Source organism: Macaca mulatta, chromosome 1, assembly GCF_049350105.2.
Source record: "Macaca mulatta isolate MMU2019108-1 chromosome 1, T2T-MMU8v2.0, whole genome shotgun sequence".
Taxonomy (NCBI): Eukaryota; Metazoa; Chordata; class Mammalia; order Primates; family Cercopithecidae; genus Macaca; species Macaca mulatta.
Genome location: NC_133406.1, coordinates 10,763,618 through 10,907,796, shown reverse-complemented (window position 1 = coordinate 10,907,796; position 144,179 = coordinate 10,763,618).

Sequence of the window (144,179 nt, the reverse complement as noted above, 5' to 3'; positions counted from 1 at the left end):
CTCCAAATTCAAACCAAACAGTAATTTTTCTATTGCCTACTAGTTAGTACAAAATCTATTGTGATACAAATGTATGCTGGCATACAAAATCTATCATGATATATTCCCAACTCTATCTCAGTCCTCATGTGTCACCCTTCGTATCTTTGAACCCACTGCCCTAGGCATATCCAGTCTTCAGAATGAGTCTTGCAGTCTCATTTCTTCCTGTCTTTGCACATCATCCTCCAACTCTTTGATAAGGCTTTTCTGTCTTTCTTATGTTCAGCATGCCCTGGGACCCATGTAGATGTTTCCCTGTTTAGGAAGCTGTGTCCCTGACCTCTCATCCCCAGGCTGGACTAAGTGTATTAAGTTCTCTTGTGTTCCAGCTGCGCTCTGTGCTTGCTGGATCACAGCATTTATGAGGTATCTTCATTTCACAAGAATACATGTGATGCTTTTCTGTTTCTCTCATTAGTTGAACATTCAATGGGGCATAGATTGTCACTCTGTATTCCCATAGCAGTTATTTGGAAAATGGGAGCCTTAAAATATGTCAAACGAATGAATGGGCTGAAGTTTAGAATAACTTTTAAACAGCTTGGTTAAGAATTAACCCACATACAGGTTGAGTATTCCTAATCCAAAAAACCAAAATGCAAAATATTCAAAAACTTTGTGAGTGCTGCCATGACACTCAAAGGAAATGCTCATTGGAGCACTTCAAATTTTGGATTTCTCTTATTTTCAGATTAGGGATGTTCAACTATAAGTATATTGCAAATATTCTGAAATCCAAAATAATCTCAAATCGGAAATGCTCTGGCCCCAAGCGTTTTGGATAAAGGGTGCTCAGTGTGTACAATATATGTAAGTCTATTGGGGCTACTATAAAACAATACTTTAGACTGAGAAGCTTATAAACTGCAAAAAAAAAAAAAGTATTTCTCATAGTTCTGGAGGCTTAGAAGTTCAAGATGAATGAGCCAGCCAATTTATTGTCTTTGTTTCTTTCATAACAATGGATGTCTTCTCATTGTAACCTCACATGGCTGAAGGGGCCAAGGAGCTCCCTTGGGCCTAGTTTATAAGGCACTAATCCTATTCGTGATGACTCTGCCCTCATGATGTACTCACTTTCCAAAAGGCCCCATCTGCTAATACCAACACCTTAGGGGTTAGGATTTTCACATGTGAATTTTGGGGAGTGACTCAAACATTCAGATCATAGAATAATACATTTCACCCATTTAAATTTTACAATTCAGTGCTTTTCAGTATATTCACAAGATTATGAACCTATAACCATCATCAAGTTTAGGATATTTTCATCACAACAAAAAGAAGTCCTGTACCCTTTTAGCAGTCATAGGCCATTTTTTTGCATACTCACAAGTCTGAGGCAAATACTAATCTACTTTCTGACTCTCTAGATTTGCCTGTTCTGAACATTTCATATAAATGGAATCATGCAGTCTATGATATTTTGTGACTGGCTTCTTTCACTTAGCAAAATGTCTTTAAGATTCATTCATGTTGCATGTATCAACACCTCGTTCCTATTTATTGCCAAATAATATTTCATTGTATTGATATACCACTTTTGTGGTGTATTTTGTGTATCCATTCATCAGCTGATGGACATTTAGGTTGTATCCACTTTTAAAACTCTCTTGATGTGTGCATTTATTGCTATAAACATCCCTCTTAATACTACTTTGCTGTATTTCTTAGGTTTTGGTATGTTATGTTTTTATTTTCATTTGTTTCAAGATATTTTTAATTTTCTTCTTAATTTCCCCATTGACCCAGTGGTCATTCAGGAGCATGTTCCTTAATTTTCATGTATCTGCACGGTTTTGAAAGTTCCTCTAGTTATTGATATCTAGTTTTATTATATTGTGGTCAGAAAAGATACTTGATATGATTTCAACTCTTGTAAATTTGTTGAGACTTGTTTTGTGGCATAATATGTAGCGCATCCTGGAGAGTGTTCAGTGTTTTGATGAGAACAATGTGTATTCTTTAACTATTGGATAAAATGTTGCATTAATATCTGCTAGGACCATTTGGTCTAAAGTAAAGTTTAAATCCAATGTCTCTCTTTTTTAAAAAATTAATTCTGTACCTATACTTGCCTAGATATCCAATGTTTCTTTGTTGATATTCTGCCTAGATGATCTCTCTATTGCTGAGAGCAGAGTGTTGAAGTCCTCAACTGTTATTGTAGTGGAGTCTATCTCTCCCTTTAGATATAATATTTGCTTTATATATCAGATTACTCTGATGTTGGGTGCATATATACTTATAATTGCTATATCTTCTTACTGAAATAGTATTTTTTTTATCATTGCATGGTGACCTTTTTTGTCTCTTTTTAATGTAGTCTTAATGAATAGTTCTAATGCTTATGAATGCAATGAGAACAAGTTTGGCTTGAAGATAGGACAACCATTTACACATTTTGGCTCTAGATTAAATAACTTTTTTTGGTGCTCATTCAGTAGTTGGATATAAAAATTAAACAAAAATGATTGATTTTTTGTTTGGCAGTTTTCCAAATTTGAGGATGTATGAATGACATGGAAGTCATCCAGAAGTCCTAATGCAATCTGCCAAAACAAATTACAGGAGAGGTCTTCCCTAGAACTCCAACTTGTGTAAACTTCTGCTTGTTAGAAAATATTACATTTACATCCCGTTTCCTTGGACTTTGTATCAGTCTTTCTAAGGCCTCAGTTCCAGTCTCTTCCTATTTTAAGCACAAAAGACAATGCCTTGTCTTCCTGGGACTGTTGCATTTTTTAAAAATTTAAACATAACTTCTTACTTCAGTTTGTTATATAATCATTCTGAATTTTCATAATCATCCAGTCTTATAGCTTGACAACTCAGTGTCAAAAATAATTAACCATGATTTGGGGAAGTGTTTCGATTTACTTTTGGGTCTTTCTTAGGGACAGATTGGCTTCCTAGCTGGATATAAAAAAGTCAACTATGGATGTCTTAAATTCCCTGTTAATTTTGGCACAATTTAAGTTTCCTTAATTCTTCCACCTGAGTGAAAAGAAGGCAACATCTAATTTTATTTCAATGCACAAAGCTATTTCCAAGTGCACAATCAAGCCTGCCAAAGATCATTTTAAAATAAGTGGTTGTTGTGGAATTTAACAATAAAAACTAACCTCTGTTCCTTTTTTTGACAATCTAATTGAGAAAAATTGGTCATTTTACATTGTGTATGCCTCTTTGAATTGCAATTTTGATGTAAACGTAGCTTCTTTGCATTTGGTACATAGAATGAATAAAACAAATTAAATATCTGGACTATTACCAATGTGAGGAAATAGACTGATGTGAGTATGCTCTCCTGTGTGTATATGTGTGTTTTAACCAGTGATAAGTTCTTGTGCTATAGAAATGCAGAGCTCGGAGGGATAAAATGCAAGAAGCAATAACTTGTTTATGAGCAAGATTTACTTCCAATTAGATACTGGCTTGATATCCTATGATATTTCAAATGAGAAATCTATAAACTGCCATAGAGAAAAGAAACATACATCATTTTTAAAAATCCATGAATTCTTCTTTGATTTTGCACTTCTAATTCAAGGTCACCATAAACAGCACATTTTCATTTATATAAATATAACTGTATCAATGTGGTTTTAGGTGAATTCATCATTGACAAATCCAAAATTGTATTTTGAAGAAAGTTGAGAGTTTCTGGGTCACATTCTGAACTTGTTGAGAAAAACATTATAGAATGTGGGAAAAATAATTTGTTTCCAAACATTCCTCGCTCTCCTTGCATAGGTCTAGATTGATTTATTGTTTAACTCAATTTATTTCTTACATTCTCATAAACTATCAGAATATTCTTTTTCTATTTTTAATAAATTTATGAAGTTTTTTAAACCATCATCACAATTCAATTTTAGAACATTTTTATTATCCTTCCAAATTCTCTTGCTCCCAGTTGTAGTTAGTTTCCTTCCTCCTCTATCTCCAGGGCTAAACAACCATAAATCTCTTTCATTGTCTGTAAGTTTGCCACTCCTTGATATTTTATTTAACAAAGTATACAATATTAGAGTTTTGCAGCTGATTTCTTTTACTGTGTTTTGCCCATTTTAAAATTTGGCTGTTTTCTTATTATTTTGTTGTATGAGTTATTTATGTATTCTAGTGATATGGTTTGATTCTATGTCCCCATCAAATCTCATGTTGAATTGTAATCCCCAGTGTTGGATCATGGGGGTGAATTCTTCGTGAGTGGTTTAGCACCATCCCTTTGGTGCTATTCTCATGATAACTTCTCATGAAATCTGGTTGTTTCAAAGTGTGTGTGTAAAACCTCCCTCCCACCTCCTGCTCCAGCCATGTGAGATGTGTCTCCTTTCCCTTCACCTTCTACCATGATTATAAGTTTCCTGAGGCCCCCCTAGAAGTAGAAGCTGGTGGAAAGAACATGAAGTTTTTTTTTTTTTATGGCTGCATAGTATTCCATGGTATATATGTACCACATTTCCTTTATCCAATCTGCCACTGATGAACACCTAGATAGATTCAATGTCTTTGCTATTGTATTCATACCTTCTGAGTCCTTTTAATCTTCATGTGCATTGGGTTTTAAAAAATTAATTTTCTGTATTGTCAGCCTAAAATAATCAAAAGGCACAGGAACCAGTTAAAAAGCATTTATTTAAGTGCAAAGTGTGAGGTTGACCATCTGGGGAGCAGACCTGTGCCAAAGAATGGTAAACAGTGCTCCTAGTGTACAGGAAGATGAAGATAATTTGTACAGGCAAAAAGGGAGGTGCTGAACAGAATTACATTTTCCATACAAAGGGCAATATACAGATATAAGATTTGATTGGCTACTATTGATTATACTCTAAAGGGATTTCTTAACATTCTATTGTAAATAGGTAACAATCACAAGGGTCTCTATTTTCCAATGTCATATACTCTGACTAAAGAGTAAAGGGTCAAGTTAATATATAAAATCTCAATACAAAGATCAGGAAGCAACAATTATTCACCAGAGAAGAAAAACAGCCATGTTACCTGGTGTCAGTTTCCAGGGCTTCACATTTCTCCATGACATAAAAAATTTGGAAGGTCCTGAAATTTTATTTTCTTTTTACCATATCTAGTGAGATCACCATTGCTTTCATCCTTTTGGTATTATGTATTTTGTCCTTTGTGTATTGCATTAGTTGATTTTCAGATGTTAAACCATTTTGTGTTTATGACATAAATCCCACTGGGTCATGGTGTATAACCCTTTTTATATGTTACTGGATTTGATGTGCCGATCTTTCATTAAGAGTATTTGTAACACATATTTATGGGGGATATTTTTCTGTGGTTTGTTATGTTTTTGTTTGACTTTGCTATCAAGGAAATCCTGGCCTCAGAGATTGAGTATGGAAGTGTTCCTTTCTTCTCTGGTTTCTGAAAGAATTCGTGAAGTATTTGTATTGTCTCGTATTTTATTTGATGGAATTCACTAGTGAGGTCACCTGAGCCTGAGCTTTTCATTGTGGGAATATTTTTAGTTATTAACTCAGTGTCTTTACTTGTTATAAATTGATTCACATTTTCTTTTTTTGTTTGTTTGTTTGAGACGGAGTCTTGCTCTGTCACCCAGGCGGGAGTGTGGTGGCGTGATCTCGGCTTGCTGCAAGCTCCACCTCCCGGGTTCACGCCATTCTCCTGCCTTAGCCTCCCAAGTAGCTGGGACTACAGGTGCCTGCCACTGGGCCTGGCTAATTTTTTTTTGTATTTTTAGTAGAGTCGGGATTTCACCATGTTAGCCAGGATGGTCTCAATCTCCTGACCTCATGATCCTCTTGTCTTGGCCTCCCAAAGTGCTGGGATTATAGGCGTGAGCCACTGTGCCTGGCTGATTCACATTTTCTATTTCTTCTTGAGTGCGTTTTAGTACTTTGTGTATTTCTAAAAAATTTTGCATTTTGTCTAAAATGTCTACTTGTTGGCATGAAGTTTTTCCTAATATGCACTAAGTCCTTTTAATTTCTAAAAGATGTGTAGCAATGTTTCTCTTTTATACCTGAATTTAGAAATTTGTTTTGAAGGAAACCAAAATATTTTTCCCCAAAATATAGTTTTTTGACATATTTTATGATGACTATTCAAAAGGGCTGGAAATACAAAAATAGCTGAAAAGCTATCTTTTACGGGGGAGATTTACATCTGTAGGGTGTTAAAGCAAACTAAATATGACCTGAGAAGGCCTCTGTACTTCTGTATTTGAGTCCTTGTAGATGAACTGTAACCTAGCTTAATAGTCAGACAAAATTGAAAACCTAATAGTATGCACCTGTAGCAGCAGCTGAGTGCTGGCCAATCCCAGCAGCCATGCTTTAACCACTCATAGACTGCTGAATGTTCAAACTGCCTTCAAATAAAGCAAATGCCGAGCCTTAACCAGTCTCACTGTTTCTGTACCTCACTTCCAATTCCTGTTCGTCACTTTACCTGTTTTGTCTATAAATTTGCTCTGACCACGAGGCACCCCTGGAGTATCTGTGAATCAGCTGTGATTCTGGGGGCTGCCCGTTTCGCAAGTCGTTCGTTGCTCAGTGAAACTCCTTTAGATTTAATTCAGGTGAAGTTTTTCTTTTATCAAGAGACAATCTGCGTTGACACCGCCAAGATTTTTCTGAGGTCCCTCTCTTGTTTGAGTCTAAGAAAGATTAACTGTGAGTTGGACACTTGACCATTTTTTAAAAATGAAAGATACTTTCAGCATTTTTTCTCTCTGAGGGCTGCTATCTGTGAAGTTTCATCTGCCTAACAAGACCATCTTTGCCTGCCAGACATCCTTTTCTCTGCCGCCCATAATCTGTTTTGCCATGATCCAATCCCCTATTCTTTGTGTGACCTAAAGATGGTATAAAAGCACCAACTGTCTTGCCTTTCTGTGAAATCTTGTATTTTGGAAGACTCTTGTGCATAGTAATAAATTTGTATTCTTTTTCTCCTATTAATCTGCCTTTTATCAATTGATTTTCAGTGAACATTCAAAGGGCAAGTTTTCCCTTGGCCCCTATAGCTTTCTCTTATTTCTTATGGCTCCTCTATTTTTTCTTCATCATAAAACCATTTATTTCTTTCTTTTTTCTTTTTTAGACGGAGTCTCACTCTGTTGCCCAGGATGGAGTGCAGTGGCACGATCTCGGCTCACTGCAACCTCTGCCTCCCAGGTTCAAGTGATTCTCCTGCCCCAGCCTTCCACGTAGCTGTGATTACGGGTATGCACCACCATGCCCGGCTAGTTTTTGTATTTTTAGTAGAGATGGGGTTTTACCATGTTGGCCAGGCTGGTTTCGAACTCCTGATCTCAGGTGAGCCACCTGCCTTGGCCTCCCAAAGTGCTGGGATTACAGGCATGAGCCGCTGCACCCGGCCCCATCATAAAACCATTTCTAAGAAAATTTTATAAAATAAATTAAGGGAAAAAATCCAATGAGGCTCACAGCAGCAGTCATTAAGCCAGTTTGGCCCATTTCTTTGTAGCTAGTTGCTGCTTACTACACCAGGATAGCGTGATCCTTCTCACAAGACTGTGCTTTTTCTGTTCTGTGGATAAAATCTAAGGCATTATGAGATGATACACCTTCTGTTTGGGCTACTTCTTTCGATTCTGCATACCAGCAAAACTATGTATGCCAGATGGTCTGGAGGGCCCAGTAAGAAGCTAACTCAAGGAGGAATGCATTTTCTGCATCTTAATGATTTATTTCATCCCCTTACCCCAACCAATCAATTGAGGAGAGCAAAGGTCACCTGGTAACTAGAATTTCTATATGTCTCTGAAATGCATGTATGCCAAAACTCATTGTGCAACCCTTTCTAACATTAAGGCATCAAGATGTCAGCAAACGTAATCATTTATCATGCAGATGACCCTTTAGCTCCCACTTTAAGGTCCATAAATGCCACTAAAGAAAAATCCACCTGGGCACACTCAGTTCCTTCTTGCTGTGGCGCCCACTGCACTCTTATGCAGCATTCTTCCTTTCTAATAAAACTTTCTATTTTCAAACCTATATAGTTATTGGTGTTTTTTTTTTTTTTTTTTTTTTGAAGTGAAGTCTCACTGTGTCACCCAGGCTGGACTGCAGTGGCGTGATCTCCGCTCACTGCAACCTCTGCCTCCCGGGTTCAAGTGATTCTCCTTGAGTCCGCCACCATGCCCAGCTAATTTTTGTATTTTTAGTAGAGCTCGGGTCTCACCATGTTTGCCAGGTTGATCTGGAACTCCCGACCTCAAGTGATCTACCTGCCTCGGCCTCCCAAAGTGCTGTGATTACAGGAGTGAGCCACTGCTGCTGTTGATACATTTTTGTAAACCCGAGAGTCGACCATTTTCTGATGCTGGGGCTCTCACACCTCGCCTGGCGTCTTGGGGGCCCATGTGGGGACTTTCCTGGCATTTCTGCCTTCTTTTTTCCTTCCGGCTCCCCTCGGTGGTGTCATTCTTTACTCTTGGTAACTGAGGGTTCCTGGCCGAGGCCACCACTCTTCAGTGGAATCTTGAGGCCCCAAGAAAGGGATTCCTGTCTGTTGTTGCCCTTAGGGGTAAGACACTGGCCAGACTTCATTTCTGTGTTTGGACTGCCTGTGAAGCAACTGGAGTCCTCTTTGGCAATTGAGGGTTTCTGACCTAGGGCACTTCCTGGTGTTACCTGAAGGTGAAGACGAAAGAACAAATTCGCTATTGCCTGTCAGGATGGCAAGTCCACATTCACTCATCGTCCTGTAAACCATGCCTTGGAAACAAGGAGCAGCCATATGAACTCTGCACAGACACACTCTACTGATCACTGATTGCAGATCCATTTCTCTTTTAATTCAACAAATATTTATTAAGCATCTTTATATACTTCCACTTTTCTAGGTGCTTGGGATTCAGCAGTTAATTTTTTTAAAACAAACTTTTTATTTCCGTAGGTTATTAGGGAACAGGTGGTGTTTGGTTACATACATAAGTTCTTTAGTGATGATTTGTGAGATTTTGGTGCACCCATCACCCGAGCAGTATACACTGCACCCTAGGTGGACCCAATTTCAGACTCAGCTTCATCACAGGTAATCACAGCATCCCACATAAAGGGTGAGTTCTCCTTCATGGCTGTCCCCATCACAGAGACCAGTTGGCAAAACCAGGCTGCCGACGCAGGCCCAAACAAAGGCAGGGGCAGACAAGATGATATGATAACTTATTTGTTGGAAGGAACGAAAAAAACTGTAATAAAACCTGTTAACTTTTCTAAATTATGAAAAATTACTCAGAAACCATCTAAGAACCCCACCCTTTCCAAGCTAGATTGGTGGAGGTCATGAATAAATATACAAATTTAGACCCTGAAATCCCTGAGGGCCAATCCATTCTTGCATTACATTTTATAAGTTAGGCTTCCCCAGACATCAGACAAAACTCCAAAAATTAGAGCAAAGCCCACAAACTGCCTTTCCTACTTTATTTAATACAACTTTTTTTTTTTAGACAGAGTCTCGCTGTGTCGCCCAGGCTGGAGTGCAGTGGTGCTGTCTCGGCTCACTGCAAGCTCTGCCTCCTGGGATCACACCATTCTCCTGCCTCAGCCTCCCGAGTAGCTGGGACTACAGGTGTCCACCACTGCACCCAGCTAGTTTTTTGTATTATTTTGTATTATTTTTAGTAGAGATGGGGTTTCACCACGTTAGTCAGGATGGTCTCGATCTCCTGACCTCGTGATCCACCTGCCTCGGCCTCCCAAAGTGCTGGGATTACAGGCGTGAGCCACTGCGCCTGGTAATACAGCTTTTAATATTTTCAATGACCGAGAGGAAACATCAAAAATAAAAATGTTCAATTGGAGGAGGAAAAATGCCATTACCATGCTAATCACCTGGTGACTGCACTGGCACATTCTTTTTCGTTAGCCAATAACCCCAGGGCTCATCCCTATAATACTAACAGAATGGGAGCTTGCCCTCATTTCTGGATGCAGAAATCCAGGACACTGGAATAGCAGATGTCCCAAACCTCCAGGTTACAAGCTGCTCCTAGGACCCTGTCCTTATGACAAACAAAAGACTCATTGGAAGAGTAAGTGTGTCCCTCTCTCCCTCGTTGAAGGGTGGAAGGACACCTATTCCTTCTAGGCTGTCTCAGCCACAGCCTCACCAACCTATCCAACAAGGGGGTCCTGCAGAATGAGCACAAGGGCAAGGGCAAGGGCAAAGGCGAAGACAAGGAAAAGCACCTCTAACTGTATTCCTGGATTATGATTAAGCGTCTGAAGGTTATCCTCTAAATGACTGACGGGGTCTTGAGGCTGTCCAGGCCCCTATCTTTTCCATCTCTTTGAATGAGCCTTGGGTTAATCTAACTGTGCCTGAGAGTTGTGGAAACTATTGCAACTCTCACTCCTTGGGGAGGTTTTATTTACCATGAAATCCCACTGTGAGAACTTACTGACTCCCTTGAAATAGCCTTGGCAAAAACTAGCACAAGTCTATCAGCACTAGAAGTCTTTAGCCTTAGTAGCAGGAAGGGCTTTTGATAATAGGTAAGCTCTAAATTACCACCTAGCTGAACAAAGAGGAGTCTGTGCTGTCATCAGCAAAACTTGTTGCACCTACATTAATGTGTCTGGAGCAATGAAAACTAATGTCCAAGAAATTTTCAAACAAGCCAATTGGCAACACACACTTTCCCAAAGTAACCAAGACTAGGCCAAAACTTTTACTGATTTGGTTCCAAAATTACTTGGCTTCTCCCATTCCTTGAACCTTTATTCCTTGTCATTCTTCTTTTAGTATTTGGTCCCTGCCTTTTTAATGCTCTCATTAAATTTATGTCTTCCAGATTACAACAATTCTACCTACAGATGACTGTGCAATCCCAATACTGGTATGCAACAGCAACTTCCATTTACATGGGGCCTCTTGGTGGAATCCGGTCTTACCCCCACCCCGCGAATGAATTTTTTACCTCCCTTCATTCCTTTCATGGCAGAGAGCAAGAAAGGGAAAAACACAACCTATACCCTCACCGCCTCCTTCCAGCCAGAAGTAGCCAGACAGACCCCATGTCCCTCTTCACTATTGCGTTTTCCCTATCTTGAGACCCTAATAGACAGCAGGTAGACATGAGCATGGGGGAATACAAAGAGTCAAATATTTAACCAAAATATTTGTCAGGGGGATAATAAGGAAAACAGAGATCACCTGGTGATCAGGCAGGCCCTGGAGACAAAAACCTGCTTATCTGAGGAATTTAGACTTCCTTATTATCTAAAGGCACCTGGTTCTCAGCCCCTTTTTAACTTAAAATTTATAAGTAACTAGAATTTCTCTACATCTCCAGAATGCATGCATGCCGAAACTCATGGTGCAACCCTTGCCAACATTAAGGCACCAAGATGTCTGCAAATGTAATTATTTGTCATGCAAATTGCCCTTCAGCTTTCACTTTAAGGTCCATAAATACCATTAAGGAAAAGTGCCCCTTGGTGCACTCAGTTCTCCCTTACCGAGGTACCCGCTGCACTCTAGCAGCTTTCTTTCTTTCTAATACAACTTTCCTTTTTCAAACGTATATTGGCAGTAAATTCTCACCAACCCATGAGTCAACCACTTTTTGATGCCTGGGCTCTGACACCTCACCTGGCATCAATGACACTAAATTTTCCAGCCCTTTGTCCTCCACAAATCCCTTTAAAAACCCTTTTCCAGAACCCCTGGACCAAACAGATTTGAGGCATGAGAATTCCTCCTGTTTCTTCATTTTCAACTTGCAATTATTAAACTCTTTCTCCATTGCAACCCTGCTGTTCAATGTATTGGTCTGTTGCTGTGCAGTGGGCATATGAACCTGGCAGTCCTGTAACAATCAGTTTAATAAAACGTTTATCAGTTTTGTTGATCTTTTCATAGAACTGATTTTTTGGTTTTATTCATTTTCCCTATTTCTTTTCTTGTTTTCGTTTAATTGATTTCAGCTCTTATCTTTATTATTTCCTTTCTTCTGCTTTGGGTTTGGTTTTCCTCTGTCACTAGTTTATTAAGGTGGGAATAAGAAAGGAGACCACCCCTCATATTGTCTTATACCCAATTTCTGCCTCCAAAGAAAGAAGTAAAAACTAAAAGGCAGAAATGAAATCCACAGGCAGACAGCCTGGCACCACACCCTGGGCCTGGTAGTTAAAGATCAACCCCTGACCTAATCAGTTATGTTATCTATAGATTACAGACATTGTATAGGAAAGCACTGTGAAAATCCCTGTCTTGTTTTGTTCCGATCTAATTACCAGTGCATGCAGCCCCCAGCCACGTACCCCGTGCTTGCTCAATTGATCACGACCCTCTCACGTGCACCCCCTTAGAGTTGTGAGCCCTCAAAAGGGACAGGAACTGCTCACTTGGGGAGCTCGGCTCTTGAGACAGGAGTCTTGCCGATGCTCCCAGCCGGATAAACCACTTCCTTCTTTAACTCGGTGTCTGAGAGGTTTTGTCTGTGGCTAGTCCTGCTACATTTCTTGGTTCGCTGACTGGGAAGCAAGGTGATTAATGGACAGTCAAGGCAGCCCCTTAGGAGGTTTAGGCCTGCCCTGTGGAGCATCCCTGCGGGGCACTCCGGCCAGCTTGAGTGATGCGGATCCTGAGAGCACTCCCAGGTAGGCAGTTGCCCCGGTGGAATGCCTCACCAGAGCAGCACGTGGCAGGCCCTCGTGGAGGATCAATGCAGTGGCTGAACACCGGGAAGGAAGTGGCTCTTGGAGTCTGGACATCTGAAACTTGCTAAGACTAGTCTTTGGAACTTGCCCACTCCATTTGAGTGGAACCATGGCCTGATCACCCACAGTGTACCTGTACCAGTGCTTTGGTTTTTGTTTTTGACTTGACTTGGATTGCTTGATACTTTGGTTTTAGTTTTGACCTGGCTTGGATTTCTTGATACTCTGATTTTGGTTTTGATTTTGGTTCAGTGTAAACTGCAAAAGTGTGGGTGTGTGCCCTTTTTACCAGTTCTTTGTTTTGTGGTGTGCGTGTGGTGTGAGCATAGTGTTTTGTCTCAAAGAAGCATGGGTCAGGCACAAATAAGCCCACCCTACTAGGAACTATGTTGAAAAATTTCGAGAAAGGATTTAAGGGAGACTATAGAGTACTGTGACACCAGGAAAACTTAAAACTTCGTGTGAGATAGACTGGCCAGCATTAGAGGTGGGTTGGCCATCAGAAGGAAGCCTGGACAGGTCCCTTGTCTCGAAGGTATGGCATAGGGTAACCTGTAAGCCAGGGCACCCAGATCAGTTCCCATATATAGATCCTTGGTTACAGCTAGTTTTGGACCCCCCACAGTGGTTAAGAGGACAGGTAGCAGCAGTACTAGTAGCAAAGGGACAGTTAGTTAAGGAAGGTCCTTGCTCCACCCGCCGAGGGAAGTCAGCACCAAAAGTCCTATCCGACCCAACACCAGAAGAATCATGGCAGGAATTGGTACCAGCAGTACCCCCTCCTTATTGAGAGGAAGGGTTCCCCACCCCTGAGCCCACAGTACCTCCACCTCCACCAGATAACCACACTCCTAGACCACCCACAGTAGACATAAGAGGAAGTGAAGCCATGGGAGAAACTCCTCCCTTGGCAACTCACTTATGGCCCAAGACTGGAATCCAAATGCCCCTGAGAGAGCAGCGACATACTGGGGTAGATGAGGATGGACACATGGTGGAAAGGCATGCCTTTGTGTATCAACCTTTCACCTCCGCTGACCTCCTCAATTGGAAAAATAATACTCCATCTTACACTGAAAAGCCTCAAGCTTTGATTGACTTGCTCCAAATTATTATGCAGACTCATAATCCTACTTGGGCTGATTGCCACCAGCTGCTCATGTACCTCTTTAGTACAGATGAAAGGCGAAGGGTGCTCCCGGTGGCAGCTAAGAGGCTAGAGGAGCATGTCCCAGCTAATTACCAAAACCCCAAAACAGAATTCAGCTGCCAGGAACAGACCCCCAATGGGACCCAAATGAGGGACCAGACATGGACAGGCTAAGACAGTACCATGAGGCATTAATAGAAGGTTTAAAGAAAGGGGCTCAAAAGGCTACAAATGTAAATAAGGTCTCTGAGGTCATCCAGGGTAAAGAGGAGAGTCCAGTGCAATTCTATGAAAGACTGTGTGAGGCTTACCATATGTACACTCCTTTTGATCCAGATGGCCCTAAAATTCAGCACATGATTAACATGGCCTTAGTCATAAGGAAGGCGAATGCCAGTCTAGGTGAAACGCTGACTTACTGGCCACAGCCATTAGGGGAATTACCCCTAAAGGAGAGGGAAAGGGGGGTTCCTAGAAGAATACCCAGTCTAATTGCCCACGCTTGCAACGTAACCAATGCGCCTATTGTAAGGAAATAGGACATTGTCCCCAACTGAAGGAAAAGCAAAGTGATTCGGAACAGAAGACCTCAGATAAAGATGAGGGAGCTTTGTTCAGTCTGGCTGAAGAGCTATTGGACTGAAGGGAACTGGACTCAAGCACCCCCAATGAGCCACAGTCAGGATTACAACTGGGGACAAGGACATTAAGTTTTTGGTCGATACTAGTGCTGAACATTCAGTAGTGACCACTCTGGTCACCCCCTTATCCAAGAAAACCATTCATACAATCAGAGCAAAAGGAGTTTCCACTAAGCAGGCTTTCTGTCTACCACCGACCTGCTTGGTGGAGGGGACATGAGATAGTTCACCAGTTCTTGTACATGCCTGGCTGTCCCTTGCCCTTGCTGGGAAGAGACTTGCTTAGCAAGCTGAGAGCTACCATCTCCTTTACAAAACAGGGCTCTTTACAGCTGAAGTTACCGGGAAAAGGAGTTATCATGGCCCTTATGGTCTCCCGGGAAGAAGAATGGAGACTTTTTCTAACTGAGCCAGGCCAAGAGATAAAACCAGCTCTAGCTAAGCAATGGCCCCGAGTATGGGCAGAGGATAATCCTCCAGGACTGGCGGTCAACCAAGCCCCCATACTCATAGAAGTTAAGCCTAGGGCCCAACCAATTAGACAAAAGCAGTATCTGGTTCCCAGAGAAGCTCTCGAAGGAATCCAGGTTCATCTCAGGTGCTTGAAAGCCTATGGAATTATAGTTCCTTGCCAGTCTCCTTGGGACACCCCCCAACCCCTGCCTGTCCCTAAGCCAGAGACCAAGGACTGTTGGCCAGTACAGGACTTGTGCTTCGTCAACCAAGCTACAGTGACTCTGCACCCAACAGTTCCTAACCCTTCCACATTGTTAGGGCTGCTGCTGGCTGAGGACAGCTGGTTTAGGGACTTAAAAGATGCCTTCTTTAGCATCAGAATAGCTCCTGAGAGCCAGAAGCTGTTTGCCTTTCAGTGGGAAGATCTGAAGTCAGGTGTTACTACTCAGTACACTTGGACCAGCTTCCCCAATGGTTCAAGAACTCCCCTGCTATCTTCGGGGAGGCCCTGGCTCGAGACCTGCAGAAGTTTCCTTCTAAAGACCTAGGCTGTGTCTTGCTCCTAGTTCACCAAAATACTTCAGCATAAGTATACTATATGAATCACTATCAATCTGTCTTGCAAGAAGACATGGGTAGTGAGAATGAAAGTGAGAACTCCCACTATTGAGTGAGATTCTCAAAGGTGGCCGGGGGGGGAATAAGGGAGGAGACCACCCCTCATATTGTCTTATGCCCAATTTCTGCCTCCAAAGAAAGAAGAAGTCAAAACTAAAAGGCAGAAATGAAATCCACAGGCAGACAGCCTGGCGCCGCACCCTGGGCCTGGTAGTTAAAGATTGGCCCCTGACCTAATGGGTTCTGTTGTCTATAGATTACAGACATTGTATGGAAAAGCACTGTGAAAATCCCTGTCCTGTTTTGTTCAGATCTAATTACCAGTGCATGCAGCCCCCAGCCACGTACCCACTGCTTGCTCAATCAGTCACGACCCTCTCATGCGCACCCTCTTAGAGTTGTGAGCCCTTAAAAGGGACAGGAATTGCCCACTCGGGGAGCTTGGCTCTTGAGACAGGAGTGTTGCCGATGCCCCCGGCCGAATAAACCCCGTCCTTCTTTAACTCGGTGTCTGAGGGGTTTTGTCTGCGGCTTGTTCTGCTACAGAATCTTATGTATTTGACTTGAAATCTTCTTTTTTGATATTGGGTTTTACATTTATAAATTTCTCTTTAATCACTGCTTTAGCTGCATTTCATAAATTTTATATTGTGTTTGCACGGCAATTCAGTTTAAATATTTTCTAATTTCTCTTGTGTTTTTGTTTTTTTGTTTTTTTGTTTTTTTTGACCCATGGATCATTTAGAAGTGTGTTGTTTATATTACAAACTGTGGTGAGTTCCTAATTTTTATTCTGTTGTTGACTTCTGATTTAGTTCTCTTGTTGTTGGAAAATATACTGTATATGATTTCAATTTTTTAAAATTTACTGAAGCTTGCTTTATGGCCTAGCATATGGTCTATTCTGGAGAACGTTCCATGTGCACTTGAAAAGAATTTTTATTCTATAATCATTGGGTAGAGTGTGCTGTATGTGTCAGTTAGCCGGCTTCAGTCATCTGTCTCTTTGCTGTTTTTCTGCCACGCTGTTCTATTCGTTATTGAGAGTCAGATATTAAAATCCCAGATTGATTACTTTTGAATTTTGTTTCTTTTTTTATTCTGTCAATGTTTTTTTCATGTGTGTTTGCACTCTGTTTTCAGATGTATATATATTTATAATTGTTCCATTTTGCTGATATGTTGATGTTTTTATCATTATGAAATGTTCCTCTTTGTCTCTCATAATATTTTTTGTCTTAAAATCTCTTTCTTGTTATTACTATAGCCACTCCAACTGAAGTGGCTTTGTTGTCTGGGGTGACACCAAAGGTTCATCGTCTCACGGCCACAGAGATCAAGGACGTGAACACACAGAAAGTGAGGTTAAGAGTGAAAATTTAATAGGCAAAATAAAGAGAACAGCTCTCTGCTACAGAGAGGGGTCCCAGAAAAATGGGTTGCTGATGTGCTGTGAAATGCAGGGGGGTTATAGATGAGCTGGTGGGGAGGTGGCGTCTGATCTACACTGGGTAAGAAATAATGGTTAGGACCAGATGTGGCATCTGCATAGGGCATGAATCCCTGGCAGCCCCCGCCCCAATCTTTCATTATGCAGGTGGGTTCTCTGCCTGAGCTTCTCCGTGTTGTCCATTTCTTTCTTACTGTACACATGCTAACAAAATAGGAAAGATGGAGTTTCCATGGTGGACATGCCTGGTCCCCAGGTAGCCCTTTTCTATTGGCGCAGCTGCCGCCATTCCCCCGTGCAAGCTTCCAGCTTCCTTATCTATGTTTGCAGCTCGATCTTTCAGGCTGCTCTTTGTTAGAAAATAAATGATTTCTTGGGCTGGTTTTTGTTAGAAGCGAAGTTCTGCCAAGGACTCTTTTGCCCTCACTATCTGCCTACATAATTTCTTTCTATCTTCTGTATTACAACCACCTTTTGGTTACTGTTTGTATGGCATATCATTTTCCATCCTTTGATTTTTCAACCAGTTTGAATCTTTGAAATGTAAATGTGACTTCGAACCTTAGATATCCAACAGCATATGGTTAGATCTTACTTGTGAGTCAGCTGCCTTTTAATTGGTGTGTTTTGACTATTTACATTTAAAGGAATTATAGATATAGTTGGATTTTTATTTGCCATTTTCCTTGTTTCCTATATGTCTCTTGTCTCTTTGTTTCTAAGTCCTTCCTTTACTGTGTTCATTTACATTAAATAAATGTTATTTGGCATACCATTTTAATTCCTCTGTTGATAACTTTTTACTATAGTTGTGACTTTTTTCTTTTTAGTGGCTCTTGATATTGCAATATGCATCTTAATTTAGCACAGTCTACTTCAGATTAATACTGAATTTCAGTAAAATATGGTATTTTTTCAATAAAGCTTCATTCCCCATGTTCTTGTTCATGTATGTTGTCCTACAGGTCTGTAAAGCTCTGTTCAATTTTCTTCTGTCTTTGTGTCTCTCTGCTATTCATATTGTGTAATATCTGTTAATTTTTCTTTTATTTCGTTGTTGTTTTCTTTTGCCATCTCAAATATACTTTTGAGATTTTCTCAGTTACTGTACTTTTCAACTCAATAATTTCCATTAAAAAACAATGTATAATATCTTTACTGAGATTCTCTATTTAATGATTCACTGTTATCATACTTTCCTTTCATTCTTTAAATGTGTTTTTAAAACTTCTTTGGAAATATTTGTAACAGGTGCTCTACTTCTCCTAAGTCAGACATCTGAGAACACTCAGTGACCGTTTTATTTGACAGCGTTTTTTTTTGCCCTGAGTATGGATCATACATTCCTGTCTCTTTGTATGTCTTATAATTTTTATCGAAAACTGGACATTTTCGATTATGCGTTGTGGCAGCTCTGGATTCTGACTTTTTTAAAAATTTCACTGACATTTATTACTGTTGCTCTTTGTTTGTCTGTTAATTTTGGCTAAATTGGTCTGTTTTCCCCTATGTTATATGACTGTCGAGTTTTTAAACATTCATATTTTATTTTTAAGCCTGACTCATAGGTGTTGGCCCTATGTCTACATTATGTCTACTATCACCTAATGATTCGATAATTGTTGTCTTCAAATACCCCAAGCCAGTACGGCGTCTGTCCTCTGTTAATAGATCTAAACATGGGCAGAGAGCACATTAAAAGCTCAAGGTGTTTTCAAGTATGCCCAGCTTTTACTTTTCCTTGGGCTCTTTTGTGTCTCCTTTGTTCATGTGTGTAGCTTAGTGTAAGCCAGGAGTATGCGGACAGTTTGTTCCCTCTTTGATCTCCTCTGTGTTGGTGGCTTCATCTAAGATAGGTTTGCCCCATCCATGAGTAAACCCTCAGGATAGTAGAGTCCTTGGTCCTTCCTGCCTACCCACCGCTGAGGTCATCAGTTTCACTTACCCTAACACTAGGCATGGGTATTTTATGCCACTCTAAATTGAGTGTGTCCTTTTTGACCACTGTCAGCAAAGCTGCTGGTCCTCATGGTATGACATGGTCTGGAAGAACCTCCTTGTTGACTGAGCTTGGGGGTGAATAAGAGAAACTCCAGGAAAGAATAACACAGATGTTTGCTATTCTTAACTAGAGTTCAGCAGTTAATCAAGCATAAGCTCTTTTCAGATTTCTTTATATTATTGGTCAATTTCCATAGCATCAGAATGGCTAATTTTGTTAATTTTTCTCAGCTTTATAGCTTTTTTTTTGGTGATAGTGGGGAGAAATTTGTGACCTCTTTACTCAGCCATAGTCAGAAGTCAGAATAATGTTCTGAAATTTGAAGGATAAAATATGAATAAGAAGAGGGAAGCGTTTTCTTCTACTCTAAATTGTTAGGGCTTTGGCAAGGTATAGTGTGCCTATTGCAGGAACAATGTTTAGCAAAAATGAAGAGGAGTAATAAAGGAAAAATAAGCAAAATAATGAATTCAAGATTGCACAGCTCTTTGAAGTGTAAGTGCATTCAGAATATAGAGATTCTACTGATGTATAATTCATAAGCATTTATGAAAATGGCTATGCAAAAGGCTTGGAAAAGAGAGGAAGGAGACTTACAAATAATAGTCTTCCTAAGCTGTCCCTTTCATGACTAGTTCTTGTCAATATGGAAAAAGAAGACATCCCAAATGCCCAGCCCTTAAAGGTTTTATATTCCAGGCACACAAGCTTGTGACCTGGGACTCCCTGTTACACTTTCCAGTCTGATTCTTTCTACATCTTTCAAATGGGGGTGTGATAATACTAACAGAGGTGATGTAGGACTTAGTAAAGTTAATGTTGGCAAAGTATTCTTAAGACCCTGGAAACACAGGTCTCAGGGTATCTATTTCATAGGACATTTTAGTCATACTAGCAGTTTTTGTTGCTTTATAGCTTTTAATAGTACAAGTTTCCTCTGATATCTGAAGTAAACATCTACTGGACAGGCACTTCAACCAACCAAGCCATGGCACTGGCTAATATCTGAAGTAAATATCTAAAACCATTAGTTTATATTTATATGTATGTATGTGTGTATATATATGAATATATACACACAATTATGTATATATACACAATTATACAAATATAATACAGATACATATATAATGCATATACATACATATTATACATATATAATACCTATACATACAATATATAAATGTGTATATATAGTAGATATATATGCTGTATATATACACAATTATATACATACACAATCTATACACACACATATATATGTGTATGTGTATATGTGTGTGTGTGTATTTATACATATAGATATATATACAACAGAGGTGGAGAGGAGAGAGAGATTGTTTAAGGACTTGGCTCATGTGATTGTGGAGGCTGAAAAGGAGGAAATCTGAAATGAGCAAGCTAGAGACCCAGGAAAGTTGAAGCTATAGTTCCAGTTCAAGTCTAAAGGCCTGAGAATCAGGAAAGCTGATAGTATAAGTTCCAGCTGAGTCTGAATCCAAAGGCCAGAGAAGACAAATGTCCCAGTGCAGACATTCTGTGGTTCAGGAGTGCAGACATTCTGTGGTTCAGGAGTCCAGGCATTCTGTGGTTCAGGAGTCCAGGCATTCTGTGGTTCAGGAGTCCAGGCATTCTGTGGTTCAGGAGTCCAGGCATTCTGTGGTTCAGGAGTCCAGGCATTCTGTGGTTCAGGAGTCCAGGCATTCTGTGGTTCAGGAGTCCAGGCATTCTGTGGTTCAGGAGTCCAGGCATGACTTAGCTGGGTGCCCTGTTTCTGGGTCACAGGCTGAAATCCAGATGTCAGCTACAGCTGCTGTATCATCTAAAGAGTTAACAGGGGAAAGAACTGCCTCCAAGCTTACCTGGTTGTTCACTGGAATCAGGGAATCAGTTGCTTTCAAATAGTTTCCTTGAGGCCCTCGGTTCCTTGCTGTTGTCACCAACAATTTCCTACCATGTAGCTTTCAACATGAATGCTTGCTTTATTAAAATATGCAAGTCAAGAAGGCAACAGAGTGTGACTGTAAGGCAGAAATAACAATCTCATGTAATCTTATCATGGAAGTGACGTCTATCACTTTTGCAATATTCTGTTGCTCACAGGCAAGTCACAGGTCCTGCCCACACTCAAGGACAGGAGATGTAAGGGTATGGATACCAGGAGGTGGGGCCACAGTAGGGCATCCTAGAGTCTGACCCCTGCAGGCGAGCAGGAGGACTACGGATGACCATCAGCTGGGCTTCCATCTGTGCCTCTGCAAGTCATAGGAGGTCTCTTCGGGTTTCTGGCAGCTTCTCATCTCTGCCATGGACTGCAAAGTCTCACGTTCCTGCCCCTCTTGACCTCTTTGTCTTACTCTGCTGCTTCCCTTATTTTTCTGTCATTTAGCTCATTCCCAGGCATTCAAACCAAATCCCTATTTGAATTGTTAATGATTTTTCTCTGTCTTGCACAGAGGAGCAAATTAGCTTCAAGTTTTATTCTCACAGTTGGAGTGCTGAGGTTGTCTGTGTCTATACTGACCACAGGCCTCTCCCTCCTTAGGTGGGGCAGAAAGCTCAACATCAGTCTGTCTGCCTGCCTGCCTTCCCTCCCTCCCTCCCTCCCACCCTCCTTCCCTCCTCTCTCTCTCTCTCTCTTTCTTTCTCTCTCTCTCTCTTTCTTTCTTTCTTTCTTTCTTTCTTTCTTTCTTTCTTTCTTTCTTTCTTTCTTTCTTTCTTTCTTTCTTTCTCTTTCTTTCTTTTCTTTCTTTCTTTCTTTCTTTCTTTCTTTCTTTCTTTCTTTCTTTCTTTCTTTCTTTCTCTCTTTCTTTCTGTCTCTCTCTCTTTCTCTCTCTCTCTCTTTCTCTTTCTTTTCTTCTTTCTTCTTTCTTCTTTCTTTCTTTCTTTCTTTCTCTCTCTTTTTTCTTTCTTTCTTTCTTTCTTTCTTTCTTTCTTTCTTTCTTTCTTTCTTTCTTTCTTTCTTTCTTTCTTTCTTTCGTTCTTTCTTTTTTTCTGTCTCTCTCTCTCTCTCTTTATTTCCTTTCTTTTCTTTCCTTTCTTTTTGAGACAGGGTCTCGCTGTGTCACCCAGACTGGAGTGCAGTGGTGTGATCAGGGATCCCTGCCACCTCTGTCTCCTGTGCTCAAGCTATCCTCCCACTTCAGCCTCCCAAGTAGCTGGGATTACAGGCATGCGCCACCACGCCTGGCTAATTCTTGTATTTTTTTTTTTTTGTAGTGACAGAGTTTTGCCATGTTGCCCAGGCTGGTCTTGGACTCCTGGGCTCAAGTGATTTGCCCACCTCGGCCTCCAAAAGTGCTGGGATTACAGGCGTGAGCCACCATGCATGGCCTCAGTGTTTCCTTTTTCACTTTATTAGGCTACTCCTGGAGAAAAGGAGTGCAGCTTTTTTTCACATGTGCAAATCAGTAAGTCTGATCTGAATTCTTGCTTGTGACAGTCAGAGAGCTTGACCATCCTAACCATACTTCTTGAATCTCCTTTTGGGGGCATCTTTCTTGTTTCAGAGTAGCTGGCTGTCATCCATATCACCCAGCTTCGGTGGTGCTCATGGGTGCTCTGTTTGAAAAGAGGCATGGCTCTGCCTCTTACAGCAATCCCTAATCCCTGTTCTGGGCTCCTCAGATAATGTTGTCAAGAGCTTCCTGTCAGTAGTTCCTGACTGCTCCAATCTCCAGTATCTTTACAAGGCAAGCACATGTTTATTAGATAGAATAATCAATATAATATAACTATATATATAAAATATTATAATCAGTAATCTAAGGACTTTTAAAATATTGAAGAAATTAATGTTTGTTCTCTGGGCATCTGTCAAAGGTATAGCACTAACAATGAAATCATCCCTGTGACTCTAAGACACTTTAATGTTCACTGATTTGTTTGCAGCCAAAATGCATCTGCTTTAATCTATTTAATCTTTGCCTTGGCAGAGGAAACATTGAAGTAATTCTTAGAGACAACATTCCGCACCATTCTTTTTCACAATCAAATATTGATTACTCATTAAATACAAATAGTCATACCAACTGATGTGGGCAATGTAAAGAGATCATAGCTACGCTTGTGTTCTTAAGAAGGATACAGTTTATGTATAATGAAAAAATACACTCATAAAAAGGACCAAGTTCGGAAAGTTCACCTTATAAGCTTCACTCCCTCGGTTCTCCATGCCCGTTGTTTCACTCCCTCGGTTCTCCATGCCCGTTGTTTCACTCCCTCGGTTCTCCATGCCCGTTGTTTCACTCCCTCGGTTCTCCATGCCCATTGTTTCACTCCCTCGGTTCTCCATGCCCATTGTTTCACTCCCTCGGTTCTCCATACCCATTGTGCCAACCTGTCTCCCATTAGACTCTAAGCTCCTTGAGGACGTAGACTGTATTTATTCTTTTTCCCCAGAGTTTTAACCAACAGATTCTTTTTAGAAAATAGAAAAATATTTGGGCATAACTAGTAGATTGAGAATATTAGTGGAGGAAAATGAAACTACAGACCAAGATCATGAAGAGGAGGCAATGGGACCTTTCCTTCTTCAACAAACACTGAGGAAACAACAAACACTGAGGAAATCTGTTCTGGAAATAGCTCTTTTGGTATCACAGTGGATACCACTGGACATTGGGTGGACATTGCAACGTGCCTTCTTTTCCATGGAGAGCTCAATTACAGTTTCCATTCACAAAAATTGTGTAATGAATGAATGCTACTGACAATTCAAAATAGAAATCAAATGAATGACAGTGTCACTTCTAGTGCTCATCAATCCATTGGGTCTTTCCATGTCCTCAAAAACAGGCAATGCTCTTTTAATGAGAAGCCCTCTGGCACGTCCGTCAGCAGCCTCTGGTGTCCAGTCTCATCTCATTGTGCCATTCACTCTGAAGGTGCCTAATGGCTGGCCAAAGTTAATCTGTTTTGGAGAAACTAAAGCACTTCGCCATCAGTTCTGTAGACGTTTATCCTTGTTTCTGAAATGTGTGCTCAGCTCTTTGCTGATAACTGCTAAGTCAGAACCAATAGCATCCTGATGGAGACATCCTTAAGCCCAGACAGCGCTGGGGTTGGGGGTATGGGGAGCTGCTCCAGATGCTGTTCCTACTAACTTTTGCTTCCCTGAGCCACAAAGGAGAATAGAGCTAATTATTGCTTATGAAAATCTGTGAAGTAACATGGAGCCAAGTGTTTTCTGGTATACCCATTATAAGAGGAAGAAACACGTGGAAGGGCCAAGTGATTAAAGAAGAAAAACAGGAGGATTTAATGAAGAGAAACTGTTTCAGGCATGATTTCATGTGGATGGTATTCTCTTTAGAGATTAGACTCCCCAGGTCAAAGCTTTACACACATTTTAGAGGATAAGGAATCAGGCAGCTGAAAAGGAAAATCAAACATCTTCTCATCTCTAAGGTGAAATTCCTTTATTAGGAAACAGTACCTTTAAATGCGCCTTTCTCTGAATTAATTTCATTTTCCGAAAACATGTGCAGGTGTCTGCATCAGACTGTGGGAAGCAGGTGTGGGGAAAAATAATTAATTACCTGGAGCCTATATACAGTTAATCTCATCTCTGAGGATACCTGCGAAGCCATCGGATGAAATTGTCTCTAAGACCCAAGATGAAAAGGTTATGGGAGGTCAACATTCTTGATTTAAATTTTTGTGGTCTTATCTCTCTTTTCTGTGCAACAATAGAGCTTCTGTTATCAAAGGGCTTTCAGTTTTGAAAAGACAACTGCTTTGTTAAAGCAAAACATTGGCTGTTGCAAATGAGCATTAAAATGCTAAGCATCTGCTGCCACTTGCCAGAGGGAATAAATATTGCAATTGCTTCCTTCAGAATGCTCACTTGTTAGAATGCTGGCCAGATAACACCTGAAGTGGGTGACATTTGAGATAATCAATTTAAGGCATATGCTGAAGTCTGTATTGTTCAACAAGAATAAAAAACCAAAGGGAAAAATCCTCTCAAATTATATTTAAGACACATTACCACAGGGTAAACTAAAAGCAGAAGTAGACAATCTAGATTCCAGCCATATTAACAAAAAGATGTGTGGTTAGCAAAACCTTATTACTATGGAGTTTAATTTTATGACTCTACATAATCTTACCAGGCATATTTCTCTCACCATGTTTACTGCTATTTTTCAGTGGCTTGATACATCCTTGTGTTGATTGAGTGCTGTGGTCTGCATGTGCCCCCCAAAATTCATATGTTAAAACTTAACTGACAATGTGATAGTACCAGGAGGTGGGGTCTTTAGGAAGTGACTAAGTCATGAGGATGGGTAAGACTAGGGTCTTTATGAAATGGTTTGAGGGATAAAGTTCATTCCCTTCTGTCCCTTCTACATACGAGGACACAGAGTTGCTCCTTCCCGAGGATGCAGCAACAAGGTGCCGTCTTGGAAGCCGAGATCATGCCCTCTCCAGATACCTAACCTGCTGGCGGCTTGATTGTGAACCTCCAGGCTCCAGAACTGTGAAAAATAAGTTTTTCTTGTTAATATATTACCCAGTCTCAGGTATTTTGTTACAGCAGCAGAAATAAATTAAGACATTGAACATAGGTCAAAAGATCCTTAATCATAAAATCAATGTTCATTTCTGATTTTGTTTAAGAAAATTAGCAACTGATAATAGTGAGCTAGGCATGGTGGTGTGCATCAATAGTTCCAGCTACTAGGGAGGCTGAGGTGGGAGGATCATTTAAGCCCAGGAGTCTGAGGCCAGCTTGGGCAACATACCAAGACCTTTCTCTTAAAAAAAAATGATACTGGTCTCTCTCTTTGCGACGTATTACTTACTGAAAGCAGATCATTCAATTATGATTGAATTGCAGAAATAGTGTAAGAATTTGCAGATCATTTAACAGATTTATTGCAGAAGAGCCAGTCTAATTTGATAAAAAGTATATTTTTAAAATTATATACAGAACAATGTCCTAATTCCTTAGTATCTATCTTCATCCTCAGTGCCATAATTCACACTTAACACCAAACTATGGTAGTTTCCCATACACTGTACTGCCTTTTCCTCATTGGACATTTGCTTTTATGGTTTCTCTGTGCTCAGAATGCCCCAACTAGAAGTCACATTCACAAAGTGTATAATTTAGTGCTCGGAATTTGTACCAGCTTTTTCAAAAGGCAGCCCCTGTCTTTTTACAGTTGGGTTCTGTGACTCTGCTTCTCAGTCCTGTAGCATCTTGTACTTATCACAGTCAGAGAACTCCAGTGCAATTATCTATGTAACTCTGTTTCGACAACTATAAAGTTGTTCTTTTGAAGAATAGCAAACATGTCTTACTCATCTTTTTATCCTATGGCCTGGCACCTAACACATAATAGATACTCAAAAAAGATTTGTTAAAAGAAAGACTGACTGGCTGAATGAATGAGAGTTTGCACTCCTCAAAATTGTCATAAAGGATAAGCAGTTACACTTCTTTGGTTGAAACAGTAAAATCCACCACTGACTAACCTGAGAAGGAAGAAAGGTTTCCTGGAGAGCTACTGAGATAGCTCAGAAATAGAAGGAAAGGGTGGGCAATCTTGCTTTACGAAGACAGTGCCCAGCACAGTTCTGAATATCCGGATAAAGAAAGTTCATGGAACTTCTAAGGTGCAACCATCAGTTGGGAAGTTTTAACTACCTCTTGCTCCTGTATGTCATCAGTCATGTTCAATTCCAGGAGAGTAAAGTCAGTTGGCCCAGAGAATCTCAGTTACTCACTGCTATGATCAGAGTGCTAGGATCTGTTACAGGAAGTGAAATGTGTTGGGAAAGTGTCTGAGCAGATAATAGCAGTAGCTGCCTGGAGACCTCTTCCTCAAAGCCTATCATATAGAAGGGTTGAAGGTAGAGATTTGATGTGGATGTTTTTTTCTATTACGTTTTGATATCTGTACATTTTGTAAAAAGATAGTATAAGCGTTGAACTTCAGAAGTTTAAATACTTGAATGACTTTTTGAACAACTGCTTCCTCTAGTCTTCTTTCTGCTTCCCTACAATGCTTTGTTCATTTGGTGGGAGCAAAATTATCATCAGAGTGTGGAATGAAAGTGTTGAGACTTCTACTCAGGTATATTTTAGTTCATATTTCTTAATTTCCAATTTATACATAATTTTTAAGATATATAACATATTTTATACCTGTAGCATGCAAATACTTACATATAAAAAGGCATTTTATTCTTTTTTTACATTACAGCTATAAGATCAAAAAATTTGGAGACTATAGTTCTAAAGGATCTAATTCTATTAAGTTATAAAGCTATGCAAAAGTAAATATGAAAAACAATAAGAAACTTTGTAACATGGCAAGCTGTAGTTACACTGGAAACCAATATAAAATAAAATATTTTGTATTATATATTGTATATGTTAATAAATTTGCTAATATTTTTTGTTGTAAAATAAAACAGGATTTATTTTTCTGGCTAAAGGACTTGACTAGGTTTGATTGTGGTAGTAGTCTGTTAAAACATCCTCAAACATTACTTTGTGATTAGTGATAGTGATAACAATACCTAATTAGAGACTGGCGTTTTTTGAGCAAATCCATCAAAAATAGATTCCTCCAAATGATTCCATCAAGTTAAAATTGTTACATGTAACATGGCAGGAGAAGTCACTCGTTTACTTGGCGTATATTCTAAACTTAATGTTCTGATTCAAGAACCACAGACTTTAAGAATTTCGAAGAAGAAACCATGCCATTTCTAGATGTCTAATATTCCATTTTATGACTTGAATTGATTAAATTAATTAAAACACAAACCGAAATCTTTCAAGTGAAGTTGTTTGAGTTTGTTGGAAAAGCCAAATGCATAGTATCTTCATGAGAAAAAAAGAAAAACACAAACATACTGTGTTTACCTGACAAAAAGTCAGCAAAGCAATTCATGAGAGTGTGATTTAGTCAGCAATGTTGTTTTTTACTGCACTAAATACTGATTTTGCATTTACTCATTTATTTCATTTTATGTTGGATTGAGTTGGCTGAATTGCTGATGTTGTGTAGATAAATGAATCTACATTTAGAGGTTATCCTTTCTCCTGGCATTGGGTATCTTGTGGATGGTTAATCCTTCCTCTTTCTTTTCCTCATTTCCTCCTCATTTGAGGAAGAAATCAGCAGGATCAGCTCTACCCTTTTCTCCATCTTTTGTTGGATCTGCCTGCCTGTAAAGAGGGTGCAATCTGACTGTGGTGGATCGATTGCAAATTGACCCAAGCCCCCACTTGCCCTGTTCTGAAGTCCTTGCAATGTTATTTTTTGGTTCCTCCCTTCAAGATGTGCAGTCTGTTTTCACACCCCTTGGATATAGACTGGTTTTGTGACTTGCTTAGGTTAGCAGGATGCAGGAGAAATGACAGTATGTTTGTGCTCTCCTGGCTCTTTGAACTCTACTGTGCCATAAGAACAAGCCCAGACTCACCTGCTGGAGAGAGAGAAACTACTTGCAGCAGAAAGAGTTGCCCTACTGACGGCATCCTAAGCCGGCCAGACTGCACCCGGCTGACCTGTCAGCTAACCCTGCATGCACAAATGAGTCCAATCAAGATCAGTGGAACCTAGGCCAACTCACAATTGAGAGCACAGATAAATATTTATTGTGCAAGGCACTGTGATTTTGTAGTTATTTGTTATACAGCATTAATGAGACAGTGGAAAAATGGATACATCGGTTTTTCCCATGAAGTAAGCTTAGGAGGGAAGGGGAGGAGAAATTCCTTTGCTCAGGAATTATATGACAGGAAGGATAATCTGTATTTTGGGATGAGGTGTTAGAAAGTCCTTTTTACTATAGATCTAAAGCCACACTAATCAGCTGATGAGAAACAGGTTGACATTTTGGTCTCCATTTATTTTGTCTCCTGTGTCTTTTCTCATTTGGCTCCAAACTCAGGGATGGCAGAAAAGTGTGACAAATTGATGCTCTAAAATGCATGCTTAGCTAAATATTGTGGAAAAAATTTAATAAGAGTAAAATATACACAATATGTATTCATGTGATACCAGTAAAAAAAAAAGATTAGAATTATTGTCATAAGTTATTTCAACTGGCCACTATTAGTAAAATGTAGCTCTTTGTTCCAATTATATGCTAAAATGAAAACAAGTAATGTGTTAGTAGACAGTGAAATCCCCAGTGAATGATTGGCTAATTTATATATCACTGATTACGGATTTGCATGGGCTGTTGAACTCATCATGAAGAAAGCAGTTCCTCCTATTTGTGTATCTATCCCTGGTATTCTACAAGAATTAGATACATTTCAGGGAGGAAATATCGTGGTGAGTTACATATTTGTTCATGTTTACTTTTCAGGCCAATGGTTAGTACAGGTAGAAATTTGTCAGAGACATAAAGCACTACAAATCATTGATGTATTTAATCATACAACACATATTTATTAAGCATCTGCTATTGGTCAGGCAACTACTATATTTGTCAGTGCAAGGAATACAACAGTACATTGAATAGACAAAATCAGAAACTTCAAGAACTTATAGGGTAGTGGGTTATACAGACAGTAAATAATTTAACCTATAAATTATATTATATTTTGATTATAAATATTATATATATTTTTCACTTGGAATAAGTGATATGAAGGAAAGAAACAGGGTAAAGGAATAAAACATGATGGAGATGGGTAGCTACTTTAGATAGGGTGGTCATGGGAGGCCTCGGTGAGGAACTCAGATTGAAGAAGAGTCCAGAAAGAAGTCAGAAGACGGTTATTTAAATATTTCAAGAAAACGCACCCCAGATACAGGGAATAGCAAGTGTAAGAAAGTAATGAGTAGGAAAACAAAGGCCATATGCCAAGGTGGCTTTTCTTCCTACAAACTTAAATGGCTTTACGCATGATATGTCTGATTCTTTAGAAGGACTGAGACAGGGGTTAGAGGCAATATGATGAGATAAGAAATAGGAGGAAAAGCTGGGAAGGGACAACTGGGTACCATTCAGAAAAGGGTATATCAAATAATCACAGAAGAAAATGGCTAGCTATACATGTGCCTGTCTGTGCTCACTGGGAAGGAATATTTATTACTTGGAGCTATTCATGTAGCAGAATTGTAATTGAGTGATTGTATTTGAGGGACTAAAACCTGCCTATTGATACTAGATCAAACCTTCACACACATTTCTTTGATAAAGTTGAGCTGTCATTGAAGACTGTCATTGACTGTTCTGTAGACCAAAATGATCTATCTAGTTTCGTCAACTCAGTATTATCTGTGTTAATGAATACATTCATACTAATAAAGAAAACAATTGATTTGCTGACGTTAGAATTTTGATACCAATCCAAAAGTGCTAAACTTCCCTGTGAATTTTTTGAATAGCGTCACAAAAATGCATGTCCACTCAGAACTTGGGAATGTGACCTTCTTGAATACAAGCTTTTGCAGATGTAATCAGATTATTATGTGGTGCTACTGGACTAAGGGAGGCCCTAAGTCCAATATCTGGTGTCCTTACAAGGAGAGGGGATTTGGAGACAGAAAGGAAGACACAGAGAGAGGAACACCATGTGAAGATGGCGGCAGAGATTGGAGTGATGCATCCAAGGAACAGGAAAGACTGAAGCAATCGCTAGAAGCTGAGAGAGGGGTATGGAACAGTTTGTTCTTCAGTGTCTCAGATGGAGCATGGCCCTGCTAACACCTTAATGTGGCCACTGAGCTTGCAGATCTGTGAGAGAATAAATTTCTGTTGTTTAAAGCCACCAAGTGTGCAGTAATTAATACACCTGGAACAAGAGCTCAGGGATACTCATCCTTCTGGCTAAGTGAGTGACCATACTTGGTTGAGGTTTATAGGTCAGTTGAATAGGATTAAATGCACTCAAAACTAAAATTATTTTGAATATAGTATGTGTTTGAAAAATTAGAACACATTGCAGAATTTATAGTATTTTAGGATTATCATGAAGAATAAACAATTTTATACATTTTCTGAATGTATGTTGTTTCACTGCAAATATGTTGAAAAGGTAAAATAAAAATATCCCTCTATAGAACAATAAAGACTAGTAGTCTGGGAGGTTCATCTGTTCAACAAAAACTTATTAAGTGCCAGGCACAGTGCTAAGTACTAAGGTAGGCAGTTAAATAAGCCTTTCTGAGTTCAGTCTTTGCTGATAACATTTGACATTTGACATATTTTGAAAATTATTTATTATTTTAAAAATAATTTCTAGTTGTTAGAATGAGTGAAAGGAATCCGTTGTTTGTAGATTTTAGAATACACTGTCTTGCTAATCTTCTTTTCCCCATTATTCATGGATAATTAAGGAATGAAGTAAAATTCTCACCAATAGGCTTCCTCACGAACATCAAGACTAATTTTATCTCAGTGTTGTGACCTACATGTCAAATGAATCTGAGGAGCAGGGAAGAAAATAAAATTTTAGGCAAAGCCAGAGGGTAATTCATGCTGTGGTGTATGTCAGACAATGCCTGGTGAGATTATTAAAGTGCTTCAGTTAAGTCAAAGGTTTGACTAATGTTCAGAGTTTTCCTGTTGACTTTATAGCCTGAGCTGACAGTATAGACCATTTGTCATTGTCAATGCCTAAGGCTGCATCGACAATGTCAATAGCAGTGGCAACAACAATTCTTTGAATAAAATGTTATGTTTTCCCATAATGAATCCAGTGTCTTTACATCCTGATTTCTCCTGATTTCTCAGCCCCTTGGCCCTGAATACTTTCCAGAAGACTTGAACTGCCAAGAGCATGTGTGGAATGTACCAGGTTTAAAAGCAGGCTGCAATTTTCCTAGGACTCAGGAGGTTTTTCTCTGTCTTGCCATAAAGTGTGGGATGCTAGAAGGAATGACTGGGAACTCTCAGGTATTCAACTCAATATACAGTCACTCAGTCACTGTTGAAGGAATGAATGAGAACCTGCAGACATAATAATTAGGTGAGACTGGTAAAGGAGCTAGGAGCTTTCAACTTCAGGGAAGAAGACTGAGAAGTAACTTAGTACCCAAGCAAATGGCAGAGACTCTTGTGTGAAGTGTGACATACTAGAAAGATTTACACTGGAAAAAACTTTTCAGTTAACCGCATGGCCTTGCAAAAGTTCAACTTGATGTTCCTCAGTGACTTCGTCTTTAATTTAGGGATGATGATACAGGTGACGACTGGAACCTAGCTCACATAGGTGCTGGATCAATGGCAGCTGCTATTTCTTCCACACATTCTAGGTATGGTGACATCCTTGAGATTAAGAGTCATGTATTGCCAATCTTTGTATTCCACAGAACAACTAGGTCAATGCTTGACTCAGAATGGGAATTCAATATATTTATTGAATTAAAATGCAAGATATATGATTTAGTTTAAACATAAAAGAAACTTTTTTTTTTAAATTATGTAAGTTCTGCACATTCCTGGACTCACTTATCTTGCAGGAGGGCTAGAATTGTCCTTTTACGTTTTCGGAAATAGGAGGTACTGATGTGTTTGGATATTTAGGTGTCAGCATAGAGATGTTTAATATTGTTACCTTATTTATATTAGTGCATTTTGGATAAAAGCCTCTCAAGTCTTTAAAACTGTGGAAGAGACTGTGATAGGGAACTTTTTTTTTTTTTTCTGGAGAATTAAGTTTCCCTAATGAATCAATGTACTATGTGGGTAGTAACATTCTATATATGACTTTCTTCTTTCTATTAATAAATGGAATCTAGTTGACCTCTTCAACTTTGGCTGGGCTACAGCTATTATTTCAAAATTTAAAGGGATCTATGCTTGCCCTTGGGCCTAAAATTCCAAGTAAAATGATGCCCCTGGATAATAACTCTACATCCACAGAGATAATAATTGCGCCAAGGAATATGTATTGAATGGCTTATTCTCGTATCTTTTTAATGGCTTTCCCGAAGTACTGTCTTAATCCTCCCCAAACCTAAAAGAGTATCCACAAAACAGAATAGGGCAGAGGTTTTTATTCACAGCAGTCATTTCCTTGCTCTGCCTGCATCTTACCTTTGCTCAAGCCAGCAGCTTGAGCTCCCACTGTTTTGTTGTCTAATTCTGAATGTTTGCAAGCTCTTTATTTTCTTTTTTCCTGTTTACCTCTTGGATTGCTCAAGATAAAATGGATTCACTTGAATGCCAACATGATGTGATTTGATTTCCATTACTATAATGCCTCCCCTCCCTTTTTTACTTCTGCTGATAATCATTTCTCTTAACTAAACATGATAATTAGCATTTTGTGTTCCTTAACAGCTGTTTTCTCTCTCTAGTCATCTTAAAAAAAACCATAACACAAAACTGGGTGTCTTTCTTCAGTCATTTTTGTCTTTGGATTTCTAGTTTTAATTGGTTTTCTTATTTGCTGCTATTCAGAAATAATTCTATTTCCATGTAATGCAATTAAAAAATATTTTTGACAAGGATTGATTTTGAGTATTAGTTTTGCTTCAAATTGTTTTGCTTTCATTTCAGCACATGAAAAAAAAATTCTAGAAGATATTAACTTAACAGATCATCCCCATGATTTTTCTGAGGTTTGTATTCTCTGTATTAAGGCATAAGATATTCAAAGTCCAAACTTAAAAAAAAAAATGAAAACAGGTTTATCTAACTTAAAGAAAATATTCAATTATAGATTAAATTAATCACTTTTTTTTTTTTTTTTTTTTTTGAGATGGAGTCTCACTCTGTTGCCCAGGCTGGAATGCGGTGGCAAGATCTTGGCTCACTGTAACATCTGCCTCCTGAGTAGCTGGGATTATAGGCCTGCGCCATCATGCCCAGCTAAGTTTTGTATTTTTAGTAGAGACGTGGTTTTGCCATGTTAGCCAAGCTTGTCTCAAACTCCTTACCTCAGATGATCCACCCACCTCGGCCTCCCAAGGTGCTGGATTACAGGCGTGAGCTACCACGCCCAGCCACATTTATAATAATTCTTTATAAAGACCATTCCTTAGATATCTTTAAATAATGTTTGTGTGGTATAAATGTGTCATAGAATTTTAAAGTAGAAAGATGTTATAAATATAATTTATAAAAATTAAAACTGTATTTCTATTAAGAAAATTTACTTATTCTTTAAATACTTATTTAAAGAGTTAGGTAAACCATAATCAATTAAGGTTTTCTGCAAGAAGTATTGCTGCAGCAAACATTAAGATCCAATGAATCTCTGTGGCAAGGTATCCCAATGCAGTGAGAGATCTATTTTGAGCAGACATCTGGTTTCCTGCTTAAAGAAATTCATTTTATTCTATGGTTTACCTTGGGAAATATTACAGATCAATGAGTAGCACTATTCCTTAGCTTTCCAACTTTGTGTTGGAGTTCATAAATATTAATCACTTTACTTCCTTCCTCTTTGCCCTGTAATGAAAGTTATCAGAGTTCTGGCGGCACAGAGGTGCGTCACTGCCCAGTGAAATGTGGAGAGTGAATCGCCATCTAACATCTATGAAGACTACACATTCACCTAGAAAATAATGCTTTCTGAACCATGCATAGATTGAATATTCTAGATTTGCCCTTGGAAATTTGTGTTATTTCTAGACATATTTTTTTCCTTTCTTCACGTGCTATCATTCACTTGAATTAGTTCTACTTTCTAGGAAGCTTGTCTATCTTCTGTGTGACAAAAATATTGTTTATAAATTTAGCAAAAGAATTCAAGGACAGTAAAATTAATTCATGGAAAAGCATGAACGAATATCTCTTTAGGTGGCAAATGTGGAAAGCAACACTTATGTACATAAGACAGTACTTTTACCTATCATACTTTTGAGCTCTTGGCTAAAATATTATTTTTATTGTTATTTTGTCTACTCATAGTAACATTTAAAGACAATATTTAAAATATTTAAGAACTATTATGAGAAACCAATGTTTATAAAATTGCAAATACAGAAGGTGAATCTCTGATTTAGTAAGTTTGTAAATTTATTTTTAAAAAGATCCAAGCCACCATCTATCTCCAGTTTCTCTTACAAATATATTATTTCCCGGAAAATTATCCAGCTTTTTATATAAGATTCATCTATCATATTATCATTTAAATTACTACTTTCATAAAAGTACTGCCCCCACCTAGTCTTTCCAAAACAGATTAAAATGGTTTAAAAAATGCAAGGAGAAAAAGAACAAAAATGAAATAAATCTTTAAATACTCAATTTATGATGCATTGTTCAGTCATAACTGTTAAGTGTATGGATGGAAAGATGAGAAAACATGTAGTCTGATTTGACTTTTCTTCAAGTCTCAAAACAAGAATGTGAACAATTTTCTAAATCATTTCAGATAGAAAGAATACACTCATCTCAACTCTTGGAAATTTTGCCAAAGTTGATTTTCATTTTGAAAAGTCACCTGGCATAGATAAAGGAAAGTGGACCCCACCCAAGTTTGGATTTCAGTTTCCAGGCTTGAGTGTCCCTCATAACCCTGTGAGTACTTCGTATAACACTGTTACGCTCATTTTATACTGAGGAGACTGGAGCCCAAAAAGCTGAAATGCTAAGCCTAACTGTAGCCCTCATTCTAACACCAGACAGTTGCCTATTCACAGGATAAATAAAATTCACAGGAGGCCATTGGTTTGGACTGAGCTCCTGCACTAGGTCCAACAGGTGAAACCAAATGGAGTCATTCAGGCTGGAGTTCCACCTCACCAAGCCAAAACTAATTTGTTTATCTGACCTTTCCAGAAATCAGGAGAAACAGAAATAATCATCATATCCCCAAACAGGTCAGTTTTAGCCCACGTAGTAAGAAGTCTTCTCTGCTTTAAACTTTACAAGAACAGTAACTTTGTCTCTGTTTTTTGAGACAGAGTCTTGCTCTGTTGCCCGGGCTGGAGTGCAGAGGTGTGATCTTGGCTCACTGCAACCTCCGCCTCCTAGGTTCAAGCGATTCTCATGCCTCAGCCTCCCAAGTAGCTAGGATTACAGGCATGTACCACCACACCTGGCTAATTTTTTGTATTTTTAGTAGAGATGGGGTTTTGCCATGTTGGCCATGCTGGCCTTCAACTCCTGAGCTCAGGTGATCCGCCCACCTCAGGCTCCCAAAGTGCTAGGATTACAAGCGTGAGCCACCATGCCCTACAAGAATAGTAACTTTGAAATAACTAATCTGCTTTTTGTTTTCTGTTCCTGCTTTCTTCAGCACTTTTCTGCCTATAAAGCCAACATCCTCTGCTCACCTCCTTGGAACATTCATTCTATTTATATAATAAGGTGTTGCTCAATTCTAGAATGGCAAATAAAAGCCAATGAAGATCTTTAAGCTATGTTTGTTGTAATTCTGTCTTTTGGCATTAGGAGCAAATAGATGGCTGTTTCAGTACATTTCATTTTTCAGATATTAGTGTTTTCCATTCTTGTGCATTCTTCCATGTTGGTTGTTTGTTTGTTTTCCTGCTCTGTTGCCCATACTGGAGTGCAGTGGTGCTATCATAACTCACTATAGCCTCAAACTCTTGGGCTCAAGTGATCCTCCCACCTCAGCCTTCTGAATAGCTGACATTACTGGTATGAGCCACCCCACACAGCCTGTTTTGGGCTTTTAATTAAAATCCTCTTTGGTTCCAGATTCACTTTCTTCACCAATATGTTTATTTCACATATTTAATGTGTTCTATTCACCATTTTCACATTCTATAGAAGATACAGTGGAAAGAAAATATCAATCTCAAATATAGCTTTGATACCAGAAGCATCACATAGTTTGTACACACTTGAAAGAAAGGCTTCTAACATTAGGTTTTTCACCTAGAAGGATACTGGAGATACAAAACCTGTCTAGGAAAACAAACCATTCTCCCTGCTAAAATGAAATGATACAGAAGGACCTGATAAGACCTTTGCCAAAAAACTAGACAGAAACCCAGGTGAATTAGAGAAGGATCAAATAGAAGAAGAAAAGTTGTATTATAAAAAGGATAAATATAATGATCACTCTTTTATGATATAATGGTTATATCTTCAAAGACCTAGGAAGTATTATTGAAAATCTACTAAATTATTAAAAAAACTTGATCTGATGTCTGATGCAAGATAAGCAACACAAATCAAATAACTTCTATTAATTCACTGGTAATAGTAATGGTATTTAGTAATTGTGCAATATTATTACTAATTCACCTAGAAATAAAAGTGTGAAAATGTGATAACGCTCATAATAAACTGAAAGCAAATTTAACAAAAATATGAAAGCCTCAATGAAGAAAAACATAATATATAAATCATACAAAAGCATAAAGACATGTTTATCTTTCCTGAAGGATATAAAATGGAATCAAAACAAATAGAAATACATGCCACATTTTACATGAAAAGACAATATTAGAAATGTCAGTTTTCCTTAAACTGATACATAAACTTAATACAATTGCTATTTGTATTTACTTTTTGCTGTGTCATAAATTATCACTAATTTAGCAACTTAAGAAATACCTATTAATCTCAGAGTTTCTGTAGGTCTGAAGTCTGGGGAAAGCTTAACAGGCTCTTTGGTTCAGTTTTTCACCCAGCTGCTATCCAGGTGTCAGTTGGTGTGTGATCTCATCAGAGGCCTGACTGGGGAAATGTTCATTATCGATTCATTCAGTTTTGGCAGATTTATTTTCTTGTGGGTGTAGAACTGAGGCCCCTTCTGTTTGCTACCTGTTGGCCAAGAAGAAGCTCTTTGCATCTAGAGGCCTCCCAAAGGTCTTTGCCACACAGTCGTGTACGAGGTTACAACATGGCAACTTACTTATAGCCTGTATTGGAGTCTGGTTAGCAAAGTGGGTACTATTACATGTATAGTAACATAATCATGAGAGTGATACTCATCACCTTTGCCATAGAACATACCCTTATTATGGGAGTGACATTCTTGTAATGTTGAACAGGCTGTTCTTGAACTTACAGCCTCAAGGGATCCTCCCACATCAGCCTCTCAAAATGTTGGGATTACAGGCATGAGCCATTGCACCTGACCAAAAATATATTTTTAAAAAAGAAAAGTGAAAAGGTATACTTATTTATAAGTCTTACCATATTTAAAAGTACAGAGTTCATGGATGGAATTTTTAATATATTCCTCTAATTCTACACTGTCAATTGACATGTAGAATCAATAGAATAGCAATGATACTTTTATTTCCTATTGTAAAGTCTGGCTGTGTCTATTTTTAAAAGTGCTGGATTCTGCTTTTAGTGGGTAATAACTTAATAACTTGCTATAATCGGTTTGTCTCTACCATCTCCAGATTAGTTACCTACTATTTCATCCAGACTCTGTTCCATACCAGCATCTGCACTGATTTTAAAACTCTTTACCTCCCTTTCCAGTAAACAAAGAAATAAAAATAAGTAACAATGAATCACATCACAACAATGTCTATGTGTGCCCTCTGTCTCAGGAGAAAATAGTGATTTTTAATTGTAAAATTGTTACGATAGACCGCCTTCTCAGGGAAGTGAAAAATTGGCCATTGCCATAATAGCAAAAAGCAGATTTTGTACTTACATAAGAATTTAGTCAGTGATGATAGTGATTGTATTAAAATTACTTGCACTTTTAGCATGTCAAAGAGTTACCTCATTAACCCCTTTTAATGGTTTCACAACCATAGGTAATCAGATAGCAAGTCTATAGATAAAAAATCTGGCACTTTTAAATAAAAAATTGCTTATGCAGTAAAGGAGAAGCAGGCTTCTAACAACTGGATCCTTTGGCAAGGTACCCTTATATTTGCTTTCACTCGTGCTAAGGAAAACTGTCCTTAGCCACCTGAGATGGTAGCCCAGTGCCAGCTGTTTTGAGCTGTAAAGGGTGTGCTGAGTAGTGAGCCTGTAGCAGTGTGCCCTGTGCCAGTATCCAGATACCATTCGTTGATTTGCCGAGTAAACACTCACCATTTAGAGTCCAATGAGGAAACACACTTGTACTTTGTTATATAACTTAAGTACAGCACATTTAATTTTATTTGAAAAATGAAATAGCTATTTTTGAAATCAATATGGAGAATATTTAAAAATAAATACTTTGGTCACTTTTAAGACTATATAGATTAAAATATTAATAGAGGACATAAATATGAAAAATGTGCAATGGCTAGTTATAATTAGTATCTATTTCTGATTAATGAGGGCAAATGCATTTTCTTTCAAGTACTTAAAACACAACACTACAATTTTCATTAGACTATATATTTTTAGAAAAACATAGTGTAATACTAAATGTGTAATTATAAGTGTTTATAAGACTTTTAGTATTACACTATTTTCTTAAAATTAGTGTAATATAAAAAGCGTTTAATTAGCAGATCATGTCTACATTTACATTTGTTATTTCTCTTGCGTCAGATTAAGTTGTGATTTGTCTATTTGGCTTAGGTTGTTCATAATGACCTGTTATCCTTTCATTGTCTATAAGGTCCATAATGGTATCTTATTTTTCATTTCAGATAGTGGTGATGTTTCTTTTCTCATATTTTTCTTGCCAGAGATTTATCCTTTTTTTTTTTTTTTTTCATCTTTTCAAAGAACCACCTTTAGGTTTCATTGGTTTTCTGTATTGGTTTTGTATATCATTGATATCTGCTCTTTGTCATTTCTTGTCATGTATTTAATACATTCTTGCTATTCTATTTCCAACTTATTGAAATGCTTGCTTATATTGCTTATAATTCTTTTTATGTTTCTACTATATGCATTTAAAGATATAAATTTTATAAATTCTCTATAGAAATGCTTAGCTACATCACACAAGTTTTGATATGTTGTTCCAACATAGTTTAATTCAAAGTATTTAATCAATTTTAATGTGATTTTTTTTCTTTCACTTGTCAAATATTTCCAATGTAATTCTATTGTATATAATTGAAATCATATTCTATATGACTTAAATCATAGAGAAAATTATTTACAGCCTGCCGTATGATGAATTTGGTAAATGTTTTATGAGCACTTGAAAAGAATGTGTATCTTGCAGGAATAGAAAAGCAAATACTGCATGTTCTCACTCATAAGTGTGAGCTGAACAGTGAGAACACATGGACACATGGAGGGGAACATCACACACCAGGGCCCATCGGGGGGTTGGGGGAAAGGGGATGGAGAGCATTAGGACAAATACCTAATGCATGCAGAGCTTAAAACCTACATGAGGGGTTGATAGGTGCACATGTATACCTGTGTATATGTATACCATGGCACATGTATACCTGTGTAACAAACTTGCATGTTCAGCACATGTATCCCAGAACTTAATGTAAAACAATAATTTAAAAAATGTGTATTCTGTTATTCTTGGGTGTAATGTCATTGTACTTTGTTAATTAGGTGCCATTAGTTTATAGTGCTATTAGCATTTTGGGTAGTCTTATTGACATTTTTTGTTTGATTCTTCTCTTAGTTTTTGAGAGTGATTTGTTAAAATCTCCAAGGATGATTTTACATTAATCTGTTTATCCGTTTTAGTTCTGAAAATTCATGCCTTACATATGTGGAGATTATATTATTAGGATCATGCACATTTATAATTATTCTGTCTCCTGGCACTTTGACCAATTTATCATTACAAAATGTCTCTTTTTATTTTTGATATTTTTTGCTGTAGTGTCTAGGGTTTCTAATATTAGTATAGCTATGTTATCTTTCTTTTTGTGTTTCATAATATATATTTATGTTATATAGTAGTACACTGTATATATATTTCATCTTTTTTCTGCACCTTCTATTCTTTTTTTCATGCTTTTGTATGAGTATTTTTGATGACCAATCCTTCAGTTCACTCATTTTCTCTTTTGTTGTTTCTAATTTACTGTTAAACCTATATATTAAATTCTAAATTTCAGTTATTGTATGTTACAGTTCTATAATGATCTCTTGGTCATTCGATTCTTTTTGTTTAAGATTCCAGTCCTATGGTGAATCTTCCCATTTTTCCATGTACTCTTTTTAGCACAAAAAATTAATTATATTTATCCTCAAGGGTGAATGATGATTCTAGTTTGTCTGTTGTTTTTATTGTCTTCAGTCATTTTCTTCTATCTCTTGGAACACTTGAACATTTTTAGATGGTTTTCTGATATTGTATATGAAAGTTATAGGAAAAACTTGAGACTTTAGATGATGTCAGGCCTTGCAGATGACTTTCAATTGCTGGCAGTCAAAGTAGGGGAAGACTGTGAAACATGGAAATTCCATGGTTTAATAATGTATATCACTCTTTTTGAAGGCTTATGTATTTCAAATTTACTGTCTCTTTTAAGGTTTAGCTTTGCCAGGGTCCTAACTGGAATTCTGCTTTTTGTTTGCTTTATGCCTAGTAATTCTCCTCCTTCTTGACAGGCTCTGAGCTACTCTGTTTTGTCTCAAGAGTCATATGAAATTACCAAATACTCTGCTCATCTTCCTATCCTTTTGGCTGAAACATCTCAGCTTCATTACTTTTCGGCCCTAAGCCACAACCACCTCAAGAGGAAAAGTAGAACAAAATATTGGGCTTATCTCAATGCTCTTTTAATCTCTCTGGATCTCATTCTATCACATTTACAAACAATTGATTCTATAAACATGTGAGACTGCCAAAGCTTTTAGCCACTGCTTAGAAATCAGCAGATGACTCCAAAATCATTTGGCTGTCTCAATAGTTGTAGGGGAAAAATTGAAAAATTTCAATACATTTTATGTTTAAAACAACAACTGGTTTATAAACTTGTTTATAAAAGAATTTCCTTGATTTGGTGAGGGTTGTGTACCAAAATCTACATCAAATACTCTTAATGAAAAACAGTAGTTAAATTCATTATTTTTAAGACTGGGGGCCAGGTGCGGTGGCTTATGCCTGTAATCCTAGCACTTTAGGAGGCTGAGGCGGGCAGATCACCTGAGGTCAGGAGTTCAAGACCAGCCTGGTCAACATGGCAAAGCTCTGTTTCTACTAGAATTACAAAAATTAGCCAGGTGTGGTGGTGTATGCCTTTAATCCCAGCTACTCAGGAGGCTGAGACAGAACTGCCTGAACCTGAGAGGCGGAGGTTGCAGTGAGCTGAGATTGTGCCACTGTACTCCAGCCTGGGCAACATAGCAAGATTCTGTCTTAAAAAAAGACTGGGAACAAGAGTAGAATGCCCATTATTTTTCCTTCTGTTATACATATTGTTAGATAGCTTGGACACTGAAAATAAAAATAATTATATTGAAATGACTATCTAGATAGAGAATACAACCAAATCAGTAAGTAAATAGACCTTATAAATGAATTAAGGTTGCCAGATTTGAATCAATAAAAATTAATATTTTCCTACACCATCAAAACCAACATATATTATAGTTATATGTATCCATGTATGTGGCTATATCATATATATATCATATATCCACACATGTGGGTATGTATGTGCACATGCACATACATCTATATGCATATTTATATATACATATACATATATTTTTATATATTTGTAAAATGACATTGAGGAAGTTCAAGTTTTTCAAAACATATTGTAAAACTTATTAAATATTACTTATATGTCATATATAAATTAGTTAATAATTTTGATAACAGTTTTTGACCATATGATATAGTCTATAAATATGAATACATATTTAAAAGTGTATTTCTTTTAAAATGGTCTCTTTTAAACTGTGATGTAAATAATCACATAGGAGATATCAGAAGTGAGGACATGTTCCGTCCAATGTCCTTGTTTTCTCACTTGTCTTGATTAAGAGAATGGGGCTCATTTATTAGTCCCTTTCTTTCTTCCTTTATGGAAAGTGTAGTATTTGTAGAAAATAATGATGTATCACTGAAGCAACTGAAACTGAAGCAAAATGTATAGCCTGTTATGACAGTGATAGTCCAGAGGGGTAATGCAGTCTTGATACAATAAATATGAGATCGTTGTTTTGTGTCACAGCAAATGTAAAGTCTCCTTTCTATAGCTGGGCTGATAGCCTTGGTTATCTCTTGCGCCATTGTGCCATTCAATTTACTATGTAGTGATTGTCTAATACAATGAAAACCAGAAAATCTTCCACTGAGCAATGCCATGCTGTCACCTAGTTCTTTCCAGGAAGAAAACAGGATTGGAACAGATGATTACAATGAAGAAGCACCGTTTTATATTGGATGATGGCGAATATGGCATTTTTTTCAGCTACATTGTGTGACTAACAGCACAAAATCTTAGGCTTTGCCCCAGCAGAATGAGTGACATATATGACTCACTGTCCTGCGTGGTATGTCCTAATGTCTCCTGCCTGCTTGAAAACAGACTGCCTAAAACAGCAAAATGGGTTCTTAGATAGAGCACATCTGAGTTACAATTAAGTAAAGTGAGAAACACTGAAGTGGAAAGCAGACCAAGTTCACCCTTCCTTTGACTTGCTGTTTCACATCACACAGATACAAAGCAATTTTATATTCTTTAATATTGAGAAGGACTGTAAACTGTTTGCTCTTTTATACCAAATCTCCCATGGCCTGCAGAATTTGGTAACCTGTAATTCATTTATATGCTGTGCTAGTCCAACCCCAAACTGGGGCTTGAATCCCTCACTGAAGGGTTCATTAGCATTATAAATTAGCCTCACTCTCAATTTATGTGTTGATTTGTTTGTTTTTTAGTGTCTCTTTACTTTGAGAAGTAACTTAAAACAGTTTATAATGTAAATACACATATGGGAGTTAAAAATAAAGACTAAAAGTAAGAAAATATTGAGGAAAAAGTAAAATGAATACTAGAGCTTCCAAATTTTCACCAGAAAATGAGGAATTCAGGCAAGGGGTGGTTTTTTCCCTCTTGGAAAAAGAAGCAGAATGAGAAAGGACATGAGAGATCTTGGGAGTAAACAGATCTTGATTTGAGAGGATCTGAAACCACTATGTGGTAAGACACACTGCTAGGAACATTTATACGTTTTCTTTATTTTCTCTTTGGTCTTTCTTAGTATTTAGTTAACTCTTCTAATGAAAATATCCATCACGACTAGACTCGGGCATGGCACACCAAGGGGATAGCTGTGGTGACTGGCCAAACTGGGAAATGTCTGCACATCACTCTTCCTATCTCCAGAGACTATTTTCAGATTGAAATCTGCAGGGTCTGAATTTCCGTCTATTTCGGGAAGTCACATTCCACTATTAAGGTGAAAGACCACCCCTAAGCGATTGATAACAGAAGGTTATTAGCTTTGTGTTTCCTGGCAGCCAGCAGATAGCAGTGCAGCTTGCAAGAGTTATCTGATAAAATATACCCTAACACTTTAGAAGAAACAAACTTTTACTTGGCACTACATTCTAGTAGAATTTACCTTATATTTTATTGACTTTATGAAAAAGGATTCTCCATCTCCAATAGCAGGTTTGCAGGATATGCAAACATCTTTGATTTTGGTTTTAATTTTAATAAAGTTGAGGGTCACACTGTTAAATTATAATTTACTAAACTCCTTTGCTCTGTTATTATTGGCTATGTCTTAGACCAGCAGTCTCCAACTTTTTTGGCACCAGGGACTGACTTCATGGAAGACAATTTCTCCATGGACTGGTAGGGGGAGCGGGGTATGGTTTCAGGGTGATTCAAGTGCATTACATTTACTGTGCACTTTATTTCTATTATTGCTCCATTGTGATATATAATGAAATAATTATAGAACTCACCATAATGTGGAATCAGTGGAAGCCCTGAGCTTGTTTTCTTGCAACTAGATGGTTCCATCTGGGAGTGATGAGAGGCAGTGACAGATCTTCAGGCATTAGATTCTCATAAGGAGCATGCAACCTAGATCCCTTGTATGCACAGTTCACAATAGGGTTTGCACTTCTATGAGAATCGAATGCTGCTGCAGATCTGACAGGGGGCAAAGCTCAGGCAGTAAAGGGAATGATGGGGAGCAGCTGTACATACAGATGAAGCTTCGCTCACTCGCCCACTGCTCACCTCCTGCTGTGTGCCCCTTAGACCACTGGTCCTAGAGGTATGTGTATTTAGCAGGTACTTTAAATTGTCTTTCTCGAATATTAATTATCCAATCAGCACTTAAGGATAACCTATTTATGAGACAGAACAAATAAATTAGGAAATAAACAGTTCCTTAATTATAACAAAGACCACACATAAAAAAATAGTGGAGAAAGTGGGAGAAAGAGCTAGGTGGGAAACAGGTTTTAATAATATTTATATTTAAATGCTTTATTGTTACATGCACTCTCTTTCTCCAGATCTGCTGTTTTTTTCTTGGACGTCTTCCTGGTATGGCATGCTCCAAGGAAGATCAACAATATAGTATTAGCATATTTCCGAAAGCCTATGGACAAGGTAGATTTCTGGTAAGTGTTGCTTATTTCTAAGTGAGCACTCTCTTATAATATTGGCTCTTTCCTTTACTATTTATCCAAAGCCTATTTAGATGAAGATGAATACCCTTTCCTAACATTCCCTAAAAGAGCAGCGTTTAAAATATAATACCCCAGTATACCCAAAGTCTCTGTGAGGTGAATATGAATAAAATCAATTTTTAAAGGGTAATTACTGCAATTTCACAGTGAAGACCCTTTGTGTCAAGATTTCAGTTTTTGAAGACTATAATTGTTGAGGGAATCATAAAATAACAATCATTTGGTGAAGGCCCAGATTTTATGCTTTTGAAATAGCATGAGGTTTATGACAACATTACACCAAAGGTATCTAAAACGAAAACCAAAATTTTTGTCAGAGTTGATTGTCTCATCAACAGGTGTCCTAATAAATTCAGTTAGATTTCCCTGAAGGTGGTGAGCAGTGGGATAGTAATTTTATGCTAATTTTGACTTTGATTCCTTTATATCATTAATTTATTCATCAGCAGTGACATGCCCTGAACTTCACAGTAAAGCCAAAGATCTCTAGAGATTGAGTTAATTAGGTCAATAGAAAGGAGAGTATGTAAAGCTTAGTTTTAGATGTGAAAAACTCATAATTAACCCCACTTATTTTAAAGGTACTAGTATCCAAGTTTTTTCTTTGTAGAATAATTGTATAATGCATTATTGAAAAAAAAAATTGCTGCTGCTTTACAAAATCTTTCCAGGAAAGGGTAATATTTACAAAAGTTGTTATCAGTGGCCACAATAAACGGAATTCTTCTTTGGTTTCATGTTTTCCCCTATGGACAATATATGATGTGTTAGGCTATTCTCAGGCTGCTGATGAGGACATACCTGAGACTGGGTAATTTATAAAGAAAAAGAGGTTTACTGGACTCACAGTTCCACGTGGCTGACGAGGGCTCACAATCATGGCAGAAGGTGAAACTTACATTTTACCTGGCGGCAGACAAGATAATGAGAACCAAGTGAAGGGGGTTTCCCCTTATAAAACCATCAGATCTCGTGAGACTTACTCACTACCATGAGAACAGTGTGGGGGAAACCACCCCCATGATTCAGTTTTCTCTCACCAGGCCCCTCCCACAACATGTAGGAATTATGGGAGCTACAATTCAAGATGAGATTTGGATGTAGACACAGCCAAATCATATCATATGTCTTATAAGTGGGCTTCAAGTGTGAAAGGTTTTGTTTTAGCACTCTGTGTGTGTGTGTGTGTGTGTGTATGTGTGTATGTGGCTTGTATAGTAAAGAATTTAGGCCGGGCGCAGTGGCTCACGCCTGTAATCCCAGCACTTTGGGAGGCCGAGGTGGGTGGATCATGAGGTCAGGAGATCGAGACCATCCTGGATAACACGGTGAAATCCCGTCTCTACTAAAAATACAAAAATTAGCCGGGCGTGGTGGCGGGCGCCTGTAGTCCCAGCTACTTGGGAGACTGAGGCAGGAGAATGGCATGAACCCGGGAGACAGAGCTTGCAGTGAGCTGAGATCATGCCACTGCACTCCAGCTTGGGCAACAGAGCGAGACTCCGTCTCAAAAAAAAAAAAAAAAAAAAAAAAAGAGTTTAATCTTATTCAAGGAGAGATATGACCTTTGTCCTTGCCTTCTGGAAGGTAATATCTAAGCCCTTGGAACATTGTTTCTGACAGATGGGAGTGTGACAATGTGATTTAGGGCAGGGGGCTGGACATGCCAGGCATCCAACAGTGTGATTTGGTGGGGGAGCCTTAGGTCACACAGTAACAGCTTGACCTCTAGAGGGGCTGGACACTGGATCAACCATGTGTGTAGTCAGCTGTGCCTGCAGATGGAGTGCCAACAGGGACTCTGGGCACCAAAGCCTGGGTGAGCTTCCCTGGTTGGCAACACTCTGACCTTATTGTCACACTTGAAGACAACACTTGCCATGACTCCACGTAGAAAGGACAACCGGAAGCTTTGAATTTGGAGCCTTCCTGGACTCCGCTCTATGTGCCTCTTCATTTGGCTGATTTTAGTTCGTATCCTTTAGCTGGGATACATTGTAGCCATGGGTATAGCAGCTTTATGGAGCCGTCTATTGTTCACCAGAAGCTGTGTCCAAGGATACATAATTTCACTCTTAAAATAATCTATGGTTTCGACTGGTGTAGGTATTGTTGAAGCATTTCTGTTCCAAACTCAGAGTGCATAAAATAAAGATTAAGAGTAATGGCTTTAAGAATTCACTAAAAATTTTTGAGCTTTACGGCTTCCTCAGTTTCATACTGTAGTTTGCTTCTTTCTTTCTTTTTGTTGGGCGGCAGGGTCTGGTGCTATTGCCCAGGCCTAAGTACAGTGGCCCAATCATGGCTCACTGCAATCTCTGCCTCCTGGGCTCAACAGATCCTCCTGCCTCAGCCTCCCGAGGAGCTGGGACCACAGACAAGCACGCCCAGCTAATTTTTGTATTTTTTTTGGTAGAAATGGGGTGTTGTCCAGGCTGGTCTGGAACTCCTGGACTCATGCAATCTGCCCACCTCGGCCTCCCAAAGTGCTGGGATTACATGTGTGAGCTACCATTTTTTTTTTTGAGACGGAGTCTCACGCTGTTGCCCAGGCTGGAGTGCAGTGGCGCGATCTCGGCTCACTGCAAGCTCCGCCTCCCGGGTTCCCGCCATTCTCCTGCCTCAGCCTCCTGAGTAGCTGGGACTACAGGCGCCCGCCACCGCGCCCGGCTAGTTTTTTGTATTTTTAGTAGAGACGGGGTTTCACTGTGGTCTCGATATCCTGACCTTGTGATCCGCCCGCCTCGGCCTCCCAAAGTGCTGGGATTACAGGTTTGAGCCACCGCGCCCGGCCTGTAGTTTCTTTTTGATGATTATCTGGGAAGGGATTTGAGAGGAGCTACAGTCAGCACATCTAAGTCTGCAACTAGTCCTGAGTGGGAGCAGCTTATTCAGGGGAGAAGTAGGGTGGCTGAGTCCTTTCTCTTAGCAGCAAGGTGGATATTGGAGCACAGAACAGTTGCCACGACATGGCTTTAAGGTTTAAATCTAGGAGGAATTGGGAGGATTTCCCAAAGGAAGTTCAATGGCAAAAATTTGTGAGTTTTAATGTGTAGGAAAAAAATTACAAAATAACACAAATCTGTCTATGGTATCAGTCAGCCTCCTATTTGTATTGTAATCCCTACTTTCTGTTATCCGGCTTAAGGGTCATGCATGCATGTGGCTCATGGGACACTGCAGCCACACCTGTCACCAGAGCTTCACTTCATATCACAAACTTTATTCCCACACATATTCAGAGCATAGTATAGCTTCCCAGCTAATTTAAAATCAATGGTTAATTAGATAACAGATTATTAGTAGGTGCTTCTCCCATGGAGATTTAAACTCAAAGACGTTTGTGTTGTTAAATACTCTTGGTACGTCTCCTTCCAGGGGCACAGTAGGTTTGTATTTTCTAGCCCTATTTGGTGAGGAGGGGGCATGTAACTAGTTCTGGCTCAAGGTGTGAGTAGAAGAGGTGGGTGCCACTACTTGGCTGGAGAATGTAATTACCAAAATAAAACCATCAAGACCTCTACCTCTTAGGCGTTAACTGAAGGAAATCATGATAGTAACTGGCTAATGGAACTGTTGTAAAGATTGAATTTTCACAGTGTCTACTAAGTGGTTAGCATAGAGTTCAACACATATTAACTATTTAATAAATATGAGTCATTAACCTGTCACAATTTGATACTATAATATAGCAACATTTTATGAATAAGCTGTCACAAAAAATTTATTCCATACATCCAATCATGTCTTTAGGATGAAGTCATGATTTTCCACTGTCAAACAATTGATAATTTTAAAAATATTAATGAAGGCCGGGCGCAGTGGCTCACGCCTGTAATCCCAGCACTTTGGGAGGCCGAGGCGGGCGGATCACAAGGTCAGGAGATCGAGACCATCCTGGCTAACACTGTGAAACCCCGTCTCTACTAAAAATGCAAAAAATTAGCCGGGCGAGGCGGCGGGCGCCTGTAGTCCCAGCTACTCGGGAGGCTGAGGCAGGAGAATGGCGTGAACCCGGGAGGCGGAGCTTGCAGTGAGCCGAGATTGCGCCACTGCACTCCAGCCTGGGTGACTAAGCGAGACTCTGTCTCAAAAAAAAAAAAAAATAAAAATAAAATAAAATAATAAAAATAAAAATATTAATGTTGTGCAAATAAATTAGTAGTAAGTAAATATGTAGAAAAAAGGATGTTTGGGGTTTTATGAATAAGTTGACTCTTTGAATCACCTCACACATTCTCTTGTCCTTGTTGGGAGGCTGCCAGACAAAGTTGAATTCATAACCTTCAAAGTTGAACTTAGAGGCATGTAAATGCATCTCCCTAAATTACTAGTTTTGTGATGCTGGGAAAGTTGCTTAAACTCTTTGATAAGTAGGTTCCTCATTTTTTAAATTTGGCTGATTCAAAATGTATTGTGATGTTTATATTAAATATATAAGCACACACACACATTAAATTTGCCAAGAACATCTCCTTCCTTCTGAAAACAAAAACTCCCACATTATGTTTTGGGACCCATTCTTCTCCCTAGTTCAACCACATGATTCAGGTGGCCCCTGCCAATTACAGAAGCCATTCCTAACTCTAAGGCAACCTCTCCCACCCGCAGTCCTGGCCACAAAGACAGCATATTACCCAAGATGAGCCCGTCTTTCCCTGGCGTTTTTTACATTAGAATAATGGAAGAGAGTCTCTTCCTCTCTGGTAACAGAGTTAGAAAGCTGAACTAGTAGCTGCCAGCAGCCAAAGTCCCAACTTCATGGGAAGAGTTGGTCAGAGATTGAAGGCCAAGGGAGAGAGATGGAGAGGGTGTGAGCATGTGTGTTTTCGCCCAGGCTGGAGTGCAACAGCGCGATCTCGGCTCACTGTAACCTCTGCCTCCCGGGTTTAAGCAATTCTCCTGCTTCAGCCTCCCAAGTAGCTGGGATCACAAGCACGTGCCTCCACGCCCGGCTAATTTTTGTATTTTTTGGAGAGACAAGGTTTCACCATGTTGGCCAGGCTGGTCTCAAACTCCTGACCTCAAGTGATCAGCCCGCCTTGGCCTCCCAGAGTGCTGGGATTACAGGCGTGAGCCACTGCACCTGGCGCCAACTTTCAGTTATTCTTGGGTTCCTGTGGTACCCGTTCCCTGGCCTCAGTTTAGTTATGTGAACTAATGCAGTCCCTTTTTGCCTTAGCTAATTTATTAAGAGTTTTATTTTTTGTTTGGTTAATTATTTTCATTTTTTGATCACTTTAACTAAACGAACCCTAATGCTCTTTAGTCCCTGGTACATAGAGATTGCTCAATAAATTTCCTTTTTCCTATTTCTTTTCCTCTATTTTGTAATTTTATTTAGAACAATTGTTCCAAAGGATGGTACTCAAGACCCATTCAGGGGGTCTGCAAAATCAAAACTGGGCATTATTGGCCCTTCTGCTATGTTGGAACTTGCACCGATGGTTCAAAAATAGTGGTGGCTAAAATAGCTGGGGCCTGAGCACCAGTCAAGACAGAAGTACCCAACTATGCACGGGGCCGTTATATTCTTCTCCACACACTGCAGAAAGGAAAACAACAACAACATCATCAAAAAACCCCAGCCAGTTTCATGTAAGAATGTCCAGAAAAAAGTAGTATAAAATTACTAATTTTATGTAATCTTGACTACATGCTTTAGAAATATTCTGTGTGGTGAAATGGGACGCACACATTAAGTACTTCCGCTACATACCGAGGACAATGATGTTCCTGAGAAAAAGTACTTGTAAGATTGAATGGCAAGCTGTGCTTGCTACTACTTTTCATGGAACACCATTTTTATTTTAAAAAAATGACTGGCGGACAAACTATAGGGATTCGAATGTGGTTTGTCACTGTAAGGGAAACAACTGGTAACATTAAAGCTTTCAAGCAAAAATTAGAATATTGGAGAACTCATATCAACCACTGTGAACTTGACAGTTTCTCAGCACTAAAAGACTTTTTCTGATGAAATTAGTGGTGACTTTAACAAATGTGACTTTTTGGTATTGTACAATTAATATGACAACACGTGGAAGATCTGCTTAACTGAGTGAAACAGTATTTTTCCAGTGACCAATGTGTGGTGTTACAAAATCATTCATGGTGAAATGTCCATTCACAGTGCAAAACAGACCAATGGATTTTAATGTAACTGAGTGTAAAATGCCTTTGCATATAGTTTCACATTTTTAATTGCAAAAATATTAAGAAACTACCACTTGTACAATTTTTGGGTCATATGGAAGAAGAATAACCACAGTTATCTATAAAGGCAATTGAAAATCTCATCACTTTTGCAGCTAACTATATGTGTGAGACCAGATTATTTTTTACATGCTTGAACCAAAACAACATATTGCAACTATTTGAATGCAGAGGCAGCTATATGAATCTAATTGGGTTCTTAAGCAAGAAATTAAAGAAATTTTCAAAAATATAAAGCAATGTGATTGTGCTATTTTTCTCTCATTTTGGAAATACAGTTATTTTCATATGTTAACATGTTATGTGTGATTTAAAAATGTCTGTTTAAATTTACTTAAATTTAAAATACAGTAAATAGCATAGGTATAACCCACATAAACAGAAGCTCTTTGGTGTCCCCAATGATAGCGGTGTAACGATGTTCTGAGGCCACAAAGTGTGGTAACCACTTACATAGAACATCCCTTCCTTGTCTGGTCATTCATTTGATGTATGCCTAATGCCCACAAATGCATTATCGTCCCTCCCTATGTTTGTTCCTTACTGGAATAATATTACTTCATTTTTGTGCCCTAATGAATTATTTTAATCTTTAAATAGTCAACTAAAAATTCTTTTTCCAGATTTCCCCTATTTTCTGTCATAATAATTTGTACAAATTCTTATTATAAAACTTGCTGCATTTAATAATCTGTTCACATATCTGATGCTTCACTGGGCTGTGAGATCTTAAAGGACAGACACTCTTTTAGTCATTAATGCATCGGGACCTAGAAAAAGGTCCAGATCCCCATAAGCACTCCACTGAAATTTTCTTCTCGAAAGACTGAATTCTCCAGCTTCAGAACTCCATGCTCTTTTGTTCCCTTGCCATAGAGCACAGTAAGCAAGATGCCGGGAATGGAGGCTCATGGCCAGGCCTCAAAGAGAAACCAATCAAAAGGAGAAATGCCATATTTTGGCTCTAGGGATTCTGGAGATTCTCCAAGATTTCCAGCATTTCTCAGTTGCCTGCGATAGGCAACATCCACTTTCCACTGACAGCTTCTACCCGTAAAATTACAACAAACAAGAGCTATCCCGAAATACTCAGAACAGCTAATGAAAACAGGAGCTATCCTGAAACACTCAGGCCAGTTAATGAAAAGATAACTGCCAACTGGCATTATCTACTGGAAGCCACACAGCCGCATGGCACGGGGGCTTTTCCAGAACTTTTCTAATTGGATGAAAGTGAGAACATTTCTCAAGATTAATAAGGGTGTCAAATCATGTCCAGCTGGCAGCCCCAGGGCCTCACCAAGTGTTTAATCACACAACATGTGAGCATAAAAGCAGCATTAAGCAGCAGCCTAGAGGACCTTACTTCTAGGAAGTCAGCACCTCTTCCCAGATGCCACGTTTACTCTTACCTGTCATTACTGACCACTGCCTAAGACTAAAATGGAAAGTAAATAGCAACCCCTTTTCTGCAGAAAACCTTGTCCAGAAAAAGCAAATATTACTCACACCACAAGCAAATCTGACATCTTCCATGCTGTTCCCATCTGCTTCAGATATTCACACTGGACAGTTTTCAAATGACAGCAGATGTCCCAGCTAGAAAAAAAAAATTAATCAGCTGAGAAGAATGTCATTACCTAGCTAATTTTATAGTTTCAGAAGCCAGAAATGGTATTGCTTTTGGTTATCACCCTGATTCCTCAAATTACAATCAGCTCTTTTAAAAAATGAATGGTGTTTGCTTAGACACCTAGAGTGTATTTTATAAATAATCTTTACACATAGGCATCTAGATGAGGATGCTGCACTGAATGTTTGGTCTTTAAATAAGCTTAGGATAAAATTCTTCAAATCCATGAAAAATTGTGTATAGTGACAAAAGAAGGCAGTGTCAGATGTAAAAGATGTTAACTTCTGATTGTTTAGAGTATCTCATACCTAATAATCAGCTATAGGAAACATCCTCTTTCTTTCTTTTTGTTTATTTATATTTATCCACCATTAATATCTTTCATTTGTGTTTTGTGTAAAATGAAAGAGATCATCAATAGCCAAAGCTGATATATCCTCTCCTCCTTTTTTACTTGCATGAATTTGAACAATTTGGCTGTAATACAGCTGTAAACCCCACACCTACTTGAGAACATGTAGTAGACAAAAACTGCTTAAAATGGACTGAATGTTCTTTCGGATGTTGTATTTCCCAATAACCAATTGTAATAATATGATGTCATATGGTCATTGTTGTGTAACTCAGGATAAGTTGAAAATAGTCTGTTGTTTTGCTATCAGGTTGTGGTCTGGGAACCAGCAGGCAGGACCACCATACATACCAGCAAAATAATGAGACTAGATGGGATATGTAAAAAGAGATCAAGCCAATGAAAGGAACTAGCATAGTTCATATCACTTAGTAGGTACAAAATAGGTAGTTCTAAGTTGCAAATTCTATCAAGCCCACAATATTCGAGGTTTGATGATTCAGGTACAATATAATAGAAGGCCCCAAATCTACCTGGTTGGGCATGTATAAACAAAGACTGCTTCATGTCTAGCAAGTGTTCTTTCTGACATTGAGTTAAGGGCCCACTCCTTTGGAAGGATGGTGAGGAACAATAGCTTTTACCCACAGAATGGGAGAAGGTTCATTCTTAACAGACTGCTATGGGTTTTCTTCAATTCTGTATTTGTCAATTTGGCATCTGTTTATCACAGGACCAATTATATTAACTGTATTTTCTTACTTTTTTGTATTCTTGATGATCTAGCATTTGAGGGCCTTACAGACACAAGGAAAGACTGCCCTTCCCAGGGCTAGCTAATTCCTAAAGATAAGAACAAATTGCCTAAGAGCAAATCCATTATATGTAAAACACTCAATCCTGAGTCGATAGTCCCAACAATCCCCTTATCTAACCTTCACACATCAAGCCAATATTTCCCCCATCCTAAATCATCCCAGGGCCAGGTACAGGCCACTAGGACCACTCCTACAGCCCCAATCCTGCTGGAATTAATTCAGACTAACCAACCCAAAACTCTTTTCCCTGCCCTGCCCTGCCTTTCCCACCAAAACCTCAGTAAAGGCTCTGGTACTGACTGTTTCCTGTCTTGTCTTCTGCTACCAGATCAAAACCTGGTGCTTCCTTTGTGACACTGGTGTGCAATGACTCCCTCTTCAGATAATGTCAGAAATACATTATCTGAAATAAGAAACACATTGAAGGGTTAACAACACATTAGGCACTGTGGATCAGTGAACATAAAGCCATAGCAAGGTAAACTATCCAAAATGAAGCTAGAAAGATGAAAAGGTAAACAGAAAGTGAACCAATCTTCAGTGAGCTGTGGGAGATCAAGCAGGTAATCATTTATAAAATTAGAACACCAGCATGAGAGGCAGAGAAAATATAGTTTTAAAAATAATGCTCCCAAATTTATAAGATTAATAAAAACTGTAAAACTACAGATTCAAGATGCTCTAGTGAAGCAGGATCGTTTTCTGACCCCTTTGCAGGCAGGAACTGGAGTACATGAGTGCTGGAGTCAGCTGGCCATTCTGGCACCAGCAGGGACAGACTCCACCCACTCAAACCTGTTGTGTTGCACCCCTCATGGGAGGGAACACACAGGTGAGCAGGTGCAGGACCTGGGACAAGTGCTTTTGGACGCCAGCTTGAGCCAACTCTGTACCAGCCCTGCCCCAGCATCTGGGAGGTACCCGCGACTCCTGAGGTCCCAGAGGAAGTGTTCCAGTGCTCTTTTAGCTTGGCCATCCATGGACAACTTAAGTGTTAACAGCTCAGTGGACCCTCTGCCTTTTCATGTGAGGCAGCTGCCTTCTACCAGCAAGAGCAAAGGGTCAGTGTGAGAGCCTTTTGTACCCACATTTGTGGCCCAAGTACTTGTCCAGCATCCAAAAGGAATGAGGTTGCACAAACAAATTGAAGATGGTAAATATGAGGGATTTTATTGCTGATGAAAGTGGCTATCAGCAGGAAGAGGAGCTGAAAAGGGGACGGAGTGGGAAGGTAACCTTCCCCTGAAGTCTGGCTGTCCCCGGCCAGAGTCCTCTCTGAAGCTACGCCTTCAAACCGTCCCTCTCAAGTCAAGCTACTTCTCTCTGACATCCAGCCATAGTGTCTGATGTCCAGTGACTTCTCTTCTCTGCCGACTGAGTTCTGGGATTGTTATGGGCACAGGATGAGGGGTGGGGCAGGCCATGGATGGTTTTGGAAAAGGTAACATTCGAGTGGGAAAACAGGGATGTAAGTTCTCACTTTGGGCCGTGGTATCATGCTTGAAGGTGGGATTTTGTCAGGGACACGCCCTTTTCTACCTAGAATTTCCCTGCCGCCTGCCTCTATCATTGTATCACTGGGACCTCCAAGTGTAATAATTGTCTTCCTTCCAAGCCTCATTCTCAGTTTCTCCTGTGGCCTCACTAACTTTCCTATTCTATATCAAACATTTACATGCTTAGAATTAGACTAATAATATGTGTCCACTTATGGTGAACAAAATACACCCTTCTCCACTCCCCCCAAAACAAGAGAAGTTAATGCCCTAATCCCTGGAAACTTCAAATATGTTGCCTTAACAGGGCAAAAAGGACTTAGCAAATATAAATAAGGTCCCAGACCTTAAAATAGGGAGAAAATCCTGGATTCTCCTGGTAGGTCATATTTAATCAGTGGAGTCATCAGAAACAGAGAACTTCCTCTGGTTCTCTGGAGTGGAAGAGATACAGCAAAAGAGGAAGTCAGAGAAATCCAAAGCATGAAAAGAACTCAGCCCTGTGCCATTGCTGGTCTGAAGATGGACAGGTCAATAGGACAAGGAATGCAGGCTGCGTGGAGGAGCTGGGAGAGGCTCCCAGGTGACAGCTGCAGGCAAAAAAAAAAAAAAAAAAAAAAAAAAAAAAGGAACCTCAGCCTTGTAACTGCAAGGAACTGAATTCTGCCAACAACCTGAATGAGCAGCTTGGAAGTGGATTCTCCCCAGGAGCCTCCAGATAAGAGCCCAGGCTGGCTGACACCCAGAGTAATGAAATCATTCAAGCCAATGCAGACCTCTGACCTGCAAAGTTCTGAGATTATACATTCATGTGGTTTTAAGCTTCTAAATTTGCAGTAATTTGATACAATAGCAATAGACAATGATACACCACTCTTAAAGGCAAAAACAAAAACAAACCAAGCCAACAACTCCAGGGCACGTAAATCCTATGTTTCTCTAAGGGTCATGCTTTCTTTGGGAATTATGCTTTAATTTCTAGGTATAAAAACAGTAGTATTTTCTTATTCGGTACCATCGCACACATTTAGAAAAAGAAGAAATGAATATGGCATATTAATGTGGTCAATGATCTTGCCTGTTATTATAAGATCACATTTCCAGTGGGCAATGTGGAGGGAGGTATTGTGAGATAATAAAACTCTGATTAGTATATGAATATAATATTTGCACGAAAGTTATCATTAAGGTGAGGTGCAATCTCAGTGTAAATTTGAGACTAGACTGTGCCCTACCACATGAAAATGGGATATGGGCTGTAAGCTTTTATATTTCTTTGTGGCAGACGCCGTAATCCCATTCAGCTTCTGTATATGAAAAGTTTAAGAAGTAAAATTAGGTATGAAGACATTAAGTAAGGAAAGTGCCAAAGCGTTATTAGGATGCTCAAAGGCCGTTTCTCAGTGGCGAGAAAGGGATGAGCTCCAGCCAGGACAGGGTGGAAAAGCAGATAGCCCGGTTATAGCCTTTGAGTCTCTTTTTTGGGGGCTAGAATGGAATATACCTCCCACACAGTAAGAAATTCAAATATAACTTTTGATTCCCCTAAAGCTTTACTAATAGCCTGCTATTGACCGGATGCCTTGCCAATAACATAAACAGTCGATTAACACCTATTTTTTATGCGTTATGCATTGTATACTATATTTTTTATAACAAAGTAAGTGAGAGAAAAGAAAATGTTACGAAGAAAATCCCAAGGAAGGGAAAATACACTTACTATTCATTAAGTAGAAGTTTAGCATCATAAAGATCTTCATCGTCTTTGTCTTGACATTGAGAAGGCTGAGAAGGAGGAGGAAGAGGAGGGGTTGATCTTGCTGTCTCAGGGGCGGCAGAGGCAGAAGAAAATCTGCATGTAAGTGGACCTGCACTTTCAAACCTGTGTTGTTCAAGGGTCAACTGTGTATAGATTTTCAAATATTTACTTTGAAAATCCTTTGTAAACTATTTGTATTATTTCTATGGTTTTCTTTTTTTCTTCCTTTTTGTTATTAATTAATTTTCCATTTAAAAATACCTTTTGGCAGCTGGGCACGGTGGCTCACGCCTGTAATCCCAGCAGTTTGGGAAGCGAGGTGGGTGGATCACCTGAGGTCAGGAGTTCAAGACCGGCCTGGCCAACATGGCAAAACCCTGTCTCTACTAAAATTGCAAAAATTAGCTGGGTGTGGTTGTGGGCACCTGTAATCCCAGCTACTCAGGAGGCTGAGGCAAAAGAATCACTTGAACCTGGGAGGCAGAGATTGAAGTGAAGTCGCGCCACTGCACTCCAGCCTGGGCCACAGAGTGAGACTCTGTCTCAAAAAAAAAAAAAAAAAAAAAAAAAAGTAAACCAATTCTCAATGGCATATAAAACAGGCAATCATTTATGAAGCTGGAGTACCAGCACAAGAGGTTAAGAAAATATAGTTTTAAAAATAATGGTCCCAAATTTACCAGTGTTAACAAAAACTGTAAAATCACAGATTCAAGAAGCTCAGAAACCCCATATAGAAAAATAACAACAAATTCAGGAGAATCACAATCAAATTTCTAAAAACTAGCAATAAAGAGAAAAGTCTTACATGCAGCTCAAGAAAAAGGGCGTATTACAGAAAGGGAACAGAGGTATGAATGAGGGCAGACTTATCAGGAACTAAGCAAGCCAACAGAAAATTGGGTGACGCTTTTACAGTATTGAAGGAAAAAATATTAACAATAATGCATTGTGAGCTGTAGCAAATACAAAAATAAAATGTGCAACGTTATAATACAAAAGATAGGATAGGGTGCATGGAAGCATAACGTCGTAATGCTCCTAACCTGTAGTGAAATGACTTAATATTATTTGAAGGTGGATTTTGATAGGTTAAAGATGTATGTTGTAAACCCCAGTGCAGCTATAAAAAATAAAACAAGAAGATCTAACTAGTAAGCCCATAGTGGAGGTAAAATGAAATCACAAAAATTACCCAGTTAATCCAAAGGAAGGCAGGAACAGTGAAAAAATAAAAATTGGGCCAATAGAAAGCAAATGGCAATACGATAAATTAAATTTAAATGGTTTAAATGCTCTATTTAAAAGTAGAGATTGCAAGATTAGATAAGAAAGAAGTTACAAATATATGTTACCTCCAGAAAACTCAATTTAAATATAAAGACAAAGGTAGGCTAAAAATGAATGAAAGGAAAACGAAACATGGATACACCACTGAAAATTGGTTAGCTATATTATCAGACAAAACCGTTTCTGTTGTGTTTTCCTCTAATTTGATCTTGAGTTCTCTCTGGAGAGTGGCAGTAAGCTCCATCCCTATGCAGGGCGTTTAGGATTTAGCAATGAAGGAGTGTGCCTTTGTAGGATACTTCTTTATTCTGGTGGATGGCCTAAGGCCCAAGTGTCTGACCAATGACCAGGCGTCTCTTTCATAGGAAGCTTGTTTAAACTGGCAGACCCTCTGGTGGCTCTTGTCCTAGCCACTCTCTGCAAGAGTCCTGACCCAGAGAAGCTACGTCTGGCTGTGTGTGTTCGGCAAGACACAGAGCAGGCAACTGAGCAAAACACAAAATAACAGAAGCATGGTTTTCCTTACAGACCCCAGCCAGCAGAGGGCAGCACATCTCGCAAGGCAGCAGGAAGAGGGGCGCTATCTGAGACACACGCATTCAGCCATTGAGTGGGGAGCAAGAGACAGAGCAAGGGACTAAAACTTTATTGGGATCCAGGGCATTATCCAAGCTAACTACCCATGCATGGGGAGATCTAATTGGTGAGTTTCCATCAAGCTGGCACGAGCTCCTTGGAGTCACAGTGTGTCTGAGGGTGGTTACTGTGGCAAAACTCCCCAGTCCATGTCAGGTAGGGGAGTCAGCGGGTCAAGTCAAGTAGGTTGTGTCTAGCTTTCCCACAGAAAGGTGGTCACCACGAAGTGGTTGTATCAGGCAGATAAGTTGAGGAACTGAGAATGTCAAGTATAGTCATGTGCTGCATCTCAGTCAATGATGGATTGCATATGTAAGAGTGGTCTCTTAAGATTATACATACAGTATAAAAGACATTTTACTACACCTTTTCTGGGTTTAGATACACAAATACTTAGCATTGTGTTACAATTGCTTACAGTATTCAGTACGGACGTGCCATTCAGGTTTGTAGCCCAGGAGCAATAGGCTATACCATACAGCTTCGGTGTATATTAGGTCATACCATCTAGGTTTGTGTATACTTTGTGATGTTTGCATAACAACAACATCACCCAACGACATGTTTCTCAGAAAGGATTCCTGTTTTAAGCAATGGATGGCTGTATTTGTGTATGTAAATATCTAAACATAGAATAGGTGATAAGTTGCGTAACTAAGTTATGATAGCTATTACATCAACAGGTAATAGGAATTTTCCAGCTCTATTATAATCTTATGGGACCACTGTTGTGTATGTTGTCTGTTGTTGACTGAAACATCATTATGTGGTGCATGACTGTGTTTTGGATTTTCTTAATAATCCATAAATAAGAAGGTATATATTTGTTTTGATGGTTTTATCTTTTTATTATATCTCAGTGGCTAGGACTTCCAATACAAAGCTGAATATAATTGGTGACAGTAGGCATGCTTGTCTCATTTCCAATATAATGAGGAAAAGTTATTGATTTCATTATTGACATAATGTTTGTTATAGAGTTTTTGGTGGTTCATCTTTATCACAATAAAGGATATCCCTTTATTTCTAAATTGTTAAGAAATTTTATTATAAATATGCACTAAATGTTATCAATAATTTTTGCAGCTATTAAAAGAATTATATGATTTTTGTCCTTTTTATTTTACAGTGTGATAGTACACTGATTACTTTCCAATGTCAAACCAATCTCTTGTAGAAAAGGAAGAGAAGGCATAAAGCATGATAGTGTAGGAGGAAAAGGAAAAAAAGAAGAGACTAGAGCTAGAGATCTATCTATCTATCTATCTAGAATTAAAACCACATGGTAGTAGAAAGTAGAGAGAGCCCATGGAAAGGCTGGACCAGAATCAGCCCTAAAACCAGTCCTGTTAAGTTTCAGTTATAACTTGGTAATCCTTCTTGCAATTAATGCAGTCTTGCTATTTGGAATGCACACATATTAATTGTATTTTATTTTATAACATTTTATTCAACACGTATTTACTGAAAACATACTAACTGCCATGTCCCTTGTTAAAAGTGATGGTTTCTGCCTAAACAGAACTTTCCTCTGAGAAAAGATATCATGCAAATCCCATAATCATGTAAGCAAAGGTAAAATTGCAATTGAGACATGTGGTCACAATATGCTACACTGAGGGTTACATAGAGCAATTTGAGCCCATATTGGGTGATTTGAACTGGTTTTAAGGTTAAGGAAGGCTTTAACAGAGAAAGAGTTGAATTGAGAAAGAGTTTGAATTCAGATCAGAAGTATGAGCAGGTACTAACTAAGTCAAGAGAGGAGAGTAAATATTGCAGACATGGGGGATAGCATATGCAATGACCCTGTGAGGGAGAAATGGAAAAAAGAAAAGGAAGTGATGAAGTAAATAATGTGACTGAATCAGAGAGAACAAACTTGCATGTTTTCAGCTCATGCTAATGAGGAAAGTAGGGGCTAGATCATGTGGAAGTTCATAGGCAAAGTTAAGACATTTTTTTTGCCTACCAAATTGTACCACAAAGCCTTTGATGGATTTGAAGAGAGATGTATCATCAGATTTATGTTTTGAAAAGATGATTCTGATTATATTGTGGTGTAAAGTTTGTTAGGCATCCAAACTGGTTGTGTGTAGATAGTAAAGAAGCTATTTCTAGTGTTGAAGCCACAGAAGACAGACATTTACAGTAGGTGGTGTGGAAATGGAGATAATGGGGTGGATGCTCGAGGTACATCGGGGTAAGAGCAATAGCACTTGGTGGTTTATGTTGATGTGAGTTTCTGGCTTGCACAAGAATCATTTCTCATGGACACAGGGAACTTCAGAAGAACTCCAGATTTGGAGTGAGGGGTGATGATGGGTTTGATTTTGGACATGCTGAATTCGACATGCTGACGTCACTTCACACAAGGCATATCAAATATGCAGTTCATTAATGTGTCTGATGGTCCAAAGAGAGGTCTGGGCTTGGAATAAAAATAAATGTGAGTCATTTATGTAGATGTGGTAATTGAAGCTACAGGTGCAGATGAGATCATTTACAGAAGCCCATTCGGAGTGAAATAAAAAGAGATTATAGAAACTAGACTTGTAGATCTTTAGCATCCAAAGGCCAGTTAGAGAAGCATGAACCTTAAAAATAGAAAGAGAAGAAATAACCAGAAAGGTCAGAAGAAAACCAGAAGAACGTGTTATCAGAAACCAAAAGGGGAATATTTCAATCATTGAATGAAGACAAAACAACAGGGTTGAATGATGACAAAAAGTGAAGTCAGATCATATTGGTCGATATTTTAAAGTATTTATTATGTATCAGACACTGTTTAGAGAGTTTTTATTTGCATCAATTCTTTTAATCCTCACCAATGCTCCACACCCAGTAATCTAAATACAGAGCTTTCACATTTAATCATTATAATAAAATATTGTATGGTGTTCTTCTGACATGTAGTTATTGGCGATCTTTGCTAGCACTCTTTTAGTGGGTTGGTGGATTTAAAAACCTGCTTCAATGAATTAAGAAGTGATTCACAGGCAAAAACTGGGAGGCAAGTAATATAGACAACTCATGTGAAGGTTGACTGTAAAAGGGTTGAGGAGATGAGTCATAGATGTTGAAATCTAAGACATTATTTTTATTTATTTGTCTGTTTACACTGTTTAAAGCCAGTGGGTCCTGACCAAGGTAAAGAGCTAGTATGCATTCTCTCTCCTTCCCACAAGGTTTGCCCTGAGAAAGTAGAAAGGAAAAACAGAGAAAATGTCAGAAATATGTGGTGGCGGTAGTGGTGGTGGTGATGGTGTCTGTGTGTGTATGTGTGTGTGTGTGTGTGTGTGTGTTGTATGTATGTGTATTTAGAGAGAGAGAGAGAAAGAGAAAGATTTTATGTACATATTTATAGAGTATTGGCTTTGTCTTAGGGCAGGAGTCAACCCTGCACTTCTGTGTTGTGTAAAATAAAAGAATTTTTGGAAGCATTTGTTTCTCCTTTGACCCTACCTTGGAACAAATAAGCCTGGCCTCTACATTTGCTCTAAACAGCTCTAGTCCAGGTGTTCTCAGGAATAAATTTGGTATGGTGCAGAAGCCCTCATTTTCTTACTGTGAGAAAATGAGAAAAAGCAGAAAACCAGTGGTCAATAACTAGATACAGTTGCTTTCTGACTCTCCTTCTCCAAACTGGAGGATTGTAATGTAGCCCGGGCTACCTGAAGTGTGGTCTAGTACCAGCAACATACAAGCACCATCTAGGAGGTTGTGGAAATGCAGAATCTCAGGCTTCACCAAGGCCTCCTGGAGGAAAATCTGCATTTTCTCATGGTGCCATAGGGATTGACTTGCCTCTTGTGAAGCACAGGTCTAAGAGTAATCCTCTTGTGGCTGCTTCTTCCTGTGGGAACAAAGGATGGAACTGGACCTAAGAGTTTTTACAGAATATAAGTATTTCTCTGGTAGGTCATGTGTACTTAGCAGTATACACGGGTACCTAAGGGTACCTTTGGGCTCGTCTGTCCCATGCATATGCTTGAAAGAGTAGCTGCCATAATTTCTTGTTTCCAATTTTCTTATGTCTCTTAATATGTTTGTTAAGGTAATCTTAAGTTGCTGGTCTCTTTCCTGCAGCTATTCAGGCAATAAAATCCACAATAAATCTTTCCCCATTCCACAGAAACACAGACACATATTTCCACAGATTCCACACTTTATCTCCTGGAATAAAATGTGCTGATGGGTCAAATAACAAGACGTTAGAGGAGCACAGTCAGTTAAAAATACTGCTGGTTTACAAATTTGAACAGAAGCAGAAATATTAGAGCATATGGACTATGTGTTTTAAAAATAGAATTGAAAGGGCATAAAAGAGATTTATGCATTCAACAATGAAAGAATGCACATTTTATTTTAAGCACACGTGAAATATTTATGAAACTGATTAGATATTAAGACATAAAAGCAATTTATATTTCAGAAAATAAATTTCATACAGATCATCACCTTTGATCACAAAATAATTGAGAGAAAATGAAAATTAAACTTAAAGATCACTGAATAGTTAGAAAAAGCTGTCTTACTAAGGCATGAATTTAAGAAGAAATCATCATGAAAATTAAACAAATATTTAAAACTGAATGATAGTTAAAACTGTATGCATCGGCCAGGCATGGTGGCTCACGCCTGTAATCCCAGCACTTTGGGAGGCCGAGGCGGGCGGATCACGAGGTCAAGAGATCTCGACCTTCCTGGCTAACAGGGTGAAACCCTGTCTCTACTAAAAATACAAAAACTTAGCTGGACATGGTGGTGGGTGCCTGTAGTCCCAGCTGCTCGAGAGGCTGAGGCAGGAGAATGGCATGAACCTGGGATGCGGAGCTTGCAGTGAGCTGAGATCGCACCACTGCACTCCAGTCTGGGCGACAGAGCGAGACTCCGTTTCAAAAAAAAAAAAAAAAAAAAAGTATGCATCGATATTCGGAAGGGCTATAAAGTAGTATGAAGATAGAACGTTATAGCTCTAAATACTTTATAAAGTAAAGAAGAAAGCCTCAAAGTTAGTTGTGTCTATATTTAACTTTACGTGGAAAATCATAAAGAATACATAGATATGTTATTTGAAAGAATGAGGGTTTGCAATACTGGTAGGATATATGATTAATATAGAAACACTAATAAATTTATATATATGTATATATCAGCAATAAACTACTAGAAAGTATAATTAAAAAGGAGGCACCATTATGAGACTATGACTTAATATGAAATACCCAGGAATTAATTTAACAAAATATGTTGAAGACCTTTCCTGTAGAAATTACAAAAGCATTATTGAGAGATACAAAAGGATTATTGAGAAAAAGACTAAATAAATTGAGAGGTAAACCATGTATATATATATATATATATATATATATATATATATAAAGACTTTAAATTATAGAGATGCTATTTCTTTTTAAATTGATCTCTGGACTCAATGCAATTTGAAACAGGATTTGTCAGGGAATTTAAGAAGATAATTGCAGAATGGCCTAGAAGTAAGAGAGGGAGAGAGTGTGTGTGGAAGAATTAGAACAGTTACCATGACTTTTATGAAGTGTTGGCAAATATGACAGTGTGGTTTTGGCTCACAATAAGCAAACTTAGCACCATAATGGATTCCAGAAAATGACCAATGCATGTATGTATTGAGTTGTATTGAGTAGGAAGAAATAATTTACATGAAAAAAGTTGAAACTGGATTTCTACCTCACACCATTTAGAACAATCTTCTCTGTATAGATTTAGAAATACATGTAAAAAATATAACATTCAAGCACTGAAAAAACGTGAGTACTTTTAGACTTCAGTATATGAGCAGTGTCTTAAACAAGGCATAAAATGAATTTTCTATAAAATAGAAGATTTCTAAACTTAAAATATTAAATTAATCCCTTTTGTATATCCAAAGTTAATTTTGAAATTAAGTGAATTTCAACTCTAAGTTGCAAACTCAAGAAGAATTCACAACACACACACAATTAAATTAGTATTGACAGAATATAAGCACAAATAATACAACAGCAACATTAGCAGAAGATATAAGCAGACATTTCACAAAAATATATGTTAAGAAATATATGGAGAAAAGTTAGTATTATTGGTCATGAGAGGAATGCAATTCAAGACTGTAATTAAATAATGATTTTATGGCCCTCCTATTGGAAAAAATGAGAAATTATGTCCATACCAAGCATAGGAAAAGATGTGGATCCACAGGATCTGCTGTTGGGAAAGTGGATAGATGCAGCCACTATGAAAACATTTTGATATTGCTGCCTAAAGTCAGGATTCACATATGCTATGGTTTAACCATTCCATATCTAGGAACATATTCAAGAGAAATTCTTGCATATACTGATAGGAGACATATAAGAATGTGGATAGAAATGTTTTTATAATGGCAAAAAACTATAAATAACTTCATTCTTCTAAATGGAAAAATGGAAGAATAAAAATGTGATAAATTCTTACAATGGAATATTATACAGGTAGTCAATATGTGTAAGCTACAATGAAACACAATAAAATGCTAGCTCTATAATTTAGGTGGAGGAGACATTGGACTTGAACTACACTTTAGACCAAATGGACTAATAGACAAATACAGGACATTCCAACTAACGGCAGCAGTATACACATTCTTCTCAAGTGCACCTGAAACATTCGCTAAGACTGATCATATGTTGGGTCACAAAACAAGCCTTAACAAATTTAAGAAGATTGAAATCATATCAAGTATATTTTCTAACCACAATGACATGCAACTAGAAATCAACAACAAAAAGAAATTAGGAAAATTCACACATACCTGGGAATTAAAAACATGCTCCTGAACAGCAAATGGGTCAAAGAAGAAATTAAAAGCGAAATTAAAAAATACCTTGGGACAAACAGAAATGTAAACACAAGACAATTTATGCGATGCAGCAAAAACAGTTTGAAGAGGGAAGCTTATAGCTGTAAACACCTACATCAAAAGGAAAGCTCTAAAACAATATAACACTATACTTCAAGGAACTAGAAAAAGAACAAACTAAACCCAAGTTAGTAGAAAGATTGAAACAACAAAGGTAAGAGCAGAAACAAATAAATAAATAGAAACAGCAGAAAAGCTCAATGAAATGAAACGTATGTTTTCAAACCTAAACAAAATTGATAAAACTTTAGTTGGACTAAGAAACAAAAAGAGAAGAGACACAAATAAAATGAGAAATGTACGAGGAGACCTTGCGAATGATACCACAAGAATACAAAGAATCCTGAGACTACTATGAACAATTACATGTCATCAAATTAGTTAACTTAAAATAAATGAATAAATTCCTAAAAATACGCAACCTACCAAAACTGAATCATGAAGAAATTTGAACTGACCAAAATGGGTAAGAAGATCAATCAGTAATAAAAACCACCATCAAGGAAAAGCCCTGGACCAGATGGCTTAAACTTTTAAAGAACTAATGCTAATCCTTCTCAAAGTCTTCCAGAAAATTTAAGAGGGGGAAATACTTCCAAACTGTTTTTATAAGGCCTGTATTACCCTGATACCAAAGCCAGACGGGACACTACAAGAAAAGAAAATTACAACCTAATGTCCCTGTTGAACATAGATCTGAAAATCATTAGCAACAATAGTAAATAGAATTGGCCAGCACGTTAAAAGGATCATTTACCAAGATCAAGTGAGATTTATTCCTGGGAGATAAGGAGAGTTAAACATAACCCAAACCAATAAATGTGATGCCACATTTACAGAATAGAGGGCGAAATTATATGATCATCTTAGTAGATGCAGAAAAAGCGTTTGACAAAATTCAACATCCTTTCACGATAAAAACTATCAACAAATTATGTACAGAATGAATGTAACTTAATACCATAAAGGCCATATATAACAAGCCCACAGATAACATCATACTTAATGGTGAAAAGTTGAAAGCTTTTCCTCTAAGATCAGGATCAAGGCAAGGATGCCCACTCTCACCACTTCTATTCAACTTAGTACTGGATGTCCTAGTCAGAACAATTAGGCAAAACAAACAAACAAAGACATCCAAATCAGAAAGGAAAAAAAAGTCTCTGTTTACAGATGACATAATCTTGTATGTGGAAAATGGTAGACTCCTCCAAAAAACTGCTAGAACTAATAAATGAATGTTGCAAGTTACAACAGCACACAAAACTTGCAGCATTTCCATGCACTAACTGCAAACTATCTGAAAAATAAATCAATAGGTATTTAAAATAGCTTAAAATAAGTAGAAATAAATTTAACCAAAGAGGTGAAAGATATGTATACTGAAAAATTGTAACACATTGATGAAAGAAATTAAAGAAGACACCAAGAAATAGAAGAATATACCATGCTTATGGACTAGTAGAATTAATATTATTAAAATGTCTTTACTACCCCAAGGGATCTACAGATTAATTGTAATCTCTATCAATATTCCAAAAACATTTTCATGAAAATAGAAACAAATTCTAAAGGTTGTATAGAACCACAAAAGACCCTAAATAGTCAAAGCAATCTCAGGCAAAAAGAACAAAGCTGGAAGCATCGCATTACCTGATCTCAAAATCGACTACAAAGCTGTAGTAATCAAAACAGCATGATACTGGCATTAAAAAACAAACAAACAAAAAAACAGATGACTAGGCCAATGGAACAGGATAGAGAGCCCAGAAATAAACCCATGCATTTACAGTCAATTGACTTTCAACAAAGATGCCAAGAACACACAATAGGGAAAGGATAGTCTCTTTAATAAATGGTGCTGGTAAAACTGAATATCCACATGCAGAAAAGAAATTAGACCCTTATCTCAAACCATACACAAAAATCAATTTGAAATTCATTAAAGACTTAAATGTAAGTCCTGAAACTCTAAAATTAGAAGAAAACGCAGGGAACAAGTTTCATGAGATAGGTCTGGGCAATCATTTTTTGAATATGACCCAAAAAACCCAGGCAACATAATGTTAAAAATAGACAAATGGGATTATATCAAATTAAAAGCTTCTGCACATCCAAGGAAACAATCAACAGAGTGAAGAGACAACTTACACAATGGAGAAAATATTTGCAGACCATACATCTGATAAGGGGTTAATATCCAAAGTATATGTTATTCAAACAGCTCTATTGTAAGCGAGCAACCTGATTACAAAATAGGCAAGGGGTCTGAATAGACATTTCGCAAAAGGGCACATACAGATGGCCAACAAATACGTGAAAAGATGCTCGCCATGAATCACCAGAGAAATGCAAATTAAAACCACAATAAGATATCATTTCATACCTGTTAGAATAACTATAATAAAACAGATAAAAGGTAAGTGTTGGTAAGGATGTGGGGAAAAGTGAACCCTGGGATATTGATGGTGGGGATGTAAATTAGTATAGCAATTATGGAAAAGCAGTACGGTATTTCCTCAAAATGTTAAAACAGAGCTACCATCTTATCTGGCAACCTGACTACTGGGTTTATATATTGAAAAAAATGAAATCAGTATGTCAAAGAGGTATCTGCACTCTCATGTTCATTGTCACTTTGTTCACAGTAGCCAAGATACAGAATCACCCTAAGTGTCCATCAGCAAATGAGTGGATACAGAGAATGTGGTTTATATGCAAATGGAATATGACACAACCTTACAAAAAAAATAAAATCTTGTCATTTGCAACAACATGAATGAAACTGAAGGAAGTTGTGTTAAGTGAAATAAGCCAGGCATATAAAGACAAATACCACCTTTTCTCACATGTGAAATCTTAAAAAGTTGAACCCAGAGAAGCACAAATTAGAATGGTGGTTACCAAGGGCTGGGGAGGGGAGGAATTGTGGAGATGTTGGTCAAAAGACAAAAAATAGTTAGACAGGAGGAGTAAAGGTCAAGAGATTTATCGTACAACATGGTGACTATAGTTAATAACAATATATTACTGTTAATTGAAAATTACTGAGAGTAAGTTTTAAGTGTTCTCACCACAAATAAGTGATAAGTATGTGAGGTTAAAAAAATATTAAATGGTAAAAGTTTTAGACTGGGCACGGTGGCTCACGCCTGTAATCTCAGCACTTTGGGAGGCTGAGGTGGGTGGATCACCTGAGGTCAGGAGTTCAAGACCAGCCTGACCAACTTGGAGAAACCCTGTCTCTACTAAAAATACAAAATTAGCCGGGTGTGGTGGTGCGTGCCTGTAATCCCAGCTACTGGGATAGCTGAGGCAGGAGAATCACTTGAACCCAGGAGGCGGAGGTTTCGGCAAGCCCAGATTGCACCATTGCATTCCAGCCTGGGCAACAAGAGTGAAACTCCTTCTCAAAAAAAAAAAAAAAAAAAAAAAAGTTTTAAAGGACTGAATAGAAAACAATACTTTTAAAACAACATTAAAATAAGAAAATATACTTTTAGTTATATATAGTTATAATAGTATATATTTTAAAAAGGAAAAAATGATAAATAGAAAATTCAGACTGATACATCAGATAGGGAAATAAAAAATTTAGATGTAGTTCAAGATCCTGCCATTTGCTTTGCTTGGAGGTATTAGGTATCCTTACTACATTATTTAAAATAACATACTAAGTAGCTAATTAACTAAAATAGGCCTACGGATGGACGGATGATGAGAGTATTAATGAAACAGGATCATAATTAATCTAATTTGGTCCTAATTGAGGTCTAAACCAACAAGAATAACAACAAAACCAACAACCTCTGATCAGAAAGAATTCCATGAGAGTAAGAGTTCAAATACGCAGAAAAGTGAAGAGATAACCTATAGAATGACTCTGAAGAAAAAGCGCAAGAGAGAGTTAGATCCTTATCGTATGTGAAAGAATTAGCCTCTGATGGGAGGAGGGAACTCTATTTTCTTGAAACAGAAGGGAGGTGTGACATTCTAAGAGAACGTAAGCTTGCCTGTTGGGTATATGAAAGATTGTGAAGTATTGAGTACTGGAGACTGGAAATTTAGGATCTCTACTACCTGACAATTTATGTTCTCCTGTCACTGAGGTAAATTAGATAATTTATGTGCATTCAATTTGCTTGTGCTGGCCTGGGCCTAACTACTAAAGAAATGGTACATCAGTCCATATACATACAAAAATATACTTGATGTGGGGAAAAAAAGGATTTAAAATTGAAATATGCATATATAAATTTCATTTTAAAGTTTAAAAGTTTTAGGTGGAAATCATTTAAAATAGTTAATTGCAAAAATGATCATTTGAACTCAAATTTCTCTTGAACTGTCACACAAACCACAAACTATTTACATGTAAATTAAAGAGGTAAAAAATAAATATTGAATGTTTATTTTATATTTAAAAGGTGAGTGGCAAAGCTTCAGGTAATATGAGCTTTACTTTCAAATTTTGTCAAATATTACTGATATTTTGATATTACTGATATCAAATTATCTATAAAGTTAAGAATTTATAAAAGGTTAAATTACCTTCAATCAATACTCTCAGAATGAATCAGGCATTTAAATAGATATGCAGATGGAAAAGAAGGAGACTTTTTTATTTCAAAATTATTTCAAAGAAGGCTAAGACTATTTACATATAAGATATCTTAGTGCTTATTTCCAAAAATTCCAACAGGGAATGTAACAAGTTTACCTCATGTTATTAAAAATATTTTCTCAAGATATGATACATTATTCTTTTGGTATGCCATGTGTTTTGTTTAAAATAAAAAAATAACATTTTGAACTAAATTAGAACTTCATTTCTAGCCATCTATTTTGATGTTCATTATAAATTATAACTCACTAAGATTATTACTGTGTTGGGTGGAAAAAGGAATCTCATTAAGTCATATCTAGTGCAGAGGTTAGCAAACTGTCTCAATGGCAGAATCCAGCCTTACTTCTTTTTGAACAGTTCACTATTTAAAAATGATTTTTGCATTTTTAAGTGGTTGAAAAAATTTGGAGCATAACATTTTGTGACACAAGAAGATTATAGCAAATGTAAATTTTAGTGTTTACAAATAAATTTCTGTTGGCACACAGGCACGACCTTTCATTTACTTATTGTTTATGGCTGCTTTCCACCACTATGCAGTAGTTGCAACAGAGACTCTATGGCCTGCAAAACCCCAGATATTACTCTCCTGCCTTTTTATAGAGAAAATTTGCCTATCCTTGATTGAGGGGATTCCAATTTCAGATATTGTGCATAGAAAATATTATTATTATTATTATTTGAGACGGAGTCTCACTCTGTCGCCCAGGCTGGAGTGCAGTGGCGCGATCTTGGCTCACTACAAGCTCCATCTCCTGGGTTCATGCCATTCTCCTGCCACAGCCTCCCGAGTACCTGGGACTACAGGTGCCCACCGCCACATCTGGTTAATTTTTTGTATTTTTAGGAGGACGGGGTTTCACTGTGTTAGCCAGGATGGTCTCGATCTCCTGACCTCGTGATCTCCCTCCCTCGGCCTCCCAAGTGCTGTTACAGGCGTGAGCCACGGCGCCCGGCCAGAAAATATCACATTTTTAATTGAGCTTTCTTAGGACAAAAATATGTCCCTTAAAGGATTAAAGGTATTCCATTACTTTCTTGTGGAATGCCCTTTGATTCCTTAAGTTGCTGAGGCTTCAGTATCAGGGGCTCTTGGCTACTTTATATTTCAGACTTGAAAATAACAATGGTGGGTTTGTTCTTATAATTTTATATAGATACTTCCTGAATCAATTTCTCCAACCCAAATGTTTGTACCTGTTTCTAACCACCTTCCCACTCACATTATTACACAATAAATTCTTCCTCTTTTAGCTATAATTATTACAATCCAAATGTAGCTCCATTTCACAATGCACGTTATCCATCATCAACTGGCCTGTCCTATCTCCTCCATCAGTTTTTTTTTAAGAGGATCTGGCTCTGTTGCCCAGGCTGGAGTGCCATGGCACAATCTCAGCTGACTGCAACCTCTCCCTCCTGGGTTCAAACGATCTTCCTACTGCAGTCTCCTGAGTAGCTGGGACTACAGGTGTGTGCCACTGTGCTCAGCTAATCAAACTTTTATTCAACACTCAATTTACATATAAATGTTTTTCTTTTTTCACATCCTTTTACAAATTTTTTATTTTTATTTTTATTTTTTGGGGGGGGGAGATGGAGCCTCGCTCTGTCGCCCAGGCTGCAGTGCAGTAGTGCAGTCTTGGCTCACTGCAACCTCTGCCTCCCCAGTTTAAGCGATTCTCCTGCCTCAGGCTCCTGAGTAGCTGGGACTACAGGCATGCACCAGCATGCCTGGCTAATTTTTGTATGTTTCAGTAGAGACGGGGTTTCACCGTATTGGCCAGGCTGGTCTTGAACTCCTGACCTCAGGTGATCTGCCCTCCTCGGCCTCCCAAAGTACTGGGATTACAGGCGTGAGCCACTGTGCCCAACCTACTAATAATTTATAACACATAAAAGATAGGGCTGTAATGATGATCACACTTTTTTATAATAGGGGTTTTAATATTTCTATGTGAGTTGCTGATTATACTCTCATCATACCCTGAAGATATCGTTCATTGATTTGTAGTCTTCGTTTAAAGAAAAATATTTCACTTCACACTGGAAATAGTTGAGTTTCTACTTAGCAATTATTCTGCCATGGTGTTACAGACACTGTTGAATAAGTACTGGATTTTAGTTCCTTTTTTGCCTTGACTGCTAAAAAGTGTATGAATTTATATTCCTCTGTTAGAAAACTTCTGTTCTGATGTCTTTTCCCACTTACTTTGATTGTAACTTATTTTAGATGTATTTATAAACCACCATATAACCTTGCCATAACATCTTATGTTATAAGTAAACAACTTAAAATACACAAAAGTAATACATTTATTGCAAGCCAATTATGTATAAAGAACTTTCTCTAGGTTATATATAATTTATTTCTCACATGCTGGTAATAATATCTATTATATATTCATGGTAACAACGAGTTTTGTGGGCCCTAAAGCTCATTTAAGAGACATTTCTAAATACCAGTAATATAAAACTATTATTTTTGCGAATATTATACAGACACAGGACCAGGTTAACTCATTGGTAGGGCCTCATGCAGGGCCCTGGAAGGGGTAGGTGCAAGCAAGAGCCCTGACTTAAGCCTCCTTAGCGTCAAGGTCAGTCCGCCTCTACATGTATGAACTGCTTATGCTGTGTAAGTCACTTTTCATGCACTGTGCTATGTAATGTTAGAACAAGCTTCCAGGAAAATCGGCTGAGAGAGGTAAAATGTATTTCTCAATGCCAAAGGGTTGGTGTACAGTAGATGTATATTTGAACACTATTAATCAAACCCATTTATCACAACTATATTTATGGGGTACCTTATCTATCAGGCATTGTCATAAGCAGTGGCATGCTGTGACAACCCAGGCTGGTGTGGTCCTTAAAACTAATGAAGCTTCTTGTGTTATTTCCATCATAGCAGTTGGTCATTCAATGGCTTATTTCTTCTTTAACCATCATGTTAAGAAAGAACAGTTTAATTTTGGGAGGCCGAGGTGGGCGGATCATGAGGTCAGGAGATCGAGATCTTCCTGGCTAACACGGTGAAACCCCGTCTCTACTAAAAATACAAAAAAATTAGCCATGCATAGTGGTGGGAGTCTGTAGTCCCAGCTACTCGGGAGGCTGAGGCAGGAGAATAGCATGAACCTGGGAGGCGGAGGTTGCAATGAGCCGAGATCGTGCCACTGCACTCCAGCCTGGGCGACAGAGATACTCTGTCTCAAAAAAAAAAAAGAAAGAACGGTTTAAGATAAATTTTAAGGATTTTTGTCCATTTAAAAATTAGTGTGCCTTTTAAGTTTTACTGGCTTGACTGGAATAGCTGAAGCTCTCATTTCCTTTTGTTATTTATTGTCAGCATGGATTATCACTTTATGAGTCTTTTTTTATCATTAAAAAAATCGAGAAAATGGCTCCAAAAATGAATATATTTTGTTTTCCAAACATACTACCTTTACAATAGGACTCAGAAACTGGTGGCTAGGTTGGTCTTTCTTTTATAGTTAGCTCTTTTCTATGATCTTGGTCTGAGTACCTTGCAGAAAGTAGGGTTAAAGAGCTTTGGTATCTTAAATCCTGGTTTTCCATTGCTTTCCTCATTTTAAGAGGGTTCTTAATTCAATCTCCTTGTGAGGAAGTAGGATTAACATGCATAGCTAAGCCTGGAGAGTCAAGAAACCCACATTTCTGGATCCCCAACTTAGACCACTGACTCACAGTTTCTAGATATAGTAGAAGCTGCATTTCAGACCACAACCTTAGGTAATCGTGACACATGTGGACCGCATTCCACATTGTGGAGAGCACAGCTCCAAGACATCATGAGATCCCAATATTTTGACACTTCCAAGTAAAGAACAAAAGTTCATTATTTAAATTTGTAATTGTTAAATTGTTTGACTTTGTAAACAGTTTGTGGAAACTGTCCGTTCCTCCCCTCTTGCTGTGTCCTCCTTCTCTCTTCACTTCCGCACAGCATTCTGCCTACGTCTCTTTTGCATGTTCTTCTGCCTGGAGTCACTAATCCCATGTCGTTGTTCCCCAGGATTCATCCTTGATTCATATATTTTATCACTATTTTTGGACCTTCCTATTACATCTGCCTTCAACTACTGTTCATACACAGGACCCAAATTTCTATCTCATACCCAGACCTCTTTTCTGAATATCGGATCCCCAGCTCTGGTCAGCTCTCTTATGGCAAGTTCAATTTGAATGACTCCGAAGACCTCAAAGCCAACACGTCCAAAGTTGAAATTAACATTGCCCCAACAACAACAAAATCTCTGCCTGCTTCTGAATTCTCTATTTCAGTTTCAGTGTATGCACTACAATGCATTCATTTGCTCAAGCCAGATTCTGGGAGATTATCCTTTTATCTTCTTTAGAAAAAAATCCTTTTAGTTATTTTCTTAAATATATATGTATTTTATAATGTATAAGATATATGATATAGTTTATTATATATAATATATAGCTTAATAATATTACTTATATCTAGTTTATATATAGTAATATATAATAAACTATATATTATAATAAATTCTATAATATACATATAAACGATATATAATATAAACTAAATATACAAACTATGTGTGTGTGTGTGTGTATAGTTTTCATAGATTCTATCACACCTTGGCCCAAGACATCATAATTTCTTACTGATATTATTATAATGGCTTATGTTTTCTACAGCCTTTTACTAGTACTATTTTCCTCAAAACCATTCCCACACTGCTGCCAGGTTGATCTTTCTAAAATGCAATTGTGATCACTCACTCCTTTGCTTCACATGCCTCCATTGCTGCCAGAATGATATAAACCCCTGGGTATGAGGTACATGCCCTACTTACTGTGAACCTGTCTGGTCTCATTTCTCATCATCCTGCCTGTGATGCTGCAGCCTCGCTGAATTCCTCTAGGGTCATACGGAGAATGTACCATATTTTCAGAACTTTGCACATTCTGTTCCCGTTGTGGTGATTGTCCTTATCCCCTTCTTTGACAGGAGAACACCTACTTAGCTTTCAATCTTCAGTTCCAGGAAACCCATCATAACTTCACCCGTTCCCTCAACTTTCCTATGTTCTCTCATCTTAATCTGATTAAGTGCTGGAGGAAGTCACTTAGAGGATTTCAGGATTGACTAAGAAAAAATATGTGGCCAGGAGGTGGCAGCAGCAAGCACCAACTTTGCTTCAGTAGGTATGAAGGCAGGGAAAGTACCTCCCAGCATGATTCCTCCAGAGGGTAAGGTGTGGGAGCCACCATCTAGAAGAGGAGTAGGGGAAGGGGACTCCTGGGGGCGAGGGGATCAAGAGGAGGTTTATGCATCTAGGCAATATTGCTCAGTAGCCTGGCAGGGCACTTCTGAGTCAGAAAGCTCCGGAAGGGCAGCAGTGGCTTGGAAATTGCTCTAGCCCCATGGTTTTATCATGTCCACGGGTAGGGCTAGCAGATATTCGGTGTAGTTTTGCGGGATGTAAGAAGCTAGCAGATTCTAAATGGCTAAAAATCTGCTTAATTGGGTGATGTTTAAAATAATTGGATGTGTGAAAATTTGAGTTTGGTACTGGTGGGCTTTTGAGCAAATACATGGATCTCAGGCTGCTGTGAAGAAATAAACAATTTAGTGACCAATATAGATGTGCCATATTTGGTGCATTTATGTAACAGATGCTTCTATGAAGCAGCACTTTTACCACACTGCACTATTACTACATTTTACCTTGTTTGTCCTTTCCATAACATAGATTCCTTGAGAGTAGAGGCAAGTTTTTATTATTCTTGATATGGACTTCATAGGATCCAGAATAGCGTTTGATACAAAGTGGAACACTAATAAATGTTGGTTTCATGAATAATTCCATATATTCTTGAGCTTGTCCAGAAGTGATCATCCTACCAGGTGCTGGAAGAAACTCTCATCTCCACAGAGACATGTGATTCAAGCTAGTTTAAAGTTAGTATTCATACAGGACATCGGCAGTCATTTAATTTCAAGCCCTGAAATCTTTAGATTTGAGGTAATTTATTTTCTAAAATACAACCCATTTCTAGAAAAATCATATCAAACTCAGAATGTCTGGCAATAGGCCAAGGTCATCTTATTCAGATTTGAATCTGTTATATTCTTGGAGAGATTGTTTTAGTCATTTTCACTATAATACTTGTCTCAAAACGTGTAGGATCGGAGGATGTGCAGTCTGAGGCCCAAGTGAGTCCATGAGCATCGGCCTGGTTTGTTCATTCATTTAGGGTATGATGCTGCCTCGCTGATCAATTCCTTATGATAGGAGGGTCTAATAACCTTCAGAGGCCACGGAGATGAAAATAAAGTATAAAACTGGAGAAAAAATCTGCACAGGGGAACCAGAGTTATCAGAAGGGACAGTTAGTTTAAATATGGAGAAGACTCTTATGAAGAGGCTGGGTCATGAGTAGAGATAAGACATTTTATTTATTTTTATTTTTATTTACTATTATAATTTATTTATTTATTTATTTATTTATTTTGAGATGGAGTCTCGCTCTGTCGCCCAGGCTGGAGTGCAATGACACAATCTTGGCTCACTGCAAGCTCCACCTCCCGGGTTCACACCATTCTCCTGCCTCAGCCTCCCGAGTAGCTGGGACTACAGGCGCCCGCCACCACGCCCGGCTCGTTTTTTTGTATTTTTAGTAGAGATGAGGTTTCACTGTGTTAGCCAGGATGGTATCGATCTCCTGACCTTGTGATCTGCCCGCCTCAGCCTCCCAAAGTGCTGGGATTACAGGCGTGAGCCACCGCGCCCAGCCGAGATAAGACATTTTAAATAGCAAACATAACTCAATTGTGTTAAATAACAGTAGAAATCATTGGCTCCACTCAGAGACTAATAACTGAAACATGTAGAAGTTATACAAGTTTCAGGGTAGTTTGATTAAGGCTCCAGCTCATATCTCCAGTTCACTGGGCTCTTCCCTTGTTCTTGTGTTCTTTCCACATATACAATAAAATAGTTACAGTGGTTTCTGTTTCACTGCTACATATCACACCAGTCATAAAGACGGTGAGCATCTGGGCTCCCAAACACACAGAAAAGTCCTCAAAGTTCACTCACTGCGTCTGTTTAGATGATGAAGCTAACGCTAAACTTACTTTTTTTGTGAAGAGGAAGTGTAGTGCTCTAATTGGCCTCACCTAGATCATGGGCTTCACATCAGAAGATATATATTTCTCCTCTACATTATGAAATCCTCTATAGAAATATGGGGTTATAGGTGGTGGTGGGGGAATGGACAGGGAAAGGTGACCAATAGGCCTTACCAAAGGTATGGTGTCCTTCTGGATACTGAAGATATTTCATCTTTGTGGCAACTCAAGCAAACTAACCAAAATTTGCATAGTAAATATTTGTAGTTAGCCTCCAATTTGTTTGTTTACTTCTTATCAGCTTTTCAAATGTCTTCCAAAGGCATTAATACAATCTTTTATCTTGTTTATCATGTTCATTTTCTAGGCACACTGCCTTTTACGAATCAAATTAAACTTCGTTATGCGTCTAGTCTGTGCTCACATTCCAGATTTGTGTTGTCTCAATGAAGACGACCTGGCTTAATTTGACACGCTAGATATAATATCCAAAGAACTAATACAGTATAAAATGTAAACTGCCATGCAAATAGTGGCAATAGCTAACTAATTTCCAAACATCAGTGTTCAGCGTAAATGTTCCTTTTTCAGAGAGATGTTTGCTAACCATTCTATCTAGAAGAAATCTCCTTCTATTATTCACTTCGGTTCTTTCTTTATATGCTCATGCCCCTCATCAGTGCCTTCTCTAGATCACAAAGTAGGTACTTTGTCTCTTCCTTCTTTCCTTCCTTCCACCTTTTCCTAGAATGCAAGTTCCATCTGTCTTATCCATGGGCACATTTCTAGTAGTTCTCAGCACGGTGCTTACCTTATAGGCGACACTCTTTAATATTTGTTAAGTGAGCCCGTTGAATTACCTGTTCACACTTTATTATGGTGTGTCCTCTGTGGCCCATGGCTATGTAGGTAATGGACCAAGACTCAGTTGTATAGGAGATAATTGTGCAGCAGAGGAAGTCGAACCTGATGCATGGCGCTGGGCCCCACGAGTGTGCTGCTCTTTCTATTTTGTTGTAACCAACTGAAACAACCTCCGCCGACATTTGTAACTATGAGCATCTGAATAACGCAAGTAAGTTCTCCCGGGGGGGAAATCATATGCAAGAATGAAACGTATGATACACCTTGCCTAAACTGTTAACAGCATATGAAGAGAAATCATCTCGGAAATTGGAAGTTTGTATTTGAATATTAGACACCTGTTTAATTACGGAGTGAAATGTCAAGGAAAAAAATCACAATTACTTTATACTCGGAACATAGAAAATATAGCCAAGATTTGACAGCCTCACTCCATCTGATTTTTCTGTTCTGCCTTTCTCGCTCCTGTCACATTTTATTTCTCCATTTATCTGGAACAAATAAATGTGAAATTGCTTTCAACATTTTCCTGACCTTGTTCAGTAGATGAGTATTGAGGAAAAATGGGACTTAGGTTTTCTACGTGGAATGAGCTTATTGTAGCTCTTTGCATTACGGCAGTTCCTTTGAAGAGAATGTGTCACTCTTTATTGAATGCAAATGAGCTTCATGAGTAATGTTCAAATCCAAAAAAAGATGAATGCCAGTGGAAGCAGCTAGTTTCTATCTATTCTTTTTTTTTTTTCACATATTTTGAGATTTTTGGATAGTAGAAAATAAAAATGTTGTTTTGAAATATCTCTTTTTTCTTGTAATGGGAGAAGAAAACTAAATTCCCTGTATGTAAGAATATAAATTTGATAGAAGTAATAATTTTAAATTGGGCAGTAAATGAGCCAGTGATGTGGTGTTGTAGTTATTCTGCCTGAACTTAATAAGACTATGAAATAAAAATATCCTCCACATAATAAACTAAGAGAATTAAAGAAAGAGTTTTCCCTATTAATTCTAACATGAGTCATACAAACTAGTTAGGGCTTGACTATATAACTGCATTTACTAATGAAAAAGTGTCATAGCACAAATCCCTTTACCTTTACTCTGTCTTGTATCTTTAGAATTTAGTTTCAATAACATCATAATACTTTACTTATACTAATGAGGGATAGAATAAGCATGCAAAATTATATTTATACAATGGATTACAGTTTTTATCACATTTTGTCCTCCTAGCCATTGGTAGCAGATATTATTCTTTTATTAGATTCCAAGACATTGAGAGGCAAGATGGTCAAAGACCAGCTCAAAATGACACTGGTGAATCAATGGCAGAGCTAAGGCATGAATCTAGGAGTTCTGAACATCTTGGAGTCTATTTTTTTCCCCCACTACCTAAAGTGCTGCTGTCCATTCATGGTAAAGTCAAATGAGTCAGAAACAGCCTGAGATGCCTGTCCTCATTGTCACACTCTGCCTGCCACGTAGATGCCTCCATTGTGGCTTTATGTTTTTATTCCAATTTGCCTTTCCTGCCTTCCATTTTCATTGTCTCGTATTCTCAAACATCATTCCCTGGCCATCTGGAAGATGTCCTCCAATGGCCGTAGCAGAGCCCTCACTGCCAGCTGCTGCACACCTGTGTCCTTCCCTTCTGCACTTGACCACTGCAAGTAACCTTTTCATGTTTGTCCTTGACATTATTTTGATTTTTGTATTCAAGAAGCAGTAAGTTATATCATAGCACACATAAGAAGAGGCTTTTTTCTACTCCAAAAGGACTTGTTAGATAAAATACAAAGTACTCAAATTCAAATACAAATTTGAATTTCAGATAAAGAACAAAAAATGATTTTACTATAACAGATATTACACAGGTCATACGTATACTAAAATATATTCATTATCTGAAATTTGAATTTAACTGTGTGTCCTATGTTGTTATTATTATTAAATTTGGCCACTCGAACTTTAAGTAGTATGAGTCTTAACCAAGTCACCTGAGGCTTCATTTAGTAGTTTTAGTGTGGGGTGATTATACAGATAGAATTGGAATATGTGCAAAAATCCACAAGTGAATATACACAAGTAGCATTTTTCGTGTCAAAAAGATACTTGCTTCCACTCCAGTGACTAAGTCTTTCAGAATTCACCAAGATCACATGTAGAGGCAAAATGCTGCATGACAGATGGAGCATTAGCCTGCTTTCCATTATTAAACTGGGAAGAAAGGATGCTGTGGTAGTTGCAAATGTCTGCAATAAAATAAAATTATGCTCCAACATCTCAGCAGATTTCAGATGATAAAATTCACATCGTGCTGCATGTCAGCACAGCTTTCCTGTTAACATATTAATTTTGAAAATTATCGTGTGCTTAATATCAACATCTGACTTTAATAAATAAAATCCAAACAGCATCCCTTGAGTTTCAGGCTACACTGTATTAATCTAGCGCATTCATGTGGCACCTTTCCTAGTGGGACCTTGGGGCAGATATTGTGGGCCATACAAGGCTGGGGTTGGCAATTGAGGAGTTTATAATTTAGATGGAACTCATAATAAAAAAATGTACAGAGTCTTTGTCAAGTAAGGTGTTGGTAAAATACCTGATTAGTTGTGTTTTCTATATCCTGTTTCATTTTTTTGTAACTTCAGTTTTGTTTATATGAGCTCTCATGTCTGTCTTCCATAGCTGTAATGTTCATTCTAACATCTAAAACGTTTCTTATTTTCTATATAATGGTACTTGCTTCTCACTCTGATTCTTCATGTCTTTTACTGTCTTTCTAGCCATGATCATTATCTCTTGGGCAGCTTCCAATGTGTCTTTCATTGGTGTGATGATTATGATATTCCCTTCCACATATCCAACCATGAGAGTTTGGCATGAAATTGACGTATTTATTCATTTTATCAACTCTTACGCTCAATAGATATTTGTAACCCAGTAAAAACAAAGGTACCATATTTTTGCTTATACTATATAAACAATCTTATGATTATTACCAGGAAGATCACTGACTTGTGTGTCTTTGAGGGCATTTGTAAATGTGAATTAACATCTTTTGTTCTAAAATGTAGGAATCTGTAATTTTACTTATTAATATTGGTGTTGTTTCCTTAATGGAATTTTTAACAGATTTTTAAAATCCACCTTTTACTTGGCAATTATACAACTAATTGCTATCAAACCCTGGATTTGGGAGGTATCTTAATAGAAATTTGAGTCCACAAATGACAAAGCTAGGGAAATCTATTCATTATTGATTCCATTAGGGATAGTCTGACTGTATTAACCAGGGTTCTCCCTAGAAACAGAATCAATATGTATCTCATATATGACATATATTATGTAATTATATATTTTGTATAATACACATAACATTTTATTTATATGTAATATGTATTATATATAAAATATACACATATAAAACCTTATGTATATAAAATTCCTTTATTTTTATATATAAAATAAGGAATCAGTTTTTAATAAGATTCTATTATGGAGGCTGGCAAGGCCCAGAATCTGCAGGTTGAATCAGCCAGCTGAAGATCCAAGAGATACTATGCTTCAGTTCAAGTCCTAAGGCAAGAGAAAAGCCCATGTCCTAGGTCAAAGGACATTAGAAACATTTCTCTTTTATGTTGGGGAGGGTGAGTCCTTTTGTTCTATTCAAGTCTTCCACGGATTGGATAAGGTCCACCCACCTTAGAGAGGACAATCTGCTTTACTCAGTCTACTGATTCAAATATCAATCTCTTCCAACAACATCCTCAAAAAAACACCCAGAATAACATTTCAATATCTGGATACCCAGTGGCCTGGTTAAGTTGACACATAAATGAAATTGACCACCACAAGTACCAAAAATTCAGTTGAATAAATGGCTGCTGGGGCTCTTTTATCAGTTCTCTTCTGGGAGATTCCTTTTTGCTGTGTGACTTCAGCTATGGTGTACTAGAAATATTCAGCTGAATTTTGTTGAATTATACTTTACACACAAAAAGCTAAAACCAAAGCAGACAATGATAGGCTGTGCCAAATTAATCAACTAAAATGCCAAGAGAATTGGCTTGTTTGTTTTTCTCATTTGTGGGTAGAGGAGGCAATAAATTAGATAATATTGAGATGAAATTATACATTTAGTCATCTTAATAATAGGCCCTAAATTGCCTTTAACCGGTACAGTCCATTGATGAATATGATGTAGTACTACAAATAACACAAGGAAGTTTTGTATTAATCATGTTGCATATTTTCTACATTTGATGATGTTTTGAATCATCATCAAGCTGCCATTTGATAAGAAGATGAGTATGCACAGAAGGAAGCCAGATGCTATTCATCAAGACAAAGGCAAGAATAGCTCCGAAAGTGTTGCAGAGATCTTTGAGATTACCACTCCCATCTCAGGCCCAGAGTTCCAGGGCCTTAAGAGCAGAACAGCTGCAAAGGAGAGACCCAGGGGTCCTGTGGGACCTTGGGGCTTGCTGCCTGTAGCTGCCCCTGGGCTCTGCTGCCTGCCTTCTGGCGCAGCATTCCTTAGCCAGCCCAGCTTTGGCTTAAGTGTGCCCAGGTGCAGCTTGGGCAACCACTCTAGAAGGCACAGGTTGTAAACCTTGGTGGTGTCCACATGTTGCTAACTGACTCTTCAGGTACTCAGAGTGCACCAGCTGTGGAGGCATGGCTATCTTCACCTAGATTTCAAAGATTGTCTCTGAGAGCTTCAGGGGCCCAGGCAGAGAACTGCCATGGGCATGGAGCTACCACAGAGAGTCCCCACTAGGACACGGCCCAGAGGAGTCATGGGAGCTGGGGCAATGTTTAGTGAAGCCGTGGGAGTGGGGCCACTCCTGACCCCCAAGAACTGAAGAGGCACCAATGTGCAATTCCAACCTAGGAGAGCTGCAAGCATATGATGATAATGCATGAGATCTGCTGTAGGGGCTGCACCCAGCAAAGCCATAGAGATGGGGCCGCTCAGAGCCCTGGGGGCCAAACTCCTGCCCTAGGGTATCTAAAAAGCACAACATGGGGTTAAAGATTATTCTCAAACCTCCAGTTTTAATAATGTTTGCTGTGTTGGGTTTTAGACTTATTTGGGACCTGTTGCCCCTTTCTTCTTTCCTATTTCTTCTTTTTGAAATAAGAGTGTCTATTCTATGCCTGGCCACCATTACATTTTGAAAGCAATAGCTTGTTGAATTCGTAGGTAGAGCATATGTCTCAGGACGAATCATACCTTGAATCTCACTCATATCTGATTTGGATGATATGTAGATGACACTCTGGACTTTTGACATTTGAGTTGGTGCTAGAACAAGTTAAGACATTGGGGGCCATGGGGATGGAATCAATGTGTTTTGCTTATGAGAAGGCCATGAGTTTTGGGATGCTAGAGGCAGAATGCTGTGGTTTAAATGTGTGTGTCTACCTCAAATTCATAGGTTGGAACCTAAAACCCAAAGCCATAGTATTAAGGGATGGAGTCTTTTAAAAGAGATTGAAGAGGGTACCCAAGTGCCTTTTGTCCTTTGCTTCCCCTCTTTCACCAAGTGAAGACACAGTGTGTGCCCCTTCTGCCACTTGGGACCCAGCAAGAAGACACCATCTTGGAAGCAGAGAAAAAACCCTTACCAGCATCTGCAGGTTCCTTAATCTTGAACTCTGCAGCCTCTAGAACTGTGAGACATAGATTTCCGTTATTTTATTTTATGAGACAAAGTATCACTCTGTCACTCAGGATGGAGTGCAGAAGTGCAATCTCAGCTCACTGCAACCTCTGCCACCCCGGTTCAAGCGATTCTCCTTCCTCAGCCTCCTGAGTAGCTGTGATTATAGGCGCCTGCCACCACACCTGGCTAATTTTGTGTTTTTAGTAGAGACGAAGTTTTACCATCTTGGCCTGGCTGGTCTTGAACTCCTGACCTCGTGAGCCACCTGCTTCGGCCTCCAAAGTGCTGGGATTACAGGCGTGAGCCACCGTGCCCAGCCAGTTTCCATTATTTATATATAAACTTGTCTCTGGTATTTTGTTATAGCAACAGGAATAGACAAAGACACAATAAATACGTACATACAAAAAGTATGTATTTATGGATGTGGATTTGTAGTGCATGATTACATAAATTTCTCCAGTAATTTGAATCATGTAATATTCTTGCACTGATAAAATCCTCTTCCCCAGAATATCCAGAAAAATTAAAATACAGATCCATAATTCTTAAAATAAAGGTGTACAAATGCATTATATTACATAAAATAATACTTGAATAATGTATTTGAATATTAGCCTGGGATTCCCTGAGCAACATTAGCCATCAAAATCTACTGATTTCACCCACAGATTCTGATGCCAAATTCTTTTCTCATGCGGCTTAGGAAAACTGGAACATACTTCCTTAATTTACAACTTACATCTCACCAATTTTTCCAGATTTCCATTGAATGCATTTACTTCAGTCTTTTCCATCACTTTAAGTTTGTATCTTCACCTAGACAGATCATTCTTGTCACTCTTGAACCGTGCACAGGCTTTCTGTTTAGCCAGAAAAAATCTCATGGACTCTCAATATCTCCCTCTGTCTTCCTTCCTCCCATGTTCTCCTCCTTTTCTTTCCCTCACTGTCCCTTTTTTATTCTCTCTGTTCTTGGTCATCTTTTCACTTTCTTTCTTGTTTTCTTTGGATAACCTGCTAGAGAAAACAAATATGTCTCCCAGAATTGCAGACATTCTAGACTTTATTCCCTGGACCAAAGACTTTTTTTTCAGTTTTTTTCTGGTTCTTTCTTTTTTTCACATTCATATACCGATACCCACAAGTACATATCACATAAACACTGTTCGTTTTCAATTAGTTGTATTTATTAAGAAAGCCAGGGGAGGCCAGGCACAGTGGCTCACGCCTGTGATCCCAGCACTTCGGGAGGCCGAGGCAGGCGGATCACGAGGACCAGCCTGGCCAACAAAAACCCCATCTCTACCAAAAATATAATAATAATAAAAAAAATAGCTGGATGTGGTAGTGTGCGCCTGTGATCCCGTCTGCTTTGGAGGCTGAGGCAGGAGAATTGCTTGAACCTGGGAGGCAGACGTGGCAGTGAGCCGGGATGGCGCCACTGCACTCCAGCCTGGATGACACAGTGAGACTCCATCTCAAAAAACAAAACAACAACAACAAAAAAAAAAAAAAAAAGAAGGAAGGAAGGAGAGAGAGAGAAAGCAAGCAAGCAAGCCAGGGGAAGACATAAGAAGACAGAATTTGTGGGTCCTGAAATAAAAATTTGAGGGTCCTCCATACAAATATTTTAAAAACTACAAAATTAAACATAGAAAAGCAAATATTTATTTATGTAAAAGAAAATTCATATGAAATTGCAAATTTTGAAAACCTGCCTAATTCCACAAGCATAAAATTCAGAAAAATAACATGATTTGATCAAATGCCTAACTTATCTCTATATACTTTTTCTACATTTCTGGAGTGCGAGAATTTTATTGGCCACTTCATGTGACAATGATGATGTGGTACTATTTTTAGTAGAGAGAATATGCTGGGTGTGGTGGCTCACACCTGTAATCACAGCACTTTGGGAGGCCAAGGCATGTGGATCACCTGAGGTCGAGAGTTTGAGACCAGTCTGGACAACGTGGAAAAACCCCATCTCTACTGAAAATACAAAAATTAGCAGGGCCATGGAGGCAGGTGCCTGTAATCCCAGTTGCTTGGGAGGCTGAGGCAGAAGAATCGCTTGAACACAGGAGGAGGAGGTGCAGTGAGTAGAGATCGTGCCACTTCACTCCAGCCTGGGTGACAGAGACAGACTCCATCTCAAAACACAAAAACAAAAACAAAGTAGAGAGAATAAAATGAGTCTTTAACATGGTTTATCAATTATATTTTCACTAGTGATAATTGAGTAAAGTTTCACCTTAACAACTCTATATTAGTGGTGGCATGTTAAGTTTTGGGATTGTTGTCAAATTTGGGAAACCATGTATCAAGTTTCTTTTATATATGAAGAGTAAGAGGTTTCAAGGCATTTCAAGTTTTTGTACAGAGAACACTGTCAAATACTCTTTGAATTCAGTCTACATTTCAAGTTTATCATTAATATCCTCATTATATAGATACAAATTTTATGTTATTTTCTTCAGTCGGTACTGAAAATTAAAATTTCCACTGTGATGATATGATTAATTTCTCTCCATTAATTGGACTTGTGGAACAAGTCAAAACCTTCTTCATTACTTTGGTTCACAATTTATCTCTTCTTTTAATGAATTACTGTTTTTGGCAAAACCTGAAATTTTTTGGGGGTTATAATTAGCTTCTTGCTATCAAACCATTTATTTTAATTTCATCACTGATCTTTGTTACCTTAATTTCACATTACATTTTTATCAAAATATTGTTTCTGTTCTTTAATAAACAAATGTAAGGATGGCAAAAGAAGGTACTTTAAACAGGAGTCTTTAATTTCTTTTTAATTTTATTTTTATTTTTTTCTGAGATGGAGTCTCACTCTGTAGCCCAGGCTGGAGTGCAATGGCGTGATCTCGGCTCACTGCAACCTCCACCTCCCCGGTCCGGGTTCAGGCAATTTTCCTCCCTCAGCCTCCCGAGGACTGGGATTATAAACACACACCACTATGCCCAGCTAATTTTTGTATTTTTACTAGAGATGGGGTTTCACCATGTTGGCCAGGCTGGTCTTGAACTCCCGACCTCGTGATCCACCCGCCACGGCCTCACAAAGTGCTGAGATTACAGGCATGAGCCCCTGTGCCTGGCCTTTAATTTCTTTGTTCCGGGTGCAGTGGTTCACGCCTGTAATCCCAGCACTTTGGGAGGCCGAGACGGGTGGATCACAAGGTCGGGAGATCAAGACCATCCTGGCTAACCCGGTGAAACCCCGTCTCTACTAAAAATACAAAAAATTAGCTGGGTGTGGTGGCGGCGCCTGTAGTCCCAGCTACTCGGGAGGCTGAGGCAGGAGAATGGCGTGAACCCAGGAGGCAGAGCTTGCAGTGAGCCGAGGTCGTGCCACTGCACTCCAGCCTGGGCGACAGAGCGAGACTCTGTCTCAAAAAAAAAAAAAAAAAAAAAGAAAAGAAAAGAAAAGACGCACACACACACACAGATTGAAATACCTAAATGTCTTTCTCAATTGTAGTTTATATGGTGTATTTTCTACTTTACTTAGGTGGATTTAAAAAATGCTTGTGACCATTTCAGCGCCACTTAATATGAGATAAGTGTAGCAGGGAAAGTGTGAGTGGAAAGAAACTGCAGTGGAAAGAAACTGCAGTATTAGTCAATTGCAGAAAGTTAGCTTACATTTGCAAACTTAACAAATATATTTGAGCATGGAATGTAGTGCTAAGATCTTTCCCAGGGTGTTAGAAGGAGCCTTTAAAAACTTGTGGTCCTGAGTCTAAGCTTCATTAGTTTCATGAAAAAAATTTGCCTCTAGTGAGACATGGTATAAAATAACAATTTATACATGGCTAATTATGTAAAAGAAAAAAAATAATTCAGTTGTATTATTTCTTTATGTCTTAAAATGCTCCTGAGGAAAAAGAGGACACAAGTATCATTCCCATTTTAAAGTTTTAAAGGGTCTTTGGCGCACAGAGTGTGTTGGTAGAGACGTACACTAGCAGTAAAGAAAGTTGCTGACTGCTAGCACATCTTATGTACAAAAATTAACTCAAAATACATGAATAACTTAAAGACATAGGAGCTAAATCCATAAAAATCTTAGAAAAAGTCATAGGAGTAAATCTTCATGACTTTCTATTTGGAAACGAATAATTTGATATAATGCCAAAACATGAAAAACAAAAGAAAACGTAGATGAATTTGATTTTTACCAAACTTTCAAACTTTTTTGCATACCAAGACGTTTTCAAGAAAGTAGAGGCATCCGACAGAGTGGGGGAGGGGGATATGTTTGCAAATCGTATCTTATAAGGGCTTGATATCTGGAATATATGAAGACCGCTAACACTAAACAACAAAAGGATAAACAAGCCAACTACAAAATAGGCAAAGGACTTAATAGAAATTTCTCCAAAGAAGATACACAAATGGCCAATAAGCACATGAGAAGCACTCATTAGTCATTAGGAAAATGGAAATCAAAACCACAATGAGATGCCATTTCCATTTCACACACACTCTGATGACTGTAATTTAAAAAACAAAAACAGAAATGTAAGAACTGTTGACAAGGATTTAGAGAAACTAGGAACTTCATATACTGCTGGTGAAAAAGCTAAACAGAATTACCCTAAGACCCAGCAATTCCACTCCTAAGTATCTAGCCACAAGAATTGAAAACAGGACTTAAAGAGATAATTGTATACTAATGTTCATGGCAACATTAGACACAATAGTCAAAAGATGGAAAGAACCGTAATTCTATCAACAATTGAATGGATAAACAAAATGTGGTATATCTATAAAATAGAATATTATTCACCCACATAAAGGAATAAAGTCCTGATATATGCACATGGACAAAACTTTAAAACAAGTGAAAATGAAAGGAGCCAGACAAAAGCATAAATATCGTATTCCACTTGTAAGACATATCTATAACAGGCAAATTCTGAGACTGAAAGTAGAATCAAAGTTTGCAGGGACTGTAAGGAGGGGAGAATGGGGAGTAATTAATTAAGGATGGCAGGATTTCTGCCTGGGGTAATGAAAATGGTTTGAAAATAGATAGTGGTGATGGTTACATAACATTGTGAATGTACTTAATGCCACTGAATTGTATACTTAAAAATAGTTTAAATGGCAAATTTTCTATTATATATATTTTCCCACATTAAAATATTTTAAAGAGAAAATTGCTTATTAGAAATACATTAACAGGCAAATAGCTCATATAAAAACGTACTAAAGTATCTTACTTTGTTTTTATCTTAAATTAGAACAAAATAAGAGTTTTCAGAAGGCTAGATGTGATACATGGAGCTTGCAAAGGTTCTCTCTGGTGGCTTTAATCCTTTTGAAATCTATGGTTGGTACTTGACCATGGCCTGGGACTTCCTTTATTTCACATTCAGCTATTTTCGTAGAACACCATATTCTTTTTGCTGCATCAGTCATAATGATTTCAGAGATGCAAATCAGATGCAAAATTTTAAATATCCTTAATTTTTCAAACCAAATTATTGCCATTTGTAGAAAATTATTTGAGTTTTTGTCTCAGAATCCACATCTGGTCATGTAATTGATGATTCACTCTAGTTTCTTTATAAAAATTGCAAACAAATCAGGAAATATCCTTCCTTATTTTCCTTTCAGATCGATATGCATTGTCAGAGTTAAACTTTGTATATTTGTATATATTTATATACTTGTGACATTTACAAAATAAGGCAGCCAAACTTAATTCATATGGGCATATCTAAACAACCACTCATTGCTTTGACTATTATATAGTTATATATGGTAATCACTAAATTTATTATTTTATATATCTTGAAATAAATATTTTATATTTTTATGAATTTTTAATATTTTTTCTATTTGTTATGTGGTAAGACTCTATACATGTATATCCTCAATAGAAAGTCTTTTTCTCAGTTCTCTAGGCTGTGTTAGGTAAACCCATGGAAACCTACACATGTTTAAACTTTTCTATTTATGGAGTTTTGGGGTTTGTTTATTCCCTTTCCATTAAAATTATGTGGTAATTGAAGTCAAGGGTGCTATGTCTGTTATTTATCTTTAAATATCTAGTGAAATCCTAGCATTAAATAGAAAACACAGGGGATAGTTCAATATGGCTGACTAGAAGCAAATAGTGTGGGCCACCCTCATGGAGAGGAAACAAAGCTGCCATTAAGTAGTAACTCTTAAAGTGGATGGTCTGGAGACCATGTTGAGATTCACCAAGGAATCGGGATCCACAGAGAATAGAAAGGAGCGAAGCTGGCAGCCACCCCTCTGGGAACGGCATTAAGAATCTTTCTCAAATGCGGAACAGGCAAGTGAGAGTCCCCAGAGGATCCACACTTCCCCACATGGGTCTTCACAATCCTGGACATGGGAGATCCCTCTGACAACCCTGGGCCTCTAGACTGGCACAGAGAGCCTCCTGGAGTTTTTGCAGAGGCACTGCTCATTCCTATGTGGAGCCTCACAGGCCCTGGATCCCTGAGCAGCCCAGCGCCAGCTGCCATATTCTCACTAGAGACTGTAGTCATGGTGCCTTATTCCTCATTGCTAGGCAAGGCTCAGCTCAAGCTTCCAACACAGGGACCAGCTCTGCTTAATCTCTGAGGGTGGGCACAGCTCTGTGCTCCCTCAGGAACTACCTGGGTGGAAGACCATGTGATGGCCCCACTTCTGCTGCTCCAAGCCAGTTTGGGCTTCCAGCCTAGCAATTCACTGCATTAGTCCATAGCTGCAATATTGTAAAGTAATACCTGAGCCTGAGTCATTTATAAAGAAAAGAGCTTTAGATTCACAGCTGAATTCTACCAGACATACAAAAAAGAGCTGGTACCAATTCTATTGAATCTATTCCAAAACATTGAGGAGGAGGGACTTCTTTCTAACTCATTCTACAGAGCCAGCATCACTCTGACACCAAAATCTGCCAGAGACAACAAACATAGAAAACTACAGGCCAATATCCTTGATGAACATAGATGCAAAAATTCTCAACAAAATACTAGCAAAACAAATCCAGCAGCATATCAAAAAGGTAATTCACCACGGTCAAGTACGCTTTATTCCTGGGATGCATGGTTGGGTCAACATACGTAAATTAATAAATGTGGGCTGGGCACAGTGGCTCACGCCTGTAATCCCATCACTTTTTTTAGGCAGGTGGATCACATAAGGTCAGAAATTTGAGACCAGCTGGCCAATATGGTGAAACCCTGTCTCTACTAAAAATACAAAAATTGGCTGGGTGTGGTGGCAGATGCCTGTAATCCCAGCTACTCGGGAGGCTGAGGCAGGAGAATTTCTTGACCCTGGGAGGCAGAGGTTGCAGTGAGCTGAGATTGTGCCACTACATTCCAGCCTGGGCAACAAAAGCGAAAATCCATCTCAAAAAAAAAAAAAAAAGTGATTCACCACATAAACAGAATTAAAAACACAAATCATATGATCATCTCAATAGCTGCAGAAAATGCTTTTCATAAAATGCAACATCCTTTTATGATAAAAAAAAAAAAACCCTCGACAAACTAGGTATAGAAAGAACATACCTCAAAATAATAACAAACTCATAGCCAACATTATACTGAATGGCAAAAGCTGGAAGCATTCCCCTTACCAACAGGAACAAGACAATGATGCCCACTCTTACCACTTCTGTTCAACATAGCACTGGAATTCCTAGCCAGAGTCAAATTGCTATTTAAATAATAATACACTTTAACATATATTTCTTTTTCTTTCTTTTTTTTTTTTTTTTTTTTGAGACGGAGTCTTGCTTTGTCGCCCAGGCTGGAGTGCAGTGGCACGATCTCGGCTTACTGCAAGCTCCGCCTCCCAGGTTCACGCCATTCTCCTGCCTCAGCCTCCCAAGTAGCTGGGACTACAGGTGCCCACCACCATGCCTGGCTAATTTTTTGTACTTTTAGTAGAGACGGGGTTTCACCATTCACAGGATGGTCTCGATCTCCTGACCTCGTGATCCACCCACCTCGGCCTCCCAAAGTGCTGGGATTACAGGCGTGAGCCACCGCGCCCGGCTGCTTTAACATATATGCTGGGACCATCATAAGTATTATTTATATTACTCCCATAATGTCCAGCTGTTGGAAGCCTTGCTGAAGGAACAGGCTTTGTTGAGTTCGTCTGGGTTCTGCTCCGCTAGAGTGATCTTCAGGTGGCAGGTGATGTGTTTATATTATCACAATTCTCTTTTTGCCAACTTGCAGAGAAGGCTTATATGCCTGTGGGGAGTTGTGTTGGGGGCCTGAAGATCACCTCCAGGTTTGGTGATTCACTAGAAAAAGTCACAGTGTGATGTATTTCTAGCTCTGTCCTCAAAGGAGAAAGGCTGTAAATATGATGGATTAAAACTCAAGTTCTGATTGACATAAGTTTCAGTGAATGAGGTCACTGTGCCTGGAAAGTCACAGAACCACACTCTACTACTACTAACACTATTACTACTGCCACCAGTATCACTACTGTTAACACCGCTACTACTACCACCAAATACTTGCATAGTGCTCACTACATGTTCATCACTGTTCTAGACCTTTTACAAATGTTAAGTCCTTTAGTTGTTACAAAGTTAATGTAGGTGTAATTTTTAGGTAGGTATGAGGTAGGTATGCTTTTTATCTCCATTTTGCAGTTGGGGAAACCAAGGAAAAAGTGCCAGTAACTTACTTGCTGAAGGTCACATAATATGTTGCTTAATCTGCCTTTAGAATCCATGTGGCTAACCACATGGATATCCTGTCTGTCTTCAATCCATGTGTCAGGATTACTAACCCCTCCCATGTTGTCCTTGAGTCTAGTCAGGCCTAGATGCATCCATACCAAGGAGGCAGCATGCTCCCCTTAGACCTATGATGTGTTCTCAATGCACGTAAGGCTGTCTACTGTATTCTCGGGCATGTCACAGCAGTAAACGCATGGGTCACTTGGTGTTTACAGTGCTGCTGTTCTTCCTGCATAGCTTTGTACAATGCTGAGGGGAGAAGAGGGAACTGGTAGGAGAGGGAAACATTTCTAGATCTACTGGTCGTATCACAACATGGAAAGGCATGCTTGCATGCACACACACAGAACTTGATTCCTAACAAATGCTTCTTCATGTGTGTGTTTAAGGCTGTTTCCTACACAACCAGGCTCCCCAAAAGGCTTAATATATTTACAGTCTATTTTCATGCAATGCCAGGATACCTACATTAAATTTGAAAATATTTAGACTAAAAAAATGGGAAAAATCATACACATAATAACCCATGTGTTCCACTTTCACATTTCAGAATAACAAATGTAAATTACAATATGACAGAAAAAATGATTTTTATTCTTTGTTTCTTATTTTAAAATGTTTCTACCTTTGAAAGAGATTTACTCCAGGTTTCTTTCATATTTCTGCATTCCCTAAAAACAGTATTTTCTTCTGTGACATCTTCATTTGACTCTTACAATAGAAATAGCCATTACCTTTGCAGCTTACCAATTTTCAGTAGTTATGCCTTGAGTGACAGAATAAGTAACATTGTTTATAAAACGAAAAACTCTCATAAAAATATGGTATGTTTCAGCAACTGTACTTGTGACTGTTACTAAACAAGATAATGCCTATCCTTCTCTCTCTCTTTAAAAATAATATTTTAGAATGAATTGGAAGAGAGAAATTTTCTATATGATGAAAATTCCTCAGAGCATTACAGAAAATTACCATCCCATCAATGCGTGATCATCTTGTCATATTCATAGTCTCAATAGCACTATTTATAGCAGGCTGAGAACAAAACTGCCTGTTTTCTCCTTAGAGTAAAAACTTGTCATTTCAACATGTAAGAGAGTTGAGAATCTTTGTTTACCTGTGAAGCTTATTGATTAATTCTCTCTCATGTCAGTAGAACTCTGGGCCACCTAGGAGACCTGTCAGTTACTGGGTCCTCTGAGGGTGCTCTATGTCCATGAAGGAAACTGAGAATAACAAGGTCTTCCAACTTCCCAACCATCCATACAGAGAGAGAACACCAACACTGTCTATAACAGAATCATTTAAATTAGGGTGGGTCACTTTCAATGGGTGCGTTTCAGTTTAACCTAAAAGCATTGTCGATGATTGGTGCTAATCATTGTATGCTATTTCTTTTCTTGTTCTTTTTTTTTTTTTCTTTTGAGACGGAGTCTCTCTCTGTCGTGCAGGCTGCAGTGCAGTGGAAGGATCTCAGCTCACTGCAACCTCTGCCTCCTGGGTTCAAGCGATTCTCTTGCCTCGGCCTACTGAGTAGCTGGGATTGCAGGCACCTGCCACCATGCCTGGCTAATTTTTGTGTTTTCAGTAGAGATGGGGTTTCACCATGTTGGCAGGCTCATCTCGAATTCCTGACCTCAGGTGACCTTGGCCTCCCAAAGTCCTGGGATTACAGGTGTGAGCCACCGCACCTGGATGTATGCCGTGTTGTTGATCTAGCTGAGTAGCACACAGGTGGAACACCTGGTAACTCTCTTCACTGTTGCCAAGTTCCCTTACTACTAGCTGTGGCCACAGGAGGAGGAAAGGCTCCTGACTGAAGAAAAAGGTGTAGCCTCCTGAATTATGCACCCTCTTGTCTGCGAGAGCTGTAAATGGCTGCTCTGTGGATCTTGATAATGGCAGTACTGGGTAATAGTGGCTCAACAGTGGGGTTCCTGAGCTGGGAGATGAGGCTCAGGGATATTCGGCACTCTGTTCTCTGTTGGTGTGTGGCCATGTGGCCTGGTGGTGCTCACGGTTTGCTGATGGCATCAAATTATAGTTTGCAATTTCCTTGATGAATATGGGTATGAACTGAATGTATTTTGATTATGATACTGGAAATTAGAATACTTTTGGAATGAGTCACCCATCCCTACACCTTCCTTGTTTTATTTAGAATTATGCTCCAATTTTACCACTTGACTGTTTAAATGATTTTTAAACAAAAGAGGATAAAAGCTGAACACAGTATAGGAAAAAGGTATGTGCTTTAGCCACAGACAACCTGGGTTTATTCATGTTAATTTATTGATTAAGCAAATATTTATGGTAATCCTAATGTTTGCAAACATTATTTTAGGCAAAAATAAAGTTTTGTTCTCATGATTTCAAAAATTCACTTCATCTTTATGAGCTATAATTCTCACATAAATATGGTATTATAATACATACCAGCTAGACATTATGAGAATAATACATATATGAGATACATCTATTGGTCCCAGCATATAATAGGTAACAAAAATGTAAGTTAAAGATTATTATTATTTAAATAGTCCTAACCATGTACTATTGCGATTATTATTTCTAGTGTATTCGTAGTGACATAAAGGGAGAGAAAAGTAAAAATCTTGAACTATTTGTATTAAAATGGTATAAATAACTTGTATTTATTTGTCTGATTAAACAAAGCTGGCACAAGTTTAGAAAAACTCATTTAGGCATTATTTAGTACCACTTTAGAAGGAGGCTTTTTGTATTTCAACAATCAAAACATCACATTGTACCCCACAAAGATATACAACTATGATTTGTCTATTAGAAATAAAAATCAAAAAATATTTTTGACCCTTGTGTGAATAAACTTCTAACCCTATGGAAAGCAATAGATGACAATTTTTCTGAGACTTTATTTTTAAGAGTTTGAAAATGAAAGGTAAAGTGTTACAATTTGTTTCTTAGATGGGGGTTGGTTTTCATCCCACAGGGTAGGGGATGTTATAGTATGTTAAAAAGTACTGGGTGCGTTCATAAACTTTTGCAAAATTCTTCTGTTGGCATTGGTATTTAGTTATAACAGTTTGTCAGATATCAGGTGATTTCAGTAACTTTCTAAAGTCCTGATTGTGCTGATTTCTACATTTGGGTTGGAACATATTGATATTCAGTCAAAGTTCTTCTTTGGGTATGAACAGAGTCTGAGTAACTACAGGAAACTGACAGATTAGATTCCAGACTCAGAGACATGGTAAAAATTCATAGGTTGTTCAAATGCATCCAGTTTTATTAAAATTATAGATCTTCTGCTAGTCACAATAGACATGATCTTAGGGCCACGTTTTATTTATTCTTGTTTAACTCACTGCAGAGAGAAAAATGGATGTAGCAAATTATTTCCTCAAGATTGAAGTGAAAGCATGTCTCTTGCTAAGGGAAGTTCTGTGGTTACACAAGAAATTGAGTCTAAACTGAGCTGTTGTTACAGCAGGAAAATAGTGTGAATTCAGGAGAAATACGGTGGCAAGTGTGGGTGAGCAGCCAGGGCCGGGGTAAGGGCGTTGTAGTGGAACAAGAGAGGTGACTTAGATTGGTGCCAGTGCTGAAGCTTTCTCATGTAGCAGTTTTCAAATGTTCCTAGAGGGCATGTTTATGGGCAAGCTGAACTCATTTAATGGGCAACTCTGAAGGATTATGTTGGAAATAAGGCTCAGAATCACAAACAAAATGAGCACTTAAAGGATTTCTCAGCAAGGCAAATTTACTTCTGTAGAAGGGTGTTACTCGCAAGCCTAGTTGCCACTAGAACACACAGAATAAAGGAGGGAAGGGGTTTTTAATTCCTAAATCAGCTTGTCCCTGCCACTGTGTCCTGCCTCCACTGGCTGGAGTTGGACCACACAATCTAACTCGACTGGCTAACTTGAAAGGTGCAGGAATGTGGTTACACTGGTGGGAAGGGCAGTTTCAGTGGGAGGGGTGATTTACAGAGTGGGTAGCAGATGTGGGCTATGTAGATAAGGACCAGCAGGAAAGCTGTTTACTGTGAAACCAAGACAGGGAGGCACAGAGGATAAGGAAGTTAGTTTGGCCTTGGAAGTAGGGAAAAAAGAACAAGGACGCTGAACAAGCTAAACCTTTGAAGAGGAAATTCTTTTGTATCTGACAGATTAGAAGTTAAAACTTTTTCTTAGGAAGTCCTTCAGTATCGAGCACCAGGTTGCCTTAAGAACTTGACATTGAGAACTTGACAATTTATGCCTGCAGGTTTGGCATCCTTGGGATTCTTACAGGTCTACCCTATCTGCTTCTGGAGATCTCCACTTCCTCTTGGTTGCATTGGGTCCTCATTGGAAGTCCTATTCCATTCTGTTGTTTTTCCCATCCTCATTTCAGTGGCAGTGTAAATTTGGGAGAACAGAATTATCATCTCACATCTGCCACCAAGTGCTATTAGCTGTAGAATGTCATGTGCGTCCATGTGAAGAGACCACCAAGCAGGCTTTGTATGAGCAATAAAGCTTTTTAATCACCTGGGTGCAGGTGGGCTGAGTCCAAAAAGAGAGTCATGGTGGGATTATCATTAGTTCTTATAGGTTTGGGATAGGTGGTGGAGTTAGGAGCAATTTTTTGTGGGCAGAGGGTGGATCTTACAAAGTACATTCTCAAGGGTGGGGAAAATATTACAAAGTACCTTTTTAAGGGTGGGGGAGGATATTACCAAGTACCTTCTCAAGGGTGGAGGGAGGTGTATCATACAAAATACGTTCACAAGGGCGGAGGAATATCACAAAGTACATTATCGCAAGGGTGGGGAGGGTGTATTGTAACAAAGTCAATTGATCAGTTAGGGTAGGGCAGGAATAAATCACAATGGTGGAATGTCATCAGTTAAGTCAGGAATCGGCTATTTTCACTTTTTTTGTGGATCTTCAGTTGCTTCAGGCCATCTGGATGTATATGTGCAGGTCACAGGGGATGTGATGGCTTAACTTGGGCTCAGATGCCTGACATAGAAAAGTCACTTGATCTGGGCATGAATGGCCTCAACATTGGGAAAGGTTGCACTGGACAATCTCTTGGATATTTTTACACAGCAGAGGGGGGGAAAAACATATCCTAATGTTGCATTCTTATTGTATATCCAAAGCATTGATGCATATAAAGTCATTTAGGTGCTGATTGCTTTTCCTTATTCCATTTGTAATTATGAAGAGGATTCTGAGAAGTTGTATACTACTGTTGCAAAGTTTCCACTCTATGCCAATCAGCTGTAAAGTATCAGATAATTTTACAGTATTATTTAAAACCAGGGAATGGATTCAGATTTTGTGAAAACTGAAGTGGACAAAAATTTGATAATACAAAATGACAAACACTGAATTATGAATAAAGTTAAAAACTTATGTAAAATGAGAACAGAAATAACAATATATTACCAGTACTAAATAGATGGCAATTATCAAAACATCAAAAAATCCAAAATAGGCTGGGTGCAGTGGCTCACGCCTGTAATCCCAGCACTTTGGGAGGCCGAGGCAGGCGGATCATGAGGTCAGGAGATTGAGACCATACTGCCTAACACAGTGAAACCCCGTCTTTACTAAAAACACAAAAAAATTAGCTGGGCACGGTGGCGGGCGCCTGTAGTCCCAGCTACTTGGGAGGCTGTAACAGGAGAATGGGATGAACCCAGGAGGCAGAGGTTGCAGTGAGCCGATATTGCACCACTGCACTCCAGCCTGGGTGACACAGCAAGACTCTGTCTCCAAAAAAAAAAATCCGAAAGAAGACATAATTTAAGTGCTAAAGCACCATTTTCCTTCCATGCTGAAGCTGCACACATTTGACTGCTCCTTTATATGATAACAATTTATAATATTAGTTGAAATAAAGGAATTTATTTTAAAAGGGAGAATACAGTGATTCTTTTAGGACGATGGATTATCTTTTAAAAATTATTAATAATTTAGGTAATATTTCATTTAGCTTTACAGCTCATTATTGGCAATCATTGTAATTTTTAGAATTGTTTTAAAATTTGGTAAGAAATGTTCTCTAGCCTGGGCACGGTGGCTCACACCTGTAATCCCAGCACTTTGGGAGGCTGAGGCGGGCAGATCACCTGAAGTCGGGAGTTCGAGACCAGCCTGACCAACATGAATATACAAAATTAAAATACAAAATTAGCCAGGCATAGTGGTGCATGCCTGTCATCCCAGCTACTTGGGAGGCTGAGGCAGGAGAATCGCTTGAACCCAGGAAGCAGAGGTTGCAGTGAGCCGAGATTGCACCATTGCACTCCAGCCTGGGCAATAAGAGTGAAACTCCATCTGAAAAAAAAAAAAAGTTTTCTATTTGTTTTTATACAGCATAATCTTAAACTGTATGATTACAGGATTTCAAAATTCTTTCCTCCCAATCCTTGCCCCATTGTCACACACTTCACTTTTACACATGCTGTTAGCAAATAATCTTTTTTTGATCTTCTTGATTCAGTCAATTATCTTTTAGAACAATTACAATTTTAAAAAGATACTTTTTTTTTTTTTTTTTTTTTTTTTTTTTGAGACGGAGTCTCGCTTTGTTCCCCAGGCTGGAGTGCAGTGGCGTAATCTCTGCTCACTGCAAGCTCTGCCTCCCAGGTTCACGCCATTCTCCTGCCTCAGCCTCCCGAGTAGCTGGGACTACAGGTGCCCACCACCATGCCTGGCTAAGTTTTTGTATTTTTAGTAGAGACGGGGTTTCACTGTGTTAGCCAGGATGGTCTCGATCTCCTGACCTCGTGATCCACCCATCTCAGCCTCCCAAAGTGCTGGGATTATAGGCGTGAGCCACCGTGCCCAGCCCAAAAAGATACTATACTTTTATTCATTCCTTTGGTGAACATTCTTCATTTCTTTTTGTAGATATAAGTTTCTGACCTACATCATCTTCCATCTATTTAAAAAAACTTCTTTTAACTTCTCATAAGAGTAGGTCTTCCGGCATTGAATTATCTGTTTTTGTCTTTGAAAAAGTCTATTTCTGGCCGGGCATGGTGGGTCATGCCTGGAATCCCAGCATTTTGGGAGGCTAAGCCCAGAGGATTGCTTGAGACCAGGCATTCAAGACCACCCTGGGCAGCATAACAAGACCCTCATCTCTAAAAAAATATAAAAAATTAGCCAGGCACACTGGTGAGCACCTGTAGTACTAGCTACTTGGGAGGCTGAGAATGGAGGATCAATTGAACCCAGGAGTTTCAGGCTGCAATGAATTATGATTGCACCACTGCACTCCAGCCTGGATGACAGAGCAAGACTCTCTCTAATTTTAAAAAAGTCTATTTCTGCTCCATATTTAAAGAATATTTTCAATGGGTATGTAATACTGGGTTAACATTTTAGTTTTCTTTCATCAGTTTAAAGTATCTTGCCCTCTTAATTGTATGATATCTGATTAACAAGTCTGCTGTAATTTTTATCCTCGATCTGTAGTTAATACATTTTCCCCCTCAGATTGCTTTAAATATTTTTTTCTTTGTATTTGATTTTCAGCACTTTGAATATGATATGCTAATGTGAGACTTTTGTTGAGGGCATTTATCCTGTGTGGTGTTTTCTGTACTACTTGAATCTTTGGTTTTGTGTCTATCACCAGTTTTGAAGAATATTCAGCCATAATTTCTTCAAGTATATATCCTTCCCTATTCTCTTTTTATTTCCTTCTGAGATTCCAATTACATGTATGTTAGACCCTTTGATGTTTACTTACAGCTTTTGGGTGCTCTGGTTCTCTTTCCCTGCCCCTCTAATTTCTTTTCCTCACTTCATTTCAGTTTGGTAAGTTATGTTAACTTGTCTTTAAGCTCAGTGATTTCTCGGTTTTATTGAATCATCTGATGAGCATGTGGAAGTCATTATTCATCTCTATTACTGGTTTTTTATTTCTAGCATTTCAATTTGATTTTTTTTATTTACAGTTTTCATCTCTTTGATGAAATTATTTGGTTGATCTTATACGTTGCTTACTTTTTCCATTAGTACACTTAACATATTAAAATCATAGATTTTTTTAAGTCTCTGTTTTATAGTTCCAACACATGTCATATCTGAGTCTGGAGTTTTGTCTCTTTACATTGTGCCTTTTTTTCTTTTCTTTATGTGTGCTTCATAGTTTTTTATTGCAAGAGACATGCTGTATAGGACAATAGATACTGAGGCAAATATTTTTTATGCTTAAAGATGAAAAAGCTTTTTCTTCTGCTAGGTCTTTATTATGGGACAAGTGGTTATTTGTAAAACAAGTAAACACAACTATTTTATGTTCTGTGAAATCTTAATTTTCATCTAAGTTTCTCAATATATTCTCAGTCTGAAAACATATCTAATATAAACAATGTTTTTCTTGCTGAACACAGTATATAAACTGTAGCATATATACTACTTTTGTATTGGAATATAAGAGACAGGATTCTGAAGAGTATAAAAAGTATTATTTTTAAGTATAAATATAAAAGTATGAAAAGTATTTTTTTAAAAAGAATGTGTTTTGACCATGGGCTGAGGGTGGAACAGGACAGAGTTACTGCTTAAAAGAGTACAGAGTTTCCTTTTGGAATGATGAAAAAGATCGCTTCTTGGTCTTTTGGCTAGAACCGAGTGTGGAATGATGAAAAACTTCTGGAAATGGATACTGGTAATGGTTGCACAACCTGTAAATGTACTTAATGTCACCAAATTGTATGTTTAAAGTAGTTAAAAGGGCAAATTTTATGTTATGTTTATTTTACCACAATAAAAATATTTTTAAAATAAAAAGTATGTTCAAGAAGCATCAATTTTGTGCCTCTTGTATTATGCACCTAGATTCTTTGTAGAGATTATTTTTATCATGATTTTTAAAAAGTACAAGCAGTACTTTATTAAGTACAGGAGAACAAAGTCATTACTCATAATACCAGGCCATACCAACTGATCACAACACTTAGTGAAGTAAAACTGAGGTTGTTGGTTATTTTGTAGATGTTCTATTGACTTTACAAACACCTTCATATTCTATCTGTTTTAGATTTCTGCTTAGGAGTGTTCTGATTCTCATAATTGTCTATTTCTTCTGTTGGTATTTTAAGCATCTGTTTTTAAAAATTATTTTTCATGGTTCTTTTTAAAATTTCCATGATTTTGACCATTATGGTATTTAGTCTCTACTATGCTGTAAGAATTTTGGAAAATTTGAAGGTTTGGACAATTTTCTTTATTTTACATTCTTGGCTTCCACAACAATACTTTCTTCCTATAATGTTTGACTATTTGGATTGATTAGTAACTCTGGAAAAATATAAACATAACCTGAAAATAAACATATCCATGAGTAATATAAATATTTTTCTTTTTTTTTTTTTTTTTTTTTTTTTGAGGCGGCGTCTCGCTCTGTCGCCCAGGCTGGAGTACAGTGGCGCGATCTCGGCTCACTGCAAGCTCCGCCTCCCGGGTTCCCGCCATTCTCCTGCCTCAGCCTCCCGAGTAGCTGGGACTACAGGCGCCGCCACCACGCCCGGCTAATTTTTTTGTATTTTTAGTGGAGACGGGGTTTCATTGTGTTAGCCAGGATGGTCTCGATCTCCTGACCTCGTGATCCGCCCGTCTCGGCCTCCCAAAGTGCTGGGATTACAGGCTTGAGCCACCGCGCCCGGCCAAATATTTTTCACAATTGCTGTTTTTTTAATTGAGCTATGTAGTTATAAAAATTGTTCTTATGCCATGTACATTGACCTTTTAGTATGTGTTGATTGGTAGATAGAGGGGGATAGATAGGAGGATAGGTATAGACATGTGTTTTTCAGACTGTTCTGTTGCATTGATTTAATGTTGCATGCCATTTCATCTGAACCCTCAGACTTTTCCAGGTCAAGATGTGTCAGATACTCTAAGATGGAATTTAATATGTTGCCGTGCATAAAAATTGTAACTTCCTCCATAGATATACTCTCTTTTTTCTTTTTTTTTTTTTTTTTTTGAGACAGAGTCTTGCTGTGTCGCTTACGCTGGAGTGCAGTGGCGCGATCTCGGCTCACTATAACCTCCGTTTCCCAGATTCAAGCAATTCTCCTACCTCAACCCCCTGAGTAGCCGGGATTACAGGCATGCACTACCACACCCGGCTAATTTTTGTGTATTATTAGTGGAGAAACAGGGTTTCACCATGTTGATCAGGCTGGTCTCGAACTCTTGACCTTGTGATCCACCCACCTTGGCCTCCCAAAGTGCTGGAATTACATGCGTGAGCCACCGTGCCCGGCCCATAGATATACTTTCTAATTGTAATATGGTGAAGTGGTTTGTGTCCTGTGAGGAAAAACATTTTGTTCAAGTCTATTTTTCATTATTCTAGTCTAAAAATATATATGGTACACTTATGGTCATATATGTTATATCCCCAATTTATTCTTGTTTTAATAATTTTTCACAGGCCATGTGCGTTTCAAATCTTGTTTCTCCTCCATCAGCAAATACTACGGGTGACAAGTATTATGAAGCATTAGGAAGCAGGAGTAGTCTTATACTGGATCAAGTAGCAATAACATAAGATTGCACAAAAATGACTTTAAGCCACAAATATATATCCACTAAACCCAAATTAAATGTATCCTCAACTCAACTTCCCCTTCGCTGGACTCCAGACTATTCTAAGCCATTCCAACATCATTAGTCATAGAAGGAAATATGCTGAAGGCAAGATGATCAGAGTGGAGAGAGTGGTCTTCACTAATTATAGTTAAAACTTATTACTTTTGTAACTTTGGGAAAATATAGCCCATATGACTATATAGAGTTCTCTCACAATTTTTTCAAGGGAGTGTGCAAGTGAGATCCTCTGAATCTTAAACTTCATTTGACCAGGGTAAGTTTGCTTTTGTTAAAAATACTCATTAGAGTAGTTTTCTAGAATATTCTAGAAGGATATCGACTCTATTTGAACAGATTTGTATCTGTTAGAGAATACTCATAAACACAGTTCTTCCCCACTTATTAGTTAAGTCTGATTGTGGCTAATATAAAATCCAGAAAATGATTATTGGGTGATGATTTTAGCTCTTCTTGGAATAACACCAGTAATTACTTCAGGATTCTCTTCAGAATACTTCCCACACTGTCTTGGCAATTGTAATTTATCACATCTCACATTCTAACCCAGATTTAGGACGGGCTTTTCATGTCCCTGTCCTGTTCTCTTCCATTGCTGCACCAGCCAGAGTCCCAGACAGCCCTTCCCTTCCTTTCCCCTGTAGGTACTATGTCTGCTTGGCACATTGTAGGCAATTAGGGAGGGTGGAGTTATAGGAAAACCTGCCCGTGTTAGAATTCAGAACAGGCGGTAGATTATGAATCCAGATATTGAAAGTGAAGTAGTGAAGTCTCCTTCTCTTAGTGTAGTGCATCAGATTCTTTAACATTTGCTTTATGTATTTAGGTGCTCCAATGTGCATACGTATTTACAACTGTTACATCCTCTTGATGAATTGGCCCTTTTATCATTATATAATGTCCTTCTTTCTCTCTTTTTACAGGTTTTAACTTAAAGTCTTTTTTTTTTTTCTGATGTAAGAACAGCTAAACTTGCTCTTGTTTGGATTTCCATTTGCATGAAATTTTTTTCCATTTCTGCACTCTCAGATTATGCTTGCCCTTAAACACAACAGTGAAGTGATTTTTCTGAACACAGCATAGAGTTGGGTCTCTTCCAAACCCGTTCAGTTGCTCCATGTCTTTTTATTGGATAATTTAATCCGTTTACATTGAAAGTAGTTATTGATTGATAAGAATTTATTACTGCTGTTTAAAAAATTGTTTTCTGGTTGTTTTGTAGATGCTGTTTTTCTCCTTCTCTCTCATTGTTTTCCCTCGTGGTTTGATGGTTTTCTGTATTGGTAGGCTTTGAATTCTTTCTATTTTTTTGTGTGCATCTACTGTAAGTTTTTGCTTTGTGGTGACCAAGAGGCTTACATAAACCATCTTACAACAAGCAGTCTGCTTCAAGCTGATAACAACCTAACTTTGATTTCATAAAACAACTCTACAGCTTTACTCCTACCCTTATCATATTTTATAATTTTGATATCATTTCATAACATGTATCTCTGATAATGTATTTTAGTTATAATTGTGATTAAGTTTTGTCTTTTAACTTATGTGCTAGGGATAAAATTCTTTACACACCAGCATTACTGTCCTAGTGTGTTCTGAATTTGGCTTTTAATTACTTAGAGAATTTGTGCTTTTTTAAGTTTTACTTTATTAATTAGTAGCCTTTTGTTTCAGCTCACTGAGCTCCCTTTAGCAATTCCTGTAAAACGGGCCTAGGGATGATGACCTCCCTTAACTTTTGTTTGTCTAAGAATGTTTTTATTTCTTTCTCGTTTCTTAAGGACTGTTTTGCTGGGTAAAACTTTCTTTTGTGGTTGTTGGCAGGTTTTTTTTTTTTTTCTTTTTTTCAGCACTTTGATTATATCATTCTTTTCTTTTTTTCTTTTCTTTTCTTTTTTTTTTTTTGAGAGGGAGTCTCGCTCTGTCACCCAGGCTGGAGTGCAATGGTGCAATCTCGGCTCACTGCAAGCTCCGCCTCCCAGGTTTATGCCGTTCTCCTGCCTCAGCCTCCTGAGTAGCTGGGACTACAGGCGCCCGCCACCTCGCCCGGCTAATTTTTTGCGTTTTTAGTAGAGATGGGGTTTCACCGTGTTAGCCAGGATGGTCTCGATCTCCTGACCTCGTGATCCACCCGCCTCCGCCTCCCAAAGTGCTGGGATTACAGGCGTGAGCCACCGTGCCCTGCCGATTATATCATTCCATTCTCTTTTGGCTTGCAGGGCTTCTGCTGAGACATCTGCCAATAGTCATTTTGAGACACCTTTATAAATGCTATGTTTCTTATCGCTTACTGCTCTGAGAATTTTTTCTTTGTCTTTGTCTTTTAATAGTTTAATTATTAGGTCTCTTTCTGAACTCCCCTTTGTGTTGAATTTTATCGAGATCTCTGTACTTCCAGTACCTAGATGTTGGCATTGTTGCCCAGATTACAAATTTCCAGCTATTATATGTTAAAATATGCTTTCTGTTGTTTTGTCTTCCTTTTTTTTCCTTGAAACTCATATTATGTGAAAGTTAGGTCTCTTGATAGGTTCCATAATTCCTGTAGGCTTTCCTCATTCTTTGTCATTTTTTTTCTTTCTGTTCCTCTGACTTAATAATCTCAAATATTCTGTCTTTGAGCTCACTGATTCTTTAGCTTAATTAAGCCTGCCCTCAAAGCTTTATATTGCATTTCTTGTCTCATTATTGTACTCGTTACCTCTGAGATTTCTATATTTTTACAATTTTTTTTACCTGTTCCTTAGTTAAATTTCTCAGTTGATTTGTGTATTCTTTTTCAAATTTTATGTAATTTTTAATTGATATATTCTTGTAGTTCACTGACCTTGTTAAGGATTATTCTGAATTCTTTGTCATTTCATACATCTCTTTCTTTAGGGTACATTGTTGGAGCTTCATTCGTTTCTTTCGGATATGTTATAATTTCCTGAGTCTTTGTAATCCTTGTATTCTTGTATGCTTGTGCATTTAAGGAGACAGCCACTTCTTTTGGTTTTCACAGGTGTCCTTCAGTAGGAGAGACCTATACTATTTAATGTAGCCTGTAATTCTGTGTGGGTTAGCCGGTGATGACCCTGTGCAGGCGTAACCTGCCCTGTGGTTCTCTAGATAGATGGACTGCTGCCCCGTGGATAGATGGACTGCTGCCCCGTGGATAGATGGACTGCTGCCCCGTGGATAGATGGACTGCTGCCTTTTTTCTGAGTTCAGGTGGGAAAGATGCTGGGCTCTGCTTTCCGGCAAGACCACTGACTAAGCTCTGTTATCAGGCTGCCCTGCTGTATGGACACTGCAGTCAGCTCTGATCTGGTGGGACCACAGGTTGTATTTCCTTGTCAGATGTTATTTTAGTTTAGCAGCTGAGCAGGGTTGCGGGAGGGGCTCCAAATTCAGGTGGAGTTGCTGACCTGGAGGGATGTAACCAACTACAAAGCTCAGTAGAAATTCACGGTTGAAGTTTGTCTCTGCTTTGGTAGGGCCTCAGGGTGGGCTTTGAGGCTTGTCTGTGCACTGTTGAAACTATTGGATGTGGCAGAATTAGCCCCTACATTTTCCTGAAATCCACGGTGGTGGTAGTCGTTCTCCTTGGGCTGAGTCTGAAGCTGGTCCTGGAGGCTGACCATCTAGGGATTCGAGCCAGGTCGAACTTCCCACACTTCTGGGAGCCCCAGCCTGGTTTTATAGATGGATTATGCTGTGACCTGATACCTCTGCTCAGGTGCCAAATGCTGGCAGGGACACATTGCTACCATCAAGATCTGTGAGTTGGTCACCAAGGGCTCTATCTCCTTATTTTTACTTGATCCCGAGTGGTCTAGCTGTGCCATTTCCTCCCATTCTCTGTAAGCTGAAGCCAGAATGGGCTTCCTGGAAAAAGCATTTCATAATGCTAGGGAAGCTGGGTGTCTGCCTCTAGTTCTCTTTCCCACCGTAGAACTGGACCTTGAGGAATTATCATTGTGTGGCCCTGTGCTGACTTGGGGGAGAGGGACTTGGGTCTCATCAAATTGAGACCATTTCTCTTACCCATTAAATAAGGTTTTTATTGAGTTCTATGGATGACACAGATGATTTGGGCTTATTACCAACTTTTGGGATTTCAGCCAACACATTCTTAACTGTGAATAGTTGCTTGTTGAACTTTCTATAGGGGTAGTGATGTCTGAGACCTCCTATTTCACCATCTTACTGACATTCTCTTCATGTTCTTTAAAAATATGTAAAAAGAACTTCAAAAATAAGAATTTATGTATTGCATCTAAGCACTAATTTTTAATGAACCTTAACTGGTTATAAGACCTTTATTTCTTCTTTTTATGATAAAGTTTTACTGACGTGGTAGCTAGTGGTACATATCACCTTAAATGCTTCACTATCTTTTTAAAAACATATGTACTCCATTCTTCACAGTGCACTTTCTTTTTCTCTTTGTCTCCAATACTTCCCCTTAAATAAAGACTTGACTCCTTTGCTTGCTGGGTTTTATTTCCAAAGGTATCTGGGTAGGTATTTAATGCAAGTGAGGCATAACAATTTTTAAATTTGGGATGAGAATGGAAGACTTCCTATTGTGTGTATAAGTAGAACGTCCCTTTATCCTCCTTTCTACCCTCTTGTTACTCACATTAAGTTAAACATCAGGCTTCACTTGGCAGATTCTCTGACAGTTCCTTTGGAGAGCTGAGCCTATCTGGGAATTCTTGAAGTGGCTCTGAAAAATGATTAAGTTCCAAATCCACCTGCAATTCTGAATAGGTCTGTGATATACAGACTTTTTATTTGTACATATTTTAACCTGGATTTTCAAAAATCAGAGCATTATGTCTGCATTATGTTAATTTGAATATGTAGTTGTAAAAAGTCCTCACATGGTTGCTGTTATTGACATCTTCACTGTGTACCAGAAACCCAGGGTTTTATTCGTGATGATTCATAAGTCTTGAGATCAGATAACTTCAAGTACCTCTAAGTTTTCTGGGATGAGAAAAACATTAAAAAACAAAGTGTGGATGAGTACTACTGATTTGCTTTCTGATTTATATGAAAACTATTTTCAGTGATGATGCACGTGTTACTTGAAGTCAATGTTTCTGAGTCTGTATCTTTTTTCTGTTTGTTTGTTTTGTTTTGAGGCGGAGTCTTGCTCTGTTGCCCAGGCTGGAGTGTAGTGGCCCGATCTCGGCTCACTGCAAGCTCCACCTCCCAGGTTCCCGCCATTCTCCTGCCTCAGCCTCCCAAGTTGCTGGGACTACAGGCACCCGCCACCATGCCTGGCTAAGTTTTTGTATTTTTAGTAGAGAGGTGGTTTCACTGTGTTAGCCACATGGTCTCACTCTCCTGACCTCGTGATCCACCCGCCTCGGCCTCCCAAAGTTCTGGGATTACAGGCGTGAGCCACCGCGCCTGGCCCTGAGTCTGTATCTTGATGCACGTGAGATACTATGGTAAGTTCTTGGATGGAAATTATAACAAAAAAAATTGCCTATTTTTAACCCTTAACATGAGTGTTAAACCTGTACTAATTTCATTTTAGGGTAGAGGAGAAGAGAAGGTAGAATAAAGAAAAATAAATGGAAGGTAGAATAAGTGAAGAGTGGAATTAAGGTCATCAACATAAATATGTAACAACATTAAAATAGCAAATCAATGATGTATATATAATTGCTGCATGTGTGTATGTTGATGCAGTTGTTTTGATCTGAATCTATCTTTAGATGGAGTGCAGATATTTTCATCCAGAAGTTCTTACATGATGTGTTCCAATCACTTTATAGAGTGGCTGCTTCTTTAGTAAGTTGAGAGGTATCCTTGGAGGACAGTGATGTATAACACCACATATGAACAGTTGCTAAATAGGTCCTTTTAAATGTTATATTCTAGACCAAAATTAAAATTTAGGACATCCAAATAAGCATTCAAGGATCTCCTCTCCCAGTTGGGAATTACTATAATTATTCAGTCTCACTGCACATTTTAATCTGCTCATTGAACTACTGACTGTGCTTAAGTTCCCTGAACTTAGCATGCAGGCTATAGCAGCATTGAGGTAAAATAAGACTTTCCTAAATTAGATATAGTTTTTGTGCTTTGCTGTTAAAAACCAACAAATCATTATTTTGAGATTTTTCTCTGGGTCTGTTTCTTCAGAGATTCTAATTACAATGGTCAAGTCCTCTTTCAAAATGGCTCACAGAACTTAATGTGTCTTATTCATTGCATAAGAGGCCTTATAGGGAAATAACAGAATAGGCAGTCTTACCATATAATAAATACGGGTCTGTCATATTTCATATCATATAATAAATAATAAGTAGATGGGATAGTATATTTGCAATGTGGCCCAGGTAATGTAAGAATATTACTGTTTATTTCCTCATTTATGATTTTGTCTTTTTTAAAATAATTTTTTATGTCTTTTGGGTAAGAAAATGACTCCAATTTGGTTAATACCTGTAACAATTCATGTTTATATTCTAGGAATAATTCCAAATCCCAAAATAAATAAATAAACTTAATCTTTAGATGGAAGATAAAAAGTGAATCATAATTTTCACAGAAAATACTTTCAACTAATATAATTCTTACCTCAATTCCTCTAACTTTCGAATAATAGGTACAGAAAAATAAGAAAATCATTTTTCTTGAAAGCAATTGACATTTTGTACTCAGCTAATATCTCCAAGCCATCTTAGTTACATACAAAATCTTTTTAATCAATGCTTTGTACTTGAAACACATAATTAATTTCTATATTTAGGAACTTTGTAACAAGTTTACCTCTGGCATTCAAGAGTTTTCACAACATGAGACAATTTCATATGTTTTTCATCTTCACAACTGTACTCTATTATTTAATTGACAGGCATTACAACTTCTACAGACAAGGATCCTGAGAAATATTGATTGGATTGCTTAAGATGCCATGGGGATCCAGTAACTTGGGGATGGTGGCTAACATTTAGCTTTGCTTATTTAACCTCATAAAACTGTTGTGTGAATCACCTCAAATAAATAAAATAATGAATGTGGAGGAGCACTGGAAACTGTAAAGTTCTATACATTTTTTCTCTTTCCATCCTCTTCTCTCCTCTTCATTCATAAGTAATATCTATGGCTTCCATTGCTATAGTTTTGTTTTTGTTTTTTTTGTTTTGTTTTTTTTTGAGACAGAGTCTGGCTCTGTCGCCTAGGCGGGAGTGCAGTGGCACAATCTCGGCTCACTGCAAGCTCCGCCTCCCGGGTTCATGCCATTCTCTTGCCATTGCTATAAATTTTGAAGCTATGTAGGGCCATGTATCTTTCGCCATATAGAAAGTTTTGGAACAAATTTTCTTTTTTTCTAGTTCCATAATGAAAACATTATATATCATAAAGGAAGACAGCACTTGCTGCTTGATAGCAGATGGTGAGTGTGTATTTTTGTTGACTGTAGGGGCAGAGATGGTAATTCCCCCACTCCTGGATATGAGTGTCATGAAGTTACAAAGGCCATCTTTGCTGGGAGGTCAAGAGGAGAAGCCAGTGCAGAGCAGAGAGCAAAGCTAGCAGCCATGTGGCAGGCAAATCCACACCCTCTCCTATGGCATATTTCAGCCACTTTGGGATGGCCTAAGAAGGCTGTTTTTATGAGTATTTTGGAAGCACCTCCTTGCAGAGTAGACCTTCCCTCACTGAACTGAGTATCAGCAACTCAGCAAATAGTTCTTAGCTAGAAAGGGAAGTAGGTTTAAGTACTATACCTTCATTCTGACTTACCAATAACTTTTACTCATATGTATTTTTATTTTGTTTTGCATTTGTCCATGGGGAATTAATTTTACCAGAAGGTATTTTTTATATATACAAAAATTATACAAAATATATTTTGTAAATAACTCTCTACCTATTGTTTGCATTAAGCAGTTCTCTCTTTCACAAGAGAAATTCCCTTGACCTTGCTGTCAAAAGGGCTATTTTCAAATCTGAGCTGCCAAACAGCAGGTCTGGTTGTGGATGATAGCTTTTATGAGGAAATAGAGTTGAATATGCCTGTAATAATTCTAAAACTCCCCTGTCATTACCAATACACTGTATTTCATTTCCATTTTTTTCTAATTGAATCAGTATACAATTAGTTTCGTAGACACTTTTATGTCTGTTTCAGCATTAAAAGCATAGTAGTAATAGACGATACTTTTATAGCACTTGCTTAGAACTACATGCCAGGCCCTTAACCAAGTACTTCATACATATTAAGTCATTTAACTCTCTCCACCATTCACAGGGTAAGTATTGTAATTATCAAACCACTTTTATAGCATCGAAAACGAAGACACAGCCAGTTAAAGTAACTTGCCCAAGGTCAAACAAGTAGCAATTTCTGAATGGATGAGAAGCCTACAAAGTATCAAGAGTCCTTGATTTCTACCACTATGGTAAACTGCCTTGAATGCTTTGGAGAACTTTCATACTGATAACTCATGGGCTAGGATTTCAAAAGCTAAACATTTTAGGAGAATTCAAATTGTGCCATGTGTTGTTTAATTCATCCTTGAGCAAATTAAATTTCAGTGAGAGAAAACTCTTTGACCATTATTTTGACTAAAGATTTTTTCCTGAAATTCATATAATACTGTATTTTCATTTTCATTTTTTACTGTTAATATAATAGGCCCACACTACAAAATGTTTGAAAACTGTGAATAAAATCAATACAAATGCAATCAGTATAGCGTGTTGATGGTTTGTTTTTATAAAACCACTTGTAGTGTTTATCTCTTGGCATACTTATCTTTTATAAATGTAACCATAATGTGTATGTGAATTTTGGAAGTTATTTCCTTTAAATACTATAATATAAATTGGTGATTTCCAACTTTTTCCTATAATGAAACATAAAGAAATTATATTTGTACAATGGAATATAAATATTTCAGCACATCCACAGCCTTTCTCAATGTACTAGTTTATCTTTCCCAACATAAGTTGGGATATTTGTTCTAAATGAATCTATTCTTACGCATATTGCTATACATTTTCCATTATTATTATTATTCTATTTTGCATAGTCCTACATAAAATTATATGTCATGCTTAAGTAAACACTTACTTTATTGATGAACAATTTGATTGTTTCTGATTTTTAAAACACATAAACCAAGTTTCAGTGAATGACTGTATCCATAAAAAATTTTAAATTTTATTTTGGAAATCCAAGTAAACTGACTTACAGGATATAGGGGATTTTTTTTTTTTTTTTCTTAGCCAGTCAAAAGCCCCATTTGTGTTTTCTGTCTCTTGTTTTTTTCTTTCCCCCGAATTCCACTTTGGGCATCTTTTCCTCAGTCTGGACCACTTATTGCCCTTTATTACCTTATTACCATCTTGTTTTCCTTATTACCTTATTAGCTTTAGCTTAGTTATCTCAATATCTACAACTCTAGCCAGAAAAAGAAGAGGCAGATTTTCTTGCTGTAGCTTCTTGCAAGAAAAAACAACTAAAACAAAACAACAACAAATATATTATTTTCTTCAAATTCCTAGCAAATGTTTTCTATAGTACATTGACATATACCCATTCTTTGGCCAATATCTGTGGTCGAGGTTATCATATAAACTCCCGAATCTTATACAATGAAAAGTGTTATTTTTTGCTTGCAAACTTCGAAATGGATACGACTGATTTTTAGATGATGTTTTTCCATGATGTGATTCAGGAACGTAGGTCCCGTCTTATGCTCTAAAATCTTCAACATGTTTTAAAGTGGCCATACGTGTCTGTACCACTAGAAGGGGGAAAAACATAGATGACTGTGTGTAACTAGTTTTACAGGCCTCTGTGAAGTTCTTGCTGGTTCATTCTCTATCATCCCTGGGAGCTCCACGTCATTTATGGCCTGCTTCATATTCACGAATGTCTGGAGGCCCAAATCATTGTTTGAAGAATCAACATCAAAGGATTTTTTAGTCCTTTCAATATAATTTTATTGAAATACAGTTGGCTCTTGATCTATTTGCATTTGGTTATTTCCTTATGTCCATACCCACACGCACATCTTTTTGTAGACATAGTTCTCAACTCTGTGTTATTCTTTGTTTTTTTCTGCTCCAGGCTTCTGCCTCTCAACTCAAGGGCAGTTAATTTGAAACAATTGTGGAAATGTAACAGTCTTCTTCTGATGTTGGCCACGAAGAGGAGTCAGTTGGCCCAAATGAGGAGTCCCTCAATATTTGTTGATATGAGTGCACCCATATCTACACCTATATGTATCTATATCCATCTATATCTATTATATATTTTTCCTCCCTGTATAAAATGCAAGTTCCACAAGGTAGAGATTTTTGATGATTTATTTTATTATTCTATCCCTAGAGCCTACTAGAATAGCTTTTCCATAGTAATGGATGCACAGTAAATATTTAATGAGTGAATGAAGCAATCAATCCTATTCACTAACTTTTCACACACATCTTTTCTTTCCTAAGATTATACACACACATATAACATAACATGTCTATGTAGTGTGTGTGTACATATGTGTATATATTTTTATATACATATCTTTATACACATACACACACACACATATAAACATACGCCGCTGACCCTGAACAATGTTGGGGGTGGGGCACTGACCTCCTGCCTAGTCAAAAATCCACGTATAACTTTTGACTCTCCCGCAACTTAAGTATCTGTAGTCTACTGTTGACCAGAAGCCTTATTGATGTCATAGTCAATTAGCACATAATGTGTATGTTGTATGTGTTATATACTATATTCTTAAAATGAAGTAAGCCAGAGAAAAGAAAATGTTAAGAAAATCATAAAAGAGTGAAAATCAGTTTCTAATTCATTAAGTGGAATGGGTCATCATAAAAGTCTTCATTCTCGTCATCTTCACATTGAGTAGGCTGAGGAGGAGGAGAAAGAAGAAGGGTTGGTCTTGTTGTCTTAAGGGTGGCAGAGATGGAAGAAAATCCACATATAAGTGTACCCACTCATTTCAAACCTGTGTTGTTAAAGGGTCAATTGTACATCTATAAACACATACTTACACGTGTGCGTGTGTGTGTGTGTATACGTTTCCTACCCACTGGAAAGACTGCATTTTATATTTCACATACCTCAATGTCAGTATAGACTGAACTGATCTCGTTACCATTTACCTAAAATGATTTTCTTTTTCTTGTTGATGATGCCAGAATCCACTCTCACAAGCAGAAAGCAGCTTTAGAATCATCTTTTACTGCTTCGTCTTCCATAGTATATCAGTAATCAGGTATTGCTGATTCTCTCTCCAGAATACCCCAGATTATTAATATTTTCCCTTTTTTATCTGCTGCCCTTGCTATAATTGGGACCCTCGTTCTCTCTGAAAAACAGGTTTTCAGCATGCCAATTAGGAAGCATTACATCTTTTCTATATGCAGTTCCTCTTTGGTTCTTTGTCCAAAGTGGCATTCCTAAAGTGAATGTCCTTAGCCTGTAATGAGGTAGAGTCGCAGTTCTCTAACATCCCCCCACCCCCGACCCTTCCAATGGCACACTTGGAATCTGCAAAGACACTTCTCCACGTTACAGCCATTCACTACTGCTGTGATTCTCAAACAGTGCCATTTCTCTCTAAGGGAACAAATCACCATACGCTTGAGAACCCGATAAGACATATGTGATATAAAAACATTGGATAGTGGTGGTTCCTCTTCCCATTCCTCAAGAATTACTATTCTTTTGGATAAACTGCACAGTTAGTCTAACATGTTAGAAGATGTTATCTATCATCGTTGGCTCATTTGTCAGCTATAGGCAGACTAAAGCCTGCATCTCCTCCAGCGTGCCATACACTCTGGGCTTACCATGGTGCCATATGAACTACTGTCTGATCATGGTACCAGCTGGGCCATCTAATGAACTGCCTTTCCAGCTGACTCTCTGCCAACAACCATAGTCTCTGTGAAGATGGCCCAGTCCCAGGTTTTATGTAATATTTCTTTTTTAGAAATTAGACCACTCTATTGTAATTTTCAGTATTGTTGTATGTTCTTTCTCTGACTAGGCTGAGTGTTTATGAAGACAGAAACTCTTTTACTTGCCTTAGTAATTCCCCTTATTTATACACTATCAAGCATTAGCCTGACTTAGTAAATAACGAATGAAAGCTATATTTATATCTCATACCAATCTGCACTCTATGTTGGCCCATGTAGGGTCACTGCACAAGTAGCTCCTTTATGTCTGTGCCAATATGCTAATTACAAGGAGTGTCCATTCATCAATATACAATGTTTCAATGATCAGTCTTTAGAGCACATAGACTCACCTTCTCAATATGGTGAAGGAAAGATAGCACCATTCTTTGACACATCCCATAGAGAGGTGGGCCTGTTCCCTTCCCATGAATGCAGTGGTATTGTTTGACTGATCGAACAATAGAATATAGTGGAATTTAAGGCATGCTAATTTCAAGAATCAAATCCTTAAAATCTGTTAACTTCTGCTTCCTATTTATTCAAACACTGTCTCTAGGACCTCCTGAGATTCCATTTAAGAAGTCCAACTCTCCTGAGACTGTAATGTTGAGGAGGCCAAATGTAGATACTCCAGCCACAGACACAACTGAATGCAGTCTTCCAGCCATGCCTGCCAAGGGATGTGCACGAAGCCATTCTGGACTCTTCAGACCAGCCAGCTCATCAGCAGGTATTGTATTAATTAAAATCGAGTGGAGCAGAAGCATAGCTCAGCTGAGTGTTTCCCAGATTTCATCCAGAAATTGTGAGCTTTAATAAAATGGTTGTTTTCAGCGGCTGTTTTAGAGGTAATTTGTTATACAGCCGTAGCTAATCAGAAGACTTGATATATCTTTCCTTTACTGTGGCTACTTCACTTCCAACTTGTTTGCATAGAGTTATTGATACTGGAAAGCAGGACGTATAATGGTCCTAAGAGAGAAATATATTCTATATTTGCCTTTGCAGGAACTTCTGCATTGGAATTTTCAAAGGTGGCAGTAAGTCCAGTCAGCCAGTAGATGAATACTACATTGGATGGTATAAGAAATCAAAGGAGTCTCAGATCTCTTAACTGTTATTCGTTTTGGTTTGGTTTGGTTTTCAGGAAAATTATAACAATGCCCTTTCAGTAAGTTTGGCTGAAGGAAGACATTTTGTATTTTTTTGTGATACAGATAGAAACAAGAAGATACAAGGCTGATCAGGGATTTGAGATGAAGAAGACCAGAGCCTGTTCTCTTTTGGAGAGTTGATAAATATTTGTGAATGTATGGCTATGTTGAGCAAAGTTGAAAGGATAGAATGATGAAAATCGATCCATAGCTAGGATTAATTTTAATAATTTCCATACCATCTATTGGTGTTTGAAATTGTTATGATTAAGAGAAATCATAAGAGATAACATTTTAAAAAATTATCATAGAATAATTTACTTCATGTCTTTATTCAACATTGCTTCTCTATCAACATTTGCTAACCCAATAAATATAAATGTTTTGGTAGTTTTATAAGAGATAAATACACAGTATTGAGCAAAACACAATTATTTCTGCCCTTAAAGGACTTATAGCTTAGTGAAGGAGAGAGGAATTATACAAATAAGTGCACATATGACCATGCACACATAGTACTAACTTAAAGCTAAATTGCTATGAAAGACAAAAAACCCAAATGGAGAATATCTAAGAAGTTGGGAGGAGGGAATATTATGTTGTGAGGTTTTAGAAAGAGCTTCTCTGAGAAAAGTACTCAAGTTTGAACAGAGACCTGGAGGATGAATAGAATTTAATCAAATAAAAAGTAAAGTAAATGATGATGATTCCTTGCAGAAGAAATATGTGTGATGATCTGAAGGTATAAAGAACTTAAGACACTGGAGGAATCCAAAAATGTCCAGTGTGAAGAGAACAGAGTGAGATCAGGCGACAGTAGCTCTGGATGAGGTGGGAGGGCAGGCAGGGACCAGATCTCTTAGGGCCTTGTAGACCATGGCAAGAATTTGATTATTGTAAGTGTAACAGACTCTATTGAAGAATTTTAAGAAGGGGACGCTTAAGTCCCGGGTTTGCTAATCTCTCTAGTAGCTACAAGGAGAATAGTTTGGATGAAGTTGAGTTAGCACATATTGTAATATTTATATGAATTCATGATCTGACTCAGTAGGTCTGGAATAGGGTTCAATAGTCTGCGTTTCAATAGGTGCCAGGTGATACTAATGCTGCTGGTCCTTGATCCACATTTTACATAAGTGATGCAGGCAGCAGTAGAGAAATTTCCCCGAAGCCTTAACCTTCCTGTCTATTGCGACAAAAGCAGCTGTTTATCCTCTAAATATCTTTCCAGTAACCCCCCGAGTGAGTTGACCTTCTCCATGTTTTTGTTTCCGTATTTTAAGAGACTACTTACATTTTATCAAAAATGAAAGAAATATAATTTTCTTCTCCTAGGCAATTTTTTTCTTTCTTTCTTTCTTTTTTTTTTCTTTTTCTTTCTTTTTTTTTTTTTTTTTGGTGGGATGGAGAAAAATGCACCTCTGTTTGTTTGGTTTTGTTCTCACTGAATTCTAATTTTGTAATTAATGCTTAATGTTTTTCCTTGTTTTCTCCTGTATAAAAATATTCACTTACATTAATTCCCCCAACATGAGGATCTTTGCTTGGACATTGAAACAATTAAATTTAAAACCTCTGCAGGATAGATGTAATGATTGTATAATTCACATCCCACACAAAACGAATTTCCCATTATGAGAAATTGCTTCCTTAAAACACGACTTAAGTAACATTATTAAATTAAAATGCATATTATGCAAATGTGAAATATTTGAAACATGTCACTTAAGCCATCTATTTATCTTAAATATATTTTGATTGTTAAAAATGTTAGCATATTAATAAGCAGCCGTCTATATAGTGGCTAACTGGGTCCATGTGACGATTAAATGAAATAAGTAATGCTGTATAACAGCATTTAGAAAAGGATCGGTCTCATGGTACCTTTGTGTAATTAGATCCTGTTTTCATTACTGTAACAGTTGGAGTCTATGGTTGTAATTAAGATAATAAATCTAAATTTTACCTTATAGTATTTGTTATAAGTAAAAAACTGCACTGGGGAAAAATATTTACTACAGTTAAAAAATATATTTTAATTATTATTGTATGATGCTTATTTTGGCAGCTTAATGATATTTTCTTTCTAAATTAGCCAGGACTAATAATTGCAAAGACTGATTTACTCACTGTCAAAAAAATAGAATGTCTGTAACAGTTATTCAGAAACTTTGATAATATATATTTTGAATTTCTTCTCTATCTGATTTTACTTTTTGCTATGGAATCTAAAAATACTGAAGAAAATCTCTCTGAGCCGTGCGTATTTACCTGAAATAATCAGAGTGGAGTCATATTTTTGATGTAGTGTAAGGGTGCCTTGCCCCCAGATATCTCCAACAATATCTGTTTGAATGCCATAATACCAGTTTCCCTGTGCTATCTGAAATTCCACCACTGACAGACATGTTAATTTTCCTCTTAGCACCTAAAGGAGGTCAGTCAAATGGCAGGGAGGAGGAGGTAAGAAAGGATTTGGTAATGAAGAAGAGGGATAAGGTAGGTCCGAGATCCTTGGTGAAGCTCGCTGGGCTGCTTGCAGGCAGCACCAGGCTGATGAATGCTTGGTGCCAGGAAAGGGAAGGTAGGGTTCCAGCACGTTAGAAGAGACAGGGAGAGGATTAAGTGGTGCCAAAAATTACCTTCTCTTACAATTCAGTTTTCCCTGGGACACTGTCCATTCTTATACAGACATTATTCATTTTCAGTTATAATGGTCCTTCTCTTTTCAGCACAGAGCAATTAGTAGCAGGGTCACAGCAGAGCCATGAGATGCAGAGAGGTGGCTATGGTGGCTTCCAGGTGGCATGCCCACGGATATGGGGTTCAGGGCAAGAGATGATGTGGGAGGTGTAAAGACCCCCCCGCCAGCAGTTTGCCTACCAGTGTCTGAGGGTGCAGAGCTCTGTGGTAGGCAGCCTGCTGGCCTCGAGATAAAAGGCAGCCTGCTGGCCTTGATCATGTTAGTTAACGTAGTGAAGATGATGAAGAGAACCAGGTTTAACACTGTTAGAGAAGGTATTTACAAACAAGACTAAAAAGAATCATGAAGTGTTGGATTAGACTTGGAAGTATTGATAGGAACTCATTGTGAAAGGTGTATACCTATAGATATTTAGGTGTGGAATTATTATTATTATTATTATTTTGAGGTGGAGTTTCACTCTTGTTGCCCAGGCTGGAGTGCAGTGGCACGTTCTCGACTCACTGCAACCTCTGCCTCCCGGGTTCAAGTGATTCTCCTGCCTTAGCCTCCTGAGTAGCTGGGATTACAGGCACATGCCACCATGCCCAGTTAATTTTGTATTTGTAGTAGAGACAGGGTTTCTCCATGTTGGTCAGGCTGGTCCTGAACTCCTGACCTCGGGTGATCTGCCTGCCTCGACCTCCCAGAGTGCTGGGATTACAGGCATGAGCCAACATGCCTGGCCTAGGTGTGGAATTGTTAAAGATATATGTATGGAAGTGTGCATAAGTCTGTGCATGGCGATATATCCATGTTTTCTGGCTCTGTCCACTCAATAGGTCTAGAAGCATTGACACTGTAGAAGCAATGAGCACAGTAAACACAGAGCACATTGTACACTGAAGGAACCAGGGCTCTTTGGAGAAATTGTTGATTAGTTGGCTAGGGCATGGAAAATTCAAAATAAGCTTGGAATATCTTATTGTGCCAGAAAGTAAGAAAATGCTGAAAAAATGATAGAAACATGTCATGACATCTGAGCCACTTTGAAGGCCCCCACTGGCCAAATTTGGGATAACTGGAATCTCAAAATAGGTAATAATAGTGATGGGATATAATCTATTGAATAAAATAGAAATCTATAGGTCTATACTGGTATAACTAAATGAATGAATCAGTAAATAACTGGAGGAAAAGAAAAGATCTTCTTTACGGTAGAATGCTACTATCAGTGTAAAAAAAATTGACGAAATGGAAAAACACCTCTTACCCACCATCATTGTGGTAATTGATTCAGGAGAGAGTTGTCAATACAGGCCAAGGCTGGTAGGTGGAGGTCAGATGAGCAACAGAATATTATCATAATCCTGGACTATCTCCCTATAAAATTGAATGTATCAGTTACCAGGAGGAAAAATGTGACATTGTGGAGAAACCTAGTTAAAAAAAACATGACCACTGATTTAAAGTTAACTACTTCGCTGGCAGGTTATATGAACATCAAGTGCCCCCAGTGTGCAGCTTGGAGAAAAGTGCACAATTTCTGTGTTGTTGTTTTTCAACCAAGAAAGCATGACCTGAGTCTAGTAATTAGGAAACCTCAGGTCAAGTTCCAGTTCATCCAATAATATTCAAAAACTGTGACGCTCAAGAAGAATATAGAAAGATTCAGGAAATCTTCCAGTTAGAGGAAAACCGAAGAGGTAAGAAAATTAAATGCAATGTGTACTCTTTTTTCTTTTTCTTGTTTTGAGGTGGAGTCTCACTCTGTTGCCCAGGCTGGAGTGCAGTGGCACAATCTTGGCTCACTGAAACCTCCACCTCCCTGGTTCACGGGATTCTCCTGCTTCAGCCTCCCAGGTAGCTGGGATCACAGGCATACACCATCATGCCCGGTTAAATTTTTTTTTTTTTTTTTTTTTTTGTATTTTCAGTAGAGACGGGGTTTTGCCATGTTTGCCAGGCTGGTCTTGAACTCCTGATGTCAGGTGATGCTCCCACCTCAGCCTTCCAAAGTACTGGGATTACAGGCGTGAGCCACTGTGCCCAGCTGCAATGTGTACTCTTAAATGGAATCCTGGAATCAGACAGAATAAAAAGATCTCACTGGAAGAATTGGTGAAATTTAAATAGACTTTATGGGTTGGAAGGTAGTGTGGTATCAGTTATGATTTCCTAACTGGAGGGGTTGTCTAGTGAGGGTGATGGGACATCAGGACTACAACTTGCTCAAATTATTTTTTTAAAAATGCTGATAGCACACAATTTACCCATGTAACAAACCCGTGCATGTAGTCCCTGAACCTAAAATAAAAGTTGAAAGAAAGAAAAGAGTTAGTAATAATGGACACACACACACATATAGTAGTGTGTGAAAGAAGAGAGTTAACACCTGGGAAATTCTTTGTACAATCTATTTAAAACAAGGTGCTATTGACTGAGACCTATATGTGCAATTGTGACTTGAAAATCTAACTGAGGATCAATCAATAGTTGTTACTGCATTTCAGCACAATGTGTACGTATTTTTGTTAGTGTTTGCGCTGTTCTCTGGAATGCCTCTCCTTATTTCTGACTCAGTTTTTAAATTAGACCTGAAGCCGTCTTGACAATGTGACTATATTTCTTGAAGCTGTGATCCATCAGACTCTGGCCTTTCCCAGCCATACACAGGCCAAAGTGTGTGAAGTTATTTCTGTGGACTCGTACTGGTATATTCCTGACTTCATGGCTGGTAATCACTACATTACAGCCGTAAAAGACTTGCTGGGTTGAAATTGAATGTTAAAGCTGGAAGAAAATCTAGGAGATGTTGCAATCTAACCCCTTCATTTTTTGCTGAGCATCCTGGGCCCCAGAGAGTCAAGTAATAATCCTAACACAGGCATATCTCATTTTATTGCTCTTTATTGCACTTTGCAGATACTGCATTTTTAACACATTGAAGGTTTGTGGCAATCCTGCGTCCAGCAAGTCTATTGGAGCCATTTTTTTTTTCAAACAATATGTCCTCACTTTCTGTCTTTGTGTAACATTTTGTTAACTTTCATAATATTTTAAACTTTTAAAAAAATTATTCTTATACCAGTTGTGGTGATCTGTGATCTGTGATTTTTGATGTTACTATTGTAGTTGTTTTGGGGTACCACGAACCACGCTTGTATAAGATGGCAAACTTAATCCATGAATGTTGTACATGTTCTGACTGCCCCACCAATCTGTTCCCCATCTCTCTCACTTTTCTCAGGCCTCCCTATTCCCTGAGATGCAATAATAGTAAAATGAGTCCAGGTAATAATCCTACAATGGCCTCTAAGTGTTCAGGCAAAAAGAAGAGTCACACATCTCTCATTTTAAATCTAAAGCTAGAAGTGGTTAAGTTTGGTGAGGAAGGCATGTCAAAAATACAGACGGGCTGAAAACTAGACTGCTTGAGTTAAATGGTTAGCAAAGTGATGAATGCAAAGGAAAAGTCCCTGCAGGAAATTAAACATGCCACTCCAGCAAACACACAAATGATAAGAAAGCAAAAGAACCTTATTGCTGACATGGAGAAAGTTTTAGTGGTCTGAATAGAAGAGTAAATCTGCTCCTACATTCCCTTGAGCCAAAGCCCCATCCAGAGCAAAGCCCTACCTGTCTTCAATTACACAAAGGCTGAGAGAGGCAAGAAAGCTTCAGAAGAAAAGTTTGAAGCTAGCAGTGGTTGATTAATGAAGTTTAGAGAAAGAAACTATAACCTAAATGTGCAAGGTGAAGCAGCAAATGCTGATGGAGAAGCTACAGCAAGTGATCCAGAAGATCTAGATAAGAGAATAAATGAAAGTGGTGGTGCTAAAAGACACATTTTCCAAGCAGATGCAACAGCCTTCTATTTTAGGATACCATCTAGGACTTCCATAACTAGAGAGAAGAAGTCGATGCCTGGCTTCAAAGCTTCAAAGCTTCAAAGGACAGACTGACTCTTTTTAGCACATGCTGCAACTGGTGACTTTAATTTGAAGCCATACTCATTTCCATTCTGAAAATACTAAGGACCTTAAGAATTATGCTAAATACTCTGTCTTTGCGCTATCAGTGGAACAACAAATCCTTGATTATATCACATCTGTTTATTGCAGAGTTTACTGAATATTTTTAGCCCACTGTTAAGACCTACTGCTCAGAAAAAAAAGATTTCTTTCAAAATGTTACTGCTAATTGACAATGTGTCTAGTCACCCAAGAGCTCTCATGGATATGTACAAAGAGATTAATGTGGTTTTCATGACTGCTAACACCACATCCATTCTGCAGCCCACGAGTTTGGGAGTAATTTTTACTTTCAAGTCTTACTATTTTAAAAATGTATTTTGTAAGGCTATAGCTGCCATGGATAGCAATTTCTCTAATGGATCTGGGCAAAGTAAATTGAAAACCTTCTGGATTTGAGACCAGCCAGTCTGGTCAACATAGTGAAACCTGGTTTCTACAGAAAAGAAAAGAAAAAAAACTTAGCTAAACGTGGTGGAAAGGAGTTGCCATTCCAGATACTATTAAGAACATGTGGGGCCAGGTACGGTGGCTCACGCCTGTAATCGCAGCACTTTGGGAGGCTAAGGCAGGTGGATCACAAGGTCAGAAGATCAAGACCATCCTGGCTAACATGGTGAAACCCCGTCTCTACTAAAAATACAAAAAATTAGCCGGGCGTGGCGGCGGGCGCCTGTAGTCCCAGCTACTCGGGAAGCTGAGGCAGGAGAATGGCGTGAACCTGGAAGGCAGAGCTTGCAGTGAGCTGAGATCATGCCATTGCACTCCAGCCTGGGCGACAGAGCAAGACTAAAAAAAAAAAAAAAAAAAAACATTTGAGATCCACAGGAGAAGGTCCAAACATTAACAGGAGTTTGGAAGAAGTTGACTCCAGCCCTCATGGATGACTGAGGAGTTCCAGACTTCAATGGGAGAAGTCACTGCAGATGTGGTGCAAATAACAAGAGAACTAGGATTAGAAGTAGAGCCTGAAGATGTGCCTGAATTGCTGCAATCTTATAAGAGAACTTAAACAGATGAGTTGTTTCTTATGGATAAGCACAAACAAAAGTGGTTTCTTGAGATGGAATCTACTCCTGTGGTCATTGTTGAAATGACCACAAAGGCTTTAGAATATTACATAAAATAATTTGAGGAAGCAGCAGCAGGGCTGGAGAGGACTGACTGCAATTCTGAAAGAAGTTCTACTTTGGGTGAAATGCTAGCCAACAGCATCGCATGCTACAGAGAAATCTTTGTGAAAGGTAGAGTCAATCGATATGGAAAACTTCATTTTTGTCTTATTTTAAAATACAGAGAAAGCTTTGTGAAAGGTAGAGTCAATCGATCTGGAAAACTTCATTTTTGTCTTATTTTAAAAGTTGGCAGAGTCGCCCTCGACTTCAGTAAACACCACCCTGATTAGACAGCAGCCATCAACGTCGAGGCAAGACCACCCTCCACCAGAAAAATTATTACGGCTCACTGAAGGCTGAGATGACTATGAGCATTTTTTAGCAATGAAGTAGTTTTTAAAGTGTATACATTGTTTTTGCCCCCGTAAGACATAATGCTACTGCACATTTAATAGACGATATTCTAGGATAAACATACCTTTTCTATGCACTGGGAAACCAATAAATCTGTGTGATTTGCCTCATTGTGCTATTCGTTGTATTGTGGCAATTTGGAACTGAACCCACAATATCTGTGAAGTATACCTATATGTAACTAGTGGCAGAATCATTGTGGGTACTCTGATCCCTGACTTCCAGTCCAGTGCTCCTCAACAGCTGCTGTATAGTAATCCAGCTTTTGGTTCATATGTGCATAATGTAATTAGGTGCATAATATAAGTTCCACATGGTCAGGGATTTTTGTTTCATTGACTAATGTATGCCATGTGCACAGAACTAGGTATGGCACATAGTATGTGCACAATAAATACTTATCAGTTTATAAATCAGATTTATTTCACATACTGATGTCTAAACTAATCACTGGCAGAGAAAACAGAATTGCCCTGATTGATCTAGACAAGTTATTCCCGAAGTGTGGTTCCCAGATTAGCAGCATCAACATTACTTGGGAACTGATTAGAAGTGTCCATTCTTTAGCCCCACCAGACACCTATTGAACTACAACCTCTGGGTCTGGGGCTCTGCTATCTGTGTTTTAACAGGTTATCTGGGTGATTCTAATGCAGGCTGAAAGCACTGGTTTCAGATTGAGCCCTAACAGCAATGTGAACGAAACCAGAGGCAACTGGGGAGGTGTCAACAATGAGCGTCACTGGGATTTCCATATTTTAACATTTGTAGCTAAGAATGATACTCTATTAGAAGGCAGAGAGTCATGCTCCATGAAAAAAGAGTTGAGGAACATCTTTCAGGGTTGGGGCTGTGAGGAGAGGCCTTGGCTGTTCCCACTGCAGTAGTTGCTGTAGGAGAATAGCTGGTGCTGAGACCCACCAACCCTTTTCTCTCTCCACTTCAAAGTTTATCACACACCACAGTGTGCCCAGCCTCTGCTTTGACTCCAACAGGAGAGAAAGTCCATTGCATCCCTGAATTAATCATTTCATATTGCTGGGCCCATTTTCTTATTTGTGAGATGAGAAGTTTGGATTAAATGAGTTTGAGTTTCTTGAAGTGTTTATATTTTGCACCTGTATAACTTCAGGGCAATAGGGAGAGGAGGCTGCATGTAAGCACTCCTATTTGAACTTGACTCTACATTTTAATCAGAGATGGAGACATAGCCCAGGCTTTCTTTTGGAATATAAATGTGATATTATTAGTTTGTTTAAATCTATTCTATCAATACAACAATTATGTCTGAGAGTCCATCATTGTCAGTCATTTTGCTAACTGAATACACTAGATAAAAGAGTCTGCTTTCCTGAAGGAACACCTAGTCTAAAAGGAAATTATATAAGTGAATTGAAATGTGATAAGAGGGTAAAATTATTAGCAAAAAAGGACAAAGCAAACATAAATGGAAGTTACACTACAAGGAAGGCATGTCACTTGGGTGTTGTTTATTAAGGAATGTCAATAATCACTGATATTTGAACAATATTGGGGATATTTAGCTTGATATTTGAACAACATTAGGGATAATTCAGTGAAGGCAGAAAGTTGTTAAAGTTTCTTCTGAAATCAGAATGACTTCAAATAGTGTTGCAATTATTCACTCTTTCTGATGCTCCAATTCATTGACTTAAAAGATTTCCACTGTTTCTCTTATTCTATTAATAGGAACAAAATAATACTGACAAATGGACTTTAGGTGAACAAGCAACTTCAAATCACTGTGACGGTTGTGCCCATTACAGAAAAATCAAAGGGCAGGAGGCTCAGAACAGGACAATGTCAATGGTGTTTCCTTGCTCTCCAGGCACAATATTAGAAGAGCAATGGGTTTGGGGAGATGCACAGACGGTTGTCAGGCTGTTTCCTGTGCTATGGTGAATTGCCCCGTTAGTCACATGTTTAACCATATTTTTGTCAAACATGTCTTTCTCTTTTATTTATTCAGCAATACTTAGAAGCCATAGTCACTTATAAAAAGGAGTAGTCGGTATAAATCTAATTCTCTGTTTACTAGCCACTCAAGAATCCTCATTATTTTAGAAATTTCAGTATATCAGAAACTTAATTTAGCTTGGGCAACATAGCAAAAACCCATCTCCACACCAATTTTTTTTTTATTAGCCATGCATGGTGGTGCACCTCTGGAGTCCCAGCTACTTTAGAGGCTGAGGAAGGAGGATTGCTTGAGTCTAAAAGTTTGAGGCTGCAGTGAACTGTGGTCAGGTCCCTGCACTCCAGCCTGGGTAACAGAGCAAGATCCTGCCTCAAAAAAAAAAAAAAAAAAAAAAGAAAAAGAAAAAACAACTAAACTAAATTAAAATAACAACCAACCAAACTAACAGAAAACAAAATTTAATGGAAATTATCCATTTATCTGTATCATGAATGCACATCTAAGTAAAATACCTAGTGTATTTGATTTCAGATGAAAGTATATTAATTGGTTGAGGTAATGTTCAAGTGATAAGGAATATGACTGGTTATTAGTAAAACAAAGGGAATTAAGGGGATGTCTTTGATGAGCCAAACACTTGCTATAATCAGATAAAATTTTAAGGGTTCTTTCAGGAAAATAACTGTGAACCATTGCCCAAAGGATGTTTATTGGCACAGCTTGAGTATTGCTTCGAGGGACAGTGATGTGGGAAAACCAAGGGACACCACAGGCAAATGGTTAGAAATAAAACCCTCCACTTCCTTAGAATAAAATCCCCGGCCGGGCGCGGTGGCTCACGCCTGTGATCCCAGCACTTTGGGAATCCGAGGCGGGTAGATCACGAGGTCAGGAGATCGAGACCATCCTCGCTAACACAGTGAAACCCCGTCTCTACTAAAAACACAAAAAACTAGCCGGGCGCGGTGTCGGACGCCTGTAGTCCCAGCTACTCGGGAGGCTGAGGCAGGAGAATGGCGTGAACCCGGGAGGCGGAGCTTGCAGTGAGCCGAGATCGCGCCACTGCACTCCAGCCTGGGCCACAGAGTGAGACTCCGTCTCAAAAAATAAATAAATAAATAAATAAAATTCCTATTCCTCATTCCTTTGTAGAGTTTGCCACAGGATTCCGACTCCGATTTCCAAGAGGCTATGCTACTGCGCTGCTATGGGGAGTAGGTCCCAAGGTTAGGACTTCTGGGGTGACTAGAGTTGGCAGGAATGTCTGTGGAATGTCTGTGGCACGTGAAGCTGACTTCACCTCTTCCCCTTTAGACCAGCTGTTTGATCCCACGTGGAAGGCCTTCCTTATTCTTTTCCATTTGAAAAAGTTCTGTACCTTCTGAATGGACTCTAGTGAATTACACCAGGATCTAGGGAGACTTTGTAGGAAAAAATCCTGTGCCAGTGCTCCAAGGCAGAGGGAACTATGTTCAAATGAAATCTTGATGCGCACCTACATACATACACGCACACACTCTCACACGCCTTCCTGGTGAACACTCCTTGCAAATGCCCCTGCACTTGTTGGTCCTTATTGGCCTGTTGGACAATGTTTATTAATTACTCTGTTAGGGTCACAAAAGGTATTGATGACATCACTAAGGGACTGAAAGTCAATTCAAACCACTTACTCATTCTTTCAAGAGAATCAGGCTACAGTAACCGTAAAGCCATTTATTAACACAGCAAAATTGAGAATACATTTTTAATTCCAATTGTAATGATATTTTGTCTAGAGGACATTGATTCTGTTTCACCATGCTGCTTCTGTAAGTGGAAGGAAAACAAAATTATGATTCGAGTTACTAATATATTGAAAAATCATTTGTATTCCTCTTTATTAGTTGGACTGACACCTGGTGAATAAGATAACCACATGTTATTTAGAGGAGCTCTGCACAGAGGGAAGGCAAAATCCTCATTAACCATCTGTCAAGGCTTTAAAATTGTAACATCACAGGGGGCAAAATTTAATTTTACTAATGATGCAGGACCTACTTTAGCTGAGATAAATAACAAATTTTGTAACATGGAAAAGAGCTGTGTATTTCTTACTGAAAGGGCTTTTGAAAGGGTTATAGTTACAGGTAGTTCAAGAATGTTGACAAGGGAGGTTGGCATAGCTGAACATTTGAGACCTGTCAAAGTTAACAGATTCAGAGCATGACACGCTGGGACTGAAAGGAGGCGAAATGTCTTCAATGGATGTGTTGTCTTTTTTTTCTCTCTATCAGTTGACTGGGCTTTGCACAGGGTATAAATAAGTATGCCGTGTGCAGCCTGTCACAGTCTGATGCCTCACATTGAATGTGATCTGGGTTTTATATTTGAAACTTTCCCAACAACTCCTTTTATTCTTTATCTTAAGTGTGCTGGATATTGATATAATGTCTTAGAGACCCAACCTGAGCTTTAAAGTTGAAGGTCTCTCCTCCAGGAAGAACTTTTGGGAGATTAACCAGTTAGGCACCTCTTATAAGAGGCACAGGAAACATGGCGATAAGATTCTGAAGAAAATTTAATGAAGGATGATTTACAGAAGCATGTGCAGGACTTAGGAAATCAACAGGAGATGCTGAGGTATCCAGAGACTCGTGAGTGTGGAAACTAAGAAGCCATGTTCACTCCTAAGACCCCATGAGGTGGAAGCTGGAACTGTGGAGAAGTGGCTGCCCTGCTGGGAATATGAGTCATAGAAATACAGGCCTTTCCAGACCCTGATGCCAGAATAGGGAAAGAGCTGAGGGAGAAAACCCAGACTCTGTCTTTGCCACTTTCTAGTCTCTTGCTGACTTAGAAGCAAGAAGGGAAGGTAGCCTGGGTGACGAAATCCAAAGAGGTGTCCCAAGAACATGGTGGGTAGAAACCTGGAGAGAACACGAAGAGGTGATGTGCCAAAGAAGGATGAAAAGTGTATTAGTCTGTTCTCATGCTGCTGATAAAGACATACCCAAGACTGGGTAATTTATTAAGGAAAGAGGTTGAATTGACTCACAGTTCCACAAGATGGGAGAGTCCTCGTAATCATGATGGAAAGTGAAGGAGCAGCAGAGTGACGTCTTACATGGTGGCAGGCAAGAGAGCTTGCCCAGGGGAACTCCCATTTATAAAACCATCCCATCTTGTAAGACTTATTCACTATCAAAAGAACCGCATGGGGCCAGACACAGTGGTTCATGCCTGTAATCCCAGCACTTTGGGAGGCTGAGGTGGGCGGATTGCTTGAGGACAGAAGTTCAAGACCAACCTGGTCAGCATGGTGAAACCCCATCTCTACTAAAGAATGCAAAAAATTAGCTGGGCATGGTGGCATGCACCTGTAGTCCCAGCTATTTGGGAGGCTGAGGCACAAGAATTGCTTGAACCTTGGAGGTGGCGGTTGTAGTTAGCCAAGATTGTAGCACTGTACTCCAGCCTGGGTGACAGAGCAAGACTCTGTGTCTCAAAAAAACAACAACAACAACAACAACAACAACAAAAAAGCAAAAAAACAAAACAAAACAAAAAAAAACTGCATGGGAAAGATCCATCTCCATGATTCAATTACCTCCCACCAGGTTCCTCCCACAATGCATAGGAATTATGGGAGCTATAATTCTATAATTCAAGATGAGATTTCAGTGAGGACACAGCCAAACCATATCAATAAGCACAGTGGATATGATTAAATGAAAGATAAAATGGTGTAAACAATTCAGCCTCCTTGCAGATGCTGTTCTGAAGAAATAAGTAATATAGTTTGAATGTTTGTCCCCTCAAGATTTCATGTTGAAATGTAATTCCCAGTGTTGGAGGTGGGGCCTGATGTGAGGTGTTTGGACCATGAGGGTGGATCTCTCATGAAAGGCTTGTTGTCCTTCCCGCCCTGATGAGTTTATGCAAGACCTGGTTGTTTACAAAGGAACCTGGCACTTCCCATGCTCTCTCTGGCTGCCTCTCTCTCTTGTTCCTGCTCTCTCCATGTGATGTACCTGCTCCGCCTTCACCTTCTGCCATATATAATAAGCTTCCTGAGTCCCTCACCAGGAGCAGATGCAGAACCACGAACCAAATAACCCTCTTTTCTTTATAAATTATCCAGTCCCAGGCATTTCTCGATAGCAACACAAAAATGTACTAACACAAAAAATCGGTACTGAAGCGCAGAACACTGCTGCAAAGAAACCCGAAATGTAGAAGTGGCTTTGGAACTGGGCAACAGGTAGAGGTTGGAAAAGTTTGAAGGGCTCAGAAGACCGGAACATATGGGAAAGTTTAGAACTTCATAGAGACTTGTTCAATGGTTATGACCAAAATGCTAATAGAAATCTGGACAGTGAAAGCTAAGGTGATGAGATTTCCGATGGAAATTAGAAAGTTATTGGGAGGTAGAGCAAGGGTCTCGGCTGTGTTATGCCCATGCCCTAGGGATCTGAGAAAGTTTGGACTTAAGAGTAATCACTTGCAGTATCTGTTGGAAGAAATTTCTAAGCAGCAAAATGGTCAAGAGGTGGCATGGTTGCTTCTAACAACCTATGATCAGATATGGAGCAAAAAAATAAAGTTGGAATTTAAGTTATTTAGTATCATGTTTAAATTTCGCTCAGGCCACTGCAAGCCATAAGCCTTGGCAGCTCCCAAGAGGTGTTAAGTCTGTGGTTGCATGAAATACAAATGTGAAGGGGGCTTAGCAGCCTCCACTTAGATTTCACAGGATATATGGGAAAGTCTACATGATCAGACAAAAGCCTGCTGCAGGAGCAGAGCCCTCACAGAGACCGTCTACCAGGGCAGTGCCAAGGGGAAATGTGGGGTCGGAGCTCCCACAGAGTCCTCACTGGAGCATTGCCTACTGGAACTGTAGGATGAAGGCCACCATTCTCCAGACCCCAGAATGGCAGATCCATCAACCGATTGCACCCTGCATCTGAAAAAGGTTCAGGCACTCAACTCCAAGCCATGAGAGCAGGCACAGGGGCTGCACTGTGCAAAGCCACAGGGGAAAACTACCCAAGGCCTTGGGAGCCCACCCCTTGCACCGGTGTACCCTGGATGTGGGACATGGAGTCCAGGATTACTTTGGAGCTTTAACATTTAATGTCTGCCCTGCTGAATTTTGGACTTGCGTGGGGCCATTCTCTCTCTTGAAATGGGAATGTCTACTCAATGCCTGGACCACTATTGTATCTTAGAAGTAAATAACTTGTTTGGATTTTATAGGCTAATAGGTGGATTTGAGTGATGTTGGAATGAGTTAAGACTTTTGAGGACTATTGGGAAGAGATTTTTGTATTTATGCAATGTGTTTTTACAAATGTTTGCAACATTTTTACAGTGTTCTTCTCATGAGACATTGCAAAAGTTCTCATAAAGTCAAAAGGATCAGTTGAGAAGAACTGATCCTTCTAACAGTTGAGAAGAATTAGACCCATATGGTAAAAAGGACTACCTATACTGGTTGTAACAGTTCATCTACTTTTCTATCTCATGAGAGAAACATGAGATTTTAGGGGATTGAGGGATGGAATAATACAATTTGGTAGCTGTTATTTTCCCTTCAAATCTCATGTTGAAATGTGATTCCCAATGTTGGAGGTAAAGCTTGGTAGGAGATGTTTGGATTATGAAGGTGGATCCATCACAAATGGCTTGGTACCCTCCCTGCCATAATGAGTTCATGCAAGATCTGGCTGTTTTAAAAGACTAGCACCTCCCCTGCTCTCTCTCTTGATCCCTCCCTCTCTTGCTCCTACTTTCACCATATGATATGCCTGCTCCTTCTGTGCCTTCCACTATGACTGGACACTTCCCAAGGCCCTCACCAGGAGCAGATGTCAGTGCCATGCTTCCTATACCACCTGCAGAACCATGAGCCAATTAAACCTCTTTATAAATGACACAATCTCTGGTATTCGTTTATAGGAACACAAAAACAGACTAACACAATGAGCTTGCTAGATCAGGGCATAGTGTATGTCACTTGAGGCCCTTCTCTTTGGCTTCATGTGAAGAGAGTATTTTCACTTTGCAGTTTATAAAGTCAAAAGGATCAGTTGAGAAGAATTAGACCCACATGGTAAAAAAGGACTACCTATACTGGTTGTAACAGTTCATCTACTTTTCTATCTTCACATTTCTATCAACCACAAATACAAAAGGTTTAATCTAGAGAGTTGACGCAAGTGGCAAATCATTGTGGGGGAATAGAAGTGCTTTTGAGGAATCTCAGTTAATTGCTGAAGTTAGTTTGGAAAGGAGAAGGGGAACAATGTGAAGACCCTTGAATATACATAAAGGCCCAGGGCTCATGCTTAGTGATTTGAGTCACAGGCTGATTGGAAGATTAACTCCGACCTCTTCAGTTGGTGGGGCTAAGGTGGTTCCTGGCCTGGTCAGGATTGGTTTAGCACCAGGGCAAGATTAAGCCTGGAGCTGAAAGTCACCAGTTACCAGAGCTGCAAATTTTTAAATGTACTACCGTCAACCGTAAGAATATCTCTTTTTATAAAACGTAAGTACTGTCTAAAATGGAAAGGGGGGCTTTACATTAAATTAGTCCTGTGACATTCTCAATTCAAAACATTCAAACATCTTAAGCATATTTAAGTAAATTTTCTTATACTGACCTCTGAAGATAAAAGATAACAATTTCATTAATATACCTAAAAGAGAATGCCGTATGATTTTTTGACCTAGACTACGTGTCTAGTATTTAAATAATTTGTTCTTGGAGAGTCTAGATACCAATGTTTCAATTTTAATATTATATTTTATATTAGAATACTTGTTAAGTCAGAAAGTGCAGCATTAAAAAAGATACTATCATTTAATTGAAATATTCTGGTTCCTGGCAAAGTATGACAAATCCAACTCAAATTAATTATACCAACAATGAGACATTGCTGAATGTGAGTTCTGTCTCCTTGTGCTCTAAATTAGATCAGTAGAACAAAACAACTCTTTTGTTTTGTAAACAAAAGGATGCAGATTGGCATAATTGAAAAAAAAAATCAGAATGTACAACAAGGTACATATCTCCTTTTATTGAAATTAATTAACAGATGTGTAATAAAAGTTAAATAAAATTTTATTTCTTACAATAACATCTCTTTCAAGACACATCCAAACATCAGATTTTTTTGTGAAATGCTTATTTGTTTAGAATTGCTACATATGTTTATACTGTTTTATATTTTTATTAATTCAGGCATCATAGAGTTTGCTAAGTCTGTATTTCTTCTCGTTACTTTACCTATTCTAGGAAAGCATCATGTATGCATAAATTCTAAAAATTTTAACATTTTAAAAGACATATTTTGCTACCCATTCTCCTTGAGAGCAAAAGGTTAAATCAAATGACACATTTTCCTGATTCTAAAAATACTGTAAATCAGTACAACAAAGCAATTGCTTTCTGTTTAAAATCTGTGTATCAATTAGAAAAATGTTTTTGTTTTCATTTGTAAAATATTGCAGCCAACTGCCAACAGTTTGGCAGTTTCTCAAAACGTTAAACATAAAACTACCCTACCGTAGTACTCAGTAATTTCGCTCCTAGGTATATATCCAAAAAGAATTGAAAGCAAGGAATTGAACAGATATCTCTCTACTAATGATCACAGCAGCATTATTACCAACAGTCAAAAGGTAAAAATAACCCAAGTGCCCATCAACAAATGAATGGATAAACGAAATGTGATATATACACACAGTGGAATACTAGTCATTCAAAGAATGAAATTGTGATAAATCTACAACATGAATGGACCTTGAAAACATTTTGCTTAGTGAAATAAGCCAGACACGAAAGAACACATATGGTATGATTCCACTTGCAGGAGATGCCTGTAATAAACAAATTCATAGAGACAGAAAACAGAATGGAGGTTACATGAGGCTATGGGGAAGGGAGGAGTGGAAATTATTGTTTATTGGGTATAGATTTTATGTTGGGAACAATGAAAAAGTCTTGAGTATAGATACATGGCATTATGAGTATAATTAATGCCATTGAATTGTACACTTCCAAATAGTTAAAAGGATAAATAATATATTACATATATTTTACCTCAAAAATAAAAGGAAACAACAAATATTTGCTAATGAGAACTATGCATGACACTTAACAAAATGTGCTTCCATTCTGTTTTCCCACTAGACACTTATTACTAGACACTTATATTCTAATATGATGGATGACAACAAGCGCTATGAGGAAGTTAAAGAAGAACAATTGTGTTGATATGGAGGGGGGATTTGCATAAAGGAGAAAGAGGGTGGTGCATTGTTAAATTTCCAGCGATGGATATCGAAAATACCAATGACAGAATAGACATGTAAGAAGAAGGAAGGGCATGAGGAGAAATACTGATGCAGGAGGCAGCACAATTGTACAGAAGCACAGGGTTGCTTAGCAGAAGTGGAGTAAGAGATGAGGCTACAGGCAGAGAAGCGTTTTGAGAAACTGAGATTATGTGGTCCCACTGTTGACAGTCTAGTGTCTTTTTGACCTTGAACCATTTTTACTTGTTACCTTTCACTCAGGTCTTTGGGTGGTCAGGCACTCTATTCTCAGCATTAAGAGAAAAAATGAAATATAAATTTCCTAGTTCAGTGTCATGAATGTTCAGATGCTTTTATGATATTGTGTAATTTGCTTCTTCTGAGCCAGCATAGAAGTCGCCTAGGTTCCTTAAAAATCAGTGACTGTGGCAGGCAGAATAACAGCCCCTCACCCCAGAGATGTTCATGCTCTAATCCCCAGAAAATGAATATGGATATAGGTATAAGGGTGAATTCAGTTTGCAGATAGAGTTGAGGTTGCTAATCAGCTGACCTTAAAATAAGATTATACTGGATTTTCTGGATGGCTTAGTGTGATCACAAAGGTGCTTTCAAATGCCAGAGAGATGGCACCATAGGACTTCACTGGCCATTGCCGCCTTTGAAGATGAAAGCAGGTCCTCACCCAAGGTTTACAGGCAGCTTCCAGAAGCAAGGAAGTGAATTTTCTGCCAGGGCCTCTAGAAGGAATAAAGCCCTCCAATAACCTTGAGTTCAGCCCCGTGAGGCTTGTTTTAACTTACCTCTAGAACTGTAAGATACTACATTTGTGGTGTTTTAAGCCACCAAGTTTGTGGTAGCTCGTTAACTGCAGCAATAGTAAAGGAATCCAGTAACACATCAAATACAGGAACAGAGACCTTGATGATCTTTCTCTTCTTTACTCTTCAAGGTTTTTCTCTCTGTGGTGACATACAACTGCACTAAGGGTTTTTCAGCATGGGCACTGTTCACGTTTTTGGCTGGGTAATTCCTTGTCGTGGGGGCCATCCTGTGCCTTGTGGCATGATTAGCGGCACCCCTGGCCACAACCCGTTAGATGCCAGGAGCTTTCTTCCTCTAGTGTGACATTAAACATATCCTCAGACGCTGCCAAGTGTTCCCTGATGAGCAAATTACCCCCAGTTGAGAGCTGTTTACCTAGACTTATCCTTGGGGATACGAGTTTATCACCAGCATCTTTGAGTTTTTGACTTTCAATTCAAAAATGCTGCCTGAACTTTTAGACTATGGAGAGATTAAGACTGCAGATGGTTCCCTAAAAGTAAATATCCTCAAAACAATCCTAAAACAAATTAGGCAGGTCTTGCAAGGAAAAGAGGATGGGTGGGGAATATTGAGCTCTGTGTGTATGTAGACCACACGCCATCTTCATGTTCTACAGAAGTCCATAAAAGAAAGAGAAGTGATGAGTTTCTGTGCAGGGAGAAGGGTTTCTCTTCACTCTGGGAATAATTAGAAGTTTAAGAATTGTGAATTTAAAGGGTCTGTGCTCAATGATTTGTCATGAAATATACCAGTTGAGACTGCATAAAACATTTTTTTTTTTTTTGAGATGGAGTCTCATTCTGTCACCCAGGCTAGAGTGCAGTGGTGCACTCTTGGCCCATTGCAACCTCTGCCTCCTAGGTTCAAATGATTCTCCTACCTCAGCCTCCCAACTATCTGGGATTACAGGTACCTGCCACCACACCCGGCTAATTTTTGTATTTTTAGTAGAGACGGGGTTTCACCATGTTGGCCAGGCTTGTCTCGAACTCCTGATGTGAGGTGATCCACCCACCTTGGCCTCCCAAAGTGCTGGGATTATAGGCGTGAGCCACCACACCTGGCCAAGACTGCACAGAACATTGACTTTCCTTTGGTTACTTGAACCATATCTGTACTGCTTAGGTTTTTTGACTGTGGTTAGGTTGTGTAAGCCAGGACATTCTTAAACTGTATAAACATATATTATTATGGTACCCATATTCTTAGAATAAAGAATCAGTCCATTTACAGTGCTTTGAGGCCAGATTCTCTGCTTTGGGAATTGTCCATGGCTTCCATTGTACTATGTATTTGGATTCTGACTGCTGGCAGGAGGGGAACCAAGCCAGTGCCAAAGTCTTACCAGAGTGGCAGAGTATGTAGCAGTGTGTGCGTGTTTGTGAGTGTTCAGGTGGCAATGTGCTCAGTTGAGGGCAGCCTTCTCATTGCAATTCAATGCCAACTAGAAGAGATTTAAAATATTCTACTGTTTATTTTGGCTCCTCCACAACTGAAGAAGATGGAGGATGCATTGCTAAAGACCAATAAAATTGCGTAGGCATGTGTGCGTGTGTGTATATTAGTTGTAGTAAAGGAGAAATAAAGCACATTTTACCAGTTGACTAGTTGCATTATTGAACCCGGTTCATTCTTCCCACACACAGCAAGCCAATCACTGAGATGATGGAGTTTGCAAAAGAGATAGGGAGTATTCATGAGGCAGCCAAGCAAGGAGGCAGGAGAACAGGTTTCAAATCCACCTTCCTAATTATAGGGCTTAGAGATATTTATGGGTTACAGAAATGGGGTGGTCTAAGACATAGAGAAAGGTGACTGGCAGTGGGAAAAATGAAGTAATCAGTGATCTATACAAACACAGTGTTCATGGCATTTCATGGGATATATGTTTCAGAAAATGGCAGCATTAGCATGATGAGAGGGTGAAGTTTTTGTGTCTATGAGGCCAAAAGGACACCACTCAGGTATTTCCACAGCCCCAGTTGAAGGGCCAGTGGTCTCATCAGCCAGTTTAACCTGGATGGGAGCTACCCCAAGCTCCTGAAAACCAACTTAAGTGACCGTTACCATGGTGATTTAAAAAGGTTATCTATAACGTACCCAATGAAGGTTAAGTTACAGTGTTCAGCGGCATAGCCTTCAGCTACTGCAGCCTTCAGTTTCATGGGAAAAAAAACCAAACAAACAGCAAGACACCAAAATCAAGCAAAGCAGGCTGTTTGACAGACCTCATCAGATGAACTCCTGAGTTTCAGTTGTACCATTGCATAGTACGGAAATCTCCAGCTGATCCAGGCTTGCATTCACAGGGTTTGAATATTAGGATGCTGAGATTCTGATAGACAGAGACTCGTAGAGGGCTTATTGCCATACAGAAGTTGCCGGCCAGGCATGGTGGCTCAAGCATGTAATCCCAGCACTTTGGGAGGCCAAGGCAGGAGGATCAAGGGGTCAGGAGATCGAGACTATCGTGGCTAACACAGTGAAACCCTGTCTCTGCTAAAAATACAAAAAATTAGCCAGGCATGGTGGCGGGCACCTGTAGTCCCAGCTACTCGGGAGCTGAGGTAGGAGGATTGCTTGAACTCGGGAGGTAGAGGTTGCAGTGAGCTGAGGTTGCACCACTGCACTCCAGCCTGGGCAACAGAGCGAGACTGTCTCAAAAAAAAAAAAAAAAAGTTACCTCCACTTCTCTTCCTAGTCTCCTGGTGTCTTAGTCCATTTGGGCTGCTGTATAAAAATACTATAGACTGAGTGGCTTATGAATAATATAAATTGATTTCTCATATTTCAGAAGACTTGGAAGTTCAAGATTAAGACAGTAGCAGATTCACAGATGGCCACCTTCTCGCTGTGTCCTCACATGGTGAAGGGGGCAAGGAAGACTACTGGAATTCTTTTTGTAAGAGCACTTTCTTCATTTGTGATGCCTTCAACCTCATGATCTAATAACCTCCTAAAGGCTTTATCTCCTAATACCACGTCCTTAGGGGAGATTAATGGGGTACATTTGAATTTTGAGGAGACACAGACATTCAGTCTGTAGTACTTGGTGATGTTTAGGTAACATTCTGAAGCTAATTCAGTTTGCTTTTGCAAACTAGGGCTTATGCATTTTGGTATCTATCAATAAGAAGACGGAGACACAGGCATGACCTACTTTTTAACCCGAGGCCATGATGGCTTCAGAACCTCCAAACTTGAAAAATAGAGTCCACACCATTCTCTGAAACTAATTCTTGTTTTGTTGTCATTAAAATGATTTGCCAGCGCTGCTAAATTAGTTCCCAACATCAAACCTTTAGTAAGGCCTACAGGAAAGACTTTCTCTTCTTAACAAATGACTCATAGGACCTATGGGATTTCTGTTTTAACCAAACTCCAACTATAAGAAAACTGGTGGACCTCCCTCATACCCAGCCACCAAACTTTGAGAATTTACTTTCCCTTATGTAATTAGTCATTTCAGAGATGAAGCTCTGTGTGAACCCCATTTGCCTTTTCCTCAGTTCAGCACGGTAACTTTCTCCTAAAGGCCTTTCTGTTCAAAAGCTGTTTCAGGATTTGAAGGCCATGTTTACAAGCTGCAGTGGAGCTAGTAGGTAGGTCTTCAATCCTCACTGGGTTGTTGAGTTTATTCCATTAAATGTAAGCATTAATCACTTTATTTCATCAGTTGTGCTTGCATCTGCTAATAGGTCAAGCTTGCCCTTGAAACAATCCTGTGTTAGATATAATTCCATGAGTTGTAGGAGCCATTTAATTTTTGCAAGAAATCCTAACCATGTTTGAAGCTCAGCTGAGAATTTTCATCTCTGCAAATGGACATGTGAGTCAGCAGAGCAGACACTGAGTAGCAAGCTGATGTTTCCTCTCCTATCATCCTTTTGCTCTCTAAATATCTAAGCATTTTGCAAGTAATCAATTTGATGCTGAGTTTAACATTTCTTTTTGAGAGTGAAGGGGAATTTCGACTGGCCCTCAGTAAAACTCCTGGGCCTAACTTTATTTTCCCTTACTTCAAGCACCCATTTTTTACTTGGAGTCTTCTCCTTTCAAGCCTTTCATCTTTACTGATTGGGAGAAAAGAGACGTAACGTTGTTTGATAGTGCTGTGTTTACACTGTGGAAGTAATAAAAACGTCTCCTGTAGTACAGCATTTCATAAAGGCAAAAGATGTTCACTTGTGCGGCCTCATTTGCTTCTCTCAACCATCCTGTGGGCATGTGTTAGGTGCAAAAAGTCACGTGTCAGTGTGATACAGCAGGAGGTGCACCAGCAAGGAGCTCAGAACCTGTGTTTTATTTCACTTCTGCTGCTTTTAGGTTTTGGCTTCGAGCAAGTCAGGGACCCTCTTTGAGTCTTGATTTGTCTGATGTAAAATGGAATGTCTGGGCAGCCGGGCGAGTGTGATGGTGTACCAGTCATGTCGAGTTCTATACCCCTAGAATATCTAGTTACTCAAATGTCAGAACAGACACCAGAACCCAGCTCTTCTGATTCCTAGCTGATTTTCCATTCCACTACCTGTGGGAGGCAGAATAATGGCCCCACAAAGATGTGCACATTCTAATCTCTGGAACCCAGGAATGTGTTACCTTACATGATGTATTGAGCAGGGTTCTCCAGAGAATCGGAACCAGCAAGTTCTCTCTCTCTCTCTCCTCCCTCTCTCTCCTCCCTCTCTCTCCTCCCTCTCTCTCCTCCCTCTCTCTCCTAGCTCTCCTCTCTCTCTCTCTCTCGATACGTCTATATATAAACACACACAGATATGTATATGTAATGTATGTATGTGTATGTGTTTGTGTTGTGTGTATTTGTGTATACATCTAAAGATTTATTATAAGAATCGGCTCATGCAATTATGGAGGCTGAGAAATTTCACAATCTATCATCTGCAAGCTGGAAAACCAGGAAAGCCAGTGGTATAATTCCATTTGAGTCTGTGGGCCTGAGAATCAGGGGAGGGTTTGCTAGTGTAACTCCCAGAGTCTGAAGGTCTGAGAACCAGGAGCTCCAATGTCTGAGGGTTGGAACAGATGGATTCCACCTCATGAAGAAAAAGAGTAAACTCACCCTTCCTCTGTGTTTGTGTGTGTGTGTGTGTGTTTGTGTGTGTGTGGTTGTTTTGTTTTGTTTTTGTATTCAGGCTCTCAGAGGATTGGATGATGTCCACCTACAGTGGTGAGAGTGGATCTTCTTTACTGGGTCTTCAGATTGAAACACAAATCTCTTTCAGAAACGCCTTTACAGGCACATCCAGAAATAATATTTTACCAGCTATCTGGGCATCCCTTAGCCCAGTCTGGTGGACACATAAATTTAACCATCTCACAGGGCAAAGGAATTTTGCAGATGTGATTAAGTGAAGAATTTTGACATAGGCAGATTATCCTGGATTATTCAAATATCCCTAATGTCATCACAGTGGTCTTTGTAAGAGGGAGGCAGGAGAATCAGTCAGAGGGAGAAAATGTAAGGATGGAAGCAGAGGTCAGGAAGGAGAAATGATGATACACTACCGGCTTTAAATGTGGAGAGTGAGGAATTGAGGCTAGGAATGTAGGTGTCCTCTAGAAGCTGGAAAAAGCAAGAAAAATGATCCTCTCCCAGAGGCTCCAGAAGGAATGTGGTACTATAGACATCTCAATTTTAGCCCACTGAAATGGATTTTGGACTTCTGACCTTCAGAAATGCAAGATAAATTCCTGTTGTTTCAAACCACTAAATTTGTGATAATTTGTTACAGGAGCAATAGGAAACAAATACACTACCCCATTCTTCAAGCAAGTGAACTATTTCAAGATACTGCTATCACTTACATTGAATATATATATATATATATATATATATATCTTCTGTATGTTAGAGGCTAGAGGAAATGCCACCTTTAAAAAGCTTTATTTTCTACTCTCCCTATAGTCATTAAATTGAGGAGTTTGAGGAGGACCCTAGCAGTCTCAGTTAATGAAATTTACTTGATTAATTCAACTGAGAAACAATAGAGGATATAGATGATAAAAATCATTATAGGTATGGAAGACAGAATGGGAAGGGTGATATTGAAATCTTAACTCTTTCAAGAAAAAAGAATCTGGTAGAAGATGGTACCAAAACTAGAGGAAACTAATTTGATAGTGCAATTATTTTTGTATGTGTGAATTGTTCCCGCGGATGGTGATTAAGGCCATAATGTCCATTTTAACTTTGGATACTACAAACTTTTCTTACCAAAATTCCTTGACATTTTCACGATTGAAATTTATTTGACGGAAGACATGCAGCCAATCTTAGAGAACCTTTCTTGTGTAGTTAATTCCCAAGAAATAAAATTAATCTAAAGCAAATCATTTTACATTAAAATTGACGTAACAAAGTAAATTGCTCTAAAGCAGTGGAAGGATGACTGAGTAGGAGACAGAAGTGACTAAAGAGCAAGCCCACATAGATTAAATATAATTTCTTTATTAGGAAAAAGGAACTTCATAAGCAGTTTTTCTTCTCAAATTTCTTTATACCAAGAATTTTGAATGGTATCAGCATCTTTTGTGCTTTTTAATAATTTTTTAAGGTTAAATTTTAATGTATTTGGTGAAAACACCAGTGGAAGCACCATTTCTCTTGCATGCTCTCAATTTCCTTAGCTCCCTTGGGCCTCAGCATAGTGACATAATAAAAATGTAAGCACCTGGTGTCTTAGCGAAAGGCCCTCTGTAGGGAGGGAACTAGAGCTTTGGGGGAACTAGAGCTTTGGGGGAACTAGAGCTTTGGGGGAACTAGAGCTTTGGGGAAGCAGTTGGTTCTGGAATCTGATTGTGTGGAGTTGAATCCCCCTCTGCCACTTTGTAATTGTACACCAGTGGGCAAATCTCTTCACTGTAGTGGGTCCTTTTTTCTTCACATTGAAAATGAGGACATAAAATCAATATTTCCCTCACAGATTTATAGTGAAGATTACATGTCTTGGTATGTAACGACTTAATGTACTGTTGGGCACATGATCAACACTCAAAAAACCAGAGATACTGTCCTCTTTCAGGTATTGTTGTCAAGTCTTCTGTAGATATTTCAAAACTGCTGCACCAGTTCCTCCCCTCGTTGATTCTCTTGTTGTGCCATAAGGCTGTTTACAGCAGTGAAAGCCATTGTCCCTTGCTCGGCCTTGCTTGATTCATCTGAAATTGTCCTGTTCTTCCCTCTTTAATTATCTTATAATCTCCTTTAATTCATCAGAGTATAATTAGATGAAGTCTGAATTCTTTACCTTTGTTCTAAAACAAGCTTGTGTTTGTTTGTATGCTTAACTAGAATGTCTTTCAATCAATGTTAGACATATTAAATTTGTGATCTCAAATCTCAAATTGGATGTTGCCACTATCCAGCATGTCTACTGAACTCCTCAGTATGCTCACTTTCTCATTCACCAAAATGACAAATACATGCCTGCTTTCCTTCTCAAACATCCTATACCAAACTCTCCTTTCCCTCCTTCTCAGCTTGTAAACT